General features: G+C 40.3%; 3 long non-coding RNA genes across 3 annotated transcripts; 2 read left to right on the forward strand and 1 right to left on the reverse strand.

Moving 5' to 3' along the window:
• Window positions 1-2,974: 2,974 nt before the first annotated feature.
• LOC100910304 (uncharacterized) lies at window positions 2,975-79,851 on the reverse strand. Its single transcript, NR_131082.1, is given in 3 exon segments — window positions 2,975-3,259; window positions 4,263-4,384; window positions 79,805-79,851. It is a non-coding gene; the product is annotated as an uncharacterized LOC100910304 (long non-coding RNA).
• On the forward strand, window positions 30,686-39,288 carry LOC134480365 (uncharacterized). The gene is made up of 3 exons (XR_015629110.1): window positions 30,686-30,938; window positions 35,622-35,876; window positions 36,014-39,288. It is a non-coding gene; the product is annotated as an uncharacterized LOC134480365 (long non-coding RNA).
• Window positions 79,810-82,734, forward strand: LOC134480366 (uncharacterized). The gene is made up of 2 exons (XR_015629109.1): window positions 79,810-79,994; window positions 82,618-82,734. It is a non-coding gene; the product is annotated as an uncharacterized LOC134480366 (long non-coding RNA).
• Window positions 82,735-128,040: the final 45,306 nt, after the last annotated feature.

Below are 128,040 nucleotides of genomic sequence, written 5' to 3' on the forward strand. Positions count from 1 at the left end.
TTCATTCAATGCTTGCTAAAGGTATGTGCTGACTTCAAAATTCAGAGAAATGTGAATGTGTCTATGCAACACGACTGTAAATATGTCAAATAATTCACACATTGAAACATCATGGGCTCTCTGCTGGGTAGACTTTTGCCAAGTTGATTCAAGCTAAGGTCACGTGAGAAGAGCGAATCTCAATTCAGAAAACGACTCCGTAAGATCGGCACATAGGCAAGCCTGTGGGGTATTTTCTTGATTGATGGTGAAGGTGGCAAGTCCATCCCTGTATGTTGGTGTCATTATGCAGGTGAAGGCAGGTACAGGATAGAACATGGTCTGTCATTGGTCGAGAAGGAAGGATGGGCAGGAACAAAGTCTTAGAAGCAAGAAAGAGGGGCGGGAGGAGGGGAAGCAACTGGGAGAACATGTCGGTGGGTGTCAAGATTCTTCTCTGCGCATAGTTACAGGTTGTTATGACTAGTTTTAAGGGAGGGGTGTGTACAGGATTTTGTGTTGTCTAGATGGATAAATTAGATCTTATCAATTGGATCAGAGGTTATTGTGTGGTGTGTTCATTCATGTGGCAACTTAATTGAGTTCAACAGAGTGTGTGGGGGTGGGATGCACTGGGCCCACCACAGAATTAGGATGTGTATGGCTGGCACAGTGGAAACCCACCAAGGGAGTTGTGAGTAAGAGCAGGGTGGTGTAACAGGGTGCTACCCTGGAATGGCTCGAGGACCGCCTGGGTCAGAGGGAGCCCAGGAGAGAGGGCGCATAGTGGTGTACGTAGGAACTGGTCACAACTACTGTCCACCCTTTCTATTTTTACTGCAATACATCCCATTTTGCGTGGTGCCGCCTCTGGGCAGGTAATTCTGGGTTGCATAGAAAGCAGGAGAGCAAGCAACGTGGAGCAAGCCAGTAAGGATCTCTCCTTCATGACTTCTGTCTCAGCGCCTGGCTCCAGGTTCCTGCCCTTTTTGAGTTCCTGTCTTGACTTCCCTCAGTGCTCCACTGTGATCAGGATGTGTAAGCCATAATCCCTTTCCTTTTCCGGTTGCTTTTGGTCACAGTGTTTATCACAGCCCTAGAAAGCAAGCTGAGATTTTGACCTTCCAACTAACAGTATATTTTTTCCCAACTCGGCTTTGAATTCTTGTATCAAAATCGTTGGAGTGTGTGTGTGAGGGACACTAAGATCATTGGAGGAGACCAACATCTGTACTGGGTTCAATGCCTTAGCGAAACGCATGTCCTGTACAAAAATCTTCACTGTAAATGAAAACGTTATGATCACCAAGCACCTGTCTTCAAACTGCCATGCTCAATTCAGTCCTAAGTATATTATCTGTGTTTTAAAAAATTATTTGTGTTTTATGTGTATGAGTGTTTTGCCTGCTTATGTATAAGTGTGCAAGTTACATGCAGTACCCATAGAGGATAGATGGAGGCACTGGATATTCTGAGATTGTGTTGCCTGTGCCCTGAACTGCTCGATGCCTGACCCTACCTGCTCCTGGCTGAGAGGTGAGGTGGTACAGAGTCAACAACACAGACTCTGTGAGCAGGTAAGAAACATCATCTGAGCACTGTTGCAAGCTCCTTTAATGCCCTCCACCCATGCCTCATTTGTCTCAAGAAAACATCTCCTCTAAACAGCAGTTCCCAATTGGCTGGCATTGTTTATACCAGCAATCCTTGGTCTCTCAAGCAGTCCTCAGTTAGGTCCTCCTGCAGGAGATGCTTTTGTGACTGTGCAGCCCCTGGTGTTTACATAGAGGTGGCCCCACCATTCCTGCTATGGAGTTAGGGGGTGGTTGTGAGTTGCCCCTCAGATGCTAGGAGCTGAACCTAGGTTCTCTGTAAGAGCAGTTGGTGCTTGTAACCATTGGGCCAACTCTCTTACTCCTATATACCTTTTAAATGCATGACTTTTTATAGTGAGGATAGAAAACATTTACCTTAGTGGGTAGCAAACACTAAGTGGAATAAAATTTATTGAGATAGACACAGTGTCCTTGCCTAAAATCAGACTCCATGTCTGGATTGCCATCTCTTACAGTGTTTGTTTGTTTGTTTGTTTGTTTTTAACTTTACAATGGGGGATAGGAACCATCTTTTCTTAATTGTGGGTGGGACAAATGACAAGGGACAGGCTCAGTTGGGACAGCCTGACAGAATTTCAGTCAAGGAAGATGGCTCTCTTGGAGAGCATGAAGGCCAAACAAACTAATGAGTCAATGCTCCAGGTCGCCCATTCTTGGGAGGCCCAGTCAGGGTCCAATGAACAGCAGTCAGGTCAGGGAACCATGCCTTGGGGCAGCTTGCAAACTCCTGTTGAGGTCTTTGGAGGCTTGCTTCTCCTAGGAAAATACTTACAGGGACAGATAACATTCTTCTTCATTATAGATTTCTTCTCCTAAACCTAAATCATATGATCTCATAAACCAGTAAGGTATTGGAGACTATGAAAGCTATGAGCATTCTGTCTGTGGCCATCAATTCCTTTCTAGTACGCCCATTTTATTTTTAACAGAGAAAATTGTATTCTGCTCATTTAATGTCCTAACAGAAAGGCAGTTTCCAATATCCGCCTTCCTTCAGAGTGGCCTAGAAATGCCTTGATCTGTCACCAACCAGTGAAAGTTAATGCACAGTTTAAGTGGAATAAATCTTAAAGCTTTTAGAAGGTCTTGGAGTCATGCCCTTTCTCACTCCCTTCCCCCCATTTATATCTCTGGATTAATCAGAATTTCTGGTGAAGTTCTTTTGAAGTTATTAATTTTATTTGAGACATTGGGACAGACTCAGTGCACAGAGAAGTTTAAATGCAGACGTTTTTCCTACCCCATCAGCCAATATGATCCTGTAAATAAAGAAGCCTGCAAAAATAGCACCGAATTCAGGAAGTAGATATTGAATTTTTGTTCCAAAATGAACCTCTATGATGCATATCTTAATGAGCAGGAGATAGACATTTCTTTTAATTAAACAATTTATTGTTTCAATTAAACAAACTTGGTTTTGTTCAGTGGCATCCTTCAAGTATGGGGCAACTTTTGTCTTCTGCATCCTGCTATTTCCTGTTACTTCTTTGCAGATGGTTTGTGAGCAAACAGAAAGGTGGCTCAGATGTTCTCATCGCTCTGTTTTAATACAGGGCTGGTATCTGATCCTTTGCTCGAGTGACAAGGCTCTTGTCGTCTTTGCTTCTGTTTAACATCCTGAGACCATCCGCTGTAGCTCTCACATGTTGTTCCCTGGATCATTGCTGAACAGGGAACATGGTAGAATAGCAATGAGCTTAGGGCCAACAAGAAAAGTGATTTACTTTCTAGGGCACAGCTATAGTGTATTTCTGGATCTCAGTTAAGGGTCACTTTGAACCCATCAACAAAAAGCCATAGGTAGGCTTGATGACATACTCCTTTAATCCCAACACTTAGGGCACAGAGGTAGATGGATCTGAGTTGGTTTGAAACCAATTTGGTCTAGATAACAAGTTCTGGAGCAGCCAGGGCACCATAGTAAGACCCTCTCTTGAAAAACAAACCCCAAACAAACAAATCCAAATATAACATTCCAGTACTTATTAACTATATGCTAATGTATCTGTACAGATTAGAAATTATGAAACTGGAACCCATGAGTTAGGTGTTTATAAAACTTTGTTTTGTATCGCAGAAGCATACATGTTCCTGATGACGTGATGTCTGTAAAGCACGGTAGAGTCAAGTGCGTGGAGCCTCACAGCAGCCTATGCACTGTGTGCATCATGCTGCAGAAACGGAGGGAATCTGAGCTTAGGTCTGTGAGAAGGTAAACATGGGACAGCCCAGGTCAGCCAGTCAGTGTGTAAAGGAAACACACATCGAGGGTGGGTTAGCCAATATGAGGAAGGTGATTGAAGGTGGGGACTCAGGGTGTTTACTGTGGAAAATCCCAACAGAGAGAAGGGCAGAAAGCAAGTAAACCAGCTTCGCACCCCACCAGGAGATGCTTTGCACAGCCCCCAAGGTAATGGGTCTCCCAGGAAATCATTCCTTCATCAGGGATTTTTCTTTTCCTCTGCAACTTTCACTGACCCCAGAGACTGACCAAAGGATGTGCCCAATGGAGAACAACACAAAGCCAAGCATCTCCAGCAAATATGTCTGTGGGATGCTCCCACCTCCTCATTCCTAGGAGACAGCAGCAGCTATTCCTCATGTAGTGAGCTGCACATAAGCCATTACAGCTCCGTGCAGTCCCCCACTTTAGCAAGGTATACCAACCTTGAGCTCCAGAGACAGCCTTAACCGTTTGCTGTTGAGAACAGTGGAAGGGCACTGGAAGGGCTCTCAGCATCCCAGGTCTTCACTGAGCAATTCTTAATATTTCCTGGACTTCTTTTTCCCTATATAAGAGTGCAGGGTTAAACCGGAACACTTGAAAGTCACGTCAACAATTATTTATTATTCTATAGTTTTCTCAAACCAGAGACATTTGTGTAATAAGTATATCCCCACAATAATGTGTAATTTATGAAAGATAAAATACAATTTTAAAGTAGCCAAATAACTTAAGATGTTTCCCCTTCCAGGCCTGGTAGCCGAGGGCAGTAATTTTATCTCCTCGTGAGGCTCAGGCCTGTCCGAGCAGTAGAGTGAGTTCAAGATCACTTAAATAGGCACCTTATCTAGACCCCAAGTCATTATAAAAGAGGGGAGGACTAGGGATAGATTCCTGTGGCAGAGTACCCACTTGGCACAAATATAGCGTTGGCGTCAATCTTTAACATGAGATACAGTAAAACAATAAAACCGGAATTAATTTCTCCCCTACTTTACCCACCATCTGAACTGTGACATCTACAAAGTCCATGGTCATGAAGGTAGCCGAGCTGGCATCTTTGTCTTGCGCTTTGGTTTTGGTCCTAAGGGATAGCCATGTCCCAGTGGCTGACAATCCATACGGATCAAGAAGTGCACTTCAGGCTCCATTAAGAGCAGAACTGAGACCTTGAATTTGAAGCTCAAGACTGCACAAAAGCCTTGAAATGGGAATTTAACATTCTTAGAAAAATTGGACGCTTACTGGCCTGACCTTAAAATATATCCTCTGATTTCCATTATCCTTCAGAGAAAAATGAGTGGTAAGTCTACTCCTCACAACTTGCTCTTCTGCTCCAGCCTACAGACAACGGTTTCAGTTAATTAGCCAAATCAACCGAAAACTTAATTACACGTGTTCGTACTCAAAAGGGAGTTTGAATAATCACCATGCAGGGGTGAAGGAATGTCCACAAGAAAAGGGCAAGTGTATGACTGCCTAAAGACTGTGGAAACAGATCATTCGATATAAAAGAAAACACCATTTTTTTCTTCTCCGTGTTTCTTTCACACCAACAGTTAAGCAAAGCTTATAGGCTGAAAGAAGAGTTGAAAGATGCCCCACCTTTATGTTACTTAAACTTCAACTAGAAGCTTGATTTTTTAAACTTCAAATGTTAAATTTTATACCAAAATAGTCATTGGTTATTTTTCTCTCAATGTTCCCACATGTCTGTCATTATAGCACATGGTCTTTATAGTCAATAGTTAATAGCTAAAGACTTCTGACATGCTCAGTGTAATTTTCAACTTGATGGATTCTAGATTCATGGACTTGCCTTTTCGGAGCTTATCTTTATATGGGAGCATCCACAGCAATGGTGGGTGTGGTCACAATCTGAATGGGGATCCTAGACTCTCTAAAATGGAGAAAGTGAATCAGCAGAAAGATTTCTCTCATCAGTCTCTCTTCCCTGACTGTAGACAAACTATGATGTGGATGTTGCCTTGAGTTCCTGCCAAGAAGAACTGTACCTTCGACTGTGAACTACAATAATCCCTCACTGCATTAAATTGCTTTTGTTGGAATATTTTGTGAAAGCAACAAAAAAAGAAATGTAAAAAACCAACAATTAAAACAAAACAACAAAAAAAAAACCAAACAAAACAATAAAAACATCCAAGAGCAACTGTCTGAAAAATCAAACCAACGCTTTCATTGTTTGTTGACTGACATAACCTCAATAAAACCAAACACATGCATAATCTCTTGAAAAAATTTTATTTTCTCCTCCTACACATAGAGCTCCTCCCCCACACACTATTTCTCACACATTTAAATCTTTTTCTTTTACCCATTTAACTCTTAAACACACTCATGCATATATATTTATATATATATATGTGTGTGTGTGTATTATATATTACATAATGTGTTTTGCATACAATCTCTTTTACCCCTCCTTACACAAACATATAGATGTGTACAATAGAACCCTTGGCTGCGTGCACTCATTCTATCTGCTAGATTTAGTAACATACATTTGTTTAGGCTTTAAGTGTTAATAAAAAGAAAACCCTAATTTTGCCAGAAAAATAAAAGATTACACATAAGCTCTTTTAAATTACTGGTTTGTTCATTCTAGAGATAAAGAAAATAATTAGAAGTTATAATTTCCCCCAAAGTTAAAGACAACAATGATTAATGCAGACTTAAGTGGAAAAACTAACTGAATTTAGTTCTCTACAATCCACATCTCATCAAATTCACCGCAGAAATAACTGAATATATCAAAGATTTTTTAATTGGATTAGTGTTGATATAATCTCTTGAGTACATTCATTTGCCGCATAAAGGCTTTCTCTGTCAGCTCAAAAGAAAACTTTGCCCTGAAAAAACATCAGATTGTGAGCACTTCACGCCTTTTCTTATTCACACGGTAGCAGGCGATTTAGATAAAGCATCACGTGGAGCATGAGAAGAGAACAAGGGCCACCTCTTTCCCTCCTTGAAGATGGAGAGAAGGAAGAGAGGGTGCCTGTAGTTCATGCCCAAAGAAATCCGTCCTGCCATCAAGAACACTCATTAAAGCTGTCCTGGGTGTATGCTTTGCAAGTGTGAATGGGTTGAGTAATGGTGGCCTTAGCAGCTACGTTTGGGTTCTGCTCTGGCCAGGAAGCTCATCTGAGTTCTGGCCAGAAGGCAAGCTATAGCCCTACATTTAAACTTTTGTATAATATACTAAAGTCTACGGGGAGGGTAAAGCTGGCATTGTTCCCACCAAGGCAAACAGCGATGGATCCAGCGATGATCCTGAGGCAGGGCTTCATCCTTAGTGACTGATAAGGTTGCTAATCCCACCTAGCATGGCCAGCCGGGAAAACTTCCGAATGTACTGTTCTCCTGTTGCTTGAAGTAGTCGAGCAGTCTCTTCTATTGTTAGTAGGCACTAAGCCTAAGTTTGAAAATATCCTCCCATAATCGTGTCCCATGCCTGAGTACATGGTCTATGCTTATGAAAACATAAAGAAAGTCTTTTCAATGGGACACCAATTTTGTCTTCGTAAACGCTCCCCTGACCCCCCCCCCCAAATACCTTATTGGTTTTCTATCCCGACATAACAAATCACTAAAAATGTAGTAAGAACTTAAAACCAGGGCTTGTTAATTTCCATAGACTCAACAAAGCACAGTCAGAGGCTTCATCAGGGTCACACACATCTGAAGTCAAGATGATGAAAGAGTGCAATCTTGCCTGCACCTGGAGGGCCTTTCCTGAGTGCATTCAGGTTATTTTCAGAGTTCAGGCTCTTTAGGTTATAGAACCAGTCATGAGCAGATGAGGCCGCAGGCAACAGATGCTGTTCTCTGGTGATAGTCATGTGTTGGTCTTATGACCCAGGAAAGATCTTTCTTTGAGATGCTCAGATTGTCAAAATATAATATACTCATTGAAGAGTGAAACAATTCAGTCCTGTTCACAGGTCTCTCATAGTCAATCAGGAGTTTTATAGGAGTGTAGACCAGGTATCAAGTAGTACTCTCAAGATCCTATGCCCTACAACCCTCTGCTAGTGAAGCCCACAGTTGCCAACTAGACTCTGTGGCTCATTTGCATCTTTACTTTAAACCAAGCCTTCTCTCGGTAGTGTCCTGTCTGTGGAGACTTGGTCTGATGTCCATGTCCATGTTGGATTCCACCATCCCTACAATTCTAATGAATGCCAAATGCTTTGGTTGGTTCTTCAGACTGCTTCTCTTGTGAGGTCTGTCTCAGCTTGTGTCATCAGTAGGAGGAAATCTGTGATTCTCCTATTTGTGTTCTTAGTGTCATTGATGAAAGAATTTAGAAGTAAACTTTGAAGGAAGCTCTAGAACAATTAGAGTTAACAGAGAAATTAATTAGGGAAATCAACAGGGTCTGAAAGCTATGACTCTATCTCACCAGCGTCTAGGAGAAGGCAGAGAGAAAAGAGGAAGAAAAAAAAATTCTCTCTTCTTGAGTTAATGTCCAAGAAAGCTAGGAAGTTTGGTAATCGATATAGGTCACCACCAGCTACACAGCAGGTAGAGTGGGGATAGAGGAGCAGTGGAACTCCAGAGACAGGAGTGGGAAAGCCCAGAGTACCAGGGAACTTACTTAGGATTTTTCTTCAAAAATAAAGGAAAGTTTTAAAGGGAAGGAAAAGGAAGAATTATAATTTTCTGAGTACTCCAAGAAAGTGGCTAGGTGGAGATTCCAGAGGGGTTTGATGGAAGAGGGAGTTCCTGAAGAACTAAATGATCTCATTAAGGGAATAATTATTCCTCCCATCTCTTTACTTTATCTCTAGAAGAATCGCATATCTTGGGGGGGATGGACTACAGGCTAGGGGATTGAGAGAGCCATCAGAATTAACTCTGCATGGAAGAGACACAATAGTATGGAGTGCTGTCATCTTTGAAGCAAATCACAATGCCATGTTTCCACTCAAGGCCAGAGATGGATTTCATCATTTTGACCAAGAGAAGTAGCTTTCTTGAAGAGAAGCTATGATATTGCCACCATTTCATACAACCCAATGAAGAAAAAGCTTTAGGTTTACTTCCCTAGTGTAAGAAAAGGGGACACAGCCTCCAAATCTGACCATGAAGAAGCTACCTAACAAAATGCTTGTGCACTAAACCTGCTGTTTCCTTTAAGTCTATTTGACACATTCCCAGGTATTGCTTGCCATTCATTACAAATGCTTGCCCAGCCCCATCCATGCCAAAACAAGTTATTCCTTCTTCCAGTCTTTCTGGCTATCCTCTGAGCCAGATATGAACAGCTATCTGTATTTACTCTTTTGGATTCTTTGCATTAGAAATATTGTGCAGTGTTGATATAATATAGAACACAAGGCACTGCTACACAGAGTCCTTTGCCTCCATTGTCTCAAATAATGGTGGACAAATTTCTTTCTAAAATACCAAAGCTCCAAAGCCCTGTGGAGTCAGTTCCATTTTCTGTTCTTGTGTTGTGCCTATGCATAGCTACCTAACACATTCTGGCCTATAAAAGTCAGGTGATCAGTGCTCGACTATCACTGTGAGATATGGCCACAGTAATTGCTTATAAATATCTACTAAATAAAAGAATAAAAGAATATCATGTTTCTTTTATTCTAACTTAAAAATGGGGCATCCCATAGCAACAGTTTAACAGAAATTGGTTTTAGAACATGATTTCTCAATCAAATAGGAATAAGACTTCGGGAAAAATTTGATGAGTGGAAGAGATATATTATTTATTCTTAAAAAAACCTACAAGCATCTAAAAATCATGTATTATGGAAATCATGTTCATATATAATAGAGTTTAGAGTTTACAAACTTTCTCTATCTTTCTCTCTATCTCTCTCTCCCTCTCTCCCCCCCTCCCCCCCTCTAGATATATATAACCTAGCAATCATGTATTCTGAAATTCTACTCATTTATTTGTAGGCTGAACTAAGAAGAGTCATAGCTTTAAGTAATTTGCTCAGCCAACTCAACTAGAAAATATTCTAGATTTTCCCTATTGCATTTGTAACCCTTTTATTTCTAATGCATTCCTATATCTTCTGTGAAAATTATTAATCATTTGGCAACATTTGTCCAGACTGAAGTTTTGTCCAAATAAGACTGAACAGATAAGTGCTAGCGCTTCACCAAGGTGTGCAAAATCTCCCTCCTGTCTGTAGTAAGCCCTGTCCCCTATCCAGGGATCCAGTACCATGAATCATTCCCATTGGCCTTACCTTAGTGGCTCACAGGGCTCCCTGGCACACCTAGTGTTAGACTCTGAGTGATGCTTAAGCCTCCAGTTACTACCCAGGAGAGATGAGACCCATACTTCTCCCACCACAGGCTGTGAAGATACCTTAGAAAAACTGCAGGATTGAGAAGGTTGGTTCTCGATGTGGAGTTTCTGATTGGAACTCCTTACTTTTAGTAGCAGCCACTCAATTTGTAGTTAAAGCTTTATGAATGAAAGCTTTTCCTGGGTTTGCTCCATTTTAAGCTAGCAACTCACATGCACACATACATGTATGCATGCATGAACATACATGCACATTGCCTTTTAAACAAAAATGTGAACTCAAGGCATGTTTCCTTAAGATATAAATTCCACAATCATAGAAAACGTCTACTCAGTCTGAAGGTTTGGACTCATTGCCTGGCATATAGCAAGTCCTCCCCTATATTTGCTAGTAAAACAGGTCTATTTACTCTGTAATAATTAACACCAATCTCTGTTCTGGCTATGGCATGGTTAACTGGCAAAGACCCACACCATGTTCTTTGTAAGAACCTTTCTCCGTGACTGTTGCTGCTTCTGTTCATCCTCATTTAAACAAGTCTGCCATGAGGACACTGACTATTCTCTCCATTGACTAGTGATTCGAGATGCATACTTCGTATGTCTGAAGAGCAAACCATCAAATATACAGTATGCCTATAGAAACACAGTGTTTACTTTATTGCAAATCTTGCTCCAGCCTCATCTGATGGGCCTAGAATTCGGAAATAGAGACTCTGTCCTTTCTTCTGAGCCTATTTGAGTTTTTTTTTCTGGCTTTTCTGAAAAGCTGAACTCTTAACCAACCATAGCTTCCTGAGCTTTTGGCCCCATGTTAAAAGAAATGTATTTTCACAGCCTGATTCCCTACCCTTACCCCCTGGCTCACATCTCCTTCTAGGGAAGGATTCTCTTTGAAGTTAGTTAGCACAGACTGATGCTCTTGAGTGACTCGAATTACCATCAAGGACAGAAAACAGAGGACTAGGCTTGCCCTGAGTCATCCAGCCACTCAGATGTAGAATCAAGAAGTCGACCTGGAATATTCCTTCCTAGCAGGCTTTCAGCTGCGTTCATTCATTAGGCAGCTCAGCCTTTCCTTTGTAAAGTTAAGCAGGATGCATACTTGACTGAAACTGAAATTATACTAAAACCCTATCCAGGAGAGCATCCAGTCTATGAATCTGCAAGTCTGTAATCGAGCGGGCAAGCGTCTTGTTAGCTGAGCAGAAGCCTATGATAGGCTCCCTTGTATACTTCTGTCTTAGGGTTTTGCTGCTCTGAACAGACATCATGACCAAGGCAACTCTTATAAGGACAACATTTAATTGGGGTTGGCTTACAGGTTCAGAGGTTCAGTCCATTATCATCCAGACAGGAACATGACAGCATCCAGGCAGGCATGGTGCAGGAGGAGCTGAGAGTTCTACATCTTCATCTGAGGGCTGCTAGCAGAAAACTGACTTCAAGGGAGCTAGGATGAGGGTCTTAAAGTCCATACCCAGTGACACACCTACTCCAACAAGGTCACACCTTCTAATAGTGCCCCTCCCTGGGCCCAGCATATACAAACCATAACAATCACCAAAAGATTAAGGAAGAAAAATGCACCAAGAATAAGACCATTATGTGGAGTAAAAATTCCCCAAATAAGATATACAGACTCATCCATACAGCTGGAAACCTCAGGATGATATTTGTTATCAGGGTTGCCTCTTTTTTGTTTCTCTGCCTGTAATTCCCTTAATCGAGGTGTTTAGCCTCTCAAATTTTCAATGTTCATGTATCCATTGCCTTCTCAGAACTATGATATCTGCTTCAGACTTCGATAGGGGAATGTGCACTTGTAGAACCAAATTCTATCAGGCCATGATGGGTGAGGGACAACCCCAACGACAGCTCTGGCGCAGGCATAAGGCCACATTGGTTCCCATCTTTGTTTTTACTCGATTTTAGATCACTAAGAAACAAAAGAAAATCTGATTGTTTTGAAATCCATTTTGAAAACCAGGCTAGAAGAATAACATAACATAACAGTATTTTATCACTACTCCTGGGATTCTGGAGGACCTGGACTAAATTATGATCCCACAGCAGCTCAACAGTTCCCAATTCTACCCTTTGATTCTACCGAAACAATGATCATGGGGAATAATTAGCCTTTATATTTCCACACAGCTCTGCAAGTAAAATTTATAGTTACAACATACAGACTTCTCCAAGAAAGGAGCATTCATTTGACCTACCTGTACGTCTTGAAATATGTATTTAGCACAGCTGTTCTTTTGTATTAAACTCATCACAAAACACAGCTTTAATGTAACCCACCATTGATCTGCAGTAAGTGGAAACAAAAATCTCTCCTTAATTAGTATCATCCAATCACTTTTTCACATTTCTACCGAACACACACTGTGAACTGTTTAATGGACTATTATTTAGAAAAGTGGTAAGGGTGCACTGGAAAAAAAAAGACACGACAGAAATAAAAATTAGATGTGCCAATGAAAAATATGTTGGGAATAAGAGAATGCCAAATATCTGGTTTAGGGCTTTCTTAGGAGGCTAATGGAGAGATGAACTGTGTTCCTGTGATTTCCCAAGAGACAGAGAGAGAGAGAGAGAGAGAGAGAGAGAGAGAGAGAGAGAGAGAGAGAGAGAGAGAGAGAGAGAGATACTGAGAGACAGAGAGACAGAGACTGAGATTCATTGCCTCCAATACCCTTAACTGTCTCAAGTAAATTTACTTATTGGTACCTTTATATTCGAGTCTCCTGAAACCCACATAAATCGAGGAGAAGAAAGCACAGAACAGACGGGACTGCTTGCTCCCACATTACCACAAACACACTCTGGTGTGGTACCCTTTTCATTTTTCTCCCTCATTAACCGTGTCTTCCTCAGGATGAGCCAGGGGTCCAGATATCATCACATCCCACAAATAACAAGACTTGGCTGCTTCGGCAGCTGCCCCCTACTAGCTGCTGTGAAATAAATTCAGGAACAAAATGAGTTAAAGTAAGATTCACTCTGCTCCTTTTCCTGTGCTTTGTTAACTTGAAGGCCATCAAGGCCTATGGAGGCAATCTGTCTTTCTCTGAGGAAAGGGCTGGTTGCCACCCCCTGTATGAGTGTCCTTCCTTCAGTGTCAGCAGGGTCGAGCTCAGTGTGGGGCAGCAGAGTATCCTGGGCCCTGGCATGGTCATCCCTGAGATCTTTATCCATAGTGGAGGCTAAGCAGTAATAAAATAAAATCACATAAAGGACAGCCAGGGAGGAAGAAGGAAGAAGAAAACAAAATTAAATACAAAAACAAAACCAGAACCCCCTCAGAAAAGGGCAACCGATGCTGTCATTTCGAAGTAGTGCCAAAAACACTCCATGTTTATAAACGTTTTTGAAATTTTGTCTGTTTACTTCTGCGTTCATTTTGGCTTTCTCATAACGCATTTTGGGGTAGTGTTGTTGAAGAGACTTCCTGTTTAAGAGATCACACGTTGGCCAAGGCACATCACTTGGTTCTAAACACAAGAGCTTGTGAGGACAGTAATACTTCAGGATGCTGAAGCTCTGCTTCTGAACCAGACACTAGGGAGGAAACCCCTTTCCCCCGTTGGTTGTTGGCAATACAGGCGAGTGTGGAGATGGGCTACAGTCATTGTAGTGGTTCCTGGGCACGTTGTGTCAGACTGAGCTGCTCACACTGGCTGAAAAATCTCACTGCTAGAAACGTCCTAAGCAACAGGCTGAATGCTACTCCCCACCCCCACTGTGGGCTTCCTGTTTTTTTATAAGCATGTGCTTTCCATTGCTCTTATGCCCTTGAGTGTATCGATTCTTCCTTCTCCAATCCTCTCTCCGACTACCGTTGTTATTTCTCTGAATTGGACATTCGCATGAAGATGGGCGTTGTACCCAGACTCAAGAATAGTTGAGACAGAGCAGAAAAGAACAGATCGGTGTATCTATGTCAACATAGAACATTTATGACGAAGGCAGCAGGGATGCTTCCACCAGTGACAATGTTGCTGCTGCCACAACAGCAGGGACCTCTGGGTATAACACACCTCTCAAGTCTGTAGGAGAGAGAGAGGGCCACACAGACAGGGCACTAGCACCTCACTCACTGCCCTCCTGTGTTATTTCTTTTGTTTTGAACCAGGGATGAGAGGCATAGGAGCAGACTAGAGTAACTGTCACTTCTAACATCAACACTGGAATGCAAGATTCGTCATGAGGCTTGTCCAAGTCACCTGGAGAGCCAATAAGGAATAGAGTCAGTCAAGAAATGCGGAAGTAGGGGAGGGTCCCAGAGGATCCCAGAGGATCCCAGAGGATGCCCTCACCTCCGCCATGAGAAAGTCCCATATTAGTGCTGGTATGGTGTAGTATCCAACCAGTTTAGCTTTAGATCCAGTTGACTATTACATGTGATTCAACTGGCAAAGTCTCATTCTTCAAGAGGAACATTTTTTCCCCACTGTGCAGAGGTAGAGAAGTGGGCTTTATAAGAATTAACAAGGATGGCCTTTCCTTCAGTCTCTGCTCCAAACTTTTTCTCCATATTTCCTCCTACTAATATTTTTGTTCCCCCTTCTAAGAAGGACTGAAGCATCTGCACTTTGGTCGTTCTTCTTCTTGAGCTTCATGTGATCTGTGGATTGTATCTTGGATAATCCCAGCTTTTGGGCTAATATCCACTTATGTATGAGTGCATACCGTGTGTGTTTTTTGTGATTGGGTTACCTCATTCAGGATGATATTTTCTAGTTCAATCCATTTACCTATGAATTTCATGAAGTCATTGTTTTTGATAGCTGAGTAGTACTCCATTGTGTAGATGTACCACATTTTCTGTATCCATTCCTCTGTTGAAGGGCATCTGGGTTCTTTCCAGCTTCTGGCCATTATAAATAAGGCTGCTATGAACATAGTGGAGCATGTGTCTTTGTTATATGTTGGAGCATCACAGGAGTAGTATAGCTGTGTCCTCAGGTAGTGCAATGTCCAATTTTCTGAGGAACCTCCAGACTGATTTCCAGAGTGGTTGTACCAGCTTATAATCCTACCAACAATGGAGAAGTGTACCTCTTTCTCTACATCCTCGCCAGCATCTGTTGTCACATGATTTTTTTTTTAATCTTAGCCACTCTGACTGGTGTGGGGTAGAATCTCAGGGTTGTTTTGATTTGCATTTCCCCAATGACTAAGGATGTTGATGAGTAGGGGAAACACCCTCGTAGAAAAAGGGAGAGGGAGGATGGGATAGGGGTTTAAGGACGGGAAACTGGGAAAGAGGATAACATTTGAAATGTAAATAAAAAATGCAGTAAAAAATAAATGAAAAAAAGGATGACACTATAAAGGAAAAAAGTTAACAAGGATGCAGTAGGAAAAACTTAATATTGAATACTAGGTTACTGTCAATGCAAGCAAGGCAGACTTCTTTATTGGGCTCAGGTAAACCTGAGCTCTTCATTTTCAGAGACAGCTGGTCTGCTTTGGGATCTGGTTCCTTCGAGGTTCAGTTTGAGGGTGCAGTATTTGGCATGAGAGACTCCCATTCGGTATTGATCCATCAGGGGTGATCATAAGAGCACAGTCCAAATCAGTGACTCCTCATACCTCTTGTTGCTACCAGGAATCAATTAGATTTGTTAAAGGGGAACAAGACATATACGTGTTACTTATTAAACTCGATTAGTTGGAACTAGAACCATCTACTGTGGCTTAGGACGTTTTTTGAAGGTCACGCATTTTTGCATTTATTGTTATGGAATATCCAGTTGAAAGGTTCCTCTTGGGGGTGGTTCCATGTGTAGCCATTATATCAGGGGTAAGAGTTCTGAGATAGTTTAGGAGATGGGGGATAATCATAGGAAGTAGGTTACTGGGTCAGGTCCTCAGGGATTCTGGTCTCAGGCTCTTTTCTATCTCTCCCTCTTTGTTCTTTTATGAGGAAAAGAACCTTCTCTTCACTGTTTCCACAGCTATGATTTTCTGCCAAGAAGAACAAAACTTAGCTCTGTGAAACTGCATCAAAGTTAACCTTCCCTTCTTGGGATGTTCTCTCAGGTGTCCTTGCCTCAGCTACATGTAGTAACTGGCATCTGTACCCTCCATTAAAACTCCATTTCTTCAATGTATAGGATTTAGTCAATTATTGGACCTTTCTATTGCAAAGAACAAATTATAGGTCTATAGGGCTCTGATAGACATCCTGCGAGGCTAGTCCATTTCCTGTTGATAAATAAAATATATGCGTGTAGCTAAACATGATTTCACACATTTAAACCGATTTCCTTTCTACAGAAGTTCCCAGGGACTTAACATTTCTCATGGGTTCAAAAGCAATTGTGTGGGTGACTGTCCTTCCTAAATTTGTGTGATCATAGAAAACTCTTCAAAGGCTGCCTTACTTGGTGAAGAGCCCCTCTACACTCTTTGCATTCACCTACCATAAGTCCTGATGTCTCATAAAATATTTTTTATTCACTTAAAAAGATATGTTCTTGTTTTCATTTATTTATGTCAGTCCCTAAGTATAGAAGGAGTCCTGGTCCTTGGAGGACCACGTTAGCCTTTACAAAGGACTTCATAGATTTGATACAGTGAATGCTTACATTGATCGAGCACTATCAGTCACCGCACACTTAAGAATGCTTGTCAGGATAAACACTGTAGATAATATATACTGTGTGCTTGGGGAAAACTTCTCTTGGACTATTCTTTAAAAACTTTAGAAGAAAGCCAGTTGGCTGTGGAAATGTAGGAACCTTTCTAGTTATGTGTTCCGAGGGTCCACATCATGACAAAAATCAGTAACCTGTTGAGTTTGTTGGAACCTCTTGCTAGAAGTGCATAATGACCATAGCAGCTCCATTGGTTATTCCAACACACAGGCTATCACAGGCTCTGAGGAATAGGCAGAAGACAGACAGTGGTGGGAAAAGCAAACTCAGAGAAGAGAATTTGTTAAACTGGAAGAGGTTCCATAGAGTAAGACTTTTAGCGCATGTCATGACATCTAAGACACATATCCTGTCTGGTGAAAGGCCATGGCATTTGCTCAGCCTGTGTCCACTAAAGCAAGTTTTCCTTGAGTTCTTAGTTATAGGATGTCCATGACTGCCAGCCATATTAAACTAGAGTTGGGATAACAGCACACAAAGCTCCTCTAAGTTATCTGATTGCTTAGAGTGGATATGTGGAAGATATTTAAAATATATTCACTTTATAGACAGCAGGATGCAGGAAAGCAATTGAAATGTTTGTCTTGTTCATCCAAGTAGCACTTTTGAAGCAATTCCTCAAGCTCTGTTTGCTGCCACCAGCATCTGTTACCTTCTTTTTCACAGCACAAAGATCTCATGCATTGTGCAGCAATGTAACTGGAAAAACCTATAGCATCCATAGGGGCTACCTAGGGAAAGGCCTGCAAGGTAGACTGCTGAGATATTCCAAAACCCCACCGGGAGTTTGGGGTACTTTAACTTATATGCAACAAAGGCACTTTAAAGAGCTTTAATTCTGCCATGGGTCTCAATGTTTTGCAATTCTGTGATGTTCTTAGAAGTTTGGTCTGGAATTTGGTGCAGGGGAGGAGGAAAATCAATTATAGATAATTTAACTATATTTTTATTCAAGTAAAACACGGAAATTTGGAGTAACACTGAAATCTACTGACACACGGTCACAAATCGAGCAGGCTAAGCCGTGCTGATTTTCATTTTACTTCCATTTAATTTTCTAATTAATCTCAGAAAACATTAATTAATTTTGTCTTTTTCACAGGCAGTCTGGCACCCTTGGGCCCGAAACATTGCAAATATTGCTGGCCTCGAGCACTAGTAATCAAAATTTCTAATTCATTTGAGCAATCCAGTGTCTTGCTCCTCATTTCTCTCACTGGTATATACTTTAACATTCCTTTAACCCTTTCGTTTCGGAAAGGTTTTTATTTTGTTGTTGTTGTTGTTGTTCAAGGATAGACAAGAGAATTATATATGCTAGACAAGCATTCTATAGCTTAGTCTTGTCTACAGCTCTCTCTATTTCTTCTACTTTTGTATCTGGTCTCATTAAGTTTCCCATTTTGAATGCCCTGAGTAGCACAGGCTGGCCTCCGGTTTGAGGTGTTTCTGTCTCAGCCTCCCGTGTGTCATGAATTACAGGCATGAAACATCTTACTCAATTTTTCTCTGGATGAAGGACTAAAATTCCTCAGGTTACAGAGAAATGACAAAAGAGAAAGGACGAGAGTTGATGTCTTGATGCAGTGACCTTTGAGCTCTTTGCTGGGAAATCAATCACTGAAGTTCCAAAGGATATAAATGCAGCCATACTCTCTGCCCTTCATCCAGACATTCCCAAGGATGGCCTATTGAGCTCACTGTATAACTCTGCAATCTTAAAATCACAATGAAGTGAACGCCCTAAAAGAAATTGGTATTGTTAAAGACTAGAGAACATTAGAACTGGTGTTTACCTTTCATCTTTACCTTCTGAAGAACATGAAACTCACAGCTCTGCATTCTATCAAAAATGGAAGATAAGTGAGCAATGGAGTGAGAGTGACCTCACAGAGCCAACAGCTCAGTGTTGGAAGCCAAGAGAGATGAGCATATACGATAATGGCGGCAAAATAGAGATAATGAGTGGAAAATTGCAGGCGTGCTACTTCAAAACAGGTAGAAAGAAGTTTCAGAGACTGCTCAGAGGCGAGGATCGTTCCACGAACTCTCAGAGGATCCAGGGTTAGTTCCCAACACATACACAAAGGCTCCCAACCATCAGTGTCACAAGTTCTAGGGTATCCGGTGCCCAGTTCTGGTCTCTGCGGGCACTAAACACACACAGTACACATTTTTTTCTCTTTTTTTTTTCCAGAGCTGGGGACCGAACCCAGGGCCTTGCGCTTGCTAGGCAAGCGCTCTACCACTGAGCTAAATCTCCAACCCCCACAGTTCACATTTATACATGCAGAAAAATACTCATTCAGTTTGGAAATCTAAAGTAAGTGTGCTGGGCAGGTATGTATTTTATGACAGCCATGGAAGGACTGTAATCTCATAAGGGGCTGTTCACCTAGCTGCTTCTGTACACACAAGCCATGGAGGTTATTTAGAAGAGACAGAAGTGGCCTTGCTCACCAAATATGACTGTCCACCATATTTAAATCTCTGTATAATCTTTTGATAAACAAGCTATCATGATACTAAAGAAAGTAAATACATCAAATTGTAATGCCGCTTGTATTTTTTTGACGTGAGTTATTGTTTACTTTGAGATCATGAAGATCCTTCTAAATTATTTCTTAGAATTTTGCACAAGTGCCTTTGAATATAAACTGTTAACCTCTTTTAGATTTTGTTGTGGGTTTAAGGTAAGAAACTCAGTTCACCTCCCCCGCCACCATAGCAACAACCTAACTGCAAGCTATCAAATCAGTTTGAGAGGGCGTCAAAGATATTGACCGAAGAACCAGAATTACTGGATTGGTGCCAAAGGACACCTTTTACATCGCAGCAACCAGAACAGTAGGAAGGCCATGAATTTTGTGTAGGTTCTATAAGCTTCAGTCATTCTTGTGGTTCATGGGTTTCACAGCTGGGTAGACCTATTAGTTGCTCTCTTCTCTTGGAACTCTGGACATTACCTCCTGAAAATGGAAGCTAGATTACAGGAAGGGGGCTTTTTGAACAGATCCAGCTTGAACCATCCAACTCCTACATATAGTATGTACATTATCTGTACTAGGGTGTTACCTCCAACCTCTGAGAGGCTTCTAAGGATGAAAGAAATTGCCTATGTTGTTTTTGGAGTCATTGACACTCCTCTGACCAACCACCCAAAAGGAAGCTTCTAGTGTCTTATTAGTCATTGACCCTTGTTGCAGGGTTTTTTCAGTCTCAGTTGTATAAATTTCATATGTGTGTGTGTGTGTGTGTGTGTGTGTGTGTGTGTGTCTGTCTGTCTGTCTGTCTGTTTATCTGTCTGTCTGTCTGTGTGTCCTCCATCCTCCCATCCTTCTGTACTGATCTCGATTCTCTTACAGTTGAAGCCCCACCATTTATTTTTCCACTTTTGTCTTCTTATCATCTGTACCCTGATATTGCTTTCTGAAGCCTCCAAAATGGTCCCTTTTTCTGTTGTCACTCCATGCTATGCTCTCCTCTGAGGATTCAGAACTAGAAACTGAAGAGAGAATGTGGTGTTTCTCTTTCTGTGTCTGGGTTACCTTGATCAATGTAATATTCTCCAGTTCCAGCCATTTACCTTCCGGTTCTCTTTACAGCTGAATAGTTTTGTGCTACGCATAAGTAGCACATTTCGTTACCCATTCATCTGTTCAGGGACGTGTAGGCTGTTTTAATTGTGTAGTTCTAAGCAAATACTCTTGGAATAGGGTGTGGAGACCATTGGGCATATGCCAAGGAGTGGTATAGTTGGGTCTTATAGTAGAATTACTTTTAGTTTTTTAAGGATCTGCCATATACTGATTTCCAAAGTGGTACGCCAGTGTACGTTCCCACCAACAGTGAATGGAGTTTATACATTCTCCTCAGCCCCACCGGAATTTTCTATTGGTTGTAGTATTGAATTTAGTCATTCTGGTTGATGTGGGATGAAATCTCAGGATTGGTTTTGATTTAATTGTCTTTTATTGAATAGGGTGATGCAAACTCTTTAATATGTAATAATTCCTGGCTATTTCTTTTTCTGCTACCAAGAAATCTCCATGTAGAACTCCGGAACAGTTTTCAACTGGGCCATTTGTTTCCTTGACTATATTTAATTCTTTGTATGCTGTGGATATGAATCCTCTGTCAGATGTAGGTTGCGGGGTGTCCACCTCATTCTCTGGTTTGCTTGTTACTTCATTGTTTACTTAGCTGTAACTCTTAAATTTGTTTTTTTTTTTTGAGGCCTTGAATTTAAATCATTAGCCTTAAATCCTGGACAGATGGGTCCTACTCAGACAGCCCTTTCCTACCTCTATATCATGTAAAAATGCTGCCTGTATTTTCTTCTAGCTGATCTAGCATTTCCAACTTCTAACTGAGCTCTTTGATTCACTTGGAGCTAACTTTTGCACAGGGTGACAGATTAAGGTCTAACTTCATTCTTCATCCAGTTTGCCCAGCACTACTTTTCTTTGAAAGAGCTGTTTGCCTTTTTTTTTTTAGTGTATGTTTTTGCCATCTTTGTCAAATATCAGATGGCTGTAGTCATGTGTACTCCTGTTTGGGTCTCCTAGCTTTTTCCATTTGTCTATGTGTCTGTTTTTGTGACAGGACCATATGGTTTCTATGAATATAGCTCTATAATATACCAGAGTCTGGAGTCACATGCCTCTAGTATTACTCTTCCCCCCCCCCCCCCGAGGATTACTTTGATCTCCTCTGGTATCACTTAAGCCCAGTGTTTATTTCGGCCCTTACATTTACTGATTCTTTGAATTGTTTTATATGTTTTTATTTCATTAGTCTCTTTGGTTTTTATTATTTCTCACTGACTCCTGGGTTTGAGTTTGTTTTGTTTTTATTTTTCCGATTTCTCCAGTTACATCCCTCAGTCATTTGTGTGTGCTCCTCCTGACTATAGTTTTCCCCTTAGGATTGCTTTTAATATGTCTTACAGGTTTTGTGTGTTGTGTTTTCATTCTCATTTAGAATATTTTAACTTTTTCTCTTTGAGCCATTCTTCATTTAGTAATGAGTTATTTATGCAGTCGCTAGAGGAATAAACCCAGCCCAAAGACTCTAGAAACATATAAAATGATATGTGATGAAATAAAAACATGCCTTAGAATAAAAACTGCAAAAGAAAGTACTGCAGGGGCTGGAGAGGCATTTCAATTGGTGAGGAGCACTGACTGCTCTTCTTGAGGTCCCAGGTTTTGTCAGCTCACAGCTGTCTGTAACTCCAGTTCCAGGGCATCTGGAACCCTCACACAGACATACATTCAGGCAAAACACCAATGCATATAGCATTAAAAAATCCTAAAGAAAAAGAAAATGACAGCAGTATACACATATTTTCCAATAACAACTCTAAATAGTAATGGCTTCAACTCTCCAATAGAAAAACAAAAACAAAACACAGGTTGGCTGAATGCATTTAGAAATCAAAATCTGTTGTCTACAAGAAAGTGGGCTTTAAGATAGATACTATTTTAAAGTGAAGGGTTGGAAAAATATTCCAAGCAAATCGGATCAGGAAACAAGAAAACATGACTGGATACTTTCTGATAAAATGGACTCCAATCTAATCAAAATGACAAAGAAGAGCAGTTCCTTTTAATCAACGGATCTATCGATCAATAAGAAAATGTTACAATACTAAACATATATGCACCAAACTGTGTGTACCCAGTTTCCTAAAATGCCATACTGATGGAATTAAAGGCACAGACAAACACAGAGCCAACAATAGTAGGTGATCCCAACACTCTAATCTCTTCAATAGACATGTCAATTGGACAAAAATTAAACAGAAAAGTTTCATGATTAAATGGGATCTTGCATCAAAGGTCAAAGGTCAAAGGATCTTGCTGTCCACTCAAATTGTCCAAAAATATACATATTACTCAGTAGCATATGGAAGTTCTCCTAAAACAGACCACATGCTGGGTCACAGAGAAAACTTTAATAAATACACAAACAATTGGAATAATTTCATGTATCCTATATGATCATCATACAATGAATGAAATGAATGAATGAAATCTGTAGCTCTCATCGTCTCTGGGACATTACTTTCTATGATGATTGCTCATGTTGAACTATAGATAGAAGTTGAAAGTTATCAAATGTTTCTCTGCCTATGTTGAAAAAAATATATAATTTTCCTTCTCTAATCTTTCATGGGTATAAATCAATTTTCTGGTAGTAAATCCACTCTATTCACACAGAGCTTTTCTTTCTAAATTTGACATTATACTTTTCCTTAGTTTGTGAAATGAGGAATAGGCAATTGTATTTTCTAATATCCTGGGATTTTTTTAACATTAATATGCATGTGTGAAACTGGCCTTGGATGTTTTTACTTTTCAATTAGGAACATCTGGCTCAGAATGTCTGCTTCCCTCTTTTCCTATCTTCTGGAAGCATTACAAATATGTGAGGTAGAATCTTCTGAAAAGATAATGTTCTATTGTATTTTTCAAGTGTTAGCTTTTGTACTTGAAGGAGAGAGAAAGAGAATAATTCCAGTCATGAGGTAGACTTCATTAAATTACTTTGGAATTAGCCACACTCTATTTTTCTTAGAGGTAGCTTTTAGAAGTTTTATTTTCTAGAAAATAGTTTCCTATTTTTTAAAAAATATTTCTGCTTTCATTGAGGTTATTCTTCTCTTTCTTAGCTCATTCCTACATTGAATAATTTATTCATTAAATTTGGCCATTCATTTTCCTGTGTGTGTGTGTGTGTGTGTGTGTGTGTGTGTCCATATTCAAGCCTATTGCTTTCTCTTGAGAGTGTAACTCTACTCTAGTTATGATCCATAGATAATTATTATTTTTCCAGTCATCCTTTTGTCTTAGTTTTCTATTTCCTCTATGATTTATCATTTGACTTCTGAGTCATTCACAATCTGGTTTTCAACTTCCAGTTATGTGGACTATTTCTAATTACTTTTTCTGCTTTGGTTGTATTGAGGTTTGTCTTGTAAGGGCAAACCTTTCAGGTGACAAGACCCTTCTAATACTTTTGAAGATAGCTCATGTTCTAATAGTTTATGAATTTCTCTGCTTTTTCTATAATGCTTACCAGAATGACTTATTTTCAGTATATGTTCCTCCTAGATCCTTAGACCCTTCAGTGTTCAATGGTTTCACATTTTTTTGCTTTATTCATCTTTCTTTCTTTCTTTCTTTCTTTCTCTCTTTCTTTCTTTCTTCCTTTCCTTCTTTCTTTCTTTTTTTTTCTTTCTTTCTTTCTTCCTTCTCTCCCTCCTTCTTTCCTTCCTCCCTCCCTTCCTTCCTTCCTTCCTTTTTTTTTTTTTAACCTATTCTGTCCTATAACAACCCATCATGTTTGGAAGGTATCTGTCAAAGTTTCTCACCAGCAAGGCAGGTGAATCCACTTTCTTGTGAAGCATGTTAGTTTTCTGTTTGCATATTTTTATTATTTTCCATGTATTAACTTAGAAATCTTCCTATTCTCTGCATAATTCCTTAGTGTGTTACTAGTACGACTTTTTTTTGTATCAATGTATATTTGTTCTGAAGCTAATATAATATTGCTAGCTTTTTGTCAGTGTATGTTTTTTGTGCCCTTTCCTTATCTTGATATCTGATTTTTTTTCTATCTTTTTCATCTAGATAAATATACCTCATAAATAGAGAACAAGTTTGTCTTTGTTTTATTTCCTCTCCTTAGTTTATTCTCTGAGAATTTTACACATATATAAAATGTATTTTGATCATATCCACCCTTGATTCCCATTTCCTGTTTTCCTCCCTTCATTTGTTTGTTTTAATTGCAATCCTAAGCTTTACCTGGTGACTGACTCCTTGATATCTGTTGTGATCAATCTCTACTTTGCAATTCTGTCAACTTACTATTTGTATCATGAGAATCCCCTCACCATTATCTTTTTCTGCTTATCATTAGAATTTGTCTTTTTTCTTTCTATTTCTTTGGAGGAAATCTCTCTATGCTCTTGGTGATCCTTGGGAGGAAATAGTAATGATTGCATCTACAGAATGAAGAGAGGCACTGTTTATGGAGCAAGGCCCCCTGGTGCCTTTTGCTATCCCTGTGACCAATGGTCACTACAGAGTTCTTGGTATATGTTATAGATGTCCAGTCTCTTCCTTTCTCGTCTACCTACTGTATTTTTCTCAGGCCTATTATAATTCAAAGCAAACCTCTTACTTTGCTGCTTCAAATCCTTTATGCATGTGAGAACGCGAATATATGGTGACTACGTTCACACACTGGATGGGCAATGGTTACTGTCACACTATTTGTAACCCAGCCAAAGCTGTGCAACACAAGCTATGGGATTTGGGCAGAATCGTTTGTTTCCCAACCTACTTTTCACTCTGCTGAAACTTCTTAGCTCAAGTCTGGAGACTAAGAGCTTTTCAAGCTTCTCATCTTTAAGGATGAGAGAACATTTTATCCACCACAGCTCTCTTGCTCTCCAGTAGAAGTGCCCCCTTCTGTAGCTGTCTCCTTCACTATCATCCAGTTTGCTCATGGTGGCTGGCAGATTTGTGTCCTCTGTCATTAATGATGGAGCTTCTAGCACAACCAAGGCACAGGGAAAGTTTGAGTGCACCCCCTTGAAGGGACGTTCAGTGGAGATGAAATTGCGTGGGGGAACGTTTCCATTTACTTAGGAGATTTACTGAGGGCTCAGACAGCTACATGAACTACATATAAGCAGATGTGTCTTTCCTTCAAACCTGAACTTCCGAAGCTGTGTACTTATTTTCGCCGTGCAAATTTAGTTTTCCTTACACATCGGATAAGTTGTTTGAAACGTAGAATTACATGTTTGTCGGCTCTATATAATGTATGGATACAGGTGATTTTTGCGCCGTATTCAGCGTCAGTGAATATGTCTGGTGGAAGCACAAGCTAATTCCTAGGAGAGGAAAAATAGGTAGAAGAAAACCAAGAAAGGATGCATGGTTCTTTCCCTGTCAAGTACACCCTAAAGGAGCGTTTCATGGATCTGAACAGCTTTATACAGCCATTTCCCTTCATAAAACCATCTGAGTGGCTCCGTGCCCAAACCCAAGTTCATTTGCTACCTGACTCAATTTGGCCTGCAGACGGCCCCATGATTGTTTCGCCTGCATAATGAACTTTGTTTAATATTTCCCCCAGACAGAGGGAAAGAGCCAGGCTAACTCAGCACAGTAACTCAGTTGAGAAACGCCGCAGGCACGCAGCCATTAAGAAGTTCCTCGGGAGCTTTGTGAATGGCTTAGAAAGGAAAGAGACCGAGAAAGGTTGTCTGATCCCAACACAGTACAGGAGAGCGAGCCTCCTTCTTAGCCCATTTCCTCCTTTCCTTCTACATCCTTCTCCGTGTGTCTGTTTAGTTAATCCCCCAAAAGTGCCCTTCACTGTCAGATGGTTTTTTAAGGATATGACACTGGTGAAATGATGTCAGTAGAGATTTATCTGAAATTATAACACTATTCAGAACATATAGAGTATGTCAAATACTAGCTTGTCCAAAATGTGTAAAGCGGACTTAGAGCCTTTTTTTATTATTATTCAATGCAGAGGCTTAAGCACTTTCATGAAATCATGAATATTTAGCATCGATGTGGGAGCTTCTCACTACTGCATGGAAAAGAGATTCCTCTTAGGAAATCTCAGCCCAAGTACTCAAAGGCCTTCCAGGCTCAGGAGGTAAAAGGAGTACAGATTTCTTGCCATTGACGTGGTATAAGTCATCTGGTTATCTCTTCCTTTCAGTTCTGCGTGGCAGGAGGAATCCCAGCTGTCAGATAGTGACACTCTATCTGAACTACTTCCGGGCAGACGGTGGGGGAGGTAGTGGTTTGCGCAGTGAAGGTGGCGGCCAGTGACCTCATTCTGGGCTCCTCTGTCCTGACGTTCTTTATGAGTAGGAAACAAAGTAATTTTATTTTGTGCAATCAAAGATGATGTCACCCTTAACTTTGTTTGACATGTTCCGTCTGAGAAGAAAGCTGGAGACATTAAAGTTTACTATTATACATTGGAATGGAAGCCAGGGAATTTTAATCCAGTTTTGTCTAGGCAATCCTGTGCTAACTAAATTTAACTAAATCACCCATTCTGTGTTTGAGCCACCATGGCAATAAAAGAAGGGCAGCAGTATGTTTCCACATTCCCTTGTGGAAATTGGCAAAATATATGTGCAGTGTAATTTGTACATGCAAGTGCACCCATGACTACAGCTAATTTGTGCATATGTGATTGTGGAAGGGAGCAAAGATGCTAGAGTGGAACATAAACTTCATATCAGCATACCGGGAATTCTACCTTATGTTACTGTGAGATATTTTATGGACAGTAAATATTTTCTGGACATAGGCTGAGTCAGGAGTTTTTTTTTAACATATCTTAGAACATTCCTGTATTGAATCTCTCAAAGCAATTGGGCAATAAAATCCTATTTGTTGACGTTACATTCTGTTGATACCTTAGGCTCCCATTACGTATTTTGTAGCTATAACGTATACATTTTTAGTTGTAAAATTTTATGGTAGCATCTTATTTTAATGAAACTCACGGCTGCTACTTATGTTTTTTAATGAAATGAGACAGAGGCACTCTGGAATTCTGTGGTTTCACTGAATGCATATCATCAGAGCTGGGACCGAGACCCAGGGCACACCTTCAGGAGGCCAGGTCAAAGTGTTTTCCCCTCTGAATTACTCACCTCTCCTCACAGATAGGATTAAGATCTACCGACTGCCCACAAAGGCAAACAAAGACGAGAACAAGAAACATCAGTCTGGACAACGATGTCTTAGATTTAAGGATAAAAGTATGGATACAGAAAAGAGGAAGGGAGATGGGATTATAGTAAGCTAGAATGTCCCTGCACAACAGAAGAAATGACTGCCAGCATAAACAGGCAAGGCGAGACTCAGAAGAAAATATTCACAGTTAATACCTCAAGTACGTGCAGAATGCAAACTCTGCAGAGGGAAATCAGATCATTTGGAGTAATTCTAGGCCAGAAACTAAATATATAGTGCCCTACCCTTGTGATAGCTTATATTCTTTTTCAAACTAACTGGATTTAGAGTCATTTTAAGCATACAGCTTTGTGTTTGTATCTAAGGGTGTTTGTCTAGAGGCTTTATGGATGAGGGAACTCCCACCCTGAAATAGGTGACCACATTCCATGGTCTGGGATGCTAGACCAGCAGGAAAGAGGGGCCAGGGAACAGCCAATTGAATGGCAATGCTCCTTGCTTCTCTTCGATCTACCCCTTGACTCCGGACATCATCCCATGCTCTCAACGCTCATGTTCTCAGCGTGATGGGTTGTATCACTTCCCAGTCAAAGAGCCAACTTAAAGCATTTCTTCCTTAAGCAGCCTTTGCCTATCATTATTGTCAGAGAGGAGAAAAGGGTAGTAGTGTAGCCAGTTAAACAACAGCAGCACACACTTATCCTTTAAGAAACCAACTTAAAGCCTTTTTTATTTTTGAGTTCCATGAGATCACCTTTGCTTCCTGTAATTCTACCTGTATGTGTAGGATTCTACTTGTTATGTATCATCAATAGATATCGGCTTATTATTGCAGGAACATTTCTAAGGATAATTCCCTTCCCTAGTTGGAAGTTGATGTCTTTCCTGATACCACATTAAGGTTTACTTCTTCCATTCAGATCCTCATTGGAAACAATTAAGTCAAAGTGGATGTTTGTAAATGTTATTAAGTACACATCCCTCTTCGATAGTTCATCCAGTAATATGAATTATCGTTAATTAATATGAAAATCCTTGAGACACAAGCACCACCGAGAGATGAACCTGAATCACATCTGAAGCTGGACTTGACGTTCTTGGGAAATGGGTTATTCTTTTCGCATATTCCCAGGTGAAATGCTGAGGAATGGGTTGGGGAGAGTACAAAATGTATACATTCGAAGAATGCCCTCATAGCAGAGAAAACTCAGGCAGCTGAAGACCCAGGAAAATTAGCCAAGGGACCACTTGCAGGTGACGGGTGGAGAAGGGTTTCTGTTATTCATGTTGCCTGTGAGCTGTGTAGTGTGGGGCTGACAGACTTCGTCTGTCTAGAAACCTACTGTGTCCTCTTTAGTACAAAACGCTATGGGCATAATTTTCAAGGTGAAGTAAGCTTCAAAGGTGCCACCTTTTTATTTCTCACATGACTTGTTACTCTGCCTTTGGCCAACCCATGTTGTTTTTCAGCATTTATTGCTGTTGCTCAAGGACGCAATGACCATCATCACCATCACCACCGTCATTGTCACCATCATCAATACCTAATTAACGAAGACAATTTTGAAGTTGTAATTCACTAATTTAATGACCAAGGTGGGCTTTGAAAATCACACCAGGCTATGTATAAAGGCTAGAAAGCTACCCAGATGGATATTAGTAAGAATTAAAACAAGAAATAAAATCATGCCATTCGCATCCCAACAGTAATTTTTTACAAAAATAAGAAAGCCCCTGATGCATAATTTTCTTCTAATTGTCCTTTCCTCTCTTCTGTTTCCTGCCTATAAGGGTGAACGTCTAATGATTATATTATGTAAAGTCACGGAAAGTCTAATGATTCTTTATATATAAAGTCATGGACACAAGGAAACCAATATACTTAAGACAAAAGAGATTCTGAAGAAACGAATTAGGCGTGATGCCTTCACATTCTGTTTGGCTACAATCTCCTAACACAGAGACTGTGGATAATTCAAATACCCGTTCTGCTCATAGAAGCCTTGTTCTTATACCTTGATTCTGAACGGCATCATATGCTGGCTGGGAGCACTCCGAGTCTCAGGACTCTTTCTAGTGATGTGGCAGTCTACTGCAGAAAGGATAATCCCTTGGTTAACCTCAGTGGTCAGTTTGATTGGATTAAGAAACACCCGCGGGTGTTCACAGGGTGTGGCAAGTGAGTTTCAGAGCTTTTCCAGAGAAGATCAATCAAAGGAAGAGACCCACTATGAACGTGGGTGGTGCCATCCTGTGGGTCGAGGTCTATGGATAGATAAAAGGGGCAAAAGCAGAGATCAGTTGAGCATCCACGTTCTCTTTGCTCCCCGAAGCCACACAGATGAGACCAAGTCCAGTCACTGCTCGATGCTTCTCTGCTGTGACCTGTTACTGAGCGGAAATTAACCCTTCGTTCCCTACATTGCTTTTGGTTAGATTTAGGCACAGCAACAGGAAAAAGCAAAACCGTGTCTTTCCTTTGAAGGGCAGAAAGCATGTCACAAAACCGGACCCAATCGCAGCAATTTCAAACAAGAACTGAAACACAACTCTTGTTCATTTCCCTTCTTTGTTTGTCATCTCTGGTGTTTGTAGCTCAGTTTCAAACCTTCTTCATCATAATTAAATGTATGAGACACTTAGAATTTGTTGATCTTATATAAATTTTAACCATTTAATTTTCTGAAATTGAACCTTCTCTAGAATATTGATCCCCACTTGCGATTTATGTGTTGCCTTTGACCTCATTCCCTGTGTTGTGGGGAGAACTAAGTGAATAAGATGAACGTTTCAACACCGCTAGTGATGAGAGGAAGGTTAACATAGTAAACATTGTTCCACTCTCCTCAGTTTCCTCTGCGTCCCTTGCAAGTCTGAGGATTGCTTGGCCTTCTTCCCACTTCCTCTGTATATCCAGCTTGAAATGGGGCTGGGTAGGTTCTTAAGCTCTTCGTCTCCACTCCTCTGGCACTTCATGCATTTTTCATTTCCCGTTAATATTTATTCAGTACCACAATTTGGCAGGTGCCGGAGAGCCAGGAGAACCACGCATAGCTTCTTCAACTACCCACGCATGACTCAGAGGACATTGCATCAGCAGCTCTCCACTTCTCTAATACCCAGGCTCCCCACATGCTCGCAATCCACTTTCCAGCAGTCGGTCCTTCTCAAGAGAAGCTCTACTGTCTTCCCTGCAGCTTTACCATCTCCTGCGCACATCATTCACCATTAAGAACTTTTTGTTTATGCCCCCCCTCTTTTTGTTTTTACCCTCAGCATCATTTGCGGGCTGAAAACTGAGGTCGGTAACTAGGAGAGGATTCTTTCTACGGTGACTGCAAACAAAACCCTGATCCACCACCCTGGTCCTGGCTGAAAAGAACTGTAGGAAAGGTATTGATTTGTGCTGATTCCTCTTTTATTCTAAGCTTCAAATTAATATCATGTTGTTGTCTTCCCAAACTTTCATTAGTAGATTCCTGGGCTCCTAGCTGGTTATGCCTCCATGATTAGACATAACTTCGGGGTCTGGGTGGGGGTGGGGGTGGGGTTGATCTCTGAAACCAAGCTCTCTAGATGAAGGCAGTAGAAAGAGGCAATACCTCAGCAGGCATCTGAGGTCTCCTGGTATTCTCCAGCACTCTTCAAATAGGCAAAGTGCATGCTCTGCGTGTTTTTTTGGTTTGTTTGTTTGTTTTTGTTTTCTTTTTTATCACTTTAAGGGACTTTTTTATTGAATATATATATTCAATATATATATATATATCCATCCTATCCCACCCCCTCCCCTTCTTCTATAAGGGTGTTTCCCTCCCCACCCCCCTTCTGACATTCCTCTACACTGGGGGATCCAACCTTGGCAGGACCAAGGGCTTCTCCTTCCATTGGTGCTCGACAAGGTTACCCTCTGCTACATTTGCAGTTTTTATGCTAGGGTCAGTCCATGTATAGTCTTGGGGTAGTGGTTTAGTCCCTGGGAGCTCTGGTTGGTTGGCATTGTTGTTCTTATGGGGTTGTAAGCCCCTTCAGCTCTTTCAATCCTTTCTCTAATTCCTCCAAGAGGAGTCCCATTCTCAGTTCAGTGGTTAACGGATAGCATTTGCCTCTGTATTTGATATGCTCTGGCTGTGTCTCTCAGGAGAGATCTATATCTGACTCTTTCAGCATGCACTTCTTAGCTTCATATATCTTATCTAGTTTTGGTGGCTGTATGTGTATGGGACAGATGTGGGACAGGCTCTGAATGGCTGTTCCTTCAGTCTCTGCTCTAAACTTTGCCTCCATAGTCCCTCCTATGAATATTTTTGTTCCCCTTTTAAGAAGGAGTGAAGTGGTCTTCCTTCTTCTAGAGCGTCATGTAGTCTGTGGATTGTACCTTGGGTAATTCGAGCTTTTGGGCTAATGTCCACTTATCAGTGAGTGCATACCATGTGTGTTTTTCTGTGATTGGGTTACCTCACCCAAGATGATATTTTCTAGTTCAATCCATTGGCCTATGAATTTCATGAAGTCATTGTTTTTGATAGCTGAATAGTACTTCATTGTGTAGATGTACCACATTTTCTGTATCCATTCCTCCATTGAAGGGCATCTAGGTTCTTTTCAGCTTCTGGCTATTATAAATAAGGCTGCTATGAACATAGTAGAGCATGTGCCTTTGTTATATGTTGGGGCATCTTTTGGGTATATGCACAGGAGAGGTATAGCTGGGTCCTTAGGTAGTGCAATGTCCTATTTTCTGAGGAAACTCCAGACTGATTTCCAGAGTGGTTTTACCAGTCTGCAATCCCACCAACAGTGGAGGAGTGTTCCTCTTTCTCCACATCCTTGCCAGCATCTGTTATCACCTGAGTTTTTGATCTTAGCCATTCTGACTGGTGTGAGGTAGAATCTCAGGGTTGTTTTGATTTGCATTTGAAAACCTGATGCTTTCAAGGCTTTCTGCCATGTTATAGTGAATCTTGAGCCAAAAGAAGAAAGAGGGCCAGGGTTTGGCCCTTTTTTGTTTGTTTGTTTGTTTGATTTTTTGTTTGTTTGTTTTTGCATGGTTCTAAAGTCCTACACCCTGAATGTGCTATCTTTTATGCTTCATTTAAATGTCCAGGAAAATCTTTGAGAGGAGTAGCCAGCAACTCACTAAACAACAGCTTCTGTTGGATTTACTTATGCACTTCTAAAATCTCAGTTAAATACAGATTGTGGGAAATGCCCCAGTATTAAGCGGGACCATGCTTGGTGTTTAGATAGACACAGCTTCTTCGTAAATGCTCGCCGTGGCCTGATCTGAGTCTTCTGTTGTTTTAATATCAGATGAAAATGTAGTGCCAAGCCTCTGACACAGCTTTCTCAAAGGAACAGTGAACAGAGGCTCCATTTTATGTTAAAGAAGCAAAGTCGTAAGATTAAAAAGAAACCTCAAGAAAATTATGATTAAGGAGCACAGGGAGGGGCAGGGTTTTTACGGGATGTGGAAAGTGTAGGTGTAAAAGGCAAAAGGCAGCAATGTGAGCGGGACTCGAGCCTTTTTCATAAAATACATTTTTAGATATTTCTCTGTGAGAGCTATAAAAACATTGGAAGAATGTTTACCAGGAGTGTAGATCCCACAAAGACTTTGTTTCTAAGACTAGCCAATATTCTATCTAATCACAAAATGAATATTTTTAATGCAGGGGACTATGTTCCTTTAAACAATTTTCCCTGTAAAAAATTAGTGAAGGCTGGGGAAGATTGAGATTCTCTCTTACTTTTTTTTTTAAAACAAATTGATGTCTTGTGTGTAAGTGACCTTGATTGCTATAGGGGAGAGGTCAGAAAGCTGAGAAAATTAAAGCATCAGAGGTATATTCCTTCGGAGTGAAGAGATGGGTTAATGAACACAGGGGAAAAGGGGGTTAAAAGCCAAGGGGATCAGGGTTTATAGCAATTTACAATGGAAGGAGAATCTAAACCACATTTTAGCAATAGCAAACTTATAGAGACATAATACTTTTGTAACTGGAAAGTACTTAGAGTTGCTAGTTTGATGTTTGCAGCTTTAATGTAAGTTTGATGAATTACTGGCTTTGGATGACTTAATTCAAGTTGCCCCCTATCCAGTGCCAGTTCCAGAGCCTGTCTCCAGAGGGAATCAGTGATGTTGCAGAAGGAGGTATGGTGTTCAGGACTGAAATAAGTGAAAAAGATCAGCCAGCGTACAAATGATTCAGTTAATTCTACATCACACTTCACACACACACACACACACACACACACACACATTTCACAAGTTGCCTACATACTTTTTTTTTGCTTGTTTGTCTGTTTGTTTCAGACAAGATCTCCCTCTGTGGTCCTGGCTGTCCTGAAACTTCCTTTGAAAACCGTGCTGCTCTCAAACTCACAGAAATCTTCCTCCCTCTGCCTCCCAAGTGCTGGTATTAAAGGCAGGCACCATCATGCTCAGCCTTGACTGTATACATTTTGAAATGAATCCACATGTTTGATTCTTTTTTTCACATTTCAACAGAAGGTTGAATGCAACATAAAGACACAGAATATATTTCTGGAAGAAAGAGGAGGGAGACGTTTTCGAAGTAGGTTAGTTCGGAACTTATAGGGACGTGTTTTGCAGACCCATGACTGTGCAGTTTCCCATCTGGTCCTGATTCGTGATCAGCAGATGCAACACATGTGACTCACCCAACACAACACGTCGTATTCTTGACCCAGATCATGAACATTATGAGCATAATTTGCCAAGCTCCAGTCTCTCATCCTTCCTCCAGAGGAATCTTGTATGCAGACACTGCAGTCAGCTCTTGGGGTTTCTCCTTAATCCTTAGTTTCCAGTTTGGCCAGGTAACTAGGCTTACTGTCCCAACTGAATATAGAGCTAGAGTCCTAAGGGTGTTGCATAACTGACTGGAAGTCACACCGATAAGATGTAGGAAGCTAGGTTTTGGATCTATGGGATCTAATTCCGTAGCTTACCCTGCAATCCCTGAGCCCTGCCCAGCACACATTCATCAATGTACACAGTGGGGTTGGAAGTGCAACGTGGTGCTTTGGAGCAGAGCAAATGTAAATGGCCCACCTGGGGACTGAACCCATGACCTTGGCATGATTAGCACAGGGCTAACAGATGAGTGAATACCAGAAGCATTTTATCTAGAGTTCTCTCATATGAGTTTTTTTTGACGGCAGGATATTCAAGTCAATGGGAAGCTATTAAACCTATTGAAGCACGTAACGCAGACAAAAAAGCACATCGGTCCTTTTTCCAGATTTCTCTAAGAATTCAACTTACATGTATAAACAAGTTTTCATCTCTCTCTCTCTCTCTCTCTCTCTCTCTCTCTCTCTCCTGTGTGTGTGTGTAAACGCACTAACTGAAGACATGAAATGTGGACTTGTCACAAGCGTGCACTGATGCATGCATGCCTTTCTGTACTTAAATGATTAATATGCTAAGCATGTGGTCTGTGTGTATAATGACCAAGGCCTCACTGGTTTTGCATTTAAATGTGACTCTTCAACTTCAAATTTGTTATCCAGAAAACTCCGAATCTGGAAAGATTTGATGTATTTCAAGTAGAAATGTGTTTTGTCTAAATGGAGGGTAGTATGTTCCAAGACTCCTAGGGGATGCCTGGCTGTGCATAGCAGCCTGAAGTAGAACTAGACCACACTCAGAACAGATTTGCCCTTTGTGCTCTGTAAAGGACACTGCACAGAGGTTAGGGGAATATAAGCAAGCATCACAGTGGCAGTCAGTCTGCTCAGCAAGAAATCCACTAAGTGACCAACCCTAGTGGCATCAAATACACAGAGTACACTGGATAAAGTGGTGACTTCAGTCTTCAGAGTGGTGAGTGGTGCAGCCTTCCAAAGTTATGGATTAATATTAATTTATTAATATTTATTAATATTAATAAATATTCCTGGGAGTCTCCAATCCATCTTTTCAGACGATAGTTAGGATTGCTGGAACTGTGGGAAGCAAAAACCTCACGTAAAAAGAGCCCACTGTGCTTTCCGGTCCTTAAGCAGATGTCACGGATCTCTGACTGATTGTGCCTGCACAACTTCTTTCAGGAGTCCTGGGTGTTTCTGCAGGACACTGGGGCGTTACTATCCCCACACTGCAAACAGAAGATGGTATTTTTTCAGCCGGTTTTGCTTCGTTCACTGATTTAAGTCGTGTTTCAATCCGGTTGAGATTGGACGTAGCAGGGTGCTGGAAACGGCAGGGAATTGCAAGTCCTTCCCCAATCGATCTGCGGTTGTTCCTAGTGAGGCTAACAGAAATGAAGCCAAGCCCTACTTCCGGGAGAAGGGGCAAGAGTCACCGTAAGTACTTCGTGATCCCACCAGGAACAGCAATCCTCTTCTCGTCGCCAAGCGTTTCTGAATCCAAGTAAGAAAAGGGAGGGGAAAAAAAATCTTAAAAGCGCCTGCCATATTCTTAGTACCATTTGCCTTGACAGGAAAAACAACAGCCTCTTGCCTCTTCAGCTTATTCCTCATCAGCGAGCTCTTCCCCAAACAAGACACCGCACATCAGCCATTTGGGATCTCTTCCATCCATGTTGTAACGCGCTCTTCCGTGCAGTTTGTACTCACTGCAGCATGTGCCGCCGCCAAGAGCAAGGCGTTGGTAATCTGGGCACCCACAGTTGTGATGAGGCATCTTCAGTGCCGTCGTCCAAATCAAATATTTGGCTGTGCTTCTTCAGATGCGATATCTCATATTGTCACTGTGGTGCTGGCAGAGCGGGGAACTTGGGCATGGAGGGAAGGGCCCAAAAAGGGTGGAGGTGGGGAGGGGAGGAGGGGAGACGGGATGAGGAGGGGAGGGGGAAAGAGGCCCTGCCTGTGTCGAATCTTCCAGCCAAGCATCCTAACGTTTGATCATCTCTACAATGTTTGGACAGGAGCCAGGTATGCATAATACTCGGACAGAAGAACAGTATGCAGTGTGGGTTGGCTTTACCCCACGAGACACTCCCTAAGCTACCATTACTGGTATTTTAGCATGATTTTCTATTGTCTACTTCTCTGCTGGCATGCAAGGAAGTGTGGCATGCCTGGAGATGCTTATAATTTATTGGCCTATTTTTATTATTGTTGCTTGTTTGTTGCAAAGCCTCTGTAGCCCAGACTTGACTGGAATGCACGGTCCTTCAGGGATTCCACACACATCCCAGCTTTGGTTCTTGGGGTAAGCCTGGAAACTAAGAGAGTAAGTAACTCAGGAGCACCACTGCCTTCTTTCTACAGAAGAAATCCTAAGATCTCAAAGAGCGGAGGCAAAGAGTGGACACAATTGTTTCAATATCTCCATTGACTCCTAGTCGTTTCTCTTGGCCTTCTGCCGCTGAGGCTGCCTACTGAGAAAAAAAAACTTTACAGATCCATGAGGAAATACGATTCTATCAGAAAGGCACTACATTGGGGGTGGGGGAGTTTTAAGATTGGAGAATCTTGCAGCTGGAGGGATGAGTCAGTAGGTCAGAGTGCTTGGTATATAAACATGAGGATCTGAGTTTGAGCCATGTATAAAGCCAGGCATGTAACACTGACATTATGGAGATGGATACAGGGAGATCTTGGGAGCTTGCTGGCTAAGCAGCCTAAGTGAAATGTGAAGCTGGTAGTTTAGTGAAGGGCATGTCTTAAAGGAATAAGGAAGAAAGCAACCGAGGGAATACTGACACCCTATTCTGGTCTCCATATGTACAACATATACACGAGCGTGCTTATGTGCGAGTGCGCGTGTGTGTGTGTGTGTGTGTGTGTGTGTGTGCGCGCACACACACCCCACTTTATTGAGATGTAGTTTTGTTTTATGTGTGTGTTCAAGTATATGAACACATGTAATCAAGTATGAATGTACACATACATGTGTCTGGGTACCTGTGGAAGCAAAAGGAGGTCAGAGCATTCCCTGGAGCTGGAGTTAACAGGCAGTTTCGAGTCATAACTTGGATTCTCTGCAAGGGCAGCAAGCACTGTTAAGTGCCAAACCATCTTTCACACCAACTCTCCCCATTCCTGACAAGAGGAAGAAAAGAATAGATCAAAGGATATCTCCAATGTCTGCCATAAAGTAAGTAGTTTTATTACTTTTGTCTTCTTTTGGTTTGGTGGAAGTTTGGTTATGCAAATATCAATTTTCCCAAGCACCATTGCGGTGTTCATTCATCTTGCTTTGCAAGCTCAGATAGAGCAGGTTAATTCACTCTCTTGGAGCAACTGTTCTATCATTACTTGGGGCTCTGTCACATGGCATTAGGTTCTGTTTTCTCACTTTAAAGTAAGTTAGAGGGCTCGCCCAGAAAACCTGAAGACTCTCTGAAGTGGAAACTTAAGGCTTCTTTGGAAAGTCAGTTGTGTCAGATGGTGTTTTGCTGAGTCAAACAAATGGAGTGTTTTCCTGAAGCAGACACAGGTGAAAGGATGTTTTGCTAAAGCAATCATGTGAAAGAAATCATGAAGGATTCTACACTAATGACACACATGTGTTGGTCAGTCTTACAATGTGTAGCTGAGCTGTTTGTCATGACTCCATGGAGAGAAATGCACTGAAAAACTTCTGGTGGTGCCCTAGTGGCTTACAGATTATAGAATGTATACAGATTACATTCTATACCTCTTTATGAACCAGAGTGGCTTTATCCTGAGTTTTGCAGGCAAAGAGATGAAACTAGAAAATATCATCGGGAGTGAGGTAACTCAGACCCAAAAGGACATGCATGGTATGTTCTCACTAATAAGTGGATATTGGTAAAAAAAAAATACAGAATACCCAAGATACAGTCCACAGAATTTGAAAAGGTCACCAAACTGAAGGGCCCAAGTGAGGACGCCTCAGTCCCATTTGGGAAGAAAGCAACCACAAGGGGGGTTGAAGGGAGGAACAGGAAAAGAAAAGGGATTGGGGGTTGGGAGGGAGGGCTGAAACCTTGAGGGTCAGCAAAAAGAATGGCAACAGGCGACCTGGGGAGGAAGGAGGTTGGAAGGACCCTCTGGAATGTACCAGAGACCTGGGAAGTAAGGGAGTCTCAGGATTCAAAGCGGGGTACCCTAGATGAAATGCCCTACAGTGGGGAGAGGGAACTTATTGAACCCACTTCCAGCAGAAATATGGGGCATCACAAGGGATGGAGTTGCTATCCCCCTGTCAAAGCTCTGACCCATAATTGTTCCTGTCTGAAAGAACTGCAGGGCTGGAAATGGAGAAGAGCCTGAGGAAAAGGAGGTCCGGCAACAGGCCCAAAGGGGGATCCAGCTCAAGGGGAGGCCCCAAGACCTGACACCATTACTGAGGCTATAGGGCTTTCACAAAAAGAGACCTATCATGATTGTCCTCCAAAAGACCCAACAAGCAGCTGAAAGAGTCAGATGCAGATATGTGCACCCAACCAATGAACAGAAGCTGCTGACCCCTCTGGTTGATTTAGGGGGAAACTGGAAGAAGCTGAGGAGGACCAAAATTTCAACCTAGACTCCCGAGATCTCTCAGACACTAGATCACCAACCAGGCAGCATAACCACCTGAGATGAGGCCTCCAACACATGTACAGCAGAGGACTCCGTGGTCTGGGTTCAGTCAGAGAAGATGCACATAACCGTCAACAGGCTAGAGGCCCCAGGAAGATGGGGTGGGTGGATGGGGACATCCTTGTGGAGATTTCGGGGGGTGGTATGGGATGTGGAACTGTCGAAGGGTGGACCAGGAGGAGAATAAAATCTGGAGTATAAAAATAAATAAATAAATAGATAAATAAATAAAATTAGAAAAAAATGGTTTTAAAAAGTCAGACCTATAGTAGTTAATTATATTATTAAAACTAAAAATTAAATTTCATAAAGGAGATAGAAAATATTCAATGGTGCACTGTATTTCTTTTACTTTTAATTTTTTATGTTTACTTGTATTAATCCAATAGCTCTCTGGGTATGAAGCTGGACGTCACGTAGCTCTGTCCTGCTTGTGGATTGTGCCCGTGATTTATCAGATAATGAAGTCTGGAAGCTTAATATGCTTTTTTTTGGATTTATTCTTTTGTAAAATAAGTCTATCTTCCTATCACTTGTAGGCAAAGCTAAAATCTTGCTTTTTAAAATAGTTCATTGACACTGTCGAATTGTTTCATCTCTATAAACTTTGAGTCTATGTTGCCATTACTACCATAAGACTTTGTGGTTGTTCAAATAGTTGATACTCATGGGGGTTTTCTGAAATGTCTGCGCTTCTTTTTCCCTTTAGATTTGTCTTGTGTTTCTGTGGTGGGAGGCTTCCTTCATCTATGAATCTTACTTCAGTGTTTCTTTGCTGATTACTCCTTCTCTGGGTTTACCAAAAACATCTCATTTCTGAAAATGTCAGTGTTTCCCCTCATGGATAAGGTGCAGACTTCCAGCTCCCTGGGGCTTTGCTCTTTCTTGTAGCACAGTGTTTCCTAGCTGCCCTGGAGACCCATGGGACAGCAGAGGGCCACCTCTACCCATCACTGCTTTAATGTTTTGATCCCTGGACCTCTCCACTGCCATCCGATTGACTGCACCTTTATGCGTTTTCTTATTTTCTGGGAATTTTAATCAGATAGTTTTGGGTATTTATTTTACTTAGAGATTTTAGATTGGAATATTCTTCATAAGTGTCAATATCTTTAAATATTCATTCTACTTTATTTTCTCATTTATTTATGGACTCTAATATGCACGTGTCAACTCACTTCCAATGTCTGTCTATCTGTCTGTCTGTCTGTCTATCTAAGTATCTGTTTATGTAATGTATGTATCTTTCTACCTGTCTATCATGTTTTTAGCTATGTATCTGTTTATTTAGCTATTATCTTGTTGTGGTTTGCCCTGGAGTTATCTGTATTTTGATGCTAATCCCACTACCCCCTTCTCCCCATTGAATTTGTAAAATGCAGGTGAGGGGCAGATACAGGATAGAAGGAGGCCTGTCATTGGAGGAGAAGGAAGGATGGGTGGGAGAGAAGTTTGAAGGAAGAGGAGGAGACTGGAATGGAAAGGATGAGAGGAGAGAGAGAGGGAGAAGCCGTGGCAGGACAATATGGTGGGTGATGTTATGATTCCACGCTGTACCTTTACAGGTGGTTACAAATGATCTTAAGGGATGGATGGTACTGGGCTTTATATGTTTAGGTTATTGTGTTGTGTGTTCTTTCATGTGTAGATTTAAGTGTAATGGAGTGTGAGGTGACTGGTCTGGGCCACCATGGAGGTGGGATGTGTTTCCACCAAGATATCTAGCAGATATCTTGGGGCACTGTGGTGTGGAACTAGCGGGATAAAAGACACCAATACTTTTTTTATTTTTTATATTTTTACAACAACATCATCTACTATCTATCAGCTTTCTAGTCTATGTATCTATATATCTATCTACCTTCTATATGTATATGTATGTATGTATGTATGTTATATGTATGTATGTGTGTATGTATGTATGTGTGTGTATGTGTGTGTATGTATTATGTGTGTATGTATGTATCTTTGTGTGTATATGTATGTATGTGTGTGTATGTGTGTGTATGTATTATGTGTGTATGTATGTATCTTTGTGTGTATATGTATGTATGTGTGTATGTATGTGTGTGTATGTATTATGTGTGTATGTATTATGTGTGTATGTATGTATCTTTGTGTGTATATGTATGTATGTATGTATGTATGTGTGTATGTATGTATGCATGTGTGTATGTGTGTGTATGTATTATGTGTGTATGTATGTATCTTTGTGTGTGTATGGTGTATGTGTGTATATGTATGTATGTGTGTGTATGTGTGTGTATGTATGTATCTTTGTGTGTATATGTATGTATGTGTGTATGTATGTGTGTGTATGTATTATGTGTGTATGTATGTATCTTTGTGTGTATATGTATGTATGTATGTATGTGTGTGTGTGTATGTATGTATGCATGTGTGTACCATGTTCTTTTCATCATTTGCAACTCTGTTCACCTCTGTTCACTCTGGGAACTCCCTTCTTGGTTTTCAGCCACAGAAACATCTTCTAGTTTATGAATACTCTATCCAACTGTTTACAACTGCTCTTAAATTCAAAATGAGATCCAAAGCTTGAAAGACATCAGAATATTTTTGATCCTTCTACAATCTGACTAATCAGGGTTGTCTGTCTTCTTAGTGTCCTAATAAAGCCGTCCTTTGACCTCATCAAAATGATCCTCACCTTAGATATTGCATATGTACCTGTAGTTCTAATGTTCATGTTATATTAAACATTTTAAAGTTGATTTAAAAGTCTATTTTGAGCATATTATTCAGCTACTGCAAAATCCAAGAGTGCTATTTGTAACAATGATCGGCTTCATTTTCTTCTCTTGGGCTTCATGTATTTTCAGTAGATCTTAGACTGGCCTGACACTTTCTTTCCATGGATGGGCTAGAGACTTTTGATATGCTGTATGTGAATATTTTTTTATCTAAGGAGGCACTAAGAAGTTGCTGTAAAAAAAAAGATACAATCTTCCTATGAGCATTCAGAACCCAGAACAAGTGTCTCAGCTGATATATTTCAGTGGAGAAAAAAGTATCTTCCATTAGATACAACCTAACAGAGGCACAAGGCTTTGGGATTAAGAGGTGACTGGATTTTAGCAGTTGTATGGGGTGCAACAAAAAGGCCTTTCATCCTGGTCCACATGCAGATTGCCATGTATACAAGATGGTTCACAATGTCTATATGGATTACAATATATTTTTCCTGCATGCCCTGACCCATTTAGTCTGTCTATAACCCATCTAGAAGATGTCAAATCTGGTTCATGTGTATGTAACATTTAAACATGATGTTACATTTTCATAGAACTAAAAATGTAAAAATACACCAATCTTAATTTTAAGGTATTAACAGAAATCATAACTCATTCTTAGAAATGTTATCTGAGGAAATAATGGACTAATACAGATAGGTAACAGTACAATACCTACCTACCCATTAATTTATATATTAACATCTTTCATTGACTCAAGTAAACAATGCTAACAAGTCAGTAGGATAAAAGTGACAGTTTTGTGGGTAAAAGGCAGAAGAATCATAAAGGACAAAAGTAAGAAAATGTCCCTAGAGAGGAGTAGTTAAGACCCCAGCGCCCAGAGAAAAGACTACAGACTATTGATAAATGCTGAGAGAAAGAAAAATCAGTCTTCCCCAGAGATGGAGCCCCTAGGTGTTAATCAATATCAAGTGTTTAGCCCTAAAAAGGTATACACATGAGCAACATTAAAGGGACTTAGCAGGTTGCGTTATTCATTCGCCTGCTTGTTTGTGTCACTTATTTACATATCCATTTGTTTATGTGTACTATAATAACTTTTTAAAAAGTGCTCATGCACTCAAGAGGGAGTGAGAAAGATAAAAGAGGCTGCTGGGCAGGAAAGGGAGAGGGGGAAATGATTAAAATATAGTACACCAAAAGTTAAAAATAAATAGGACGACTACATGATTACCATTACAAATTCCTTCCTTTCCTCTCTTGTTCTTGTTATATAAGATTAACTCATATAACTCTGGCCTCAAACTCATCATCCTCTTGCCTCAGCTTCCTATGTGATATGAATACAGGCAAACAATACCATGCCTAGCTTCTTTTCTATATATTTATATATCTTTTAATTAAAGAAATTGACATACAATTTATTTTGATCATGTTCTTCTTACTCCTCCCATTTCAAACCCACCTCCCTACCCTCCTACTTTCTTGTTCTCTCTCTCTCTCTCTCTCTCTCTCTCTCTCTCTCTCTCTCCCCCCCCCCCTCTCCTTCTCCCTTTTACTCTCCCTCTCCTTCTCCATTTTCCTCTCCCTCTCCCTCTTCCTTTCCCTCTCCCTCTCCCTCTCCCTCTTCTTCTCCCTCTCTCAACAAAGTGAAAAAACGAACACAAAAAAACCCAATGAGACAAAATGAAAATCATGAAGTTTACTTTATTACTTTATGTTGGCCAACAATTGGTTTTGGAGTCTTCCAAACATACATAAACACACATACATACACATATACACACATACATACATATGTAGGTGTGGAGTATCACTGGGTGATGAACACATGGGCACTGGAAAAAATTTCCTGAACAAAACACCAATGGCTTATGCTCTAAGATCAAGAATCGACAAATGGGATCTCATAAAACTGCAAAGCTTCTGTAAGGCAAAGGACACTGTGGTTCAGACAAAACGGCAACCAACAGATTGGGAAAAGATCTTTACCAATCCTACAACTGATAGAGGCCTTATATCCAAAATATACAAAGAACTCAAGAAGTTAGACCGCAGGGAGACAAATAACCCTATTAAAAATGGGGTTCAGAACTAAACAAAGAATTCACAGCTGAGGAATGCTGAATGGCTGAGAAACACCTAGAGAAATGTTCAACATCTTTAGTCATAATGGAAATGCAAATCAAAACAACCCTGAGATTTCACCTCACACCAGTGAAAATGGCTAAGATCAAAAACTCAGGTGACAGCAGGTGCTGGCAAGGATGTGGAGAAAGAGGAACACCCCTCCATTGTTGGTGGGATTGCAGACTGGTAAAACCATCCTGGAAATCAGTCTGGAGGTTCCTCAGAAAATTGGACATTGAACTACCTGAGGATCCAAGCTATACCACTCTTGGGCATATACCCACAAGATGCCCCAACATATAAAAAAGACACGTGCTCCACTATGTTCATCACAGCCTTATTTATAATAGCCAGAAGCTGGAAAGAACCCAGATGCCCTTCAACAGAGGAATGGATACAGAAAATGTGGTACATCTACACAATGGAATATTACTCAGCTATCAAAAACAATGACTTTATGAAATTCATAGATGAATGGTTGGAACTGGAAAATATCATCCTGAGTGAGGTAACCCAATCACAGAAAAACACACATGGTATGCACTCATTGATATGTGGATACTAGCCCAAATGCTTGAGTTACCCTAGATGCACAGAACACATGAAACTCAAGAAGGATGACCAAAATGTGAATGTTTCACTCCTTCTTTAAAAGGGGAATAAGAATACCCTTGGCAGGGAAGAGAGAGGCAAAGATTAAAACAGAGACTGAAGGAACACCCATTCAGAGCCTGCCCCACATGTGGCCCATACATATACAGCCACCCAATTAGACAAGATGGATGAAGCAAAGAAGTGCAGGCTGACAGGGACTGGATGTAGATCTCTCCTAAGAGACACAGCCAGAATACGGCAAATACATAGGCAAATGCCAGCAACAAACCACTGAACTGAGAACGGGACCCCCATTGAAGGATTCAGAGAAAGGACTGAAAGAGCTTGAAGGAGCTCATGACCCCTTATGAACAACAATGCCAAGCAACCAGAGCTTCCAGGGCTAAGCCACTACCTAAAGACTATACATGGACTGACCCTGGACTCTGACCTCATAGGTAGCAATGAATATCCTAGTAAGAGCACCAGTGGAAGGGGAAGCCCTTGGTCCTGCCAAGACTGAACCCCCAGTGAACGTGATTGTTGGGGGGAGGGCAGCAATGTGGGGACAGTGGGGAGGGGAACACCCATAAAGAAGGGGAGGGGGGATTAGGGGGATGTTTGCCCGGAAACCGGGAAAGGGAATAACATTCGAAATGTAAATAAGAAATACTCAAGTTAATAAAAAAAACTGTTTTACACTTGCCCTTTGCAATACTGGGATTTTATCTGGCTTAAAAATCTACAGGCCATGTATATGCTGCTATAGTCTCTGTCAGTTCAAACACACGTCAGTCCTTTTGTACCTGGAAGACAATGTTTCATGGGTGCCCTTCACCACCTCTGGCTTTTACAGTTTTTCTCTCTCCTCTTCCACACAAGTCCTTGATCTCTGAGAGGAAGCTTTTGATGAAGGCATATCATAAGACTGAGTGTTCTAAAGTATTTTATTCTCTACATATTGCCTAGTTGTGGGTCTCTGTGTTAATTAATTTCCATCTACTTCAAGAAAAAGATTATTTGATATGCATTGCTCAATACACTGGTCTACAAGTCCAGCAATATGTCATTAGGACTCATTCATATCTACAAATACAAAAGTAACTTAATGGAGTCACCATATAATGAGGGAGTCATTGCCCCAATAAGATATCTTATGCCACAAAGTTAAACCTTCATGCTAGGAATTGGTTATATCTTATTGAGTCACTGGACAAGAGGATCTCCAATAGACCTCCCATTCAAACCTCACAGGATATTGGAAAAGTTTTTGGTTACCTTCCACAATCTGATGGGAAGGCCCTATTGCTTAGGGCGACAATTATTTATATAATCAAATGTGGAGAAGTTGAGCAGGTGCCCAAGTATAAGCTTTATGCATACTGACTGGAAGATGTTCTGCCTGAAACTGGAGGAACGTTAACTATCAGTTTCACACAGCTACAAATGCTGTAACAATGTAATCCATTATGTAAACAAACTCAAAGCAAAAAAAAAAAAAACCCACACAATCATTTCACTAGATGGTGAGACAGCATTTGACAAAATTCAACACCCCTTCATGATAAAAGTCCTGGAAATATCAGGAATTCAAGGCCCTTACCTAAACATAGTAAAAGAAATATACAGCAAACTAGTAGCTAACATTAAACTAAATGGAGAGAAACTTGAAGCAATCCCACTAAAATCAGGGATGAGACAAGGCTGCCCACTCTCTCCCTACTTATTCAATATAGTACGTGAAGTACTATCCAGAGCAATAAGACAATGAAAGGAGGTCAAAGGGATACAAATTGGAAAGGAAGAAGTTAAAATATCACTATTTGCAGATGATATGATAGTATACTTAAGTGACCCCAAAAATTCCACCAGAGAACTTTTAAGCCTGATAAACAACTTCAGCAAAGTGGCTGGGTATAAAATTAACTCAAACAAATCAGTAGCCTTCCTCTACTTAAAGCATAAGCAGCCTGAGAAAGAAATTAGGGAAATGACACCCTCCACAACATAACATAAAATACCTCAGTGTGACTCTAACCAAACAAGTGAAAGATCTGTATGACAAGAACCTCAAGTCTCTGAAGAAAGAAATTGAAGAAGACCTCAGAAGATGGAAAGACCTCCCATGCTCATGGATTCGCGGGATTAATACAGTAAAAATGGCCATTTTGCCAAAAGCAATCTACAGATTCAATGCAATCCCCATCAAAATTCCAATCCAATTCTCCATAGATTTAGAGCAGTTTGCAAATTCATTTGTAATAACAAAAAAACCCAGGATAGCAAAAACTATCTGCAATAATGAAAGAACTTCTGGGGGAATCACCATCCCTGACATCAAGCAGTATTACAGAGCAATAGTGATAAAAACTGCATGGTATTGGTACAGAGACAGACAGATAGACCAATGGAACAGAACTGAAGACCCAGAAATGAACCCACACACCTATAGTCTCTTGATCTTTGACAAAGGAGCTAAAACCATCCAATGGAAAAAAGATAGCATTTTCAAGAAATGGTGCTAGTTCAACTGAAGGTCAGCATGTAGAAGAACGAAAATCGATCCATGCTTATCACCCTGTACAAAGCTTAAGTCCAAGTGGATCAAGGACCTCCACATCAAACCAGATACACTCAAACTAATGGAAGAAAATGAGGAAGAGCCTCAAACACATGGGCAGTGGGGAAAATTTCCTGAACAAAACCGTAATGGCTTATGCTCTAAGATCAAGAATAGACAAATGGGATCTCATAAGACTGCAAAGCTTCTGTAAGGCAAAGGACACTGTTGTTAGGACAAAATGGCAACCAACAGATTGGGAAAAGATCTTTACCAATCCTCCATTTGGTAGAAGGCTAATATCCAAAATATATAGAGAGCTCAAGAAGTTAGACTCCAGAAAGCCAAATAACCTTATTAAAATGGGGTACAGAGCTAAACAAAGAATTCTCAGCTGAGGAAAATTGAATGCCTGAGAAGCACCTAAAGAAACGCTCAACATCCTTTGTCATCAGGGAAATGCAAATCAAAACAACCCTGAGATTTCACCTCACACCAGTCAGAATGGCTAAGATCAAAAACTCAGGGGACAACAGATGCTGGCAAGGATGTGGAGAAACAGGAACACTCCTCCATTGTTGGTGGGATTGCAAACTGGTACAACCACTCTGGAAATCAGTCTGGAGGTTCCTCAGAAAATTGGACATTGTCCTACCTGAGGACCCAGCTATACCTCTCCTGGGCATATATCCAAAAGATGCTCCAACATACAACAAAGACACATGTTCCACTATGTTCATAGCAGCCTTATTTATAATAGCTAGAAGGTGGAAACCCAGATGCCCTTCAACAGAGGAATGGATACAGAAAATGTGGTACATCTACACAATGAAGTACTACTCAGCTATTAAAAACAATGACTTCATGAAATTCATAGGTAAATGGATTGAACTAGAAAATATCATCCTGGCTGAGGTAACCCAATTACAGAAAAACACACATGATATGTAATCACTGATAAGTGCAAATTAGTTCAAAAGCTCAAATTACCCAAAATACAATCCACAGACCACATGAACCTCAAGAAGAAGGACGGCCAAAGTGTGGATGCTTCCCTCCTTCTTAATAGGGGGAACAAAAATATTCATAAGAGGGGTGTGGAGACAAAGTTTGGAGCAGAGATTGAAGGAATGGCCATTCACAGCCTGCCCCACATATGGCCCAGAGATATAAAGCCACCAAAACTAATGATAAAGCTAAGAAGAGCATGCTGACAGGAGCCAGATATAGATGTCTCCTGAGAGGCACAGCCAGAGCACGTGAAATATAGAGGTGAATGCTAGCAGCAAACCACTGAACTGAGAAAGAATTAGAGAAAGGAGTGAAAGAGCTTGAGGGGCTTGCAACCCCATCAGAACAAAAATGCCAACCAACCAGAGCTCCCAGGGACTAAACCACTACCCAAAGACTATACTTGGACTGACCCATGGCTCAAACTGCATATGTAGAAGAGGATGGCCTTGTTGGGCACCAATGGAAGGAAAAACCCTTGGTCCTGCCAAGGTTGGAACCCCCCCCCCAGTGTAGAGGAATGTCGGAGGGGGAGCCGTGAAAGGGTGGATGGGGAGGGGAACACACTTACAGAAGAGGGAAAGGGGATGGGATAGGAAGCTTATGTCTGTTGAACTGGAAAAGGGAATGACATTTGAAATGTAAATAAAGAAATATCCAATAAAAGAAAAAAAAAAGAAAGAAAATACCCTATTTCAAATAAGTGTGAAAGAAAACCCAAAGTAGTAGCTGGTCTTGATCCTATGGCTTTGTATCTGTGTCAGAATTAACTAAATCCCATGGGGCAAATATGGGCCTCAGACATATCACATGTAAGATGTCATAGGACAAATTGTTGCCTCTGGTAGGTCTGATTCTTTCATAAGTTACAAGTTTAATCCATGGCTCTTTTCAGAAACCTTGGTTAATTTTTTGAAACTTACTTTTCTACACTATACATTATTCATATTCCTGTCTGTCTTCATTTCTTTCTTTTTAAAGTGAATCGGATTGAACCAAGGCTTCACAAGGAAACACTCTCACGCTGTTCTAAATCTCTAGCCTTCATCTTTCATCCCTTTAAACTCATAGCTGTATAATTTTCCTTGAAAAGTAGATTTCAGATTGTCTTATTTCATGTATCTGTGTGTTTTCCTGTATATATGGGTGTGGTACACATTCATGCCTGGTGCCTCTAGAGTTCAGAAGAGAATGTCAGACACCCCTACTGGAGTTATCGAGGATTGTGAGCCACCATGCACTGGGAGGTAAACCATTCTCTTTTGCAAGAACAGTGAGAATTCCTAACTGCTAAACTATCTCTCTAGCCCTATTGTATGTATTTTCTTTTTTGAATAATGCTACTCATGGTATAGCCTTGAGTTTATTATATGACAGTTAAAAATAATCTTGTAAAACAAATCCTATAGCTGCTACATTTTCCCATACACAGTTTTCTAGTGCCACCAAGGATTGTCATTTAGAAATATAAGCTGAGAGGAGTTACCATTTCTTCCACGATCTACATCTTGTGTGTGGAAGCTTTGCCTTTCCTAAATGTGACGATCTTTCTATCTGCTACTTGGACATGAGATTTCAACTCTCAGCTTGTTGGCCATAGTAGTCATGTGGCTTCTTGGTGACATGGAGAGATGCCAATGAATGGGAAAAGCATTCAATGGGTATATCAATTCTCTCAAAATGACCATTTTCCCTCCACAGGCCCCCATACTGAGTTTCAGCTGGAGTCCACTTTACACGGATCCTTGAGATATTTACGTGCACTCTCTAATCCTTTTCTCATTGGTATAACAAAATAATCAAACAATAAATGACTTAACCAAGGAAAGATTAGCATTGGCTTACAGTCTCAGAGTAGAATCAGAGCGGAACATATGACAGCACAGGACAGAGATAGGTGACCACATTGTATGTACTCCCCTTCCCCCCACTTCTCTGCAGTCTGAGAGTCAAGCCATGATATGATGACACTAATCTTTAGGGTGGCCTTTCTTTCCAAAGTTAAGTATTTACTTGGTGTACTAAGAATCAAACATTGTAATAGAAATCTTAGTACCAATTCCTGGCTCTGGATTTTCATATAACTGGGTCCTTATGGGTCTGATTTATGGGCTTTCTATTTCCTTATGCAGACTTTGTTCACATTGGATTATGGCCCACTCTGATGATCTCATCTTAACTTGATTTTATCTACAAAGATCATATTTCCAAATAAAGTCATTCATTAGTATCAAGGTAGGAACTTTAATGTATCTTCTTGAAGAGATACAGTTTAACTCATTAGAGTGTACTAACAATCCTTGACCAGGGGAAGCTCTTTGTACATATTGGCAAGCCTTTCTTATGGTACAAAATAACATGTAATCCTGAATTTGAATATTTCCCAGGACTCATGAGTAAAGTACTCTACCATGATGTTGGGCAGTGACAGCAAGCCACAGATATCATCAGTTTATTCATGAAGATAAATAACTGAAACTCCATACCATGTACCATGGTATCAACTATGACGGTAGGTAGACTAGATGTATCAAGTGCATTGGGACTTGCCACATTTCCAGCTTTTAGTAGACTTATTGAATGCCTTCATCTTCAGTGAAAACATCTCAATACTATATGCACTGTAATGGTTCAAAGTACAATATTTTGAACATTATCATGCACAGTATCTTAGGATTTCATGGCTGTGAAGAACCACTATGGCCAAGACTAGTCTTATAAATGAAATGTTTAATTTGGGATGTTTCAGAGTTTTACTCCATTATCCTCACAGTGGGAAGCATGACAGCATACAGGCTGACAGGGTACTGGAGATGGAATTGAGAGTTCTACATCTTGATCCTCAGACAGTCAAAGAGACTGTGCATCATGCTAAGCATAGGTTGATCATAGGAGACCTCCAAACCTGCCCTCATGGTGGCAACATTTTCTCAAACAAGGCCACATCTATTAATAGGGAAACTCCTTGTGGTCCAAGCATTCAAAGACCTAAGTCTCAGGGCCATCCTGATAAAACTACCAGGTAAATGATTATGGGTTAAGTAGTTGATATACTGTATGTACATTTCACAATTATAACATGAGCTTTATGTACATTTCACAATTATAACATGAGCTTTGAGCTATCTATCAGCAACTATACCAGAATCTGGATGTATAGGAAAGGATTATATAAATTCAGCCACCTATCCTGCACTCCAGGTGGCTTGCACACCCATGACTATGTCTCATAAATATTAGAGAAATAATTGTGAAAACATAATAGCAAGGGCTAGAAAGATGTCTCAGTCATTAAGAGTACTGGTTCCTCTGGCATAGGCCCTGAGTTGTACTTCCAGTACCCATGCAGTGACTCACAAGCATGCGTAACTCTAGTTCCAGAAGATTAGACCCCAGTTTTTGGCTTCTACAAGCAAGCACCAGGCACTTACATGGTATACAGATATACATGCAGACAAAGCACTCAGACACATAGAAAAGTTTATTGCTTATAAAAGCAAATAAAAGAATAAGCCCAGAATGCAAATGAGTAAAAGAAAAATTATATAAATTATGGTACACATAAATGTATCTGTGTGTATATAAATAAGAAAGAAAATGTAGTTAATAGAACACAGGGCTTGTGGTTCATCCTGAAGATGCTGGGGACCTGAGAATATGTAGCTCTTACAAGGACAAGACTGAACAATATATAAAGTAACAGTTACCACTGATTGTATCAGAAGTGAGGCTGAAAAGCAAACAAGAAAACCAGGGGATGTAGGATGCTCACTGAAAGAGAAGCAGGACAGCTACTGACTTGAGGGCAGGTATTATAGGACACAGTAAGAACAACATTTGTTGAAAATGTCCCTGTATTCCTGGATCCAGAGCTTAGCTAGTGTGTGGGTGTGGGCTAGACCAGGGCTTTAGATGTAGCAGAAATTTACACTGGTTATTTCTTTAAAAATATGTCCTGGATTCATAACAGGGGAAAAATCATAAACACTCCTACCTTATAAACTCTCAAGGTTACCGAATGGAAGGGCATTGGGGGCATATTCTAGGGACGGGCAGAGATAAGTTCTTGTGGGAGCATTCTATCACAAAAATGGCAAATAGGTGAAGGCCTCTTCCCCAGAAAAATCCACTCTGTGTGTGTGTGTGTGTGTGTGTGTGTGTGTGTGTGTGTGTGTGTGTGTGTTGAAGCTTAGCCAGAAATCAGGAGAGTGGTTTTCTCTCATAATCCATCACGCTTCCAGTCAGCACACAGAAGGATCAGTGATATGTATCAGGGGGTGGGGAAGAAGAAACAAACCCTCTGAGGAGCATCACCGTGGAGCATGGCGGACAAGGAATGGATAGCAGACGTTACACTATTACAATTATCTCTGGAAAATGGACCCATTTGCTAAACACGTGGAGTCATTATAAGAACTTAGTGGCTATTTTACACCGAGGATATCTATAACATGATACTTGAAACCGGTCCTATTCCTGATTACAATAACATGTTCTTCACACTGAGGGCTTTGTATCCAAAGTCATGATCACACTGAGACGTAGACATTATTTAACTCTCTATGTTATCTCCTCTTCAGCACAGTCACCTTTGGACAGGAACAAGAATTACACAGCGTATGAAGCAAAGGAAAAGAAATCCAGGATCCCAAAATTCAATCTGGTGGTCATTAGAGCCTGACCCAGATATGACACAAATGTTAAAAACGCCATACAGAAAATTTAAAATGTTGAACTTTTGGGTGAAAAAGTAGAAAAAAAAAACTGCAAGACCAGACAGGTAATGTTAGCAGAGGAGTTTGAACAAAGGAAAAAGATAGAAAAAAGTGTTAACACAAGAAACACAGTAATAGAGGGCAACTCTCTGAAAAGCTCATTGATGTAATGCATGCAGCTGTACAAAGGAGTGAACTTACCTATATGTTAGTAGATTTTGAATAGCCTGAAGCTCAGAAAGAAAAAAAAAATACTAGAGACGTCAGATGGGCAGAATTCTCCTGTCAGAGCTTAAGTATCCATCCCTGTGTACAATGGACACTCACGGGGCAAGTCCCACTAAAACTTGGAACTGAGCTAAAAGGCAAGCCTTCGAATGTATGAGTGAATTTAGCTCTCTCAAAGATGTATATTGTAATGGCAGTAAGCAGACCGGGGACCATGCTTCTGCATTGTATAGGCCGGTGACAGTGATGTCTTCTGTCTCCTGATGAATGTGCTTACATTCGACAGTGTTAGAGTAAAAACTTAAGACCCAATACTATTTATCTCCCATGCAAATGTCTATTTATTTTGGGAGTTTTTCTGATGTCATAGTTCTGTGTTCTTGTGTATGACTCCTAAGGTCCTCAGAGACTCTGAAGCTCTAGTTTTCTTGTATGGTACTGAGGTAACCAATGCCTGGTAGCATCTTATAGCTTCAGTACCCACACGGGTCACTGAAAAACAAACAGCCTTAGAGGTTTGGAATTGCTAACTTTTACTCTCCTCCAGAAAGAGAGGGGGATGCTAGACATTTAAGTGATGAGCAATGGCCAAAGATCTAGTGAATTGTGTTCATGAGATGACGTAATGAGTTTCCCTTCAATCCTCCCCAAGGTAGAGTGCGGACCTCTCTAAGAGAGCAGCACATGGAGGTTCCAAGGGGGTAATGCACCTTCTTATATACTTTCCCTCAGGGCATCAACCGATAAATGTAAGAAAGCCTTTCGCTGAGCCACGTGAATAAATTAACTGAACCTGAGAGTCGTGATAATTCAATTTATAGCCAGAGGGACAGAAACACAGGTAAAGAGTGTCTGAGGCTTTTCACCAGCACTTGGGTGGTACAGCAAATTTGGTGATGGAACCCTCAGTCTACTGGATCCTGGCCTCTTTCCAGGTTGGTAACATTATCACTGAGTTGAAATAAAGGACACACAGCTTCTCGGTGGGGTGAATGTCTCACAGCTTCTATCAGCAGTGAAAATGCAGTAAGGGATACTGAGTCTGCCTCTGGTCTATTCTGTTTAAACTTACAGATCACATATGTGTAAGTTAATATTTTTTTGTGTGTGTGTCACCACAAAGAAAGAGAAGTTAGTGAGTGTATTCATTAAACTCAAAGGATTCTACTATTCTCTGTTGCAGAAAACTTGTACAATTAGAAAAACCTTAGGGGGAAAAATACTCTGTAGTGATTAAATACTAAAAACTAAGAACTTTTGTGGGGGATGGTCATGTGGTATGTGAGTGTGTGTGTGTGTGTGTGTGTGTGTGTGTGTGAAGCTATAACCAAATCTGAGGAATCTAAAAGGGCACATGCATGTTCATGGATGTTCTTATACCAAGAAAAAGACCTTAAATGATCCCGATCTCTCATATCAGATTAACGTTGAAGCTCTGTGCAAATGCACGGTAAAAGCTCTCACAGTTATAAATTACTACAGGAACCATAAGGGCACAACCCAGTGTTAAGACTGACAAACACAGTCAGATGCTCTCCGTTTAAAAATGACCACAGATTGTTGATAATTTCATTCCCATAAATTCTACAAATTAGTTGAACTAGACTCTCTTTGGAAGACACCAAGTGTCAAAGTTCCTCACCCAGGAGGAGGAGTAGATGCTGACATTTCCCTGCACTTTTACAGGATGAGATTTTTCAGGTAAAATATTGCTGGGAATGAAATCCAGGCAGACAGAGGTAGACCATACTAAATAATTAGGAAAAGAGTCACAGTTCTTGGTACTGTTACTCCAAAAGTAGGAGGAGAGAAACCACTTCCCAACTCCATTTAAAATTCATCATTATGGATGCAAATGAATCTCCAAAATATTTGAAAGTCAACTAAGCAGCAAATGAAAGTGTTAATGAACCACAACCATTCCAGGTCTATCACAGCGGCCTAAAGGTGCTGTTTTAGCTTTTTTTTTTCACTGTGAGAAAATAATCTATAGAAATGAGTGATAAAAGATTATTTTTTGGCTCACGGCTTTCCAGTCAGTGGTAGCCTGGATCCATTGTTTTGGGTGGGGTCAAAGTTGAGGCAAAAATATGATGAGAGGGAGTGACAGTGGTGTGTGTGTGTATGCGTGTGTGTGTGTATCTCTGCATGTGTGTGTATGAATGTGTGGTGTGTACATGAGTATGTGGATGTGTGTGTGTGAGTGTGTGTATATGTGTGAGTGTGTATATGCATGTGTGTATTGTGTGTATCTCTGCATATGAATGTGAGTGTATGAGTGTCTGTATGTGAGTATGTGTGTGTGTATTAGTTGATGTGTGTGTGTGTGTGTTAGTTGGGGTGTGTGTGTGTGTATGTGTGTTTGTGTGTGTGTATGTGTGTTCAAGGTTAAGATGCATGTTTCCAGACAACCCCTTCTTTTAGATATGCCCTACCTCCTAGTTTTCCCTATCTCCCAATAATTTCAAACTAGGAGTTTGAGTGAATTAATCTATCAATTATGTCACAGCCCTCATGATCCTGCCACTTGCCACAGGCCCTAACTCTGAACACTGCTTGCATTGGGACCAAGCTTCAGTAAAGGAATCTTTTGAAGACATTTCATACCCTAAGTACAGTCATGGCTTTAACATTTAAACATTTACAGAGCAATTCCCATAGCAAAGGGCTAACTAAAATCAAACAAATGAGCTCATCAACATGTATGGGAAACTCTGAACATGCTTAAACACTGATTTACACAATAACCAGTAAATTCTCAGTGTGCTGAGAATGTAGGGAGTCTCCTAAGTGTCTTAACTTTATACAGGGCATTTTCAAAAGCTTGGGCTAGGAGACCCTCCATTCCACACAGGATGCCTTTCCTAAGGACAAATATATATTCTCTATGCTACCATTGAATGTCATAATTGAAATAAATTAATAAATAAGATAAAAAAGAAAAGAGCCACACAAACATAAAAAGTTTTTTCTACCCACATGTAGAAAATTTGTTACATGCTACTACATGTAACAAATCCACACCTACAAAATGTCTCTATAACTTAGCAAACTGTAAAGATGTCCCTATAACTTACAGCAAGCTGTGAAGGATTCCATCTGGAATCTCATCATCTCCCCACAGAGCAGCAATAAGCAACTAGAATTTAAAACAAATATAACCTGTGACTGCAGTAAAAGTTAATGAAATATTTATTGTCATGGTTAAGTTTGTGTTGCTGTAACAAAATACCTGAGTATAATGCACTTGAAAGCAGAGAGGTTTATCTTGGCTTTTGGATTTTTGTCTTTCCTAAGACAGAACACCATGCCTAAGACCTGCCATCCACTCAGCAGGAAGCCTTCAGCGACTTAACTTCTTCTGCTGGGCCCTACATCTTGAAGCGAACCACCACCAGTAGGGCTGTGTGGCTGGCAACCAAGACTTTAGCATATGGGCCTTTTAGAGATATGTGAAATACAAACTCTGACACTCCAGTAAAGAAATAAGACAATATAATGCATGCAAGGTCTGTATGTGAAAAGCTATGACATGTTGGTATAAGAGATAAGATTCAAACAAAGGGGAACATACCATGCCTGGAGGTTGGGAACCCAATGGAAATGCCTTGTCACTTGATAGCGCTTAATTAATTGTTTCTATGATGTCGCTCTAAAACCGGGTTAGCACTTCAGTGCCAACTCACGCTTCGACTTAGCACAGCAGCTGTGTAGACATTTTGTTATGGATTTGATGGAAATCTAGACACACAGATCAGTGGAACAGGGCAGAAAGTTCCAAAATTGATCCAAGCTGGTACAATTAATTACATTTTCAGCAAGACAATTCAATAGAAGAGTAACATTTTCATACAGTAAAAAAGAAAATATCAACCTCAACACTTTACACAAAAGTTAATTCAAATGGATCATAGGCCTGAACAGAAATACAATGAAATATTATCTCCCTGCTCACAAAGGAGAAATGCTGCATATCAGATTTGACACAAGCTGTAAGAAAAATGCATAAATTATTATTGATCCAAATCAAATATCTTTACTCTGATACTAATAAGGATATCTGAAAAAGAAAATATCCTGTGTCTAATAATTTATAATTATAATGTTAATGTATAATTATAAATATAGTTTATAATATAATCACCCTTTAATCTGAATGTCCCACTCCTTGTTAAGGGGATATCACTGGTGGAAACATTTGGCTTGCTGTAGAAATCAGCACTCTAACTCCTATTAAGTTATTTAAAATGAACCAACAACATCTTATAGTCACACAAAATGTGGAGATGAATGGATTTTAGCTTTGTTCATGACAGCAGAATTCTAAAAATAACCCAGGTTCTCTTTCACAAATGTGGGTATGTTAGTTTCTTTCCCTGTTGATGTGATAGTACACTCTGGCGTAGCAACTTAAGGGAGAAAAGGCTTGTTTTGGGTCTCAGTCTATCACGGCAGGGAAACGGGCAGCTAGAGCTTGAAGTAACTAATAACATCACATCTGCAATCAGGACACACAGAGAGATGAATGCTAGCACTTGGCTAGCCTTCTCCATTTACAAAGCCCAAGATGACAGTCCTGCCTGCAATGGCTCAGTGGTTAAGAGCACTGGCTACTCTTCCAGAGGTCCTGAGTTCAATTCTCAGCAACCACGTGGTGGCTCACACCCATCTGTAATGGGGATCCAATGCCCTCTTCTGGTGTGTCTGAAGACAGCAACAGTGTATTCACATACATAAAATAAATAACTTAAAAAAAAAAAAGACTGGTTTTCCCCATCACTTAACATAATAAAGATAGTCTGTCATTGGTGTGTCAGGACACCTGTGTCTCTGGTGAGCCTAGATTCTGTCAAATGAACAACTGATGCATTCTGACAGCATCAAAAAGCAGCCTTTAAGCCGACTTTAAGAAATAATGTTCCTTGGCAGATTTGCAGCTTGGTCTTCATGTGGGTCCTGAACAATCGGAACTGGGCTATCCCAAAACTGTTGCCTCTATGTGGGATGTGTTCTACTAGCTGGAATGCCTTGTCTGGCCTCAGTGGGAGAGGAAGTGACTAGCTTCACTGAGACCTTGAAGTGCCAGGGTTGGGGATACTGAGGGTAGGGGGTGGGGGTGAGGGTGGGAGGGGTAAGGCACCTACTCAGAGGAAAAGAGGAAGGGAGTTGGGGGGAGGATTGTGGGAAGGGTAACCAAGGCGGGCAATGAGCAGGATATAAAGTGAATGCTCCTTAATATAGTACATAGTTTTAAATGCATTTTTCTTAATGAAGGGAGATAGATGCGAAGCCTGCATAGTCTATGGCTCCATTTATCAGGAATTTCGAAGGACACTTAATCACACGACATAACAAAAAGTAGAAATTATTAAAACCTGAGAAGTTATCAAAATGCTGGTAGAGTCGGGAATCAGCTGCCCACTGTGTGCCGTTCAAGTCATAAAAAGGTGGCAGAGAGGTGGCCCTTGATTTTCAAGATCTGAAGAAAATCCACATCCTAATGAAGAACATTGGAAAGCAGCAGAACGTGGGTTGGATCCTAGAGTAATGACAGCCAAAGGATTTAGTGGAAAATAATGATACACCAAAAGCTGTGACGTACTCACTGTTATTGTGGCAATATTAATTATTAGGTTTCAGTAGGAACTCTTATATTGTCATATAAGAAATAGCTTTTGAGACTCAGAGTGAAGATCATGAAAGATTCTTTGTGCTACTTTTGCAACTAATTTGTCATGTGAAAGTCATTTTAAAAAGCATCTGAATACATGATGTACAGTTGCCTTAGAAATAAAACTAAGAATCTGGATATATTCCTGTAGATACGTGGGGTGGAAGTAGACAGATATCCATGAGCATCTTCACATCTCTTGACTTCAAACAGTGCACCTAGAATTGTTCTCCTGCAAATAACAGCCAATAATTACCACTGTGCGTAATTTGATAAGAAGAAAATCAAATCTAATAGTTTACTTGTGGTGCAATAGCATTGTGTGCAATGCTGTGGGCTGAGGAGGACAGGATTTGATTTGAAGCTTCTAACTCCATCATTCACTGTAACTTGGCGATTTTTAAAACAATTTTTAAAACAAAGTCCTTATTTATTGGTTATGGTCACAAGAAGAGCACATGGCTCTTTTGTTTCTTCATATTTGCCCCCATACATGACCGTGCTATGAAAAACTCCAATAAATGATGCATAAACAATTCATTGGATTTGAGATTTTAATAGTAGCTACCAATGAATCATGGTATAATAATTGGAACTGAAACGAGAGAGACAAGGGTCTGGCTTGCTGAAAGGGGTGTGGCTTGCTGAAAAGGGCGTGGCTTGCTGGTGAGGACAGAGAATAGGGAAGCTTATCTCTCTCATCCTCAGAGTTGCAGAGTCACAGCTATTCAGATAAGAGCAAGAAAAAAGTAGCCCCAAGGATCAAATTGTAAGTGTTCTAGATCATTAAAACCACACCCGAGGGAAGCATGAGAGGCCTCCGTTCTCACTTCTCAGAATAAAAGGGGGTACATCAAGAACTGTAGGAGCAGTCGCACGCTGTGTGGTGGTGCTTTGCTTCACAGCGGACCCTGTAAACTCTGGGACCCACGAAATGTCATTATTTTGTGACATGGTAGTATGTATGTGCTATCTGAGTGTGCACAGAGAGGTCAGAGGAAGATGCCGACTCTTGCGCTCTATCACACTCACTCCAACTTCTTTCCATGAGACAGAGCTAAGCTGGCAGCCAGCAAGCCCCAGTGATCCTGTCTCCAACATCCATGGCACAGGAGTCAAGTGTATTTTGTGACCAACATGACTTTGGGGGCGACTACTTGGTCCTGAGGTTTATTGAGGCTTTTCACGCCCTCGGGTGTGGTTGTAATGGCCTACAACATTCAGATTTCGATCCTTGGGGCTACTTTTCTGAGGCTATTCACGTCCTCATGTGTATGAGCAAGCACTCTTCTGGAACCATCTCTGAGCTCAGAGTAGCCATTTTAGTTAGCGCAAAGTACTGAGTGATGCCCACAGAAGATGAAATAGCCCAAGGAAGAGTGTCCTTAGAAGGCCATACCTGGAATAAAGCAACGTCTAGATGTAAGAATATATTACTCTAATGTCAAGACGGTTCTAAGTGCAGAACACTCAAGATCTGTGCTGGAAGAGTGGTGGGTCGTGGTATGCTCTACTTAATGTTTACCTATCTCTCTCTCTCTGGTTTTTGTTTTTTTTTGTTTTTTGTTTTTTTTTTTTTTTGTTTTTTTTTGGTTCTTTTTTCGGAGCTGGGGACCGAACCCAGGGCCTTGCGCTTCCTAGGTAAGCGCTCTACCACTGAGCTAAATCCCCAGCCCCTATCTCTGTGTTTTAAATTCCTTTTTCCTCTGAACTAAGAGTATGTGAGCCTTTCTCTATTTTGTTCTTTACCAAAGGGCTCAATATTAAATATTGTCAGTAGAGGGCGCAAGAAAGGCGTCGAGGGAGGCAGAAAAGGTCAGGGTTCCTGGCTTGAGTATGCCACTCTGCTGGTTCTTCCAGTGTCCGAGACACTTTCTCTCTCTCTCTTTCTCTTTCTCTCTCTCTCTCTCTCTCTCTCTCTCTCTCTCTCTCTCTCTCTCTCTCTCTCTCTCTCTCTCTCTCTCTCTCTCTCTCTCTCTCTCTCTCTCTGATGCCTGGCTTTTGTCCTTTCCAGGGTAGGTTTCCAGCACGTCCCAACAGTCAGCAGTCTCACTACTGCCTCCCTCAGGTGGTTTTATAGAGAAAGATTTTCTAATGAGCTATTGCCCTTGAATGTTTCTTCTCCGCATGCATATCTAATGCCAAAAATGAAGACATTGTGGTTTCCTACTGACGTAGATGGTACATAGAGATGGGAAGTGAGGGTGAACGCTCATGTTGACTGACAGACGTTACATGTGATCACAATGTTCCTTTCCTGCCCATTCATAACCATGGCTATCAGGTTTCCACTTGCAAAGGTATCTTTGTGGGTAACAAAACTTCCTCCAATTAGACCATTTGGCGATAATGTGTAGCGTTTGCCCTTGAAACATTATCATTACCCAGACCACAGAAAGCATGGATGCACCGGAACTTCTAATGGGGTGGGGGGTGTCACGTAACTCGGACTTGCCTTGTGTGGTTAGCTGAAGTTGCATAACCTAAACCATGTTCTGAACATCTTAGCTTAGTTTAGTGATGCTGCTCAGAATACAGGTGGCTTCTACTTGTGACCAGATACCTGTGGGAAGGCTGAGGCTCACAGTCATGCCTGACATCTCAAGATAAGGTTCTAATTCATATGGCCAGTCTAGGAAATGATACAAGTTCAAAAATCTGAAGTATAGATTACACTGGATACACAGTGCTATCTGTGTAAAGTTATAAAAACCAAAACCTGTTCATTGCTCCTTGGGGGCCATCTCTAGAAGCATTTTTCTCCCTAACAACTCTATCCATGAAACCCAAGCATGACAATTTCTTCAGTCTCCAGCCCTTACTAGAAGTACACACCTTGAACTACCTTTGCTATGAGGCCAATGACCAGGAGCCTGTGTGATCAGTCCTGACCCTTTCTGCCACCTCAGCTCTTTGTTGCCTTATTTTCCAGGCCTCCCAACTACACACATATTTAATGTTTTCGGCCTTGCTTTGCTCTCGAACGCCTAAGGCCTGTCTGAAAAGAACCATGACCACTTTGCCATGAACTATTCTTTGACCAACAGAGGAAAACCAGGTTAGTCACATGTTTTTAGAAACAGAGTAGAGAGAGCGACGAATGAAATGAAAATACTAAGTTCTAAACAAAAGAATCAGAATAGGCAAGAAAGGTAGAGAAAACAGGTATATAAACTATGAAGCTTAGTGTGGGTTATATGATTATTAATATATCACATGCCATGATTGAACTAAAATATAGTTAGGAGAATAGCAAGGTGGAAGAAGAGAGTAACAAGAGATGGGAACCTGGGTGGGAGGCAGCAATTCCGCTGGGTATGAGGTTCCTAGAGGGAGCAATAGGGAATGGGGAGGAAGCAGGAAAAACTGTTCTCCAGCCGCCGGGAAAGAGCTGTGTTAGAGAACAGTGTCATTTAAATAGAGAAATGGGACTGGAGAGCAGGCACAATGGTGACGAGTGCCTGCTTCTTATAACTTGCAGAGGACTCATGTTCTGTTCCCAGTACACACATGGTGACTCACCATCACCAGTATCTGTCGTTTCAGGGGTCTGATGTGCTGTTCTGGGTTCCTTGGGTTATGGAAGTAGTGCACTGACCTACAGATACTTATATGCACAACATAATGAATGAATGAATGAATGAATGAATGAATGAATGCTTTTAGAGAAGTAAACAGTAATAGCACACGTGCAAAGATGGTTGACTTCCCATGGTCAGTATTCAAAACTCCTGGGTTTAATTTAGTCTGAATGAAGAGCTCCCCTGTTACCTTTACTGTTTACTGACACCCGGCAGATAATCCAAAGAGGCAGCGATTGGAGAAACAAGGCACGTCATTCTGTGTGAAAACTGTCCACGGGTGGAGTTAGATGGAGTTCGCAGAGCCCAGTTTTTGACGGACAGTGATTGAATTAAATCGTGAGTGACAACTCAATGATCTTTAGGAAGATGGATCAGGACACAGATGGCCTTATTCTGGACCTAACTGTCCAGGGATGACGACTTCCCTCTGTGTCATGACAAACTGCATGCGACCACATCTTCAGTCAGAGAGAGTCACTAGGATAGAATTCTACAGACCGTGAGTTTCCTCATTCAGCACCATTGACCATAATATATGGGATCAAAAGGAAATAAAAGGTTTTTTTAATAATCAGAATACACATCCTTCATTTGTGAAAAATGAGTGACCTTTGTCCTGGGACAGGCAGGTCTCTAGTGTCAGTCACTAAGGTGATTGTAGGATAGACAGTGCCCAGGGCATCCATGGAGTCCTGCTCTAGTGACCAGGGTAACCATGGAGTTCTGCTCTGGAGCTCAGGCATCCATGGGGTCCTGCTCTGGTGCTCAGGACAACCACGGGGTCCTGCTTTGGTGCCCAAAGTTATCCACGAGATCCTGCTCTGGAGCTCAGGGCATCCACGAGGTCCTGCTCCGGTGCCTAGGGCATCCATGGGTCCTGCTCTGTCCAGCACACAGGGCACCATGGGTCCTGCTCTGTCCAGCACACAGGGCACCATGGGTCCTGCTCTGGTTCTCAACATATCCAAGGGTCCTGCTCAGGCACGCAGGGCATCCACGGGGTCCTGCTCTGCATTGCTGATCATCGCTCCCCTAGGTGCCATATGAGCTCTCTTATTTAGAGACTAGTCACTGGGTAGACAGAGGCCACAGTTTGCCATTTTCTCCCTATTCATCTCAGGCGACTCAAAGCATTTCATTAAAATTGGTTTTAACAATCAGTGTAGTCTTCTAGACTCAGGCAGTTAGCGGTCCCTTCCATTCAGTGAATGGAACCAAACTCAGAAGAGCAGCCACCAACAGGCTCAATAAGTCTAAATCTTTGGGAAATAATCTTTCTTGATAAATGCAAGGTGATATACGTGTGGGTTGAAGCATATATGTAAATGGAGAAGGAGAAATATTTCTGATAGACATATTGCAGGAGAATTTCAGGATGCTTTTCTTACAGTATTCAAGACATCTTAAATAAGGGTTCGAGACTGTAAGTTCAGATGATTTGCATGCCTCCACCCCCACCCTCCAGCAAGGGGGGCGGGGACCTAGGGGGAAAGGAAACTCTACCAACACAAATGAGAGCTCTGAAGAGCATTCGAATTCCCAGCACACCACACCTGGTAAGAATCAGTCTACCACAGCATCATCAATCATGAGAGGCTGTCAGCTTTGACATCCGTTAAGTCTAGGCTGTGTACTTAATGACTACACGACAGCAAATGTGAACAGACACCACACATACAGGTAGGCAGTACATATATGTGTGGGTGCACGCTCGCACTTGGATATCGGGTTTTTAAAAAGTACCAGAGGAAAAACCCAGGCATGCAAAACTGTCTAATAAAACATACATGCTGTGTGCATACCTGGATATAAAGCCAGGAACCAGAGCACACATACTTACTCCGATTTAAGTAATTTGGTACAGAAAAACACTAGCTCGTTTTAAATGATTTTCCCACCCCAGATGAAGTAGAAGTAGAGACAAATTATAATATGTGAGCATCGACGAATGCGTTACCTTCCTCTGACACTCCCACCACCTTCGCTGTGGCACATCAGACTCTGACTTACTAACAGGAATTCAGGAGTAGCTGGTGAGGCCAGCATGAGCCCTGTATTAATAATTCACCAGGTGCAAAAAAATAGGATGGTAAAATCCTTGAATATTTGAAAGCCCATGTGCATTTTGGGTCTATACAACAAAACAAAAACAAACTCGGATTCTAATGTTATCATTAGCAGACTTTTAATTGATCATAGGAGAAATATTTTATTATTTCCTCTTTAACATTCTTGTGGCATACCAGTGTTCTTGAGTTTTGCTTTATTATTAATCATCATCATCATCATCATTACAGAAGAATTCTTACAGAAGAATTCTTACATATCTTACAGAAGAATTCTATGATTTGATATTTTGCCAAGTATTTGTTTTAGGGATTTATGGAGAAATAACACATTTATGAATCCAAAGCTTCTGAGTCCCTCTCCTAACCCTGTCTGGTAGCAGCCCCCTCTTTCTACCCAGGGATATGAATGTAAAAAATCAGAAGCATGAAATGCAGGAGGTCAAAGATGAAAATACAGATTTACAGATTCCAAACTTTAATGCCACCTTCATTAAAAGACCTAACACCTGTGACGAAATGTGCTGGTTATTTTTATACTCATATCAATGTTTTCTAACTTATTAGATTTTGAAACCCATTTTGGTTGGTTTTTTTTTTTTTTGTTCCTTTGCGTGTTTGTTTTTTTAAACCAACTGTGTCTAGGAATATACTAATTCAGATTCTGTAAAATATTCTCAGAATACCAAACTAATTAGATGGCAAAACTCTATCGAGTTAAAAAACAAATCAGTGGACACTCGAATGGAAATCACTCACACACACCTGCCCACAAGCCTCTTTCTGTGTGGATGGGTAGTATTTTTCATTCCTCCACTTTCTGTCTTTGTTTTCATTTGCTAATCTTGGTTGGTGAAACCTACCATTCACTTTGCTTTGTCGGATCAGTTGTCTCGAGCAGGATCTTTCCAAGATTTAACAACAATGCTTCCAGCTGTCAACTGACCGAGTCTATGTTCTGTGATGTGTGCACACGGCTGCAGCATAGAGCAATGAGCACTCCTCCCTTGCTAACGTGCGCCCTGATTCGAAGGAATAGTTATGTGTAGCATACACAAATAATGTGATACTCTCTTATCTCTGAACACAAAATGAGAGTAGTATTTAAAATAAATGATTTGTAATGAACGGGGCAGGGGAGGGGGCTTGCCTACACACAAACCTATAGCCAGCCATGTTTAGAAGGGTTGTATTAGTTTATGTTAAAAGGAGTTGGTGAGCAATTGTGTGTTTCTGGCAGAGTGATTAGCTGTTAGAGAACCTTACTCCTCAAGAGCTAATGGCAATAAATACTATTGTCAGTAGATTAATATCTTTTTCTGAAAGTATCATTTTATTATGATTTTGCAAAGGAGCAATATCCTTAGGGAATGGCATCTGAGAGTGTAAATATTTCAGCCGCGTCATTGCACACAGGGTCCGGTTATTGCTACTGCACCCATTCATTCAAACGTCTAGTTTCTCACTAGTTTAAATTTTTTTTCTCATCACCTCTTTACTTCATCTAACGATGGCAACTCACCAGAGGAAGTCCTGCCTACCCGGAAAGAGACATCCTCCCACTTTTCTTTAAGACAACCACATGTATTGCAAGTGAAAATTTTCTCAGGGAAACTACACAGAGTAAGGAAAACGGTATGCATCTGGACCATTGCAGTGTGGTCTCAAAGGTTACCAGCGATCTTCGCTTTCCAACCACTTGTGTTTTGGGTTCCAGAATACACTCCACGCAGTGTAATAAGGGGTCCAGCCAGACTTAATGAAAAGGTTCCACATCATTCATGTGCAGTAAGTGCGTGCCTAACCAAGGGCACAGTCAAGCCAACAACACAGATATTGTCTTTTACATTAATATCTATTCTTCTTCTTTAGCCTTCTCTGGGAGCCTCTTCAACGGACAGATGCCTGAAGGGGAGACTAAGAAATCGCTCAGCTGGCGGCTGGCACTGGCCTTGAAGAAAGCTAGTGAGGCACACTTTTGGGTCTTTCAGAGTCTCTGCACCAGCTGTCAGCAGCTGTGGGTGCTGAAGAGATCTTGTCACTTCATCCAAAGGGATTTACTTGGTCAGAAGGAAAATTTAAATACAGAGCATGCAGCTAAGAAGCCATTGAAAGGGATTGCGAGCATACGAGAACACATGTGTATGGGACACTAATACATCTGTAGGAAATTTCAGATCCCTAAAGCCTGGATTACTGGCAGGGTCAGAGTAGGGAGCCTATGCCTGGGCCTTTACCGTGAGTAAAATTAACTTTCAACTATTCGATTCAGCTTTATGGGTCTTTTATCAAGGCCATTTAAAAATGAAAAGAAAAAAAAGGAAAGAAGAAAGGAAAAGAAAGAGCCCCATCCGTTCAATGCAGAATTACACACACACACACACACACACACACACACACACACACACACACACACATATCCGTGCACCCACGCACGCACGCAGGTCCCACCATTACAAAAATCACCCGCATGTGTATTAACTGTCTCCCCACCCCCGCCCGGGTCCATTGCAGGACTAAGGGCTCATCAGTCATGGAACCATCCCCTGATGCTGGGCAATGAGCCTGTAGGAAGCTAGCCACGTCTGCCTGGGTGACGGACCAAGTGCCACCTGGGTGCCGAGGGAGGTGAAAGAGAACCTCGGATTGAATGGCAGGAGACTGATAGGGGAAGGGTCATTTTTTTAAACAAGAAACAAAAAGCACAGTTCGAATTCAGGTACTCCAATGTTAAAATGCCGTTTTCCTTCCTCAACTGGTAACCGCTGTCACATCCTGTTCGTGCCAGCAGCAGGTGTCTTGGCCAAAGCTTGCTTTTCACAGAGAACTCGTGGAGCCTCTATCCTGTTAATTCCAGTAACACAGAAGGCCAGAAGACAGGGAATTACATGGGCAGGTAGCTCCGCATCGAAGACCGAATTTTGGCACAGGGACAGGAGAAGGCTCTTCTGGAGTGTGCTTTACATTCTTTAGCCTGCTTTAGCCTCGAGACAAGAGGCCAGATAATTACTTTTAAGAAAGAGATGTCAGAGGAGAAGACACTCTGCACTACTAATGAAAACTATCAGATGCGTTTCACAAGGGGGCCATTCATAGACGGGAAGAAAAACCCCCACTCCCAGCCGTAGAGAAGGAGAAATGAGAGCTAAATTAAAGTTGCTTCCTGCAGGTTTCGGAGAAGTTAGTCAGAAAGCCATCATTAGAAGCAAGGAGCAAAGCTGTCTCGAGTGAGACACAATCGGAAGAGTCCGCCTTTAGATGTCACTACAGCATCACGGCTTCACTTGCCAAACTTCTGAGAAGGCTCAGAGGACCGGACACTACCCCTGTATTCAGGAGACAGTCCCAGCAGTCACGCTGTTCTCCAAATTTCTTCACAGAACCTGTGTGTCCTGGCAAAGTTTATTAGGGAAGCAGCTAGACTTGGCAGCCTGAGTCCCAAACTACCACCCACAGTCACCTTTTCTCTGCTGCAGAAACAGGTCCCTAACAAGAATAGATAGCAACAGATGCAAATGAGTTGAGCCCTCCCCAGCTCAGAGGAGGAGGGAGGGAGGGAAGGGGAGGAGGAGAAGGGAAAGGAGGGAGAGAGGTGGGGGGAGGAAGGAGAGGAGGAGGAGGAGGAGGGAGAGGAGGGAGAAAGGGGAAGAGCAAGGAAAGGAGGAAGAGAAGGAGGAGGGAGGGGAGGAGGGAGAGGAGAAGAGAAGGAGAGGGACTAGGGAGAGAAGGAGAGGGGAGGAGAAAGGAAAGGAGAGAGAGAAAGAGGAGGGGGAGGAGGGAGAGGAGGGGGAGGAGGGGGAGGAGGAGGAGGGGTTAGGAGGAGAAGTGGGAAGAGGAAGGGGGGTTACTGTGCTAGCCAAGAAGCTCCTATCTTCTTCTGTTCCCAGAGGGCCACTGTAACACATCTTTTACCCATTCTTGTTTTGGAAAGTACATTTGTTTTCTGTTTTTTTGTTGTTTGTTTTGCTTTGCTTTCCTCCTAGACAGATGAACCCTCAATGGGTAGACTCAATAGATCCATAGGCAGAGAGATAGCTAAATGGATTTCCACGTGACATATTATAGGAGGAGAGAGCGGTAGCACTCCAACACCCCTTGGGTCCAAGTGGGTACTAACTGTTAAAAATTCAGAGCAACTTCTTCCTAAGAACTAAGCCGAGAGACGTTTAACCCCCTCCTCACAGCCTTATTTCCCTACTACAAGAAGGCATGTCTCTCTGTGAGAATGTAACATTTGTGCTTACATTATTTTCCCACAGGAAGGCACAGCAAATGCTCATGGTTTAAGAGCCATGTATTCAAGGAAGTCCAACTAACTATTAAACCAAAAAAAAAAAAAAAAAACCCACTAACTCTGATAACTGGCATCCGATCTCAAATCTGGGAAAAAAATTTAGACAAATCAAATATCCAGCAAAAACATTACCAAATGCTATATACCACGCAACCGCCTATACATTACTAATCAGTATTCATTTCCTGTCCTTAAAATAAACACAAAACAGATTTCTCCATTTTCCCTAAAATCAGTCTTTCGCAGTATCTGTCAGTTTCTCTCTCCCAATTAGTATTCCACGTTCATTTATTTTCCTCATGAGCTAATTTTTTTTAAACGTACCTTGGCATGGATATTTCATTCAATACTTGTAAATGAAAACGATAAGAGTAACCAGTGTTTCTTAAGACCCCTGGACTTGTAACTTTGTTAATGAATGGAGATAAATCAAAGACACCTTATTAATTATTGCTTGCCTGGTAGGCTAAGCATTAGCTTTTCACCTCACTGGACTGGAGAACAAGATTGCCTTTGGCCATGTCCGAGGGGCTCATTAAAGCATCCCTGGGGAATGGGAAGAAATTGCTAGTATGAGGCAGTGGTCAGTTCCTCTCCCAGAACCCCACCAGGGAAAGGAAGCTCTCACCAGGAAGAACTAACAAGGCTGCCTGTATTACACCTGTAATCAAACTGGCCTCGAAATGCCTGGAGACCCTTGTTCTGTCTTTGCAATCTGGGAGCGTATCTGAAAATGCTGAATCCAATCCATAATTGATGTGTGCACGCAATTATAATCCTCCAGATATCCTGGAAATGCTGCAGTTCCAAGCCTCAAGGAGTGGTTACTTTAGCATGCATGGCATAAACCAAGATATCTGATATAATAAAAAAGGAAACTATTTTGTTTCCTGCGTTGGCAGCAGGGAGGTAATTGAATATATGCCTGTTTTTCTTAATGAGTGTAATTATATACAGCTTTTGACAGCTAGTAGACTTGGGGATAAGCAATATTGTACCAAAAGTATATTATTTCAAGTCTTTTGTATTTCATGTATCTTTGTGTGTACACACTTCCCATTCTAGGTAAAGTGGAGTTGCTCTCCTCTGTGTAAGTAGAGTGAACCATCAGGTATGAACAGCCCTCGACAAGAGCCATGTTCTGGCACGTTCAGAAGGGTTGGGGATTGGGACTTCTAGAAATGAACTCAGAATAGCACATCTTACTCCATCCACTCACTCGTTGTATGAAAAATGTTTGTAAAACTTTCAAAATGGCAGGTCCCCCCAGATGGTTCTGCGAACGAGGCTTCTGAGTGCAGGCCTGGAGTAGTGGGTGTTCCGGTCGGAGTTCAGTCAACATTGCTTATTGATTGCTCACTGTGGGCTGAGAGCTGGGCTAGGCCAAGCTGCTGTCACAGTCTGATGTGGGGATGGAGTCGATGAAAAGGGAGTCTGGAAATGTCACGGGTATCCTTTGCTGAGAAGGACACTCTATTCTGCTCGCTGCGTTCCAGAGAACAGTAGACTAAATCCCCTGGGAAAGAGAAAGCTTCCTCCTACCATGCTGCTAGGTATGAAAAATTCTAGAGTGAGCACACCCGATGTTTCTCACAGTCAATATAGAGAACTAAAATCTGTAAGTGACATGGGGGCCCCAAGCATGGATAGAGTACCCTGTGGGCCTAGGAGTGATTCTGCTTACTCACTCCAGTCTGGATTGGCTCTCCATCTTTTTAAGTACCTCTAGTTCTTACCTCTTGTTACTGTAATGGAGGACAAGGCAGCAATATTATGCATTCAAAACAAAAACTGTTGAAGTGTGCCACCGAAAAGAGAATGCACATGTTTTATTAAAATACAACTTTACTTCGTAGTGAAGTCTTAAAAATGAAAGCCAAATCCTTGAATTTAAATTAGTAAAATATCTAAAACAACCCAATTAGCTAATAAATAGCAAAGTAACCCCGAAGTTTTGTTAGTTTGTCATTTGGTGGAAGCATCTTTCCTCAAACAAACAAACAAAACTCCTAAATTTTTGTTTCAAATGAACACTTAAGGAAATAAATAAGACAAGTTATACAATAGAGTTTAGATGGGTGGAATAAATTATGCTAATATAACAAATCTTCCAGGTTATATATATTATATATTTATAAATATATTTATATATTTATATTTATACACTTATAAATATGGATATTTATTTTTTAATTGCAGGACTGAGGATGTAATCTAAGGCCACATGCTAGGCAAGCTCCCTACCAGTGAGTTATATCAGCAGTCATTTTAATCTTCTAGGCTATTCTGAAAGTTCTGAATTTAAAGCAGAAAATATTTCATAAGGTACCCCAAAAAATCCAAACAAATGAATTTGATTATTTTTTCCCAAACAAAATCAGTCATAAAATGTGATTATATAATTTGTAGTGCTGGGAATTAAAGTCTATCAGGAATCCCAATGAAAGTCTGCGGAACATTTTAATCTCTATCACTATATATGTAATCAAATATGAGGTACATATGGTGAGTTCACTTATGGCCAGCTCACGACCTAAGTGCAAAGAAGTTCATTCTTCATTTTATTACAGACTCTGCCTTCATGTGTGATCTTCAGTGTGTTTGATTTTTAACTGAAACCTTTAAGGAAACTGGTAGTTATTTTCTAGTCTCCCGTTATTCTTACTCCAGTCTATCTGTTGATGTGACTGCAAGGTTTTTATTCCTCTGGGAATAACCAGGGTCACAATATCTAAGACTGGTTTTACTACCCCCAACCACCCACCCAAGAATCAGTTTCACCCCCTTGGGGGCGACATTGTCCCTGCTGAGAATACAAGGCATATGCTAATTCCTATTTCCAGACAGGGGGCAGATATGCCTCTTGCAAGAATTCCAGTCTTTCTTATCAATACATTATTGCTAAGTGACAAGCAGCGGAAGTTTTTTAAGTGGCTTTGAAGATTCTGGGAGGGAGAGTGGTATTGAAAAGCCCGAGGAATCAGTGTGGGCTATCTTTAGCCTCCTGTCTGCTTCTTCCCTGTGAATTGTCAAGAGCAGAGCCAAACAGTGGAGCCCCTCTGTCCTGAGCAAGGGACCTATGTTGCCACTCTATCACGCATGCTTGCTGGTGCATGTAACCTTGCCTTGGTCAGCAGCCGACCAGGCGGTGCTACACCAGGTCCCTCTGGCCAGCAAGCAGGTGAGGAGCTAGCAGAAAGAGCGTTTGATGTTGCCAGTTCTCCTTTGCCACCCAACTTTTCCCCCCTCCAAAACCTCTTAGCAAACTTCAAAGGCCTCCTTGCTTCTTGCCTTAATCCAGTGCACTGAGACCTCTAGTTCAAAGAACTTTCCTTAAACCCTCTTCTTAAACGGCAACCCAAACTTTTTTTTCCCTTTCCTTTCCACAAAGTAGCAATTACAGCTCCGTTGAGTGGCGATTGGGCTCGGCCGATCCGCTCCTGCTATTAATTAATCTTACAAAGGGGGCTCATTTCCTGGCATTCAAATTGACAAGAGACCAGAGAACAGAAAATCCTTTCAAGCAGTTCCAACTCACCGAGGGAAAGAGGTATCAGAGGAGAGAGCCCCACAGTATTTGAGGTGGAGGGCACATTTGATACTCCCTGTATATTCTGCGGATTGAGTGATTTCTGTTCACTGAGAGCTCTTTGCTAATCTTGTACCTGTAAAGCCTTAACAGAAGGCACCGTGGCTGGCTCACGAGTGCAGCTCCAATCTAACAGAAGAGATTTGCAGGAGCGGCACCCCCATCCCAGCCTCCAGAAGGCATCTTCTTCAACGTTACACTTCACTTTAAACAGAAAAATGTTCAGTTTACTCACATAGAAAAGCCCTTGGAAGAGGAGGAGATGAAGGGAGGCGCGAGAAAGCAGGAGCGCAGACAGGAGATTAAAGCTTTTTTTATTCAGTATCTCTTTCGTATTCAAATCGTGCTAAGGGCTCTGTGAAACTTAGAAGCGAGCTTGTTCAGGAGGGCTTCTAAAGTGTGTACACGGATTTCATGGGAATGGGAAAGAAGCCACAGCCTGGGAAATGAAAGACAGATAAGATGTCCCTATGTAAAAAGCCCGAGTGGTTCAATTATTCCAGCACACCATCAGGGCAAGCTTTGAAGATTTGAGAAAACGCCCCTAAATTTTAACAACAACAACAACAACAAAAAAAAAAAAAAAAAAAAAAAAAAAACCCCAACCCTCATGTTGCAGGTTTTGTACCAATAAATGTTTGTATTCTCTGTGAATGAATTACTTAAACTGTAGCCCTCCACACACGTACAATGTTTCTTTTCTTTTCCTTTTTTTTTTCTTTTTGTCTTTTTCTTTTTTTTTTCTTTTTCTGGTTAGGGGGTGGGGGGCAAAGGAGAACGGTGCATTTTGTAGGAAAATAATGTCCTTTATCAAAAATGTAACAGAGAGAAAAAAAATCAGAATCGTTTGGAGGCAAAAAAAAAAAAATGATAACCCTCCCAAACCAGGTGTCTTTGATTAAAATAAAAAACACCATTGGATCCTCATCCCTCATTCAGTTTGAGTTAGCGCCAGGTGGCTGTGTTTTAAGGCAGATTCCATGCACACAGTGAGATGCTGATAGTGAGAGTCCCTCGTAGAGGAAAGGGCTCCTTCGAATAGCCACACTGGTAAGGTCAAAAAATGGTTTTGTGGAAGGGAAGCAAAGGCCTGCCGCCGCCTCTTCCTAGAAAGTGAGTAACCGAGGGCGTTGGGCATGTCTCCTAGCAAAGCCGAGAGTCCACGGACCTCACAGGTCTCCAAAGTCAAGTTGCACTTAGCAGGGAATTCTAACCCAATTTGCAACAATGTTGGGGTTCTTTAAGGCGAAGACATCCACCTCCTCCTCGTTAAGCTACACAGCTGTCTCATTTGCTATGCAACTCCTTGGTGATCTCATATGTATTGGGACCTTGAATCAATTTCAGACCTCTTTAGGGTTTCTCTGTATTTTTTTTCTTTTTTCTTTTTTTTCGTCCTTCTCTTATGTGAATATTGACTGTTCCTCCCAGCCCCAGTCAGAAGCACAATCATGGAAAATTCATGTAACGAGTTTTCAGAAATCATTCTGAAAGAACTCTTAAAAATGCATACTGTATCCCTTAATGCTTTGTCTCAAAATAATAAAAGTCAGCTGGACCATCGCTTTCTCTATGTAGTTCAAAGAGATTAATAGAGAAGTTCTGATTTTTCTGATCAAAGTCTTCTCGTAAAACAGAAATTAAAAATTAGCTCATAGTGTACATCAGGTGTTTTCTGTGATGATGGGGGTAGGGTGGGGCTCCGGTCTAGGAAGATGGGAAAGAGCGATCTTCGGATGAAGTCAATATTGAAGGAAGTTGATTTGTGGCTCATGTCTGCACCTCATAGGTACGGACGAGTTCAAGTTTTGTTTGTACAGTTGGAATGAAGTTTTAACATTTCTTCCCCCCAAAGGCTCTGATCCACCGACTACAAAACTGACTAGCTTTTGCCTTTCTATCTTTAACTGAAAAGACAAAAAAAAAAAAAAAGTTCTCTCGGCAGAAGCTCGGCCACATTCATTACCCACTGTTAACTTAAAAAATAAAGGTAGCAAATTTAATTGGAAAAGGAAAACAGTAGCTTCAGGATAAAGATACCCTTGAGTAATTGGAAGCCAGGAAGTCCCTGTGGCCCATGACCCCAGCTGGGTCTAATATAATATTGAGGAGTCACTGGAGCAGGAACAGGTGGTGGCTGCAGGTGGCAGGGGGCACCCAGGCCCTCCAGACCCGTCCCAGGGTTCCTCATTCAGGATATGGACTTCGGCTTCACTGATGTTTCTGGCTGAAACCTTGGCCTTCCCAAGTGAGCCTGAGAGGAAAGGACTGGAGACCAGATGCAGAAGGATGCTGGCCGCAGGGGCAGAGGCAGGGTTACTGAAGACTTTGTGCCATGGAATCGTGGGCAGGGACTTGTCTCAAGGACATGGAGTACGCGTCAAGGGTAGTATACCTCAGGTGTAAGAGAGGGGAGACAGATCAGAATTGAAGAGGAGGGAGGGAGAAAAGCTGAGGTGAGGAGAGAGAGCAGGGGCGAAGGGAAGGCAGTGGAGCATCTCAGTATTTTATTGTTTTGCTGTAAGAGGGACACTTTGGTCTCCTTGTCATCCCCAAGGAAGCATTAAGATTGAGAGAGGGGGGAAAGAAGAAGGAAACACACACACACACACACAGAGAGAGACAGACAGACAGACAGACAGAGACAGATACACACCAAGAGAAACACTGACTACAGTGCACACTTACAGAGTTAAAAAATAGACTTTGAAATTATTGAAATATGAAAATTATTTATGAGAAGTACTGTAAGGCAGAAATAGATGAAAGTATTGGGATTCCCCCTCCCACCCCGTACTTATCAAATGGTTGAAAACACAAGGAGCTGTAAAGTAAAACCTTCTTTATATGTTAATGACTAGTAAGAACGCCTTCACAAATCTGTTTTTTTTTCCTGAATGCGTTCTGTGAATATAACCACATCACCTGTGCCAAAACATTCCATTTCATTTGCCAGTCTATAATCAATATGAGGTGCCGTGCTATCAAATCCACCACAACACTTAACATCCAATACAGACATGAATGAAAGGAACGAAGAAATGGCTGGGCTGTAATCCAGTACTGCAGTAGCCACAGAGGAGAGCAATCAGAAAGTAACCTGAGAATAGGGTAATATATTTCCCCACAGAGAAATCAAGCTGTAATTAGATTGTACCGTGAGTTAAGGAATTCTCAGAATCCTTACGCATAACAATAAAATTAAGTCATTTTTAAAAACTACTTATCTAAGGCCCCCTTTTTAACTTCTGCATTTAGAGGAAATGAAGCTAATAGCGACCCCAGACCCAGGATCTTTGGACTGCGAACCCTAAGCTCCATTGCCTAGCTCTAAACTGTTTGCTTAGGTGAATTTTCAGCAACCACCCCTCTCTCTCTCTCTCTCTCTCTCTCTCTCTCTCTCTCTCTCTCTCTCTCTCTCTCTCCCACACACACATACCCACACCCACACACACACACACACACACAGACACTCACTCACACATAACACACACATACATACTGATAAACACCCACTCACATATTCTCACACACTTATACACACTCACACGCATACATATATATACACTCACACATACATATTCACACACATACATACTCATATACACTCGCACACATACACACATATTCATATACACCCACACACATACACACATATTCATATACACTCACACACATACACACATATTCATATACACCCACACACATACACACATATTCATATACACTCACACACATACACACATATTCATATACACTCACACACATACACACATATTCATATACACTCACACACATACACACATATTCATATACACTCACACACACACATATTCATATACACTCACACACATACACACATATTCATATACACTCACACACATACACACAAATTTACACACAAACACATACATACACGCACACTCACTGACACATACATATATTCACTCACACACACATACTCACACATACGTATGCACTCCTGTCTTCAGTGCAGGGCAAATAGTTTGTTCATTCAAGTTTTAAAAAATTGTCCCTGTTTAGTCTCATCTACTACACAATGTAATAAAAAACATGGGTGATATGTAATATTTAGAGTTGTAGAGGTTTCCCCATAAATACAGGAGAATTTAAATTTGAAAGAATTTTATTAAAAAATAAACTGAATACCGTTCAGAGTTCCTTTGTAAAGGAAATCCTAACCCCAAAGCCTGTGATATGGCTCAGTGCTTAGCCCAAGTCAATGACCTGAACTTGATCTCGGTAATCCACAGTTTACCTGGAGGGACTGATATTCCTGGTCCTCCTCCAACCTCAGCGTGCTTGGCAGGACCTGTGTGTGCTCCATTCCCCAGACATGACATGACATGCGTGTGCTCCATGAATAAACCTAAAATGATTTTAAAGCACTAAACTAACAGTTCATTCTACCTTTGGAAATCCAGGATATAAAGTATCTCCACTTCAAGGATGGACTATGTCTTAATAAATTAATATACAATGTAATATAAAGTCTTAATTGTTCTTAGAGTACCATGGGTGTATTGTTTTTTAAAGTAAATATAAACACACACACACACACACACACACACACACACACACAGACTATACCAGAAAAATTTTTTCTGAAAAGCCTAAATTTATGTAATGTATTCTTTTTTTAAAATAAGTATCCATTAAAATGGTCAATGAGTGGTAGAAACTGTTCTGTGTAGACAGGAAAGCGATGTCCACGCTTTGGAACCAGTGAGAGTAGGAAGGCAATACTCACAGCCTGAGACCGTCACACAGAAGTTGTAGGACATTTTATCACACTGTGAACCCCACGACTGTGTTATTTACTGACAAAAGCGGTTTTTAGTTGTGGGGCTCAGCCTTAGCACGCACCTTTAGTCTCAAACCCTGAAGGTAAAGTTAGTTTGGAAAAGGAAGCACCCATGTTTGAATGCGATGTCTCACTGAGTGGCAGATGGTGTGACGAATCAGAGAGAGATTTGACTGAATAGGATAGGCCCAACTCTCCAAAGAACAGAGGAGAAAGTGAAGCTACTTAAGGGGCAGTACAGAAAGATAAGAGAGGAAGGGAGCCATTTTAATGGGACAGGGGTACAGAGACAGGTTTCGGGGAAAGGACAAGCTAGACGCAGGCGAAGACAGAACAAGCCAGAGAATGAGAAGGAGCCAGAAGATTAGAACAGATTGTCAAAGTTAGTTTGAGTCCAAGCAGAATAAAAGTCAGAGGCTGAGAGAGAAGCCAGATTGAACCAGTCAGCTTTGGGAAGGAGTTTGAGCCAGAGCAGCTGAGACGATCAGCCAGACAGAGATCAGAAAGAACTAGGAACGAGTGAGCTTATTCAGCAGTAAGTCTCAGAGGCTGAACCCATTCTAGGCCTAGATTAGATTGTACAGAGACTAGAAGCTTCCAGAACTAGGCCTAGGTTAGAAGACTAAGGCAGTAAGCCTCGGAGAAGACAATTAAAAGGGAATAAAAACTACATTTACCTACAGATGATTGTCTGTGTTCTTTGTTAATATCATATCTAAAAGGCAAAATTAGAGCATTCGGATTGGCTGAAACAAGAGTATTCCTAACATTGGATTTTTGGATTTTCATAGTGGACAGAAAAGGAACTGAAACCCTTCACAACAATCAAAGCTGGGTCTTAGACTCCCTGGCAGCCATCTCATGCTTTGCTTCGTGTTAAGGATGGGATTTGACTCAGCGTGCTGATATCCTTGTAGATATCAAACGAGTCCATTAGTATTGGAAGTGTTGCTGTAAGGTCTCTACAACACTTCGGTCCTCATGGTCAAGCCAAATGTCAGGCTGGGTGTAGGAAACCTTCCTGGAGGCAGAATAACAATGTAATGAATGGGTATCACCAGAGAAAGTGGACTGAACTTGAATGAACTCCTCTCACACCCCCTTCCAGAATGGATGTATCCGGGAAGCAGGGTTCAGATCCACACTGTTCAGATTCCCCAGAGCATTGACCATTGCCTGGGTTTAGCAAATGTTGAATAGTTATTATCTGATGATTAAAAGAAATGTTTCTGCCCACACACTCATTATACGGATATTCCTATATGAGGCTGATGTTCTTGAAGCCGAAACACTGGTTAAATGAAGACAACGCATAATGTTGTGTTTTCTTTTCTTTGTCCTCTCTGGGTAGGTTCAGTCGACTGTGGTTTAACACATGTTCATAGAGATGCTGACTTAGAGAACAGTAGCAGAGCCCTATCTAGAAATTCTTAACCCCACTCCTGGCACTGGGGCCCTTACACATCAAAAAACACTTTTCCCCCAACAAATTCTAAGCCACATGAGGCTTTAAACTGGGAGAGTTTGGGGTTTCACCTCAGATTCTAGTTTTGAATGCCCTTGATAAATCACAAAATAACCAATGTTTGAACTGTGGGAGCATGTTGCCTTTCTCATACCAAGAGAACAGCAGAGAGTAGATGTCCTCTGTGTGAGTTAGCGCCAAATTCCTCCCACAGTGGCAGCTTTTATACGCAGGTGCATGCAAAAAAATACCATGGAATCTAGGCCTGCCCCTGTGATTTAGCACTGGTGCACCACGTGCGTGTCAAATAAATGTGTTCAGAAATAGGATTTTACAGTAAGGCAGGAGGGTAGCGACTTAGAAATCTGTGAGATCAATCTGCACACAGCACATACAAGAGCAAAGTTTAGCGCATGACTTGAAAACCCACGCAAGGCTTTCAGGCTCCATTTAGGGCACACTCGTTATTTTGTAGGGCTGAAAATGAAAGATCAAGCACAATTTCCCCTGAAATTCTTACAAGATTCAGCTGAGTCACATTAAAAAAAATTTTTTAATATCAGGAAACGCAGAGAGATAACATTTTCCAACCAGTCGCTGCAGGGATGCAGTTGGTGTGTTTGTGGCCTGCGTTCCTCCTGGTTGGCTACACAAACAGGGCAGACAATAAATGTCACATAAGTGCAGACAGAAAATGTCCTTGGATCTAGGCCTGCCTTTGAGATTTGATATCAGCATATCAATTATATGCTGCACAAATTCCTTCAGAAAATAAAATCTTTCCGATATGAAATTGAATTTGGTTTCTCTGCTACATTAACCTTTTAATAATTTGCTTATTAATAATGGAATCTGTCACTTGTTAGCTGTAACTTTAAAGATAAGCTTAAATTACTTCATTTTAAAGTAAAATTTTCAATGCAAACTTTATTATGGTACTGCTTCCGGTTTGACGGTGGCCCTTTTCAAGGGGGGACCATCCAGCCTTTTTCAAGGGGAATGGTCCCTCCGTCTATTCCCCAATGTCGTTTATAAAATTTGGTTTTGGATACACCAGGACTCCCCTCACACTTGAGCATAGATGATCGTAGTTCTGGAAAAGTTAATTTGAAAGTTTAAAAGGGGGAGATGACTCAAAATACTTGCAAAAGAAAACTGCAGAGAAGAAAATGTTAAGTTATTCAACAAATTAGTACGAAGCATCGCTATGGAAACCCTTATTGTCTAAGCTCCCCGGCAGCCAACGAGGAGAGCTATGAACCCACTTACCTCCTGAGAGCCCCATCTGTCTGCTGTATGTAGGCTCTGCTGGCCGGTGGTCTTCAGCATTTGGCTGGCCACCCTTAGTTTCTTGGTCCTTCTTTGTGCCAATAACTCTGAAGTCCACAGCTGCTCTTGGCTGCTATTGGAAACCTATGCACTGCTGGAAAGGCTATTGGAATGCTAGAATAGAAATAAGGTAAGTTTAGGAGCTTTAAGTTCAGTTTAGGCCTTAAGTTCGGTGACTCTCACTACATTTGGTGGTAACATGGTAGCACAAAGGCAGCGTTTTCACTAGGTTGCTTCCTTCGGCGCCATTACCTATTTAAAAATGTGTTTTGTCACACAGACACACATATAATGTTGTCATTTATATACTCTAACTCCAACGTTAAGTTGCAAGAGCCCCTTAGCCTAAAAACAAAACCAAAAACAAAAGAGCAAAACAAAACAAAACTCAAAACAAAACAAAGCAAAACTAAAACCTTAAACCACCCCGGAGTTTCTTTTCTGGTAAATTAAGTGCTGTGGTTTCTTTAAAGTACAAACCAACTGGCTTACTGTAAGTGCCCACTTCAGTCATGATACATAAATGTATCAGATATGCGGACTTGAAGAGATTAGGAAAAATTAAAAATGAAGATAAGGAAGAGAGAAAACGAGCTGAAGTAAGCAGATTACAACTGAGCCAAAATGAACGGATTCTCAGGGAGGAAGAAGATGTGGTTAGGGGAACGGCGCATGTTGCTGTTGCCTGGGAAGATCTGGCTCGTTCACGGCACCCACAAACACCGACATATCTGTAGAGTGGGAACCTTTCTGCCCTTTATCATTCCTTCCAGAAAGTTCAGAAAGTTCCTACGCAGGTTATTTTTAAACACAAGAGGTTTCTTTTTAACACAGAACTTGGGCAGTACAAGGCCCAAGATTGGGAAGCTCCATTGATTCAGCCTCTACTGAGACCTCGTGACCGACCACATCTTGGCCGGAGTGTATCGTGGGGGAGGGCAAGCGATCACACAGCAATACAACTTGGCCTGGGGTCTGACAATCCCGCTCAAGACTGATTGAAAGTAAGAGTTTTCAACTAGATTTCACCTTGGAAAGTTTCTATATCCGACACAGGCTACCTGGGAAACCAGCTTCCGACAAAGGACTCTCTGAAGAACAAATCACGTCATAATCCCACAATGCCTTTTGAACACGAGCCACTGCTTACATACCAAAGGGAAGATGGGACGGACGTATGTTACTCAAGTACTTAAGTCTTTCCAAAAGAAATCGAAGATTCATATGTCTTATCTCTACAGCCGGAAAGATTCAAGTTTGCACAATTCTGCTGCAAATAGACAAAATATGTTATTTATAAAGTTAGACGACTTCTGTCTCAGTGTTTGCAATTGTCTATTTATCGGTTGTCGTTCACATTATTCTTCGCCCTCTGCTGAGGAATGGGAGAGACTTGGCAGGTGGCCCTAGAGCATTGGGATGAGCAAAGAGATGAAGAAAACTTGGCCAGTTGAGTGCCAAGAACAATGCTGGACAGGCACTTGAGGCCGAGGACAGAGACAAGACCTATATTCAAAGAGAATTCAGACAAGCTTCTTGTTTATTACCCATTGAAGACGAATTCCAGGACATTGGCTTTTTTCACATTATCATTGTTGATTTTCACTTATATCAAATTAATTCCTCAGTCTCATCTTTCTGTTTCCTTTTGTAACCAAAGCTTTCAGTGAGCTACTTCAGGCAAATGTATCTATCCTAAAATTGAAACTATATTGTATTTTCTAAGGCTTCTATAATATTTTTTATCAGATGCCATGATTTAAAAATTAACAATCACATTGTCCTACATTTATAATGAACTTTTACTTGGTAATCATAAAATCTTTAAAATGCAATAAAATGTTCTAGTAAAGCAAAGGTTGGATTACATTTTTTTAAAAAATAAGACAGTTTTGGAAAAGTAAAATAACTGGAGAACATCATATTATGCAGGAAGCTACTCAGGTAATTTCAGGATATTATAGCCTGAGTCTGGAGAGGATTTCTCCTTTGCTTAGTTTCTAACAAAATCAAATAGAATCTAGACTGTAAGATTTAAAGTTATCTTGCACATTTCCCCAATATTTAAAATGTGCATTTTACTTCTTAAATAATGCATTTATTTTTGACATCTGAAATTGACTTCAATATTCTATTCAATATTTATACACCGATTTTTAAAAAGTGTACTTCCTTAAATACTTTAGGACTTCAAAGCTCCCCTAAGCAAGAAGGCACGTTTTTGTTTTTTTTTTTTTTTTCCAACCTCATTAACTTAGTTGTTCTCATGTGGCTGTGCTCTTTTGGTAACTTGCATGTTGTTCAGAGATGAGCGATGTATGCAGAGCGAGTGTTGTCTGAACACTGTCGAGCATAGAACACTGAGCATTTGTCCAATGGGCTGCAATTACAGAGGCATCTGCACTGTACAAACTTGTGCAGCCCCACTGTGAAATTATGCTGTGTTCAATAGGCCTTAAAATTTCTCATTTCTCACCTGTGGGTAAGGTGTTTGGCTTGCCAAAGGCTTCGTATCACTCACTCACACTGAGGAAGTACACTATGCAAGTCTCTCTAGAATATTCTGGGCCATTTCTCCCTCAGTAACTAGCCTGTTTTCTGTCATTCATGCCTGCTAATTGTGCATTTTAGATCTAAGACCAACTCTAAAACGGAAAATTCTTTTCATTTTCTTAGACTAGAAAACGTTTAGTCCCTACCCAGAAATAATCAAAGGTTAAATGTCAACATTCAAAAATGCTTCCATTGTTTAGGATGTGAATTTCAGCAGGAGGTGCAGACGTGAATGATGTTGAAGAAACCGTCCAAGAACAGGAAACCCGGGTATAAAATACTCAGCATCTTGTTACAGTAACCATCAACGAAAGCCCTCCCACCAAGCCATTATCATGAGTAACTTTAGTCTTTCAAGTTTCATATTAATATTTTTAAACTGAGTTTTTTTTATAACCAGGAGATTTTGATTGCATGCAAAGGAAATGCCATGGTTGTTATAAATACAATTTTAAATTATCCTTTTAATTAGTCAAGAAAGTTGGGTGTTGGGGCTCTAAGTTGTTAGGATATTTAAGTAATGTGTTCAAAGCCTCGGATTCTCCCTACACATACAACCGGTGTTCCGGTTCAAACCTGTAATCAATGCACTTGGAGGCCGATAAGCTAGATCAAGGTCACCTACATAGGGAGCCCAAGGCCAGCATCTGTTAAACCTTGTCTCTACATAGATAGACTGACAGACATGTAGTCAGACAGACAGACACACACAGAGACAGAGCCATATGAGTGATGACTATAACTGGATTTTGATATCAAAAATAATTATTTAATTAAAAAAACACAATTATATCATTCAGTGCCTGGTTATAGCAAGTGGATAATGTACCCAAATCCCTCATGCCACGTCCCGGTCTGTAAGCTGCCAAGTGTGCGGTCTGATCTCGGTTACTACTCAAGCCAAGAAGTGTTCTGAAGACTTAACTTCACTGAGAGGAGGATCCGTGCTCCCCCCCAATTGGTTAAGAAGTGGGATAATAACGGTTGATTTTTTTTTCTGTTCTCAACTCGTCATTATTTTCTCCACTCGGGAGGCTGTTTCTGATTCTCTGTACCTGCGAACAGGCAGCAATATGCTGCACCCCACTAGGCCACACAGCCTACACTTGGCTGCCGGTTACGACGGATGTAAATCACTAAGGAACTCCTAGACTATAACTTATATTCAATTTACTGCTACAGACACGTTTATTGGGATAGAATTTTTACAGTCTCATAATATTCTGAGAAGCTCACCATAAACTATTAACGAGAGAGGAACACTATTAATAAGGAACATCCCAGAACACTTATTCTTGGAAAGTTTTGACCCTGAGAATGAAATCAGTTAAGAAGGACCCAAGATAGTAAACATAGAGCTTTAATCTGAAGAAATACTGGGAAAGAAATGTATCAAGCTGGTGTCATCAGCACGGGAACGCAAGGTGCATTAAGGATTTTTGTGAAGCGTGAGGGCTTTTAAATATTGATACCTTCGTATTACTTTATGAAATATTTATTCTCGGCCCCCATTTCAGTGTGTTATGCTATTCCCCATCAGCTGCCACCATACTAGGGAGCTTTAGGGCTTAAAATTTTGTCTTAAAGACAACTTTTTTTTTAAACTTAGGACTAGGTCTAAAGGACTCTTAAGGCATGAACTTTTAACTGCTATTTTTCCAAGGGATTTTTTTTTCAACATTGTCTGTCCACTTTAGGAAGTGTGTCACGAGTGACACATATCACATGATGTGCAACCTTAATAAAGGTGACTCAGTTAACCTGTTAGGCTCTATCAACTGCTTAGTCAATAGATAAGCCCGATGTCAGCAGCTTGCTTATTTTTTCCCCCTCTCTTTCCATTCTGTTTATGTTGATCTTGGCAGTCCACATTCCAAGAATTCTTGGAAGCTGCTTCAACGACCCAAGATGAGGGATTGCACACCCAGGGCCTTTCTATCAGGAGATCTCAGAAACTTTATTTTATTTTATTGTTTACTGATGTCATGGTTTCGGTGAATAGGATCGTGCCCCGAATTTGCAGGTATGGAGTGTGCGGTAGGGTTTGTGTCAACATGAGTCTGCCTGCATACAAGTTTCAGGAGAGCAATTTATAGACTTCTCACAGCTACTTCCCACAAAGCACACGAGCTTGAACCATATGAAATTGTCTTTGTTTGTTTCTACTAACAAATACTATATGATTTTGGGTCTATATAAGCACTGGTCCATCTTCATGCTCCTATATGACAGAGCAAGAGAACCGAAAAATCCTGACTTTCCTTGATCAAAGCAGTCTCCCAGCCATCAATATCTGGCCATGCAGATGCCATGCAGAAAAAGTCACCGTGTTTTAATTTGCAGCAAGGGCCATGAAATGTTGTTGGTATGCAGTGAACAATTGTCTTCTTACAAGTAGAATTTATAATTAGTTTTCAGAGATAAAAGGCAGAGTGTGCATTTTCTTTCTCAAGATGTTTGCATTTGCAATTTATTTGTAAATCTATCACTTTTCTATTTTAAATTGTGTTTATGTATACGTGTGTGCGTGCGTGCGTGCGTGCGTGCGTGCGTGCGTGCGTGCGTGTGTGTGTGTGTGTGTGTATTAGTCAGGGGTCTCTGGAGGAACAGAACTTAGGACTGACTGTAAAGGGGGACTTCTTGGGATGGCTCACAGGCTGTGGTAGTTTGCCTCCCAATGGCTGTCTATCAGTAGGAGTCCAAGGACCCAGTAGTTGCTCAGTTCTTAAGGTTGGTGCCTCAGCTGGTCTTCAGGATGTGCCAGAATTCTGAGGAAGTAGGCGCTCATGTCAGTGAAGGCATGGAGTCGCTAGCGAGAGTGAGAACAAGCAGGCAAAGAGGGAGCAAGTTTCCTTCTTCCCTGTCCTTTCCATAGGTTGCCACCAGAAGGTGTGACTCAGAATAAATGTGTATCTTCCCACCTCAAAGATCTGGATTAGAAAATCGAGCTCTCCCACTTCAAGTGATTTTACTGAGGGGAAAAAACCCCACTCCTCACAGTTGTACCCAGCCATTCGGTTTAATTAATTATTCCCCCTTTTGGTAATGATTTTTATTTTTTTATTTATTTATTTATTTATTTATTTATTTATTTATTTATTTTTATCTTACTTTACATTTGACTCACTGCCCTCCTCCCGGGCACCCACGCACACAATCCTTCCCCCATTCCTCCTTCTCCTCTGAGTGGGTGGAGGTCACCCTGGTATCCCCTCACCCTGACACATCAAGTCTCTTCAGGGTGAGGCGCTTCCTCTTCCACTGAGGCCAGATAAGGCAGCCCAGTATATCAGGCTCTGAGAGCCCTAAAGGTCCAGGTTAGTTGAATCTGTTGGTCTTCCTGTGGAGTTCCTATGCCCTTTGGGCTGCAATCCTTCCTCCTGTTCTTCTATAAGAGTCCCTAAGCTCCATCTACTGTTTGGCTGTGGATGTCTGTGTTTGTCTGCGTCAGCTGCTGGGTGGAGCCTCTCAGAGGACAGCCATGCTAGACCCCTGTCTTCAAGTACAGCAGAGTATAATTAATACTGTCAAGGATTGGTGCTTGCCCATGGGATGGGTTTCAAGTTGGTTTGGTTACTGTTTGCTCATTTCTCCAGTCTCTGCTCCATCTCTCATTCCTGCGTTTCTTGAAGACAGGATAAATTTGGGGTCAAAATTTTTGTGAATGGGTTGGCTCTATTGGGGGTTCCTGCCTGGATACAGGAGGTGGCCCCTTCAGGTTCCATAAACCCACTGCTGTAAATCTCAGATGAAGTCAGGGATTCTTGGAAGCCTCTCGTATCCCAGGTTACTGGTAGGTCCTCTTGATGCCCTTGAGATGAAGTGTACTGTGGGATACAGGAGGATTTGTAAGGAAGGTTTACACGCTGTGGTTCAGCTAGTAAGGCAATTGCTCTCTAAAGTGGATGGTTCAACGACACAGTATCTACTCCGTCCATGAGGCAGGATGTCTCAGCTGGTCTTCAGCACTCGCCGTAATCCTGAAAGTAAACTGTGAAGTAATGTGCTTGCCAGTGAGAACAAGAATGAGCAGGAAAGATAGCTACCTTCCTCCTTCCTTGTCCTTCGTACAGGCTATTGGCAGAAGGCGTGGTCCAGAGTAAAGGTAAATTTCCCACCTTCAAAGACCTGCATTAAGTGGCTCTTGCCACTTGGAATGATTTAATTAAGAAAAAACAAAATCCCTCCTAGGTGTGTGTAGTGTGCAGCTGCTTGGGTTTAGTTCATTCAAGAGGTAGCCAAGTTCACAAGCAAGAACGTCTTCACAGGGGTGTAATGTGGGTGGTTCTTTGTTTTAAGTAGTAAAATTTAATTGTATGTATGCCCGATCATGCATAGGTATGAGATGGTCACTGAGAGATTCTCCTTTTAAAAGTTACTGGAGGGCACAAATTTGCCTCACTGTACATGCACCCAAACCACTTTAGTCAAGACTGGTCCTTCTCTTCTTCATAGCCAGATACACTAAACATACTTAATATGTTTAAATAGAAACTGTCTAAATTTGATCGATAAGCAAGGAAGGGAAACTCATACTACTGTTCAAGGATGGGAATGCCTGCAGCATGATTCTGATGAGGGTTGAGGAGCTCCGAGTTTGCTGTGTGCCATATTGGGTGAAGTGTGTGCAGGTAAAGGAATTAGGGAGCCGGGTGCATTATTATGGGAGGGGATGAGTGCAACCACAAATCAACAAGGAACCTAGGGTATGAACTACCTCCAATGTGTGTCTGACTCCTCGTTATTTAAACTTCATATTCAGCTTGTGTTTTACAGATCTGTCCTCACCTTCTAGAATATTGATGCAACATGGATGAACTATTTTATTATTTTATTTTGTTCCCAGGAATATCTCCAGCATCTCAAATAGTAGACAGTTTAATATGCATTTGCACCAATAATATACACCATCTTAAGTGTTCTCTAGGATGTTTGCACATATGATAAGCTTCATAAGCTATACATTTTAAAGCATATCTAATTATGTATATTCTGTAATAATGTACAAGAGCTTAAACATGGAACATTTTCATCCAGCACAGTTTTATCGAGGCCTACCGTTTAGCACTGCCATTGATCTGAGTCCCATAGAGAGCATCAGATGCCCTGGAGATGGAACCACCTGACCTGGGTGCACAGAACTGAACTATGCTCTGCCGTAGGAACAGCAAAATCTCAACTTCTGAGCCACCTCTCCTGCCCCTCCATGCTAGAATTCCAAAATAATTGTTTATTTGTTTTTCTCATTCTTGGATCCAGACACCAAGCACTTGGGCTGAGCTCAATTTACCCCTTTGTTTTTATCTCTGCTATTTATATATGTCTTTATCGTGGTACTAGGAGTAGAGGCTAATGGCATTGTCAATGTTAGGTAGTCACTGTGCCGCTGGGTCACACCCTAGCCTCAACTTTATTAATTTCTTTGTTGTAGATACCTGAGTATGTTTCTGTCAGTGTAGACTGAATCCTTGTGGATGTGGGTAGATGTGCCTCTGTAGGGGCCTAGAAAAGTCAAAGGAGGAATTTGTCATCATTGTTATCTCCTCCTCCTCCCCTTCCTCCTCATCTTACTCTTCCTCCTCCTCCTCCTACTATCTTTTCCTCTTCTCCCTCTCATCCTGCTCCTTGCCCCTCTCTTTGTCTCTGTCTCTCAGTATCTCTATCAGTGTCTGTTCTCAGTGGCTTTGTCTCTGTCACCGTCTCTCTGTCTCTTTCTTTGTCTCTGTCTCTCCTCTTTCTTCTTTCTCTGTCTGTCTGCACCACCCCCTTCTCTTTGAAATAGAGATTTTCATTGAACCTGTTACTAGACTGTTAGCAATCAAGCCTCGATGTTCTTCCTGTTTCTTTCTTCTTCGGTGCAGGTGTTACAGACACACAGAGGTGTGCCCAGTTTTACTTAGGCACTGAGTTCCAAACTCACAGCTTCATATTTGAGAAGTAAGAGCTCTTACCAGCTGAGCCCTCTCCAGCTCACAAGCCTTATAAATACAAATGAAGCATTGTTTAAGGCAATGTGTGTAACTTGTGTGTGTGTGTGTGTGTGTGTGTGTGTGTGTGTGTGTGTGTCTGGGTGAGGGTGTGCTAATATTGGGGAATTCTACTCAAAGTTTTCTACTGTCTAGGTTGCCCAAGCTTGAAAACAGAGGATCACAGAGTGAGGAAAAGCATGCGGCAAGTAATCATAAAGATGAAATTCTGAAATGGCCTTGAAAATGAGCAAAATTCCCATAAAGAGCAGTATAAATGAAAGAACAATATTAAATTGTAGTTTTCTGCAAAGTAAAAGGGACCAGAAGGGACTGTTTTATTTAGGGAGCTTCAATTTAATTAGAGGATTTGTGTTCTTCGAGTGTCCAGAACTCAAACTCAAAGTCTGATACAGACAAAGTCTACTGTGGCACAGTTTTACTAATTTTAATAAAATAAGTCCTCACTTTTGTTATTTTTTCTCACTCTTCATATTCTATATAAATGTTATTTTTTTTCCTTTAGCACTCGTCTGTCATATTCTATACACACATTGGATCTCCAAAGGGTCGTGAATTGACAACCATCAAATTTGCACAAACTGTCAATTCCAGACAAAAATATCTGTAAGGTCTCTTAACACAGAATCCATAGCATTTTGTGGCTCCGAGGAAGCTAAATTAAAGGAAGGATTGCTACAAGACTGTGATCCTGCTCCAACTGGTCTGTGTTCATCATTTCTCTATACTTTTCACTCACGGGCTGTTGAGTTTAGTGAGAAGCAGCTCCCCTCCCCTCCACCCCCAACCCCCTACAATGAGTTTACAATGCACATTCCCAGGATTTGGGGTGGGGTGCAGCACTTTAAATCCATTTTGGTCTCAGATTTGACATTAATTTTCGGCCATATCTGCCACTTGGTAGAAGTGTGTTTCGAGACATCTGTAACTCCTTGAGCTGCATAGGGGTGGTTCTGATCCTAAGGTCCCATTCCCCAGTAGGTTCTTAAGCCATCAATAAAGAGGCCAGGGGCCAGTTGTTGACCTGAAGGAAAGAGGCAGGGTCCCCATAGGCAAGGAGAGATGGAGGGAGAAAAAGAGATTTCACCATGTTTGGGAGGGAGAAAAGGAGATATTGGCTGAGTAGCCATAGGCTGCTTGCTTCCCCAGTGAGGAGATTAGAAGTGCTACAAGCAGAGGGCAGTTTTGGGTTGCTGAAGAAGGAGAGCATAGCTGAGCAAGTGAAGTTGAGGGAAGATTTAGGGTACTGAGCTTGGAGCTAAAAGAAGGACACAAGATAGCTTAGAAGAGCCCAGCAATTGAGCCAATAAGGCAGGTCGAAAAATAAGTTAACGTGCTTGTGTGTCTTTCATCTGTAGAGCCAAGGGAACCTGGGCAGAGCTGGTAGTGCTGTTTGCCCAGAGCTTAAAGCAGGGTAGCAAAAACTACTCTCTGGGCTGCAGCCTCTGTATCTGGATCACAGATTCCACCTGGTTGACACTGATGCCTCAGAAGGAACCAGAGGGACTATTTTATTTAAGGAGGTTCAATTTAATTAAAGGATTTGTTCTCCTGGTGTGATGATTTGTATATGCTTGGGCCAGGGAGTGGCACTGTTAGGACGTGTGGCTTTGTTGGAGAAGGTGCCTCACTGTGAGTGTGGGCTTTAAGACTCTTGTCCTAGCTGCCTGGAAGCCAGTCTTCTGCTAGCAGCCTTCAGATCCAGATGTAGAACTCTCAGCTCCTCCTGCACCATGCCTGCCTGGATGCTGCCATGTTCCCACCTTGATGATAATGGACTGAACCTCTGAACCTGTAAGCCAGCCCCGATTAAATGTTGTCCTTATGAGAGTTGTCTTGGTCATGGTGTCTGTGCACATCCTTAGAACCTTAACTAAGGTACCTGGAGTGTACATAACTCAACCCAAGGTCTGGTACATGAATAAATGAATGGGATACTGAGATGCAGTCCAAACTCTTTAAACTGTAGTATTAATGGACAGACCTGACAAATGAGAGTAAAACCTATAGATGAAGAAAAACCAGAAAACATTATCCTGTTCCATGGTGACAAGAAAAAGGCTCCTGGCAAAAGGGGGCATTTGAACTAAAGATTCTGTCAATCACCTACACTGTGAGAATTGGTGACAGAACATTGTGAATAGACCAGGAAGCCTTTTACAGCTCTTGAAACTGTGTGGGGGAATGAGTTACATGGCTTACAATGGCGGGGAGGCTTCCTAGTTGCAAACTCAACATTGAATTAGAATATTATGCATGTTTTATGCTCCCCCAACCCCCACCCCCACCCCCACCATGCCTTAAGACTTTCAGGTAACTTTCATGACCTCAGTCATCTGTTTGTAGAATTTGAGCTCCAAGAGGTCAGGACACGGCACACTTCACAGTGCTTCACAGTCTGTAATGTCTGAGAGGCAGGGAAGAGGATGCTTCTATGGTTAAATGTTTCAGCTCCTCACTGAATAGTGCCAGTCTGTAATCTTTTGAAATAAAGGCCGAACCTCTCAAGCCCTCTGAAGACTGTTAAAAGTGTGCCGTTCTTGCGAGGATCTGAAATCATGGCATTTTATTTTGTGACATCACAGCACACTCGGATCTATAAAGGATAGCCCACGGCAGATAAACCCTCCCAAGTCTCTCTTGTATAAGTGAATGGTTACCTGTATCTGCCATGACTTTACACACCATCAGTGCATGATAAAACACACGTTTCCTTAGCGTTCTGTGTTCAGAACCAGTGGCACTGAAAAAAATCTGCCACAGCCTTCATTTCTTTTTTCTCTTTTTTCTTTTTAGATTTTCCCATTTGAGTGCATCACAATGGATAAAGGAGGAGCAGACAGTCTGACATGCTATTTATCCAGCTATAAAATTATCATAATTAGAGAAAGTGAGATATTTTGGTATTTAAAAGAGCTTATTAGTTCTTTGAGTAATATTTATAAACAAATATTTGCATTTAAAATGTATATAATTATATGGAACATAATCGAAGAAACTAGTTTTAGGGTTGTAAATTAATGGCTATTTATAGTTGCCGCAAATTTGATAGGGATTTAGATATTAAAAAAGTATTTGCTTATGCTCTGTGTCATCCTCACTCCTGAGGGGGCATGAGGGGTATTTAAGGCTTTTCACAGATGTTCCAGAGTCAATTTATGTGGCATGTGAAGGATTGATGTCATTTGTGTGAACTATATGGAAGCTGTTGAAGATATACTCCATGCTACTTTAATAGATATGTATATATTAAATATTAATCTACATATTAAAATAAATATATTAAACACTGTGTCATTTACATATTATATAAAACATGTTACATATTAAAACAATAAATATATTACTATATAATTTTGAATTTTATATTTATATGGGAGTCATTGAAGTCGTATCCCATGCTACCTTTAATATATATTAATATACATGAAGTATTAATTTATATATTAAATAATATGTTAATTATATGTTATTTTATAATATATATAATGTATTAAATAATATATATTACTGCATATATAATTTTGAATTGTACACTTAGACATGTTGTCTGTTTTGGGATACTTTGGGTGATGTAATGTTTCTGTTTACGTTGCATTTTTTGCTGTACACTTATCCACTCGTGGGCAGCATTTGATGAAAAGGTTGTGCATTCTCTAGCATATGTTCCCCTTCCTTCTCAGAGTCTTCACTGGGTTGGTGTGTTTTGGATCTCCTTGTCTGTTCTTTGCACTGCTGCTACACCTATGATAACTTTGTAGTAGACCTTGAAGAGAATGCTGATATCTGATTTTGCCTTATTCATTATTTTCTTTGTTGTTTCATCCCTGTCTTTCCATTGTAAACTTTAGAACTGGTTGATATGTACAGAATATTCTGCCTGGGATTGTATTTGGATTGTGTGGGATCTGTATATCAAACTGGGGACAAACCCAGTCTCATGAGTAGAGGCGACATTAAGTTTTGTTTATGTATTCTATGTTAAGGAGTGGAACTCATGGATTTTCTGCATACATTTTTTTAAAAAATTCATTGATGTATATTTCAATCATTTTCTGCTTATGTTAGACTTTTTGTATCCCCTGAATATTTTTTATTGAATATATTTTTCTTTTGATTTATTTGTCTCTAAAATATTATATCCTGAATGCAGTTTCCCCTCTGTCTCCTCCCCCAAGTCTCTTGCCATATGTCCCCTTTCCTTAGCATCTACTCCCCACCTTTACCTCCCATCAGAAAAGATCAGGCCTTTATGGACACCAAGAAAATATGGCATAACAACCTACAATAAGACCAGACACATATTCTCACATCAAGGCTGGATAAGGCAACTCAGAAGAAGGAAAAGGGTCTCAAAGACAGATCAAGGAGTTGAAGACATTCCTATCTCACTGCTAACAATCAGACAAGAACACTGGGCTACACACATAACAAAAACATATATGCACAGGACATAGATCAGACTTATACAGGCTCTCTGATCTCTGTGAGCCCTCTTCAGTCCCAGAAGTTGACTGTGTTCTTCCAATTAAAAAACAGGATGCAGATCTAAACAGAGAATTTCCAACAGAGGAATCTTAAATGACCGTAAAACAGTTAAAGAAATGTTCAACAGCCTTAGTCATCAGGGAAATGCAAATCAAAAGAACTTTGAGATTCCACGTTAAACTTGTCTGAATGGTTAAGAGCACCACAAGTGACAGACAGCTAATGCTGGGAACGATGTGAGGCAAGGGGAACACTCCTCCATGGCTGGTGGGAGTGCAAACTTGTACAGCCACTTTGGAAATCAACGCGTTAGTTTCTCAGAAGATTGGGAATTGACCTACCTCAAGGCCCAGTCTTAGCACTCCTGGGAATACACCTAAAAGACACTCCATCCTTTCACAAGGACACTTACTCAACTATGTCGGTACTGGCTTTATTAATACTCAGAAACTGCAAACAAACTAGTTGTCCCTCAACTGGAGAATGTATTTTCACAAAGTGATACATTTATATAATGGAGTATTACTTAGCTATTAAAAATGGCACCATGAAATTTGCTTATTAGATTTAATGTGCTCTTTCTTTTCTGTCTTTAAGTAGAATCTTGATTTACTCACGTTTCTGTCTTTCTTGTTTCCTAACATGCACATTTAATAATTTGAAAATTTTAAGCACTGCTTTGTGGAATTTTGCCTATTCTGGTACATTGTTCTTTCATTTTCATGTGGTCTAAAGGGCTTGAAATTTCTCATGAGAAATTTTATTGATTCATTGTGTTGTTTCATAGTGTTGTATACATTCCAAATGTTCTTACTTTTCTAACTGTATTTGTGGTATTGATTTCTAGAGTAATTCTGTTGCCATCCCAGAACATATGTTGAATTATTTCCATTACATGGAATGGTTTAAGGTGTGCTTTACATCAAGCATATCGCATACCTCAAGCTATATAGACTGAATCTCCTGTTGGTGCATGAAGTTCCTACAGGTGTCACATGGTGAAGCATGACAGCCCCGCTCAAGTTGACTTGATTCTTGATTTATTGTACCTGACATCTATGATTAAGGGATTTATCTTGGACTCTTTATCTGCAATTGTATATCTGTCCATTTTTTTTTGATATATTTTTGGGTATTTTGTTCATTGGTAGTTCTGGCAATGTAGGCAAGCATTTTATTGATGTCATTTCCGGCTCTTGAGAGTGCTGCTATCTATAGGCTGAACTCAAGCTCCTGATTGTTCCTCAGCTTCCGTAAGTTGTTAGATTCTAGGCACACTCTGCTCTGTCAGGTTCTTTCTTTCTGCCTGTCTTTTCTTTCTTCTATTTTTCTTTCTTCCTTTCTTTCTCCTTTCCTTGCTTTCTTCCTTTTGTTCTCAAGCATTCTGATGTTCTTGCATTATGTGTTCTTACATGTTGGGACAGTCTATCACTATGCTATGCTCCTGTTCACACAGATCTTTTTATTTTGGGCTCAGTCTCTCTCCCTTGTCATTTAAACTAAGAGAGACATCTTGGCTCTGTTTTGATCTTGTTATTATGTGTAACTGTCTCCATCTCTCGCCCTTAACCTCCCTTTCTTTACCTATAGGGGTAGTTTTATGATATCCCTGGATCCCTTTTAATGGAGATTCTCTGTACTTTAGTTGGTGTTTTTAAGCCACTCACATTTATAGTGGTAATTGGTACGTAGGGACTGACAGACAGTATGTGCAGCAGCTTCCTTTCTCCTCACTCCTTGTTTTCCATCAGTGTACCTTTGTTTTGTTTTCTACTCTTTTTTTCCCTTTGCCATTTTCTAGAGCATTTTTCTTCTTTCCCCTGATATTATATAGATTGCACCTCTCTTTGAAAAATTTAGTGGTTGCTTGAGACTTTGTAACGTACATTTAAAGCTGTTCCAGCAATGTATCCACCAGAAATCACTTGTGTTATCATAGCATTTTATTTTGATTTTATTGTTTCCATCCCCATGGAGACATTACCAATGTGTTCTTGTATATGATCCACTTTTTCTTTTCGACTCTTTGGCAGTTTAAACTTATTTGGAGTTCCTGGTTTCATCATCTCAACATCCACATGAGGGTCTGGTTCTGACACTTTCTTTGTCGCCTTAGACTCTAGTAGTATTATCTCTAATAGTATTATCTCTAGTAGTATTATCTCTAGTAGTATTATCTCTAGTAGTATTATCTCTAGTAGTATTATCTCTAGTAGTATTATTATCTCTAGTAGTATTATCTCTAGTAGTATTATCTCTAGTAGTATTATCTCTAGTAGTATTATCTCTAGTAGTATTATCTCTAGTAGTATTACACTTTGTAGGAATTGTTCCTGTTGTTGAAAGGTAGACATAAGGCATAAAGAAGAAGCAAGACAAGGGGCAAGTGTTCCGTGTGAAGTCACACGTTTATCAGGTCGAGAGTTGGGTGCATCGAATGTTCTCTCATTCACTGTCTTTATTTTCTTTGCATTTCCTAATGAAATACCTTTGAAATAAAATCCGACAAGTGTTGCTCTTTAAGTTATAACTCTGAGTCACCCAGAAGATGGTTTGTGAAGTAACTTTTGAGTTATTAAGAAGGCTATGATTTGCAAGCTTAGATTAAGTCTTAGGTTTTGTACTACCTGTCTGTCTGTACTGTGAACTCTACCAATTGTTTTCTGCTATGAAGACAACTATATCCCCTCAAAACCACAGTTAAACTCTTAGCCTGTAAGAGTATCAGAATAGGTCATAAAGTTAAGACCCCTATAATAAAGTTAGTGTCCTTATACGTTGAGATGCTACACAGATTGCTGTATAAGAACACAATGAGGAGCCATCAAGAAGTCCCCACTGAAACCCAGTTGCACTGGAGCCCTGATCTTAGCTATCTTCACTAGCCTTGTGAACTGTGAGAAAATAAATGTCATATTTTATTACCAATGGGATCTCATCGCCTTAGTTAGTGTTTCCATTGCTGTGAAGGGACACCATGACCACAGCAACTCTTCTAAATGAAAAAAATTTATTGAGACTTGCTCACGACCTCTGAGGTTTAGTCCATTATCATCATGGTGAAAAGCATTGGATTGCATAGGCAGATATAGTGCTGAAGAAGGGACTGTGGGTTCTACAGATTATCCGCAGGCAGCAGAAGGAGACTGTGACCCACACTGAGCCTGGGCTTAAGCTCCCACAGTGACACACTTAGTCCAACAAGCCCTACGTCTTAATGATGGCACTTCCTATAAGCTAAGCATTCAAGCGCTTGAGTCTATGGGGGCCAGTCTTATTCAAACCACCACACTTGTATTATGAATCCAAGAACACAGTATTATTTTTAAAAAAAGTCCATTGTATAAGAATATGTACTATAAGTGAAACGCAGACTTGAAGCATTTTAGTTAATATAATCATATTTAAGGAGTTGTGGTACTTAATGATTAAGTGTAGCATGTTTTTAAGAAAAACATAGATAGCATAAAATTGGGCCAAAATTTACCTATTGATAGCAAATGTGAAATGTTATGTGAACTTGAAAATATCCTAAAATGTATAATTTTGTGATACATAGTTGAAGATTAAGTAGTTATAACACTAGACACCCTTTGCCAATTACAGGCACAGAGTGATCCGACCATGGCCTTATAAAGAAATGCCGATTGCAGCTGCTTAGCTTGTTCCTGTCACTTCCTTCCCTCCAGCTATAAGTGTTACCTGCATATATGGTGAAGCCAAGGACAATGAACGGTTTTAGGTTTGAAATGTTGCCAGACCTCTGTTGTGATTCAAACAAGTCTTTTTAAATTTATTATGATGCATTTCCGGATTTTCTTTGATGATACAAGCAAATATATACTTTTAATTCATATATATGCATATATATGCATATATCCCTAAAGTCATGTTTATCTCTAGGAAAATACCACAGTGAGTGCCGATCTCAGCTTAGACAGACCAAATCACCACAGAAGTACAGAAGCCAAGAAACACAGTGTTCGTGATATAGAACTTGTTTGCGTTTGCCCAGATACGGATGTGTAGAGAAGTGGAAGTGTGTCTCCTCAAGCCATTTCCTGGAGCATGAGAGAAAGGAAGGAGATGAAGGCTGGGATCCAGGAGGCAGACACGTTTTGCCACAGTGCGTTTTGCTTACGCACTCTGAGACTCTAAATGGATGCTGCTGCCATGGAAGCTCCAACAACCGTGGAATTATGGGAAAGCTCTTCTCAGCCGTTAGCTTTGCTGTATCCGAGACTGGTGTAGAAAGAAGCAGAGCTTTTGAAGGGTACTTTCCAGGAGATGTTTTCTCTTTTCTTGCGGCTAGCACATAGAGAGAAAAACGAAAAACAAGCAAGCAAGCCAGCCAGCCAGCCAGCCAGCCAGCCAGCCAGCCAATGATCTTCTCAGTCTCACATTAAAAGGCAGCTGGGTATGTAGCTCAGTGGTAGAGCGCTTACCTAGGAAGCGCAAGGCCCTGGGTTCGGTCCCCAGCTCCGAAAAAAAGAACCAAAAAAAAAAAAAAAAAGGCAGCTGGGTAAATTGATCAGACTTGTAGCAACTTGAGACCAAGATGGCCAATGTACAGCTAGACCCACGATCTATAAGACAAGCCTCTGGTCCATCCTGATGCTCCTTAGGCAGATGAAAATGTCTGTCCCTGCATTTCTCCTCCTCATTCCACTGCAGGAAGGAAGCAGTAAGCATCTGGGTGGATGGGAAGGACAGGCTGCTGTTGTGCCTATGCATTTGTAAGCAAGTCTGGGTCCTAAATACACGGAATCGGAAGCAGGTTCCACTTCGTACAATTAATAAAGAAACAATAAACCTGAAATTGGAGAAAAACACTAGTTTATCATGAAATCCTGACAGTTGGCTAGGTATGTGCAGCTGAAAAACTATACACAGCCAGGCCCTTCCTTGTTATGTTTTCATAAGCGTTGTAAGCATTTGTTTTTATTGTGCCCAATGAACGTGTCCAGCACTGTATGTAAAGCCATTCTAACTGAGGTTAATACACAGTGTCGGCTCAGTGTGACTGGGGCTTCCTGTTGGCTTTTATGCACAGGCTTCAGTATGTTAGAAAGCAAACACCTATTATTTTAATTACTTGACTGAATGAGGCATGTTTATAAATGCTAATAATCAACATGAGTTGAACAAAAAGGAATAATGTCCCTAAAAATTAAGATTTACACTCAAATCCAACATTCACATTCTATTCTCAATATGAGTAAAAATGGGCATTGTGTCAAAATTACATTTGTGTGATTATATGAATCAAAGCCAAGGAAATATTTTATATATATATATATATATATATATATATATATATATATATATATATATATATATATATTTGACCCAAAGCAAGGCTTCACACCAGGCATTTTTACACATCTCTCCGAGCCTCTGTTTTCCTACCTTGAAAGTAGGTATGTTCTCTAATAGTCTACCAGGGTCTCATGTCCTACAATGACATTCCTGCTATATTTGAGGGTTGAAAATGTATTTGTATAGTAGGAAGTGGATTAGAAAAAAGAATCAAAAGAAATCATCTTTATGCCAAGAGTAAAGTTTTTACATGTCTTAATAGCATTCAGTATAATTTTATTTCATTATGTCTACCAAACATTATCACTTTTCTTCTTTTCAGTGTGCCTACTAGAAGTGGATGTATACCACCAGAGATACACCTCACTAGAACACTGTCGGGGTTTCCACAGCAACCATTCAAATGAGCATGACTATCATCTGTTAGACAATAGCTGGTTAACTCACTTGATGCTCCTAACGACCCTAGGATTTACTGTTATTTGTCTTCTCCATTTTACTCTCTGACAGGACATAAATAAGCAGTTAAGTTTCCCCTAAGTGTACTTGGAAATTGCAGAGCCAGTCCTCAAACTGGTTCTGGAGACCATACCTCAGAGTGTTCTGTTGATATCTGTGACCTAAATATGCTTGAGTCCTAACCTATATTCTGAAATGGTAAGTTGGTAAACTTAGATAGCTGTATGTAAGGACATAGGAAAGAGATTCACTAAATAGAGTCTAATTATAATGGTGAGTGTGATTTGAAATTGGATAGAATTTACAGTATAAATAATACTTCCCTAATTCATTACTTTAAAATTATATAAATGATAAATTGCAAATTGCAGACATTCGCCTTCTTTGCAGCCGTGTGTGTGTGTGTGTGTGTGTGTGTGTGTGTGTGTGTGTGTGTGTATCAATGGTCAAAGTCTTAACTTTTCAGGAAGACCTCGGTGAGCAGTACCTACAGGCTACCCAGTAAAAATCAGTTTTACCATTGAAGAACTCATGGGACTAGCAACATTAACTCACAAATCTAAACATTTGCAGTACAAGCTTGGTGACACAAGGCCCTGGCAACCGCACAAAGGTGGAAGGGGAGAACAAAATGGACTCCACAAGATTGACCTCTGACAGATGTATTATGGTGCACATGGGTTCTGCCCACATTGTATACTGAAATACATAGATGAAATTCTAGTAATGAATAAAATTTAATAATTATTCATCATCATCATCACTACCATCATCATCATCATTGCCTCAGGCACTCCACATAGTTTAACGGATATCTCTGTGTTATGTTAGAAGCTATCAAAATGATCACTTGCTCTTAGTGGAAGTTTCTGGAATCTTGTGTAAATCTGCATGTAGCACAGGAGATTCTGTGATTATTTTTATCCAGTAAAATCTGTCTGAGTAGCTAGGACAGACTAAGGCCTCTGAGATTATAACATCTCGAAGAAGATGATGTGGTTCTTAAACAACATGAGGCTGTGTTTCCTACTAAGTTCGGTCATTTCTCTCCATGGTACTCAGCTCTTTTTGCCCTGGTATGTATGGATTTCTTTAGAAACCATAATAGGGGAGACCCACTCTTGGATGCAAAATAAATACAGATTTATTTACACTGAGTTAGCAGTGATTTCTTTCTGAAAGGGAACTTTTTTTCTAGCAATGTAGCAACGAATAACATGTTTAATGAAATATGCTGTTGCCCATAGAAAATATTTTACTACTGCTATAGTATAAAGTGCAATATGTATCAAGAATGTATTATGTTAGTCAAAGGACTGCTGATTAGCCTCTTTGAAGCTGAAGGTGTCGTCCTTCTTCTCTATAGAGGCTCCATTTTTAAACTGGGAGTCCTGTGGGAGTCCTGTCTATAGGTCTCACAGAGAGTGTTCAGTATTGATTTACCATATTCTTTCTTTCTTTTCTTTTTCTTTTTTCTTTTTTCTTTAGTATAGAATAGAGTTTATTCAGGGGATTTATGGGGAGGGGAGTCAAGAGGGTAGTAGGGGCAGAGATAGGGAGAGAGAGAAAAGTAGAAGAGTAAAGGCCAGTCATGAGCACGTGGAGGGGGGAGAGGAAATGGGGAGAGCAGGGACAAAAGGGGGTAAGAGAGCAAGCAATTTTCCTTATTCTTATCTGTGAGAAAGTACAGATTGTGTGAGGATATCCTTCAATCTAAAGTGAGCCTGCTGGTAAGGAATCTGAGCATGAGTGGAAAGGAAGAACAGGAACTGCCAAAGCACCCTAGTGCTGGTGGCTTCCCCTGGTAGCTTCCCCTGATGGCTTCCCCTGGTGGCTTCCCCTGATGGCTTCCCCTGATGGCTTCTCCTGGTGGCTTCCCCTGATGGCTTCCCCTGATGGCTTCTCCTGGTGGCTTCCCCTGGTGACTTTCCCTGATGGCTTCTCCTGGTGGCTTCCCCTGGTGACTTCCCCTGATGGCTTCTCCTGGTGGCTTCCCCTGATGGCTTCCCCTGGTGGCTTAGGCTGTTTTAATGCCAGTGGTCTGCTCTAGAGTCCCAGTAGAGTTTCTTGATGGTTCCCTTGGGGAAATCTCCAGAAACAAGAACACACATATCAACTGCAATGTTTTACAGTTTGAAAGAAAAACATACTCCTTGTTTTGCCTGTGACAATTGTGCCTTTTTTTTTTTTTTTGACTCCGAGATGTGTAGCTTTGGGTAGGATTTCTTGGGAAGTCACACAGCAACTCGTACTGCTCAAGTTTTGGCCCTCTTCCATGCACATCAATAGGGTTTGCATATTAGTATTATTTTACATTTCAAATAGAAGTGGATGAATAGAAACTATACCAAGATAAAAGGTATCATAAATCATCAGTGAGTGCCTCATATAACAAGAAAGCTAGTGCAAGATGAAAGTGAGGTGATATTTTCTCTGTGTGCCTTTCTGTCTCTGTCTCTGTCTCTGTCTCTGTCTCTCTCCCTCCTTCCTCTCTCTCTCTCTCTCTCTCTCTCTCTCTCTCTCTCTCTCTCTTTCTCTTTCCTCTTTCCTCTCTCTTTCCCTGAGAATGATGAATCTGGGAACACTAATAAATAAAGCAGATGTTCCTGCCCTTATATAAAATGGTTTCATCCTATATACTTCAAACCATCTTTAGTATAATCAAAATGCTTACTATGCTGCAAATGCTGCCTGGCTGCTGTGAAGGAGAGCATATCTCCACCCGTTCAGTGCACGGGCAATTATGTTTGAACATTTCCACTGTGTGTTTGGTTGGACACAGACACAGAGAAGTTCCAACCCTTATCACCTTCGTCTGACTGGAGTTCCTACAAGTGCTCTTGTCAGACTCCCACTTGATCCCTCCTGCTCCAGCAGTCGTTCTGTTGTTTGAGAGTGCAATACTCCAAAGTATGGAGTATAGAAAGGGAACAATAAAGACCAAAGGGGAGATGAGAGGAGGAACTGCAAAGGGGCTGAAGCAAGAGATGGAGAAGCAGTACAATTTTGCACACAGTCTTTCTAAATTATTTCAAAGGAAGCCATTGCGAGTATTGAAAGTCACACATATCATAAAAGTGTTTCTGGTCTGCAAACAGTTCTTGGGGGTAAAAGTGTTTGCTGTCAACGAAATATACCAGAAAATACAAATAGACTTTAAAAGGGTGAAGGATCATTAAAAAGGTAGTTATTCCCGTTTCATTTGTATTGATAAGAGGGAGAAAGTTCCGTGAGATCCTAAGAGTAGCTAAAGGGGATTGTGGTGTGAATACTTCATATTATATTCATTGATATACTTATTATTTTAAGTATAAACATGAGTCAGAGCTAAAGGCAATAGGAGCTGTACCTGGTTGTTTAGTGTGTTAAGTAGCCTGCTTTAAATAAAACATCTTTGATCACTCCGTGATTGGAAACAAAAGATTAAAGGGAATCCATTCATGGTCTTGTGATTTTTCAAAGAATCACTGCGTCCTTTGTTTTTAGAAGATGCGTTCATTTAGGGAAATTACAAAAGATTTCTGAACAGAACTCTATCAAACTACGGAGAGATGTGTGCCACAGAATACAAAACGATCTAGCTGAGTTCCGCACCGGCTGGAAGAGTCACGTGATCTCATTAATAATGAGAAGATATAAAACTATGATCACACGGAATTTATGCTAGCCTGAAATGCGAGAATTAATCGATGACAACTTTCACCCTTACATCTCTAAAGAGCACTTTAGAGCAAGGCCTCATTCCTTCTCCTCTTACACTGTGAGCGTGTGACGTCATGTATGCATCCTCCTACCCTGCGGCGTACCTCAGCAGCTTTCACTTAAAAATTAGGCCTCTGACTTCTTAAGGACTTCTTTACTTCTGAAGATCATTAAAGGAGAAAAACCCGATGACTTTTGCTGGCTTACGTAGAACTTTTGTCATTACATAGAACGGTGTAGTGCATCAACTCATAATTTTCTCAATGGACATTTAGGGTCCCTGGTGATTATTGTAGCAGCTCACGCTTTGAGGGGTTCTCGGTGCCACACACTGTTATATGAGCACAGAATAGGCTAGGACGCTTAATGTCATGTTGACTATTTTTCTTTTATGTTCCTGATGCAAAATAAACCATTTTTCTAAGAATCACACTGTAGCTCCCAATATTGGTCATGTTTGAATGAGTAGAAGAATCAAAGTCAGTATGGCTCCTAGGTACCAATATCCGAGGTGGGAGAAATCACAGTGATCAACAGAAAATAAGTATTCAATTGAAAAATTCAGTAGTGAGGTAATTATTAATTATTAATGCAAATAATAATTTGAATAGTTTGGTAAGGAGGTAGCCATGTGCTGCTGTCTCAACTCTCCGTGGTATTATTTTAATAGTGCTTTCTAGTGAAATTAAATGACTGGAGATGATCTTTCTTTCATTCCCATTGGCTTCCAGATTATCTGCTTCTACATTCTATTTTGTAGTAGTAAGAGCAATGAAAACCCACTGAAGGATAGCGGAGCAGGGTAGGGCATTCTCCTGAAACAGAAGTCAATTCTGTTATTTTACAATTCTTTTTTATCATAAATACTAAAAGCAAAACAGAACGACTCTCATTTACCAACTTACAAGCAAACATGAACATATTTCTCATGAAAGGATTTGGTATGACAGCAGATTCTGGTCTGCCATAGTCTGAGTGAAAGTCATTTTCTTCCTACCTCCTTGGAAAATATTTCAAAACACCCTGTGAATTTTTCCTTTACTTAGGGTGATTGGCCTAAAATGTTTTTTCAGAGTGGTGATGGCCAAAACAAAATAAAATCTTTATTTTGGCTACAAGATTTTCCTTTTTCTTAGCTTATAATCAAGTAAGTAGTTCCCAACTCATTGATAATTGAATGACTAACAGATTGGGACAGGAGCCTTACAACATTAGGCATTTCTGCAAAGCACGGATAGACAATGGTGTTTGGTGCACATGACGACCACAGACACCTGACTCTTTCTATAAATTGGATAAAGTTTTAGCATGACTTTTCTATAATTTTCTTCTGGTTCCCCTTGAAGGAGATGAAAAATGAGGGGCTATGATATACTTGTTAGATTTAAGAAAAAAAAAACCATCAGAACTACAAAATCTACAAAAACAAGAAATTTCCTACTTTCACTCAGACTATAGGAGACCAGAAACTGCTAAGTCAAACCAAATCTTTTCATGAGAAATATGTTCATGTTTGCTTGTGAGTTGGTAAATGCTAAGAGTCATTCCATTTTGCTTTTAGTATTTATGATGAAAAAGAATTGTAAAACAACAGGACTGCCTTCCGTGTCAGGAGAATGCCTTACCCTGCTCGGCTATCCTCATAACTCCATTCAAATCAGTTCCACAGAGACCATCCATGATTCATCTGGTGTGGATATAAAAATGCCAGTGGCTGTCAAATTCAGTCCTTTCTCTTTAAAACTTTTCTCTGACTTTGGATAAGTCACTTTGGTTTACTAGGAAGGGAGAGAGGAAGGGAGGGAGGGTGGGGGGGAGGGAGGGAGGGCAGGAAGAGCAAGGAAGAAGAGGAGAAGGAGTAGGAGAAGAGGAAGAGGAAGAAGTCTGATCCTCATGCTGGATCACATGAGGAAAGGTCGCATATTTATGGCATTGAGGATGTTTAGTCATCATCAGATTATTGGAAATGGGCATTTTCTGGGTTGTAATTTTTTCAGCTGATTTAAGGAGAGGTTGAGATTAAAATAAACATCCAAATTACAGTGGGCATGCCAGAGTGACTTCCATGGACCCATTGGCACACTAAGCTTTCAACAAGCATGTTTCATGTTTCTTTCTTTTCTTTTCTTTTCTTCTTTAATTCTGTCAGTGCTGGAGAAGGAAACTCAGGCCTCTACCATTAAAGCACACTCAGGTCCGTTACAATTTATGGGGGTGTATTTTTAAATTTTTTGGTTGATGTGATATTATCTGTGTTTTAAAATGTTTACGGTAGGTACATGGTCCTGGGTTGTACAGAAAACCAGGCTGAACAATCCACAAGGAACAAGCCAGTCAGCAGCGGTCTCCTGCAGGTCTCTTTTTTAGTCCCTGTCTTGAGCTTCTGCCTTGTTTCCCTTGAGGATAGATACTCGAGAGCAAACTACGTTAGTCCAGATTGTATATAACAAATAAATCCTATCTTACCCACAATTCATTTTTGTTTGGTGTTTATCACAGATTGTACTAATACCTTGCAGAATCTATGTTTGAAAAGGAAGGCTACTGATTCGTTTGTGTTAATTTTACATCCAGCCACTTTGCTGATGTTGTTTATCAGCTGTAGGAGTTCTCTGGTAGAATTATTGGGGTTGCTTATGTGTACTACCATATCATCTGCAAACAGTGATACCTTGACTTCTTCCTTTCCTATTCACATCCCTTTGACCTCCTTTTGCAGTCTTATTGCTCTAGCTAAAACTTTGAATACTATATTGAATAGATACAGAGAGAATGGGTAGCCTTGTCTTGTCCCTGATTTTAGTGGGACTGATTCAAGTATCTCTCCACTTAATTTGATGTTAGCTGCTGGTTTGTTGTATATTGCTTTTATTATCTTTAGGTATGGGTCTTAAATTCCTGATCGCTCCAATACTTTTAACATGAAGGAATGTTGTATTTTGTCAAATGCTTTCGCAGCATCTAATGAGAAGATCATGTGTTTTTTTCTTTGAGTTTGTTTATGTAGTGGATTTTGTTAATGGGTTTTCATATATTGAAATAACCTTGCATACCTGGGGTGAAGCCTACTTGATCATGAAGAATGATGGTTTTCATCTGCTCTTGAATTCGGTTTGTGAGAATTTTATTGAGTATTTTTTTCATCGATATTCAAAAAAGAAATTGCTCTGAAGTTCTCTTTATTTGTTGGGTCCTTGTGTGGTTTAGGTATCAGAGTAATTATGTCTTCATAGAATGAATTAGGTAGTGTTCCTTCTGTTTCTATTTTATGGAATAGTTTGAAGAGTGTATTAGGTATTCTTTGAAGGTCTGGTAGAATTCTGTACTAAAGCCATCTGGCCCTAGTGTTTGTTGTTTGTTTGTTTGTTTGTTTGTTTTTGGTTGGGAGGTTTTTAATGACTTCTATTTCCTTAGGGGATATGGCCTTACCTAAATAGTTTACCTGCTCTTGATTTAACTTTGGTATGTGGTATCTGTTTAGAAAACCATCCATTTCAACTAGATTTTCCAGTTGTGCTGAGTATATGCTTTTGTAGTAGGATCTGCTGTTTTGTGAATTTCCTCTTGCTTTGTTTCTGTCTTACAGAGAAAGCATCAAGAATCTTCCTCGAGCTGCGATGCCATGCATAGTTGTGATATTTGAATATGCTTGGCATGCAGAGTGGCTCTGCTAGGAGTTGCTGCCTTGCAGTAGATGTGGCTTTGTTGGAGTGTGTCATTTTGGGCATAGGCTTTAAGACCCTCATCTCAGATTCTTGGAAGCCAGTCTTCTCCTGTTTGTCTTCAAAACAATACCTGCCTGGATGCTGCCAAGCTCCCATTATCATTATCCTGATGATAATGGACTGAGCCTCTGAACCTGTAAGCCAGCCCCAATTAAATGTTGTCCTTATAAGAGCTGCCTTAGTCATGGTGTCTCTTCACAGCAGTAAAGCCCTAGTAAAGACAATAGTATTATGAAGTTTGTTTGTTTGTTTTACCAAGAGGGAAAATTCTATTGTATTCCTTTTCTGAGAACTGTTATGTCTGTGATGCCTGTTTGAATTTTGTTCTTTTGATTATTAATGCAATAAACTGTAAAATAGTTTTTGGAATGATGTATCAGCCTTGCACATTTGGACCCCAATGCCTTCGATAATTTTCTGTACATTTCTGATGTATTAATACACTTGGTTTGCTTTAATTTCATTACGGTTATTGTCGAGATAAAGTGTGTGATTTTCTGTTGGTGCACATTTTTATGATGTTGGCCACTTAGGCTGAATTAAAGGAAATTTTTAGGCTTCTTCCAATGTAAAGGCATTACAGTTTTTATCAATTCCTTAAACAATGTATAGAATTTCATAGGGAATTGAGCAGCCTTTTTTCTCTTGTGTTTTAACATTCATTTTTGACCAACTCACTTTACTGAAGTAAATCTGCTCATAGTTGATCTTTCTCAGTGTCTGAATCTTGGTGTCACATTTTCTAAGAAACTTGTGATCTTTCTGTAAGTTATAAAATCTGTAAGCACACAGATTTTAATAAGATTTTTAACTACTTCCCTATGGGTTCAGTGATGAGTATTTTTATTTTGATAATGCCAAGGTTTCTCCTCTTTGATTTCTTAGTTTTGGCAGAAATTTTGATATTTATTTGTTTAAATATCTGTATCTTAAAATGCCAGCTTTTGATTTTATTTCCTGTATTGTTGTCTTAAATGTAATTCCATTTATATTTATTTTAATTGGTATTATTTAATTTAACTTCCTCTGCTTTCTTATTTTCCCATAGTAAGGATCTAGATCATTAATATTAATTTTCTATCGTTTCTAAAGTACCCAGTAAACCCCTTATTTTTTGTATAAAATGTATTTTATTTTATCACCCCAAATTGCTAAACTTATTTTGTAATTGAAGTAGATATACTGAGTTTATCTTAACATTTGACAAAAGTGTATGAAATATTTTATTTATTTGAACTGTCATTGTGTCATTGATTTGTAGTTTAATTCCAGTGTGATCACAGGATGTGAGTTGTAGGGCTCTGTTATTTTGCACCTTCCCGTGTAGGCTTTGAGACTCAGGATGTGGCCTATCTTGAGTGTCCACAGGAGACTGAGATGAGAGTGAATCCTATTCCTTGAATGGAGTGTGGCACAAATGTCGATGCTGTTGCCTTGATTGATGGCGCTGTTGAGGTCCAAGCTTGGTATTACTGATTATCTGCCTTCTTGAACTGTCAATTACCACAGAAAGGGTGGCAAAGTCTTCATTCAATAATGGATTTGTCTGTTTATCCCCTGGCTCCATTATTGTTTCTCCACATATTACATTTAAGATATAACACAGTTGGTATCGTCATGACTCCCTGAGATATTGCCTTATATTTTTTTTATGAGTTTTGGTTCTGAATATTTTTGTCAATAAGTTACACATAATCTTTTGTAGAGGAAGTTTGGACTTGACATGCTTTTTAACTGTTAGTATGATCAGACTTTAAAATGCTCATCAAATTATGACTATCAGTGTAAATTTGAAAGCAGCATCATAAATAAAAATGTATTTAACACATCAATTCACTCAGCACACTTTAGACTACGGGTTGAGTCTGAGTGCACCTCACTTTGGAGCTGTGGGGAGAGCTCAGCTCCTATCTTTTGCCTTGGCTGGGCTTAGCTGTGGAATTGACTGGTTTTAGAATCACCTAAGTCCCCTACCCCTCAGTTTGTTTGTGAAGCTCTCCCCAATGAGAACTAACCGAGAGAAGAAAACTCACCATCAGTTTGGGCAGAGCATTTTACCAGGTAGCTCAGATCTAGAGATCTGACATGAAGCAAAGCACATGCCCTTTCTTTTATTATTTTGTCATTCTGAGCTAGTGAATCTGGGTTTCTATCCAGGGCCAGGGGCAGAACTCATATTCCATGGTTTTGACCCAAAGAAGTAGCTTTTACTTTTATGTCTCAAAAAGGACCTGCTACCTCTGTCTTTTCGTATAGTATTTTAACCCTGGGGAGACATTTATGATACATACTTTTATAGTATTATCACGAGATGGAAGATGGGGTTCAAAGCTGACCGTAAGGTAGGGGGTCTATTCTTAAATGACCTGCATGGCTCAGTAATAAACACACATCCAAGAAAGCTGAAAATATAAGATTATCAAGTCCCCTCCCAAGATTGCATAAGCACAAAACAATTGCCAAGGAGAGGAGACTCTGCAACCTATGGGACTGCCTACAGATCACATCAGAGCTCTAGGGATTACCCCTTCATGATTTCATAATGACCTATGCTGGGGCAAGTCTTCAGGGATGAGGCTGCCCTAAAGTCACATCTGTTGCTGTAAATGTCTGACTGTGGTCCCTGAATCTGTCCCCATCTGCTTCTGGAGAAAGTGTCTCAGATAAAGACAGGATAAGACACTGATGTACAAGTATACCAGATATCATTAGGAGGTCTTTGAGTTATTTATTCTTTTTCTAACAAGGAGCTTTGGTTTTACCCTAGATCCCTGTGCTATCTAGTCTCTGGTTCTTGGTTACACAAGCAGCAATGGATATGGGTCCCTACTTCTTTATTGAACCTTAGTTCAAATCAGACATTGGTTGACATACAGGTTGTCACACAGGTTCTGAGCCACCATTACCGTAGCATCTTTTGCAGCCAGGACAGGTTACAGGTCAAAGGTTTTGGGGTTGGATTGGTTCCCAACTTTACAAGTAGACACTGTAACAGTCACGGATATTTCTTTCCTATTATTTTATTAGAAATGTGTGTGTGTGTGTGTGAAACACAGATATGTGCATTTTTCTACTCCTCAATGTGATAGGGTAGCATTGGTTAAGACCAGTATTTAAATATTAAATCAATGTTTTCATATCCAAATTATAAGTATCAAATGAGTTAAGATTCCCCAAGGGATTTTACCACCTATTCTGAAGGGAGAATTAGTGCAATAATAAAATCGTTCTCTGGATACTAATCACGCCACAAGGAAAAAGATTTCAGTTTCAAGATTGTAATGGATGAACTGTGATGTCCGATCCGGACTGTCGACCAACCTAGGATACCAAACATACCTCTGACTATATATGTGAGTCAATTTTCAGAATGGTTAACTGAGGCCTCACCTTCAGTGTGGGAGCCATCTCTAGTAGTAGATGCCCATATAAAGACATCCCTTGGAAGAGCATTGTGGCCTTGCTGCACCATTTCCTTTTCCTGTGATTCTCCAATGACTTTGTTGCTCCACCTTCTTGGCCTGTCAATAAGGACTCCACACAAGTGAACTATCTGGAGAACATTCAGACGTGGATTGGGACTGCTGAGGTTTCTCAGAAGAACTGTCACTGGATCTATGTCTCCAGTGTGCAGAAAACAGCCCCTTATGGACTCTCAAGGCCTATTGTGTAAACCAATCCAGTCAATCCCCATTATGTGTATGCACATACATATGCATACACACACATGCAGGCTCACACACACAGTGAGGGAAAGTCCAATTTCAAAAATCAGAATTCAAGTTTTCCTTATCGTGCTTTTATTTTGTTTTATTCTCTCCAACAATTTATTATTTTTATTCACTTAATCTCACTGTGTACTAATATGTACCCCTATATAAAGTGAAGACTCATAAGCCGAATCATTAAAATCGGAACTCTCTGTGTTTACCTCCTGGATGGAGAGATGCAGGAGCATGAGTGTGCCCCATATTCCTTCTGATCCCAGCGTTTTATCAAGTCCATCTATGGTCCATGACCTTCCACAGGTGCTTCTCTGTTATGTCCTCTCTAGACGACAGAGAACGGAGAGATGGGTAGCAAGAACTTTCTCTCCAGGATAACATAGCTCCCATAAGATGTCTTTCCTTTCAGAGTACCATTTGCTATGGAGAAGGATATCAGCAATGAACCATGTTTCCTACTCACCTTCCACTGTCAAGGAGGAGTCTTTCTTGGTTTCCTCAGAGATAGTTTGCTAAGATTCCTAGGCATAAACTCATGAAAGTCCAAGGACGCTGTAGGACTGGGTTGTCCCCACTCTCCTGAAAATGCATATTGAGCCTCACGTGTTTGTGCAGATCACTATATCTGTGTCCTGCTAGTTTGGCTCCAGCAGCATCCAGCCACATCAATCCCAGCTATATTGTTTCTCTTTGCCTTCCTGTTTAGATCCAGGTGAGAGTTTGCAGCCAGGGCTCTACTCCAGAAAAACTTATTTTAACAAGATTTATTATATTTTATTATTTGTATTCATGTGTATATGTGTGTGGGTACCCATGTTGTCCAGAGATACGTGTTAGCTAAAGGTTACTCCTGAAGCTGGAGTTACAGATGATTGTGGGTTAAGTGATGGTGGATGCTGGGAATTGACTCAGGTCCTCTGGAAGATCAGTATATGCTCTTAATCACTAAGCCATCTCCTTGGTTCCTGAATCATTTTTAGTAGCATATTTTAATTATACAAACAAAGGGTTTGCATTATGACATTTTCATATATATATATGTATATCAGTCCCTATATATATGATATATATATCAGTCCCTATATTGTTATATATCATTCTCCCTACTCCCTCTTACCATATCCTCAACAAATCCTCCTTACTATCTCCCTATCCATGGAATTCACATATGAGGTAAAAGATATGGTACTTACTTTGGTGGGTCTGATTCAGGCACTTAACATCATGATCTCAGTTCTCTTCATTTTTCTACAAATAGCATAATTCCATTTTTATGGTTGAATTAAACTCAACTGTATAGGTAAAGCACATTTTCTTATCAATTCACCCATTGGCAGTCATCTAGACTGATGCTGTACTCTAACTAATCTGAATAATATTGTGATAAACACCATATGCAGGCAAGCTAATGTCAGCTCATTGGCTTTTTTGTCCGTATACCCCGAAGTAGTATGCCTGGCATATGGAAGTTTTCATCTTTGAGGATAATCCATCCTGATTTCTACCCTGCCCATCCTCATGGACATTGGTTGTTTGTTGTTTGACTACAGTGATTCCAATTAGATCAGGGGATTTCAATATAGGAGTTTTCTTTGTTTGATTTTGCTTCCTTTTTGTTTGTATGGATTTTTTTGTGTTTGTTTTCTGTTTTTCTTTTTCTTTTTCGAGACAGAGTCTTCCTATGTAGCTGTAAAAAGCCTTTAACTCATGGCAATCCCACTGCTGTAACTTCCAAATGCCACACAGGCATTGGCTCCCATAATCAATTTCAGCATAATTTGATGTGCACACCTCTGAGGCCTAAGTATACTTTCTCCTGTATTTATTGGACATTTGTGCTTTTTCATTAAAAAAAACCTACGTTTATATCCATTGACCAAGTATTGATTATCTTACTTACTCTATAGTTATCTAATGGTTGAGTTCTTTATATTTTCTAGGATTAATCCAAGGTGAGTGAATATTTAGAGGAACCTCTCTTCCCTTCTCTGGGCCTCTTCTCCACTTTGTAGATTATTTGATTGGCTATACAGAAGGTTCTTTTAGCTTGATGCTATCCATTGGTCAAATCTTGCACTTATCACCCAGCCTATACAGAATTCCCTTCAGAAAGTGAATGCCTAGACTCATGTTTTGAAGTGCCTGCCCCAAGTTCTTCCTGTAGTGATTTTAGTTATAAGGATGCAAATGATAACTGACTGCTAAGGTCTTTACATGGCTTTGCTAAAACAGGAAGCTTGGCCTTGTGTTCCTTTCCTTCTCAGTCTTTTTATGCCAACAAAAACTCAATCTTTCTCCTGTCCTTAGTGTGCACAATGGCTCCACCTGAACAACTTAGAGGAAGACTTGATCCAGAGTATCTTTGTTAAAACATCCTCATGTTTTGATTTCCTTAAGACAAGCACAAACCACACACCGTTCAGAAGACTTGCAATTTTGTTCAGAAGTTCTCCTTAGTGAAAGTACACACTTAATTTCTCAAAAAATGGCTATATAATAATCCATCTGCCAAAATATGTTTTTTAAGAGTAAACGAACAAATCGAACTTATAGCATAGACTAGAATGTGTAAGTAGTCCCTTAGAACATCACCAATGTTTAGTTGTGTTGTAGGGATCTGTGTGTGACTGTGTGTTCTTCTGTGTGCCTCTGTGTGTTTGTGCATGTGTGTATGTTGTAGGTGTGTGTGTATGTGTGCAAGTGTGTATGTGTAGGTGTAGGAGTGTGTGTGTTTCTCTTTGTGTGTGTTTCTCTCTCTCTCTCTGTGTGTGTGTGTATGTGTGTGTATGTGTGTGTGAGTGTGTGTGTGTGTGTGAGGGAGAGAGAGAGAGACAGAGAGAGACAGAGAGAGAGACAGAGAGAGAGACAGAGACAGAGAGAGAGACACACACACAGAGAGAGAGAGAGAGAGAGAGAGAGAGAGGAGAACATGGCACTCTCCAACCTGGTGATTCTCTTTCTTACTACATAATAGTCATTATTGTCTTCAAGACTGGTTGGATGGATTTATAAGCTTTCTTTCTGTACTAAGTGTCTAGTCTATAGATGTAGGTATTTTGTCACGTGATGCTTTTTGTCGCATGATACTTAAGTTTATATCTTAAAGTTCTATCAATAACAACATTATGAAATGCAGGAAACATCACAGAGTAAACAATAATCATCAGGTTTGTAGCACATGGTCTTACCAGCTTTCTTCTGAGGTGGAGGAGAGTGGGATTAAAAGGAAAACAATGGTCAAAAACAAGAGTCCATTAGTGTGGGGTTCTGCAATTAAAACATTTTTAGCTTCTTTCATCATTTTCTCACAATGAAGAGAAATTGTTCTGTCACTAGGACATGTGATCATAGAAAACGACCATCACATAAGCTGATCAAAGTTTGCATGGCACTGTTACCTAGTGTGTGGCTGCGCTATGAGTAGACTCAGTGACGTAATTTTGAAAGAGTTTAAGGCTCACGAACAGTTCCAAACAAAGAACTTCCCCAGAGCAAACCCTATTGCAGTGTCACAGCACAGATGCTGCCTCTGGCTTTAGTAGCGTTTTATGGGAAGAAATGCTTATCCAGGATCTTAAGTGTCCATCACGAATCTGTGTGCTCCATATGGTGTGGTAGAAATGCTGAATAAAAATAAGGAAGGAAAGGTGCTCACTAGCTGCTTTCAAGATGCTGTGCACCAATGCTGCAACAATGCCCTTGGTCAGTCATCATCGGCCTTGGTCCTCCTCTCTGCCCTCTCACCTCATGGAGCACCTACTGTAATGGTAACCACCTCAAACGGAGCTGATCCTAAGGTCTTGACAAACTCCTTACATATACTTCATAGGAACTAAGTACATCATTTGCTTCACTCTTAAATTTTAAATGATGTTCAATTGATGCAAACATTGTAGATGTTTTTATGTACAATATATTTTGAAGTGTTCATATCAACTACTTGAGATATTGGAAATTTTGGTCATTCTTGGGAATAATTATAGCCCTTAGCCATATCCTTTTTTTTAACTCTAAGCATGCCATTCCACTGTTGACTAAATAGTAGACTTCAAGAGAAGCAACTAAATCTAATTTCATTATAAGGAAAGAGAGCCACGAAACAAGGCCTTCACTGTTTCAATGTGTATCAGGTACCAGAAATTTAATATGACTGAATGAACTAATATCAGAACCATGATTGAAAAATCTTGTTTTCTAACTGAAAACTCCTTTCAGGAGTTTGCTTTACATTTCTATCCTCAATGCCTTTCTTATTAATAACATCAGAAACTTGATATAGTATTGCTCATAATAAAAAAATAATCTTTGGTTGTGGTCTCTCCATACACGGCATTGCTTAATGGTGCTCTGTGAATTCCTCTAATTTCATGATACAAATATCTCAATTTCAAAGGGAGGAGTTCAAGTTGTCTAGGTAAAAGAATTTCTGAAAACATAGTAGTGTGGTGCCTTGTATGGTTCATGATTTTTTCATTATGTTTTTCCCAGTTGGTATTTACAGAATGAGAACAAGTCATAATTTGTCAAAAAATAAAAACCAGTTGGTTATTTTAATGTCTAAGAGAAGGCTTCAGCGTAAGCGAGGTGGACAAAGGTAACATAGAACAGGCCAGACATGGTCGTCTCTCGGGTTTTATCTTTATACTCAGTTTTCTGTGATTCTCTTATGAGTAGACTTCAGCAAAGAACATCTAAAGCAAACATGAAAATGGGTTGTCATGTCTCAGTAAAAGAATCAAAACTTATTGGGGAAAAATACGATGGTTTTTCCAGAGGGAGCACTTGTAATACACCATAGAGAAACAAACAACTCAAATGCAGACTCTTGAGTGATCCACTACCTAAAATAAAGAATGATTTTCATCAAGTGAGTAATACAAAATGCTGACTTCATTTTCCTTCCAACCTGACATCCTTGATGTGAAAGAATATGGCTTTTTCTAAATAATGAATTTGGACTGCTGAGCTCAGGGGCTGATGACTAGGCCGGAAGTGTAGAGTTCCAGTCTGCTGCTACCTGCTGTGGGAACCCAGGAAGCACTTTTCAGTATCTGGGTATACATTGCCTAATTAATTAGCCATGACGTGACACTGGCCGTATAAAAACCAACAGAAGACGGGAATTTTCCAAAAAGGTAGTCAAAAACAAATTGTAACCAAGCTGGCAAAACCTTAGATAGGGTGGAGGATTAAAAGAGAGGTAAGAAAATGATCTTTCAAGAAAAGCTGAGAGTTTGGGGTAATGAAAGAAATACTCAGAACTCCACTGGTGTGAGTCAAAAGCAGCCATGGAGAAATGTATAATTTGTCATTTATAAGAAGTGATTCTAAGAATAAGATCAAACAAGGATGAGATTTTCTACAAATCACCTCGATCAGTATTCTAATCCAGTTCCTTGAGACCTAGAATGAGGTATAAAGAGACGATTTGAAGTGAAGTGTCATTGTCAAAAGCTGTGTGACACTGCTATTGCAAACACAGCTCTTGAAACATCAACATCTGAATCCTGTCTGTTTATTTTTTCTCCCCCTCCATGCCAGGCTGCCTGAACCTCTACTGGCTTCTCCAAAACAAAGGCAGATCAGCAGGCAGGACTCCAACCAAGTCCCCAGGCTTCTGCTTTAGAACCACGAGGAAGTTGAACAGACAAGCAAAATGGACACATCTCTTCTGGAAATAAGACAGACGTTTTGTAAAATGTATGGGCAAGCATGAGAGGGAGCAGGAGACACAGAGTCAAAAGTGACTTTGGGAAGATGAAAGACACAAGGACAAGAGATCATGACATAAGTGCTCCAAGGAATCAAAGCACAAGCCAAGTGCCTCCATCAACAAATTTGAGAGATACAACTGAATAAAATAACGAAACATCTTAAAAGCAAGAAAAGCATGATAAACCAATCCTCAGAAGAGTTGACTAGAAGAAAGAATCAAAATCAGTACATGAAATAATGAAATGAAAGTGAAAGGAAATGGTAGAAAGAATAAATAAAACAGAAGTTGGGTTTTCAAAACACAAACTTACCCAACAAACCCTTAGTGAAATTTCCCAAAAGAAAGACAAGAGTCAATACAATTTGAAATGAAAAGGGGCATTATAGCAGATACCCATGAACTATGGAAAATTATGAGGATATAGCTTTAAAACTTTTATTTTGCTAAATCCAGAAGCATAAAGGAAATTGATGAAATTCAATGTGTCTCTGGCATAGAAAAATTTAAGCAAAGGTGTAATAAATAATTTAAATAGATCTTGAGATTGAAGTAGTAATAAAAGTCTCCCACCTCAAGAAAGCCCAGAGCCATATGGATTCACTGAAGAATTCTATCAGAACTTCAAAGAACTATTACCAATAAGATTCAAAATATTCCATATAATAGAAAAGGTAGGAAGGATTCCAGACTCTTTTTTTATGAATTCAGTGTTACTCAAAACTCACAAAAATACTGCAAACAGAAATATTACAACTAGCTATTCCTGAATACATATCAAAAATTTTTAATGAAACATTTGCAAATCAAATTGACTATCACATGATAAAATAATTTATCGAGACCAATCTGGCTTTATTTCAAAGACACTGGGATGGTTCATCATACATTAATCGATAATTGTAATTTTCCATGTAAATCAATCACATCATCTGAATAGATATTGAAAAAGTGTTTGAGAAACACAATGTCTCTCTGTGATACATGGACGGAATGCACAGACTATAAGGACTCTGTGTGGTAATACTGCAACCACTACTATACCAAATGGGGAAAATCTTCAAAGTGTTCACACTAGGTTCAGAAACAAGACAAGGGTGGGTATTCTTTACACTTCCATCCAATACGTTGGTTGAAATCTTCATGACTTCGTGACTCTTGTCAGCAATATGACAGGAGAAGAAAACAGGTTAGAACAGGAGAAGTAGAAGTAAAAAGTATCTCAGTTCTCAGATGACCAAATTCTTCTCCTAAGAGACTCTAAGAATTCAAAAAACAAAAGAAAATAAAAAACAAACAAAATAACAAAAAAACATATCATAGAGCTGATAAACAGCTTCAGAAAGTCACAACATACAAAATTAAGACATACAGATCACCAGCTTTCCTACACACCAAGGACAAGCATACTGATACAGAATTCAGGGAAACAACAGCCTTCTCAATAGCTACAAAAAAGATAAAAGTATTGGGGAGTAACCCAGTAAAGGATATGAAAATCCTCTAAAATGAAAAATGTAAGACCCTCAAGAAAGTAACCGAAGAAGACACTAGAAAAAAAAGACACCTCATGCTCACTGATTTAAAAAAAAATATCTTGTGAAAATGGTCATCCTTCCAAAAGCAATCTACAGATTCTATGTAGTTACAAACAACATTCCAACTGCATCTTAAGAGGCAAAGAAAAAATAATAATAGTCCAAAATGTTATATGTTAGCACAATACAACTAAATAAATCCCAAACAAAAGGAATACCACAGAAGGCATATCATTTCCAATTTCAAATTATTTTACAGGCACGGTTATTAGTATGATAAAATGAAAGACCCAGGCATAAGTCTACACAAATAAAACTGCTTGGTTTTTTTTATAAAGATGCCAAAAATATACAGAAGGAAAAAAACGACTGCATCTAATATATATATCACTAGGAATATTGGATTTCACATGTAAAGAAAGAGAGGAAGGAAGGAAGGAAGGAAGGAGGAAAGAAAGAAGGAAAGAAGGAAAGAAAGAAGGAAGGAAGAAACACACAAACTAGCTAAAAGTGTTTAAGCTCACAGGCACAGGAATAGATTTTCTTAACTAGACTCTGATGGCACAGGAAATAAGTCCAACCACTGATGTGAGATTTCATGAAACTAAACAATTTCTGTGCAGCAGAGAAACCTGTCAGATGAATGAATAGGTGGCCCACAGAATGGGAGAAAAATCATTGCCAGCTGTTCGTCTGCCAGAGGATTAGTGTCTATACTGTGGAAACCAATAATACAACTTAAGCATTAAGGCACTAAGGAATCCAATTAAAAATGGCCTATGGAATCAAGGAGAAAAATTCCCCAAAGAAGAAATACAAATGGCTAGGAAAACCTATTTAAAATACCAACACCTTTAGCCACCAGGGAAATGCAAATTACAATTCCTATAAGAGTACATCTCACCCTAGTCAGAGCCACCACGATCAGGAATGCCATTGACAACATTTGCTGGCACAGAAGTGAGGAACGATGAATGCTTACTGACTGCTGGTGGCAGTGCTAACTAGTGTAACTAGTTTGGAGGCCAGATGGGATGTTTCTTAGAAAACTAAAATAAAACTCCCATACATCCAGCTATATCTTTATGGGATATACTAAAAGGACTTGATACCCCATGACAGACAGACTAACACATCCCTGTTCTTAGCTGCTCTAGTCACAATAGCTAGAAAATATATAATCTACCATGAAGTCTATCGACTGATGAATGGATAAGAATAATGTGATATATTTGACAGTGGAATATTACTCTGCTATAAAGAATAGTTAGATCATTAAATTGGTAGCTAAATGAATAGAGCTAGGTAAAAGTACTGAATGGGGTAACTCAGCCTCAGAAGGACAATGCCATAAGTTCTCTCTCATCAGTAGATCCTGGCTTCAAATCCTTTCCTTTGTGGGTTTAACTTGAAGCACAAGTAAAAACCAGGCGACTAGAAAGGACAGGAAGGAGGGATAGTAGGTTATAGGCAATGACAGTGGATCAGTGGGATCCCTCAGTGGGAGAGGTAGAGGAAGGAGGGAGAGGGAGAAAGACAGAGAGAGACAGAGAGACAGAGAGAATCTGAAAGCAACTAGGAATTTCCCTCCTTGATGAATAACTTGCACAATATTAAAAGGTTGTGTTATGCTGCTTGCTTTGTGCAGAGGTGACATGAATGAGCTTAACCAATGCTGTACCCTGCATGGTATGAAACTGACCTGCTAGACAAGTTGTGGAAGATTGTCCCAACACATGGGATAATTCCTGACCTTCTCCATTGATTTGAGACCTACTTGACAGGAGGGAATTTCATACCCAGTATTACAATCCTGGCCAAAAGTCCATGGATGTCAGAGTCTTTAGAATAGATGGTGCAGTTGTCCTTTTGATGAATGCTCAAGCTACCAATTGTCTATGAAATGTTAATATTTATAGACCCCCATCCCATAGACTTGGATGACAATCGGCCTTGAACAGAGCAGCTTCTGTACGCACTGTGAAGTAGTTAGTGGAAAGGCCAAGAGTAACAGACTCACTACTTAATCTTATATGAGACCTCTTTATCAAATACACTCTACTAAGCATGAACACTTAGTGTCACCTTTCTGTTTCCTACTGTGTGAACGCTTTCCTCTTCCGTTTTCACAATCCCTGAGGGGAAGTGTTCTTCGACTCTTCTATTTTATTGACCACTATTTCTAAAGCAAAGTCTCTTTTTACTCTCTCTCTATTCCCTGGATTTCATCTCTGTTTTGGTTTTCTAACATTTATCTATGCTCAGGTGTTTCATTCTTCCTCTCATTTTTATTTTTGTTTCATATCTAACTTCCTTACCTTCTGAGCTTCCTGGACCTGTTATTGATATTGAAGAGATTTTAGCCATCACTTCTTTAATATATCTTCTGCTCCAGCTCTCTTTCTTGTCCCTCTGATACATTTTCTGTCCTCTATTGCGGTTTGCAAAGTTTTGATTGGCTTATTTTGAAACCCATTGATTCTTTCAACTATATCGATTCTCTTGCATCTTTAATTTCTTACTTGGTTACATCGGGTTTGATTTTCTTTTGATTACTTCAATTCCTCTTCCGTCTCTCTGTCCCCACTCCCTGTTAATCTAGTATAACTTTCACCTTTCCCATTTGACCACTTACATTTGAATTGTACTCATTTTAAATTCATGCTTTAATATTTATGATTTATATGAGCTCGGCTTTAACATTTCCTTTGTCACTTCAGAGTCTATGATGACTTGAATTTGGGTATAGTGTTGCGCACGTTCTAGCTGATAATAGATTTAGACTACATAGGCATTCAGTCTGAACATTTGTATTTCTACATGTAGAATGTGTGCTGTGTTAAGTGTTTGTTGTAGATATATGTATGAAAGTGTCACACATATGTGCCCACTGTAGGCTTCAGGGCTTTCCTTTAAATAAGATGTTATTTAGCTCTTTGAACTCACTGGTATTTGTTGGAATGCTTTGCTAACATGGTCCGTACTGATTATAGCTCAGTCTTTCTGTGGTCATGGCAGAGGTGAGACCCACACAAGGCTTCCATCCCTTTTACAGACGCAACCTCTTACTCATTTTTCACTTCCCATGACTCTAGAGTTAATTTTGTTTGAGGCATGGTTGAGTTTATTTTTATTTCTAAAAAAGTCCCTTTTCATAAAAAAAATCCAGAAAATCCAAGGCTTGTTGAGGATCTTGTAATAGTGACTTTGTCCCCAGAGGGAATCTTCTCATGAAGTGACTCAGAATCTGGTGGTGTCTCTGGAGAAAGTCCACAGAAGCATGGGGCAGACCGACTGATAGCAGTGTTTCTCTGAAAGAGATTTCAGTTGTTGCCTACTCTTCAATAAAAGTAAAATAATAAAAAAGCAATTCAATGTGTTTGATCCCCCCACTCCTTCCCTGCCCACCATTTGTGTCCACTTTTATGTTAAAATTTAAACCTATAGGCCAATTTGTATGACCAAATTTTCTTGGCTGTTTGGTCTTCTCCTGGCTGACTCATTGGGAGTTACACTGTTAGAGAAAAATGTTCCTTCTATTTCAACAGCTACCAGTTGTCAATCGTTCCATAGCTGAGGTAGGGCTTTATGTCCAGTTTCCACTCCATTCTGGGTTCTGGCTTGGGCTTGCTCAGATTTTTTTTCATGCTGTTGCAACCACTGTGAGCATTTATATGCATCCATCCTTCATACCTAGGGATTCTGCAGTTACATTTAAGTGTTGAGTGGGCCCTGGGCAGTAGTACTACCATATATAGGAAATTTTGGGCACCATATCATTCGTAATACACCAGTCACTGCAGGCTTTAGTGTAGTAGTGATCTCTGTTTTTGCATAAGGTCAAGGAAAGTAACCTTCCAGTTTTCCAGGTCTTAATTTGAGAGGTAGAACTATTGATTGCCATCCTCTTGATATCTTATTGACGCCAAAAACAATGTTGCTATCCCATGTTTTTACCTGCTCTGTAAAGCCAGCATCGCTGTTATATTTGTGGGCCTTCCCTCACTTCCATACTGCTGTATGTCCAAGTGATGTCAGGCTGTCTTGCTCTCTTCCTCCCCTATGTTTTTCTGTGAGATTCTATGACATCACATTTTCCTCCATTTTTTCTCAACTCTTCATTTTATCTAAATTGAACATTGGATTTTTCCAGACTCTTCATATTTCTCTTATAATGTTCCTTCTTATAGTTTTAAATATTGATTGCATGAGAAAACCTCCTTGACTTAGATGACCACCTCACACTGTTTCTGTTATAGCTAGTCAAGTACATGGACTCTGGTGCATGTTATTGCTTGAACGGACTCGAATGCACTCGAGGTCAGGTCCTTGATGACTAGATTCATTATGAGCTTAGAACTCATTTCTGAACTGGAAGCATTGTCTACCTCACAGTGGCATGAGTCAGATCAAAGCTGTAGATGTGTGACCACCATGGGATATTACTGATGTTCAGCCCTCCTTAAAAAACTTTTGTATTAGTGGTTAGCTTTTCTATATATAAAATTTTCCGTATCACAGTTCAAACCATCAGTTATTTCCTCACATCTTCTCTCCGCTGTTAACTTCTTTGTTGGTTATGGTGTTCGCTGATGAGGTAGTAACCTTTTAGAGATTAATTACCAAATTCTTCTGCAAAACTCCTTAGGAGCATCCTGTTGCTCTTAAAGTCTAATCTTATTAACTCCTGCTATTTTCTACACTCGTTATATGTGGTTTATGCTCTTTGTAGCACATATCCTGGTGGTTAAAGTGTGTCTTTCTTTCTGGAGATGATTACTAGATTCAATTAATCAGGAACCAGGGTTGTTTATTCACTAGAAACTTCTTTTCTTTGCATATTGCCTCAGCGTTACATGAGAAACTTACTTATTTTCTTTCTTCCTTCCTTCCTTTAGAGTGTTTGCTGCTCTTCCAGAGGACCTGAGTTTAGTTCTCAGCACTCACTGTAGGTGGTTCACAAGCACCTATAACTCCAGCTATAGGGTATCTGACACCCTCTTCTGTTCCAAACTGCCAAGCACATACTTTCACACTCATGTAAATGCACACAAGCACACACATGCACGTGCATGTACTCACCCGAAAGCATGTACACACACACGTAGATAAAACTAATTTTAAAATCTGATAGCCATTCACTTTGACTAAAGAGGTAATCTATTGGGATGAGAGGAAAAAAAGAAAAAAATATGTTTTGGATACCATATACGTTTTTACTGCCATGGTGGTCATGGGGTGCTGGAGTGGTAGGAGAATGGGGGGAGCATAGCAGGTGAAAGTTGCAAATTCCATGCTGAGAGAAACAAATAACTGTAAATGTCACAAAGAAAATAATCAGAAGGCAAAAGCATGGCCTGCTTCCCTGCCTCACTTTCAGTCTTCTTTATGTAAGAAGAAATCACTTTTGAGGTGTTTATTTGTTTGTTGGTTTTTTTAATAAAAAGGGACAAACAATACATTTTTCCTAAAATGGCTCACATACATATTTCTTACATTTAAGAATTTCACAAACTTTTCTTAAAACTGTCCGTAACATCCTGAGATGAGATGAGGGAAATGTTGCCTTAGGTCATGTGCCACTTGGCATTAAACATAGGCCCATACCATTGGGTAAAGATATAGCCACAAAAATAACAAAATTCATTTGCTTTTTAATGGAGTAGTCCAAATGAAATTCAGAAGTCTTTAGAGACAGCCTGTGAGGATGTGTCTAGGAGCCTCAGGTTGAGAATAACTAGTTCAGATGAATAACTGGGTTGAGAATAGCATGCTTCTTCTATGGCATGGGGCACTCACATCAGGATTTTTCAAACTGTTCTGACATGTTAGGTTGCTACAGGCATTCTAAAAACAAGAAAATCTACTTAATCAAATAATGAAAAAATTGAACTGCTGGAGGGAAGTCACCATCATTTTCATAGATTATATACAGTAGAGTAAAAACCAAGTCCTGCTGCTGTGCTTGGAAAATTCAAATCTTAAACAAATGCTGGGGCCGTTTGAACATGGCCCACCCCCCAAAGTATAGAGAGTGGCCTTTAAACTATAGTGTCATTAAAACTGTTCAGAAAATGCAATGCTTAAGGCGCGTGTGTATGCATGTGTGTGTTTTGTTGGGGACAACACCCAGAAATCTCTGCATTCTCTCACTTCCAAACTGCTTTATGTCCAAGTGATGTCAGGCTGTCTTGCTGTCTTCTTCTGTCTATGCTCCCCCCATTCTCCTACCACTCCAGCACCCCATGACCACCCTGACAGTAAAAAAAATATATGGTATCCAAAACATATTTTTTTTCCTCTCATTCCAATAGATTACCTCTTTAGTCAAAGTGAATGGTTATCAGATTTTAAAATTAGTTTTATCTACGTGTGTGTATACATGCTTTCGGGTGTGTACATGCACGTGCATGTGTGTGCTTGTGTGCATTTGCATGAGTGTGAAAGTATGTGCTTGGCAGTTTGGAGCAGAAGAGGGTGTCAGATACCCTATAGCTGGAGTTATAGGTGTGTGTGCATTAGGAAAACCTTTCCCTAACTGGACTTTGAAATCTCATTGTGTTGACTTGTGTGCTGAGGGTCTAGTAGAAGAAATGATGTATCCAGTGTTTGTGCATCTTTTAGTGGTCTTGTGATTATAGATACCTTTGTTTGTTTAGTGCAAGACACCAGTCAACAGGCAATTATTTCTTTGCATTGATGCAGTTTAGGAACCATCGATAGTGGGAGTATAAAAGAGTATAAAACTGATACTATGTGACATATTTCTTTAGACATTGAATTCTTTTGAAGAACAGTGTGGGCTACTAACCCTTGAAATATCTTGTTAGTCCTGCTTTCTCTTCCAATAAACAATGATCACCAAAGTTGTCCTGATAAATGTAAACACTGGTAAGGTTTTATTTTGACATGAAATTAATACATTGACATATTTCTTATAAAAATACTTCAATGAACAGGGTAAAACCAAGAGAAGCTACTTATGACAAAATTGAGGTTTAATAACTACATTTTTTATTAAAACAGCAAGTACACATTTTTAAGCACTGATCACTAAGCATGCCAAACCAGCAAGTAAGCAGGTGAGGGAGCATACATGCGAACAAGAACAGCTGATAAATTTTTCAGAGGGCAGATGCATATAGAGAATGTTTACCAGTTATTAAACTGTAGATAAACAAGATCTTCCTTGTGGGTGCTCATCCTGGGTCACAATTGGCATTTGCTCAGACTAAAGGTGTCTTTATCTCCTAATGCTGTTAAAAATGGAAAACACTGGAGTTATATTAGTTCGAAAACTAATATAATCAGTGTTTTAAGGTTATGACAGATAAATAAGGAAGTGAACAAATTGACGTTCTTTATTTTCTATCTGAATTCGTCTGTTTGAGCATTTTCTCTTCCTAGATTTCATATACATGCACAGCTATAAATCCATATAGACACAGATGCTAACCAGCAATTTGCAATAACTCCAATTAAGTTATAAGAACACTGTATCTGTGGGTATTATTGTGCAGTTATTTATATCATGGGGTTTGTAAAAGGTTCTACTAAGTAATGAAATGTTAGGTGGCTTGTCTGATTCAAACATCCAAACTTTAAAAGAAGCATATTCATTAGTACATATAAAGCATTTTCTCCAGAGCACAGCTGTGCAATTTGATTCTGTTGAAACCTCCTCCCACTTGCCAAAATATTTAGACGCACAGACATATAGATGGAGAATCATAATGGGGAAGGAGGAAACAGACAATGTGCAACAGATAAATTCTAGTTGCCACAACCTAGTCCTGTGGTTTTTAATCCCTTTAAATCTGGTGTCTTTGAGGCATCCTGCAACAGAAGCAGCCACTAGAATACCCAGAGCTGAGGTACACACACTGCTGCAAATGTTTTATGCCCTGTCTTCCTCTAATGGCTCTCCAGCTTTGTGAATAGAAATATTGCACACAATCCATCCTGCATCAGCTTTACCAGAAGATCAGAGTTCTTCCCCAATCTTACCATTCTCAGCCATCCTAGGGGTTCCTCTATGCCACAGGAAACAGGATTCTGATCAAAGGTCACTGGTGTCAATAGCATTTACTTAGCAGGTGCATGGAAAATGACTTTGATTTAATGACTTTGAGACATCCCTGCTGTCACCCTATTGCAGGGGTGGCGAGGCTGGCAGACACATCACTGATGTTATAGACAGACTCTCTTGGTAAGGATGTGTAGAGTTATGAGGCAAAGTCCAGAAGAGCTCCTGGTGTTAATGCTCCATGCACCTGCCCCAGTTGCATTTTCTTTTGTGAGGTATTACTAAGTATGACTTTGACTTAAGCTTCATTATCATTCCCCTGGGCATACCAGCCAAGCACGGCTCTCCGGCATAATTGAAGTGAGTTTCTTAATCAAGAAGTGCCCACCATGCCATTGGTTCAACCTTGCTCTTTGAAACCGCATTCTCTACCTCTTGGCCCCGAGTAGGTATTTGTTATTACACATATGATATCAATGTGTACAAGATCAAAATTAGTCTGTTTGTAGTTGCCAGTGTTGTACTCTACATTTTAAAATAAGTTGATATTTTTCTGTCAATGTTGTAGGCATTCTCTTATTGAACCAAAGTTTCTACAAATGGTTTCAAAAGTTTTTAAAAAAAATTAAGAGGCTTAAAATAAAACAAAATAAAAGGGAAGTATCAATCAACAACAACATAGAAGCCCACTGCTACAGCTGTCAGGGCTGCAGTGATACTCTAAGAGTTCTCAGGTTTGTAGTCAAGAATTGTCACCTTATCTGTCTGTAAGCTCTTCAGACATCCATTTCCCTCCAAGTGACCGACTTCTTTAGGTGGTCTAAATTGACAGCAAAACAACATTAATGGTTATGCCTTGCTGCCCAATCATGGATTGGCAAGAACACAGACTGAAGCATACACGTCAAATCCTAGTCAGTCTGAGTCTACAAGGTATGCCTACCGAGGTGGGTAAGAGAATAATGGCAAGAATTCTCATGTATATGCCTTAGTTACATACCCAAGTGTCATGGTTTGTATATACTTGGCCCAAGGAGTGGTATTATTAGAAAATGTAGCCTTGTTGGAGTAGGTGTGGCCTTGTTGGAGTGGGTGTGACCCTGTTGGAGTGGGTGTGGCCTTGTTGGTGTGGGTGTGGCCTTGTTGGAGAAGGTGTGTCACTGTGGTTGTGGGCTATAATACCCTCATCCTAGCTGCCTGGAAGTCAATATTCTGCTAGCAGCCTTCAGATGAAGATGTAGAACTCTCAGCTCCTCCTGCACCATGCCTGGCTGAATGCTGCCATGTTTCTGCCTTGAAGATAATGGACTGAACCTCTGAACCTGTAAGCCAGCCCCAATTAAATGTTGTCCTTATAAGAGTTGCCTTGCTTGTGGCATCTGTTCCCAGCAGTAAAACTCTAAGACACCAAATACCAATCATTTCTTGAAAACGGTTAAATTCCCCCATGGTGCGTGTTCAGATGCAGTCATGGTGGCATACATTTAGATAATGGGCAAAGGTGAGCATGGTCTCTGTTCTTTGCTGTTTTAGGATTAATAGTAATTAGGTGTTGAGTTTTATGAGTTTGGAACCATAGGATTTTATGTAGGTTGATTTGAGGGTGGGTTAGTCAACACTTCATGTTCTAAAATGAGTTGCATGGTGAGATCTCTGAGTATAATGCTTACTTTATGTAAATGATAACTTGGGAAGAAATAGCATTTGATGGTTAATGTTGATTGATAACTTGATGAGATTTGGAATTGCCATGCAACTCAGAGTATGCCTGTGGTGGAGTTTCCATAGTATGTCAGCAGAGGTGGAAAAACTCACCCTAAAGAGGGTGGCATCATTCTAGCATTGGGTTCTTTAGATTGAATGAGGAGAAGGTGAACTAAGCATCAAAATCTCCCTTCCTCTGTCTCTCCCTCCCTCCCTTTCACTCCTTCTTTTCCTCTCTCCTTCTATTCTTCCCTCTTTTTCCCTAACTATGGATACAACTTGGCTAGTGGTTTCAGATTCCTGATGCCCTACCTTCTCAGCATTAGGGACGGTGCCACTCACACTGTGAGACAAAATAAACCTTTTTTGTTCTTAAGTTGCTTTTGTCACGTAGTTTGTCATAGCTACAAAAAAGTAGCTACAACAAATACTTTTTCTGGCCTAACAACCCATTACATTAATATTACTATTTCTCTGTAGTAAATTAACCAAGCTAGTAACTGAAGCAAGAGGAGTTTATCTCACTCTATTTTATTGGTTAGGACTTGGCCTGTGGTTTATGGGAAGGCTGTAACTCCGGTTTCATCCTAAGAGGCCATTGAGATGTCAGTGATGTCTGCAGCTGTGAAGGCTTAGATACTGATCTGTTTGCTCTGCAGAAGATGGATTCTTACTGTATGGCCGTGTCCATAAGTCTGCCCATGAGCTAATGATTTAGTTGCTGCCTTCTGAGAGAGAGGACCAAAAGCAAATAGCCGCATTGTCTTTCATAGCCCAGCTCTGAGGTAACACGTAATCATCATCACCATGTTCTCTTGGTCACATGACAAACCTGTGTTTATTGTGAGAGGTGACCACTTATCTGTTTTATGAGATCAAGTATGTTTACTGGTGAGGGTGGACTTGGACTCACAGCTCTGCCTCTATCTTCACTGCTGGGATTGTAGGTACAGCCCATTTCTGACAGCTAATAATAAATTGGAAGTCTTTATTGTTTTTGTTTATTTAACTTTAAGTCAACAAGTTAAAAATGAAGATTTTGATGGTAGCCATTCTAGCTGGCTTCTGATCTTATGCTGAATGGAATTTAAATCAGCCTACACTTGTTACTGCACATCCATCGCTATTGGAATACAACTCACAGTAGGTCATGGGGTCAGTCAATGTTTCTGGTGACAGAGAAATGACTAAGGGGCAATGTGGCATATGTAAACTGGAGTGTTAGCCAACTGTAAAA

This window comes from Rattus norvegicus, chromosome 9, assembly GCF_021556685.1.
Source record: "Rattus norvegicus strain SHRSP/BbbUtx chromosome 9, alternate assembly SHRSP_T2T, whole genome shotgun sequence".
In the NCBI taxonomy this organism is placed as follows: domain Eukaryota; kingdom Metazoa; phylum Chordata; class Mammalia; order Rodentia; family Muridae; genus Rattus; species Rattus norvegicus.